General features: G+C 40.3%; 7 protein-coding genes across 7 annotated transcripts; 4 read left to right on the top strand and 3 right to left on the bottom strand.

The window, feature by feature from the left end:
• Window positions 1-22,527: 22,527 nt before the first annotated feature.
• LOC118636447 (polyadenylate-binding protein 1-like 2) lies at window positions 22,528-23,213 on the bottom strand. The gene has a single exon (XM_036271549.1). The coding sequence runs from the start codon at window positions 23,171-23,173 to the stop codon at window positions 22,571-22,573; it is 603 nt and encodes a 200-aa protein (XP_036127442.1). The 5' UTR covers window positions 23,174-23,213; the 3' UTR covers window positions 22,528-22,570.
• A 168-nt stretch (window positions 23,214-23,381) lies between these two features.
• On the top strand, window positions 23,382-23,996 carry LOC118636042 (antifreeze protein Maxi-like). Its single transcript, XM_036271108.1, has one exon. The coding sequence runs from the start codon at window positions 23,382-23,384 to the stop codon at window positions 23,994-23,996; it is 615 nt and encodes a 204-aa protein (XP_036127001.1).
• Window positions 23,997-33,636: 9,640 nt separating this feature from the next.
• LOC118636041 (antifreeze protein Maxi-like) lies at window positions 33,637-34,251 on the bottom strand. Its single transcript, XM_036271106.1, has one exon. The coding sequence runs from the start codon at window positions 34,249-34,251 to the stop codon at window positions 33,637-33,639; it is 615 nt and encodes a 204-aa protein (XP_036126999.1).
• A 192-nt stretch (window positions 34,252-34,443) lies between these two features.
• Window positions 34,444-35,105, top strand: LOC118636458 (polyadenylate-binding protein 1-like 2). The gene has a single exon (XM_036271557.1). It carries the CDS (start codon window positions 34,460-34,462, stop codon window positions 35,060-35,062), a length of 603 nt encoding a protein of 200 aa, XP_036127450.1. The 5' UTR covers window positions 34,444-34,459; the 3' UTR covers window positions 35,063-35,105.
• A 7,857-nt stretch (window positions 35,106-42,962) lies between these two features.
• NAP1L2 (nucleosome assembly protein 1 like 2) lies at window positions 42,963-45,370 on the bottom strand. Its single transcript, XM_036271042.1, has one exon. The coding sequence runs from the start codon at window positions 45,011-45,013 to the stop codon at window positions 43,634-43,636; it is 1,380 nt and encodes a 459-aa protein (XP_036126935.1). The 5' UTR covers window positions 45,014-45,370; the 3' UTR covers window positions 42,963-43,633.
• A 22,068-nt stretch (window positions 45,371-67,438) lies between these two features.
• On the top strand, window positions 67,439-75,185 carry CDX4 (caudal type homeobox 4). The gene is made up of 3 exons (XM_036270052.1): window positions 67,439-67,943; window positions 73,700-73,845; window positions 74,985-75,185. The coding sequence occupies exons 1-3, from the start codon at window positions 67,439-67,441 to the stop codon at window positions 75,183-75,185; spliced, it is 852 nt and encodes a 283-aa protein (XP_036125945.1).
• Window positions 75,186-83,217: 8,032 nt separating this feature from the next.
• On the top strand, window positions 83,218-125,205 carry CHIC1 (cysteine rich hydrophobic domain 1). The gene is made up of 6 exons (XM_036270900.1): window positions 83,218-83,667; window positions 92,512-92,566; window positions 98,081-98,236; window positions 122,442-122,498; window positions 122,755-122,814; window positions 124,857-125,205. Exons 1-6 carry the CDS (start codon window positions 83,348-83,350, stop codon window positions 124,905-124,907), a joined length of 699 nt encoding a protein of 232 aa, XP_036126793.1. The 5' UTR covers window positions 83,218-83,347; the 3' UTR covers window positions 124,908-125,205.
• The last annotated feature ends 6,194 nt before the right edge of the window (window positions 125,206-131,399 follow it).

The raw sequence follows: 131,399 nt of genomic DNA, 5'->3' as shown, positions 1-131,399 counted from the left end.
AGACTGTCTTTACTCCATGGTATTCTCTTTCCTCCTTTATCAAAAATTAATTGCCCTGGCTGGTTTGACTCAGTGGTTGGAGCGTTGGCCTGCGTACCAGAGAGTCCCGGGTTCAGTTCCCGCTAGGGGCATGTACCAAAAAAAAAAAATTTAGCCCTGGCCGGTTTGGTTCAGCGGTTAGAGCGTCGGCCTGCGGTCTTGAGAGAACAGGGTTAGGTTCCCGCTAGGGGCGCGTGCCTCAGTTGCAGTTTGTCCCCGGCCCTGGTCGGTTGTGCGGGTGGCAGCCACTCGATGTGTTCCTTTCACATCGATGTTTCTCTCTCTCTCTCTGTTCCTCTCTCTCCCTCCCACTCTACCTGAACAAAAAATGGAAAAATGTCCTCGGGTGAGGATAAAAAAAAAAAAAATTAATTGACGATAATGCTGTGCGTTGATTTCTGGATTCTCCATTCTGTTCCACTAGTCTATATGCCTGTTTTTGTGCCAATAGCAAACATTTTTACTACAGTGGCTATGTAGTATAGTTTGATATCTAGTATTGTAATCCCTCCAACTTTGTTCTTCCTTCTCAAGATTGCTGTGGCTAGTCAGGGTCTTTTTGGTTCCTTATAAATTTTTGGAATATTTGTTCTAGATCTGTGAAATATGCCAATGATATCTTAATAGGAATTACATTCAACCTATAGATGCTTTGGGTAGTATGGACTTTTAATAACGTTAATTCTCCCAGTCCATGAACAGGGTATATACTTCTACTTTTTTGTATCTTCCTCTATTGCTTTGTTCAATGTCCTATAGTTTTCTGAGTATAGGTCTTTTACCTCCTTGGTTAAATATATTTCTAGGTAACCTAATATGTTTGTGACAATGGTAAATGGGATTTATTTTTTGGTTTCGCTTTCTGAGAGTTTATTATTGCCATTGATTAAAATGCCATTGATTTCTGAATGTTAATTTTGTATCCTACTACTTTGCCAAATTAATTTATTAAACCAGTAGTATTTTGGTGGAGTCTTTAGGGTTTTCTATGTATAATATCATGTCACCTGTGAATAATGACAGTTTTACTTCCTTGTTTCCAATTCGGATGCCTTTTATTTTTTCTTCTTGTCTGATCACTGTGGCTAGGACTTCCAGTTCTATGTTGAATAAGAATGGTTAAAGCAGACATCCCTGTACTGTTCCTGTTTTTAAGGGAAACACTTTAGTGTTTTCCCATTGAGTATGATGCTAGCTGTAGGTTTGTAATATGTGGCCTTTATTATGCTGAGATATCATCCATCTATTTCCACGTTGCTGAGAGTTTTTTTATCAAAAAATGGGTGCTGAATTTTATCAAATGTTTTTTTCTGCATCTCTTGATATGATCTTTTGATTTTTATCCTTCATTTTGTTTATGCATTTATTGATTTGTGAATATTTTACCAGCCTTGCATCCCCAGAATAAACCTCACTTGGTGATGGTGTATGATTTTTTAAATGTATTGCTGGATCTGATTTGCTAATATTTTGTTGAGGATTTTAGCATCTATTTTCATCAGGGATATAGGCCTATAACTTTCTTTATCTGTCTTGTCTTTTTTTATTTATTTATTTTAAAGAGAGAGGAAGGGAGAGGGAAAGAGAGATAGAAACATCAATGAGAGAGAACATCGATTGACTGTCTTCTGCATGCCCCCCACTGGGGATCAGGCCCACAACTTGGGCATGTGCCCTGACTGGGAATTGAATCAGTGACCTCTTGGTGCATGGGTCGATGCTCAACCACTGAAAAGCTGAGCAGTATTTGAGCCCCATGGGGCAGCAGCACTCCCCAGCCACCGGTGGCGGGACCTTGGGCTCCACAGAGGCCTGTGCAGTCCAGCAGCTCACAAGAGCAGTGGGAAGCAGGAGCCCGAGAGACACTGGTGTGATCCAGCTGCCCGCCTGCAGACCTGCAGGGAGCAGGGGCACCAGAGAGACCTGTGCTACCCAGCAGGGACTGTGAGATCCAATTACCTGTGGAACCTGCGGGGTGCTGAAGCACCAGAGAGATCTGTGTGACCCAGCAGGAACTGTGCCATCCAGTTTCCCACGGCATCTGTGGGGTGCTGAAGCACCAGAGAGGCCAGTGCGAGCCAGCAGCCTGTAATAAGCATAGAGCTGAGTCCCCAAAGGGACTGTGCCATCCAGTTACCCACAGGACCTGCAGGGTATGGGGGCACCAGAGAGGCCTTTGTGACTCAGCTGCACACAGGATAGGTGTAGAGGATGTGAAAATGGAGGTAGAGTGAATGGAAGCTACACAGATGAGCTCCCAGGACCAAACGGGAATTACAACTAAAATAAAGACAAATCCTTGGAAAAAAGCAACAGAAAAGCAGCAGGACAGGACCATATAATGAGGGACACTGGTAGGATCTGTGGAGGCGCGAGAGGGTGGCAGGCTTGGAGCCCACAGACAGCAGCAATCTTAGCTGTGAGCAGTGCCCTTGGGGAATAAAGACAAAGACCGCTCCACAGTGCAGAGAGCCTGAACAGAGCACCAAAATGGCCACAGCCACTCACCTGGGGGCTATGGCAGAGGGAGGGAAGACTGGGCTGGAACACTGTAAGGACACCCGGGATTGGGAGGGCACTCAGAGCTTTTGCTGAGTTGTGGCCACAAAGGACGGTGGCCAGTGTGCTTTTTCTCAGAGCTGTGGGGAAAAGTAGCAGCAGCCCCCCCCCCGGAGATTCAGTCTTCCCCAGGTGAGGCAAAGAAATGCAAATTGAGGCTAATTAACAACCAGCATCTATCCGACCCTCTGGAAATCTTCTTATGCAGAACACCAGGGCTACAGTCCAAGGCACTGAGTAACAGAGACTACTAGCCTCCAGAAAAAAGCTAGAGGAAAACTGAACCATTCCTGGGCTTGCAAATCTACCCAGGAAAGTAAGACTTGACAGTGGTGTTTAACGTGGGCCCACCCAGGCTCATCCAAACCCAGTAGAGGGAGCCACAAATAGCAGAACACCAACACCCACAGGGAAAATTTGGCAGGCTCCAAAACCCTCTGAGACAGCCAAAATGGTAAAACAAAGAAACAAATCCCAAATGAAAGAACAAGAGACCTCTACCAAAGATGAGATAAATGAAATGCAGTTAAGCAAATGATCAGAGGTAGAGTTCAGAGCCATGATCTTGAGGAAGCTCAACAGCATGAGTAAGGACATCAGCACCATGAGTAAAGACATAGAAATATTGAAACCAACCAAGTGGAAATGAAGAATGACATAGCACAGATAAAGAACACATTGGAAAGACTAACCATCACAGTAGAGGAAGCTGAAGACCGGATCAGTGAATTAAAAGATAGGGTAGAACCCTGGCCGGTTTGGCTCAGCGGTTAGAGCGTCGGCCTGCGGTCCAGAGAGACCCGGGTTCAGTTCCAGCTAAGGGCATGTACCTCGGTTGCAGTTTGTCCCCGGCCCTGGTTGGTCGTGTGAGTGGCAGCCACTCGATGTGTCCCTTTCATGTCGATGTTTCTCTCTCTCTCTCTCTCTTCCTCTCTCCCTCCCACTCTACCTGAACAAAAAATGGAGAAAATGTCCTCTGGTGAGGATAAAAAAAAAAGAGAGACAGGGTAGAAACACTCAACCAATCAGAAAACCAAAACAAACAAAAAAATGATTAAAAAACACAAAGATAGCTTAAGAGAACTGTGGGACAACTGGAAACATAATAACATTCACATCATAGGAGTCCCCTTAGAGGAAGAAAATGGGCAGGGGTTAGAGAATATATTTGAAGAAATAGTGACAGAAAACTTTCCTAACGTGGTGAAGGAAGAAGGCATTCAAGTTCAAGAAGCACAGAGAGCCCCAAGTAAGAAGAACCTAAACAGACCAGCACCAAGACACATAGTAATCAAAATGCCAAAAATTAAAGACAAAGAGAGAATCCAAAAGGAAACAAGAGATAAGCAACAAGTTACCTACAAAGGAACCCCCATAAGGCTATCATGTGACTTCTAAACAGAACACGACAGGCCAGAAGGGAGTGGCATGAAGTAATCAAGGTCATGAAAAACAAGGATCTGAATCTAAGACTACTCTATCCAACAAGGCTATCATTCAAAACGGAAGGGCAAATAAAGAGTTTTCCAGACAAAAAAAAAGGCTAAGGAAATATATCAACACCAAACCAGCACTGCAACTTATGCTAAAAGGACTGCTGTAATTAGCAGGAGAGATGGGAAGAAAAATATAACCATACTAAACAAAAATGGCAATAAATAAGTACATATCAATTATCACCTTAAATGTGAATGGTTTGAATGCTCCGATAAAAAAACACAGAGTTGCTGACTGGAAAAGAAAGCATGACTCACTTATATGTTGTTAACAAGAAACCCACCTCACAACAAAAGACTCACATAGGTTGAAAGTAAAGGGATGGAAAAAAATCTTCCAAGCAAATAGAAAGGAAAAAAAAAGCTGGGGTAGCAATACTCATACCTGATAAAGTAGATTTCAAAATGAAGGCCATAACTAGAGACAAAGAAGGACACTACATAATATTGAAAGGATCTATCCAACAGGAAGATATAACTTTGGTAAACATAGATGCGCCCAATATAGCAGCACCAAAATATATTAAAAATCTTCGGGAGGTTTTCAAAGGAGAAATCAACAGCAATATAATCATAGCAGGAGACTTCAACACCCCATTGACATCACAGGATAGATCCTCTAGACAAAAAATTAACAAGGAAACACAGACTCTAAATGAAGTGCTAGATCAAATAGATTTCATAGATATCTACAGAGAATTATACTCCAAAACTACAGAATTCACATTCTTCTCAAGTGCACATGGGACATTCTCAAAGATAGACCACATGTTAGGGCACAAACTAAGTCTCTACAACTTCAAAAAGATTGAAATCATATCAAGCATCTTCTCAGATCACAATGGCATGAAACTAGAAATCAATTGCAACAAGATCATGTAAAGACATTGGAACACATGGAGGCTAAAAAGCATGTTATTGATCAGTGAATGGATTACCATGGAGATCACGAAAGAAATTCAAAACTTTCTAGAATCCAATGAAAATGAACACACCACAACACAAAATCTATGGAATGTAGTGAAAGCAGTTCTGACAGGAAAGCTCATAACACTACAGGCCTACCTCAAGAAGTGAGAAAATTTTCTAATGGACTATCTAACCTCACAGCTTAAAGAACTAGACAGCAAACAAAAAGAAAACCCCAGAGCAAGTAGAAGGAAGGAAATAGTAAAGATTAGTGCAGAAATAAATGACAGAGAGACCAAAAAACAATTCAAAGGATCAATGAAACAAAGAGCAGGTTCTTTGAAAAGATGAACAAGATTGATGGACCCTTAGCTAGACTCACCAAGAAAAAAAGAGAGAGAACCCAAACATATAAAATCAGAAATGAAAGAAGAGAAATAATAACTGACACCACAGAAATACAAAGGATTATTAACAAATATTATGAACAATTATATGGCAACAAATTCGACAATCAAAGCAAAATGGACAAATTTTCAGAAACACATAGTCCGCCAAAACTGAACCGGGAAGAGACAGAAAACTTAAATAGACCAATAACAACAAAAGAAATTGAAGATGTAATCAAGACTCTCCCAGCAAACAAAAGCCCAGGCCCGGACAGCTTCAAAGGGGAATTTTACTGAACATTCAAAGAAGAACTAATACCCATTCTTCTCAAACTATTTCAAAAAATTCAAGAAGGAAGACTTCCAAACTCGTTTTATGAAGCCAGCATAATTCTAATTCCAAAACCAGAAAAAGACACTACAAAGAAAGAAAACTACAGGCCAATATTCCTGATGAACATAGATGCCAAAATCCTGAACAAAATACTAGCAAATTGGATCAAGCAATACACCAAAAAAATTATTCACCATGACCAAGTGGGATTCATACCAGGGATGCAAGGCTGGTACAATATTTGCAGATCAATAAACGTGATACACCACATAAACAAAATGAAAGGTAAAAATCATATGATCATATAGATAGATGCTGAAAAAGTATTCCACAAAATCTCTCACCCATTTCTGATAAAAACGCTCAGCAATGTGGGAATAGAGGGATCATATCTCGACTAAATAAAGGCCATATATGAAAGACCTACAGCCAACATCATACTCAATGGGCAAAAACTGAAAGCATTTCGCCCTGGCCGGTTTGGCTCAGCGGTTAGAGCGTCGGCCTGCGGTCCTGAGAGGCCCGGGTTCGGTTCCCGCTAAGAGCGCGTACCTCGGTTGCAGTTTGTCCCCGGCCCTGGTCGGTTGTGCGGGTGGCAGCCACTTGATGTGTTCCTTTCACATCGATGTTTCTCTCTCTCTCTCTGTCCCTCTCTCTCCCTCCCACTCTACCTGAACAAAAAATGGAAAAATGTCCTCGGGTGAGGATAAAAAACAAAGAAACAAACAAAACTGAAAGCATTTCCCTTAAGAACAGGAACAAGACAAGGATGCCCACTTTCGCCACTCTTATTTAACATAGTTCTGGAAGTCTTAGCCACAGCAATCAGACAGGAAGAAAAAATAAAAGGGATCCAAATTGGAAAAGAGGAAGTGAAACTGTCATTATTCGCAGATGACACGATACTATAAGTAGAAAACCCCAAAGACTCCATCAAAAATTTACTAGACTTAATAAATGAATTTAGAAAAGTAGCAGGATACAAAATTAACGCCAAGAAATCGATGGCATTCTTATACAGCAATGATGAACTCACAGAAAGAGAAACTAAGAAAACAATCCCATTTACCATTGCGGCAAAAAAAAAATTAAGATACCTAGGAATAAACTTAACCAAAGAAATGAAGGACCTATTCACTGAAAACTACAGGTCATTGAAAAAACAAATAGAGGAAGATATAAAAAAGTGGAAGCACATACCCTGTTCATGGATTGGAAGAATTTACATCATTAATATGTCCATACTACCCAAAGCAATCTATAGATTCAATGCAATCCCCATCAAAATACCAACGACATACTTCACAGAACTAGAACAAATACTTCAAAAGTTCATATGGAACCAAAAAAGACCTCGAATAGCCACAGCAATCTTGAAAATGAAGAACAAGGTTGGAGGGATCACATTACCTGATTTCCGGTTATACTACAAAGTCAAAGTAATCAAAACAGCCTGGTACAAGAACAGGCAGATAGATCAATGGAACAGACTAGAGAACCCAGAAATGGACCCAAATTAATATTTGACAAAGGGGGCAAGAGCATACAGTGGAGTAAAGACACCCTCTTTAATAAATGGTGTTGAAAAAATTGGACAGCTACATGCAAAAAAATGAAACTAGACCATCAACTTACACCATACACAAGAATAAACTCAAACTGGATAAAAGATTTAAATGTGACTCATGAATTAATAAAAATCCTAGAAGAAAATGTAGGCAACAAAATTTCAGACATCATACACAGCAAAATTTTCACTGACACATCACCTAAAGCAACAGAAACAAAGAAGAAAATGAACATATGGGAGTACATCAAACTCAAAAGCTTCTGCACAGCAAAAGAAACAACCACCAAAATGGAAAGGCAACCCACTTTAAGGGAGAGCATAAATGCCAATGATACATCAGATAAGGGGTTAATTTCCAATATATATAGAGTGCTCATACAGCTCAAAAAAGGAAGACAAAAAAACCCATTTAAAAAATGGGCAGAGGATCAATAGACGAATGGATAAGAAAGCTGTGGTATATATACACAATGGAGTACTATGCAGCTGTAAGAAAGAAAGATCTCTTATCTTTCAAGACAACATGGAGGGAACTGGAAAGTGTCATCCTAAGCGAAACAAGCCAAGCAGAGAAAGACAACTATCACAGGATCTCACTTATTTGTGGAATATAATGAACATAACAGTCTGAGGAATGGGGTAGTCCCAGAGACGTCGGAGTGGGATACAGACTGACAATCCTTAGAAGAGGGGGTGGTGGTGGAGAGATAAACCACAGAACTTATATGCATGTATGCATGAACAATGGACATGGATAACAAAGCTGGGTACAGGGTGGGGAGGGAGGGGCGGGGTGTATCAGTGGAGGAAAAAGGAGAAACATCTGTAACAAAAATAAATAAATAAATTTTTTTAAAAAAAAGTAGGATAGGGCCCTGGCCAGTTTGGCTCAGCGGTTAGAGCGTCGGCCTGCGGTCTGGAGAGACCGGGGTTCGGTACCCGCTAAGGGCACGTACTTCGGTTGCAGTTTGTCCCGGGCCCTGGTTGGTCGTGCGGGTGGCAGCCACTCGATGTGTCCCTTCACGTCGATGTTTCTCTCTCTCTCTCCCTTCCTCTCTCTCCCTCCCACTCTATCTATACAAAAAATGGAAAAATATCCTCGGGTGAGGATAAAAACAAACAAACAAACAAACAAACAAATTTGCCTGTGAAGCTGTCCAGTCTAAGACTTGTTTGCTGGGTTTTTTTTGTGTGTTTTTTTTTACCACTTCAATTTCTTTAGTTGTTATTGGCCTTTTCAGGTTTTTTTATTCTTCCTGATTGGGTTCTGGAGGATTGTATGTTTGCAGGAATTAGTCCATTCCTCTCAGGTTGTCCAATGTGTTGGCATATAGATATTGACAGTATTTTTTTTACAATCCTCTGTATTTCTGTGGTGTCAGTTATTACGTCACCTGTTTTGTTTCTGATTTTATTTATTTGGGTCTTCTCTCATTGCTTCTTGATGAGTCTGGCTAAAGATTCATCAATCTAGTTTATTTTGTCAAAGAACCAGCTCTTGGTTTCATTGATATTTTGTGTTTTGTTGTTCTTTTTATGATCTGTTTTATTGAGCTGGATTGATATCTTGAGTTCTGAGGCCATCCTCAGTACAAGACTCACAACTGGCTCCTTCTCCTGAATGCTCCAAACAGCCAGTGCTCAAGAGTGCCAGCTTTATTTACTATATTATTCTAACACCAGGATCACTAGCTAGGTCACATTAGTGAACAGTAAACCTATTTCAAAATAGTGCATGAAAGATATTTGGAAATCATGCAAGGTAATTCACTTGATGAACAAATAAAATATAAACACCAGACACATATTTCAGCAGATAATGTAAATGCATTCAATAATAAAAGGACCTAACATTTTTATAAAGCTCTAATAAATACTCTGTGAATATTTATTAATTTTATTCCCACAGAAATACTACAGTGTAGATAGTATTGTTATCCTTATTTTTGAGATGAAGAAACAGAAGAAGAAATAAGTATCTTGCTAAGCAACATAGCTGCTTAACGGAAGAGCCTGAGATTCTAGTACATGCATCCCAGCTTCAACATTTGGACATATGAACATTACATTGTACTGCCTCTCTGAAAAAGTACCAGCAGCTAATCCCCACCACCACCAAAAAAAAAAAAAAACACCTTCAAATAGTCAACTAGTTTATCAGAATGGTAATACAAGAATTTGTGAGTTAACATCCTTTCAAATTACAAAATATTGACTTTATTTATGTTAAAATTTTTAAATATGTTAAACCATCCATGTGCTCCTGAAATTAACCCCGCTTGATCATGTCTTTTTTTTTTAATGTATTGTATTCTATTTGCTAGTATTTTGTTGTTGTTGTTCAGAATTGTTTCATTTTTTAATTTAATTTAATTTTATTTTTTTAATTAATTTTTGTTACAGATGTTTCTCCTTTTTCCTCCACTGATTCCCCCCTCCCCCTCCCTCCTGGCCCTGTCCCCAGCTTTGTTGACCATGTCCACTGTTCATGCATACATGCATATAAGTTCTGTGGTTTATCTCTCCCCCACCACCCCCTCTTCTAGGGATTGTCACTCTGTACTCCACTTCCACGTCTCTGGGACTACCCCATTCCTCAGACTGCTATGTTCATTATATTCCACAAATAAGTGAGATCATATGATACTTGTCTTTCTCGATTTGGCTTGTTTCACTTAGGATGATACTTTCAAGGTCCCTCCATGTAGTCTCAAAGGATAAGAGATCTTTCTTTCTTACAGCTGCATAGTACTCCATTGTGTATATGTACCACTTATTTTTTATTCATTCGTCTACTGATGGACAGTTGGGCTGTTTCCAGATCTTAGCTATTGTAAATAGTGCTGCTACAAACACGGGGGTACATATATTCTTTCTGATTGGTGTTTCAGGCTTCTTGGGTATATTCCTAGAAGTGGGATCACTGGGTCAAATGGAAGTTGAATTTTTAATTTTTTGAGGTAACACCATAATGTTTTCCATAGTGACTGCACCAGTCTGCATTCCCACCAGCAGTGTACTAGAGTCCCCTTTTCTCCACACCCTTGCCAACACTTGTTGTTTGGTGAATTTTGATGGCGGCCATTCTGACAGGTGTGAGGTGGTACCTCATTGTTGTTTTCATTTGCATCTCTCTGATGATTAGTGATGTTGAGCATTTCTTCATATGTCTCTTAGCCATTTGCATGTCCTGTTTGGAGAGATGTCTATTTAGTTCCTCTGCCCATTTTTTAATTGGGTTCTTTGTCTTCCTTTTGTGGAGTTGTATGAGCACTCCATATATATTGGAAATTAACCCCTCATTGATATATCATTGGCAATTATGCTCTCCCATACAGTGGGTAGCCTTTCCGTTTTGATGATTGTATCTTTCGCTGTGCAGAAGCTTTTGAGTTTGATGTACTCCCATGTGTTCATTTTCTCCTTTGTTTCTATTGCCTTAGGTGATGTATCAGTGAAAATTCTGCTGTGTATGATGTCTTAAATTTTGTTGCCTACAGTTTCTTCTAGGATATTTATGGATTCATGAGTCACATTTAAGTCTTTTATACATTTTGAGTTTATTCTTGTATAGGGTGTAAGTTGATGGTCTAGTTTCATTTTTCTGCATGTAGCTGTCCAATTTTCCCAGCACCATTTATTAAAGAGGCTGTCCTTACTCCACTGTATGCTCTTGCCACCTTTGTCAAATATTAATTGAGAATATTGCCTTGGGTCCATTTCTGGGTTCTGGGTTCTGTTCCACTGGTCTATATGCCTGTTCTTGTGCCAGTAACAGTGTGTTTTGATTACGGTGGCTTTGCTGTATAACCTGAAATCTGGTAATGTGATCCCTTCAACTTTGTTCTTCCTTTTCAAGATTGCTGTGGCTATTCGAGGTCTTTTTTGGTTCCATATGAACTTTTGAAATACTTGTTCTAATTCTGTGAAGTATGCCGTTGGTATTTTGATGGGGATTACATTGAATCTATAGATTGCTTTGGGTAATATGGACATTTTAATGATGTTAATTCTCCCAATCCATGAACAGGGTATGTGCTTCCACTTTTTTATATCTTCCCTTATATCTTTTTTCAATGACCTGTAGTTTTCTGCGAATAGGTCCTTTATTTCTTTGGTTAAGTTTATTCCTAGGTATCTTAATATTTTTTTTTGCCACAATGGTAAATGGGATTGTTTTCTTAGTTTCTCTTTCTGTGAGTTCATCATTGGTGTATAAGAATGCCATCGATTTCTTGGCGTTAATTTTGTATCCTGCTACTTTTCTAAATTCATTTATTAAGTCTAGTAAATTTTTGATGGAGTCTTTGGGGTTTTCTACTTATAGTATCGTGTCATCTGCGAATAGTGACAGTTTCACTTCCTCCTTTCCAATTTGGATCCCTTTTATTTTTTCTTCCTGTCTGATTGCTGTGGCTAAGACTTCCAGAACTATGTTAAATAAGAGTGGCGAAAGTGGGCATCTTGTCTTGTTCCTGTTCTTAAGGGAAATGCTTTCAGTTTTTGCCCATTGAGTATGATGTTGGCTGTAGGTCTTTCATATATGGCCTTTATTTAGTCGAGATGTGATCCCTCTATTCCCACATTGCTGAGCGTTTTTATCAGAAATGAATGCTGGATTTTGTCGAAGGCTTTTTCGGCATCTATTGATATAATCATGTGGTCTCTATTCTTCATTTTGTTTATGTGGTGTATCACATTTATTGATCTGCGAATATTGTACCAGCCTTGCATCCCTGGGATGAATCCCACTTGGTCATGGTGAATAATTTTTTTGGTGTATTGCTTGATCCAATTTGCTAGTATTTTGTTCAGGATTTTGGCATCTATATTCATCAGGAATATTGGCCTGTAGTTTTCTTTCTTTGTAATGTCTTTTTCTGGTTTTGGAATTAGAATTATGCTGGCTTCATAAAACGAGTTTGGAAGTCTTCCTTCTTCTTGAATTTTTAAAAATAATTTGAGGAAAATGGGTATTAGTTCATCTTTGAATGTTCAGTAAAACTCTCCTGTGAAGCCATTCGGGCCTAGGCTTTTGTTTACTGGGAGAGTCATGATGACATCTTCAATTTCTTCTGTTGTTATTGGTTCAAGTTTTCTATCTCTTCCTGGTCCACTTTTGGGAGACTATGTTTTTCTAGAAATTTGTCCATTTCGCTTAGATTGTCGAATTTGTTGCCATATAATTGTTCACAGTAGTTGTTACCGATCTTTTGTATTTCTGTGGTGTCAGTTGTTACTTCTCCTCTTTCATTTCTGATTTTGTATATTTGTGTTCTCTCCCTTTGTTTCTTAGTGAGCCTAGCTAAGGGTCCATCAGTCTAGTTTATCTTTTCGAAAAACCAGCTCTTTGTTTCATCGATCCTTTGAATTGTTTTTTTGGTCTCTTATTTCTGCTCTGATGTTTACTATTTCCTTCCTTCTACTTGCTCTGGGGTTACTTTTTGTTTGCTCTCTAGGTCTTTAAGTTGTGAGGTTAGATAGTCTATTAGACATTTTTCTTGTTTTTTGAGGTAGGCCTGTAGTGCAATGAACGTCCCTCTCAGCACTGCTTTCGCTGCATCCCATAGATTTTGTATTGTTGTGTCTTCATTTTCATTGGTTTCCAGGAAGTTTTAAATATCTTCCTTGATCTCCTCGGTAACCCATTCATTGTTTAATAACATGCTATTTAGCTTCCATGTGTGCAAATGTCTTTGCATGTTCTTCTTGCAATTGATTTCTAGTTTCATGCCACTGTGTTCTGAGAAGATGCTTGATATGATTTCAGTCTTCTTGATCTTGTAGAGACTTAGTTTGTGCCCTAACATGTGGTCTATCTTTGAGAATGTCCCATGTGCACTTGAGAAAAATGTGAATTCTGTAGTTTTGGGGTGTAATTCTCTGTAGATATCTATTAAATCCATTTGGTCTAGTGCTTCATTTAGAGTCTCTGTTTCCTTGCTAATTCTTTTGTCTGAGGATCTATCCAGTGATGTTGGCGGGGTGTTGAAGTCCCCTACTATGATTGTATTGCTATAGATTTCTCCTTTGAAGTCCTCCAGAAGATTTTTAATATATTTTGGTGCTCCTATATTGGGTGCATATATGTTTATCAAGGTTATATCTTCCTGTTGGATAGATCCTTTCAATATTATGTAGTGGTCTTCTTTGTCTCTAGTTATGGCCTTCATTTTGAAATCTATTTTATCAGATATGAGTATTGCTACCCCAGCTCTTTTTAACGTTCTGTTTGCTTGAAAGATTTTTTTTCATCCCTTCACTTTCAACCTATGTGAGTTTTTTGTTGTGAGGTGGGTCTCTTATAAACAACATATAGATGAGTCATGCTTTCTTATCCAATCAGCTACTCTGTGTCTTTTTATCGGAGCATTCAATCCATTTACATTTAAGGTGATTATTGATATGTACTTATTTATTGCCATTTTTGTTTAGTGTGGTTATATTTTTCTTTCCATTTCTCCTGCTAATTACAGCAGTCCTTTTAACATTTCTTGCAGCTTTGGTTTGGTGCTAATGTATTCCCTTAGCCTTTTTTTTGTTTGAGAAGCTCTTTATTTGACCATCTATTTTGAATGATAGCCTTGCTGGGTAGAGTAATCTTGGATTCAGATTCTTGTTTTTCATGACCTTATTACCTCATGCCATTCCCTTCTGGCCTGTAGTGTTTCTGTTGAGAAGTCAGCTGAGAGCCTTATGGGGTTTCCTTTGTAGGTAACCTGCTGCTTCACTCTTGCTGCTTTTAGGATTCTCTCTTTGTCTTGAATTTTTGGCACTTTAATTACTATGTGTCTTGGTGTGGGCTTGTTTGGGTTCTTCTTACTTGGGGCTCTCTGTGCTTCCTGAACTTGAATACCTTCTTCCTTCATCAAATTAAGGAAGTTTTCTATCACTATTTCTTCAAATATATTCTCTAACCCTTGCTCATTTTCTTCCTCTTCGGGGACTCCTATGATGAGAATGTTTTTGGTTTTTTTTTGTTTTTAGAATTTCTGCATCTGTATTCATCAGAGATATCCACTTATAGTTTTCTTTTTTGTGTGTTATCCTTGCCACCTTTTGGTATTAGGGTTATATTGGCCTGATAAAATGTGTTAAGAAGTATTGCCTCTTCTTCAATGTTTTGGAAGAACTTGAGAAGAATAGGTATTAAATTTTCTCTGAATATTTGGTAGAATTCACTAGCAAAGTCATCTGGTCCTGAACTTTTACTTTTAGGGAGTTTTGGATGGTTGTTTCAATTTCCTCACTGTTGATTAGTCTATTTAGATATTCTAATTCTTCATAATTTAGTCTAGGAAGTTTATATATTTCTGGGAACATCCATTTTTTCCAGGTTATTGAATTTGGTGGCATATAGTCCTTCCTAGTATTCTAGTATGATTCTTTGTATATCTAAGGTAACTTCTCTTTCATTTCTGATTTTGATTTGTTTTTTTCCTCTCGGTTTTCCTTAGTGGGTCTAGCCAAGGGTTTTTGAACTTTATCATTTTTTTCAAAGAACCAGATTGTTGTATTAATTATTTGTATGGTCTTTTTGTTCCTGTATTTCATTTATTTCTGCTTTAATTTTTATCATTTCTTTTCTTCTGCAGACCTTGGGCTGGTTTTATTTCTTTTTTTTTTTCTTCTAGTACTTTAAGATGTAATGTTAGTTTTACTTGGGATTTTTCTTCTTTCTTGAGATAGCCTGTGAAGATATAAACTTCCCTCTCATTATTGCTTTCACTGAATCCCAAAAGTTTTGATATGTTGTATTATAACTTTCATTTTTCTCTACATATCTTTTTATCTGATCTTTTATTTGTCCTTTGACCCAGTCATTTTTTTTATTAATTCATTTTTGTTACAGATGTTTCTCCTTTTTTCCCCCATTGACACCCTCCTCCCCATCCCCCCCACCCCATCCCCGGCTTTGTTGTCTGTGTCCATTGGTTATGCGTACATGCATATAAGTTCTGTGGTTTATCTCTCCCCTCCCCCCACCCCCTCTTCTGAGGGTTGTCAATCTGTACCCTACTTCCACATCTGTATGACCCAGTCATTTTTTTAGTAGCATATTGTTTCATCTCCACATATTTGTGGGTTTTTGTTTCCTTTTTGAAGTTGGTTTTTAATTTCAAAGCATTGTGTTCAGAGACTATGCTTGGCATGATCTCTTTTTTTTTAATTCTCGCTAGAGGTTATTTTTTTCTATTTATCTTTAGGTAGAGTGGGAGGGAGGTGGAGAGAGAAAAACAGGACCCCGACCAGGGCCGGGGACGAACCGAAACCTAGGTATGTGCCCTTGACTGGAATTGAATCTGCAACTCTTTGGTCTGCAGGCTGACACTCTAACCGCTGAGCCAAAAAGGCCAGAGCATGCATGGAATGATTTCAATCTTAAGTTTGTTGGGGCTAGTTTTGTGGTTCATCATTGCAAATCGATCAATGTAATACACCACATTAACAAAATAAAAGATAAAAGGCATATAATCATATCAATAGATGCAGAAAAAGCATTGTATAAGACACAACATCTATTTATGATTAAAACACTCAATAAAATGAGTATATCATAAAGATATATGCAACCTGCCTGGTTGGTGTGGGTCATCCCATGGACTGAGAGGTCATAGGTTTGATTCCTGGTCAGGGCATATGCCCGGATTGCAGGCTCAATCCCTAGTAGGGGGAGTGCAGGAGGCAGCCGATCAATGTGTCTCCCTCACATTTATGTTTCTATCTCTCTCTGCCTTCCCCTCTCTCTAAAAAATCAATGAAAACATATTAAGAAAAAGAAAATATATGTACCCTTATGTTCATTGCAACATTATTCATGGTGGCCAGGACATGGAAACTACTGAAGTATCCTTTAATAGATGGTTAGGTGAAGACGATGTGGTACATGTATACTATGGAATAGTACTCAGGCATAAGAATAGGTGGAATACAGCCATTTGTGACAACATAGATGGATCTTGAGAATATTATGCTAAGCTAAATAAGTCAGTCATAATAAGTCAAGAATCATATAATTTCACTCATATGTGGGATATAAAACTGAAAGCAACAAATGAACAAACAAAAACAAACAAACAAAATTTCATAGACACAGACAAGTGTGGTAGTTACCAGAGGGGAGGGGCAGTAAAGGGGGTCAAATATATGGTAATGGAAGATGATTTTACTTTTGGTGTTTGGCACACAATACAATATACAAATCATGTATCATAGACATATACACTTGAATCCTATATAATCTTATTAACCAATGTCACCCCAATAAATTTAATTTAAAAGGGTTAAACATATGATTAAAAACAAAAAATTTCACCCTGGCTGGTTTGGCTGAGCGGTTAGCATGTCAGCCTGAGGTCCAGAGAGACCCGGGTTTGGTTCCCTCTAAGGGCGTGTACCTCAGTTGCAGTTTGTCCCCGGCCCAGGTTGGTCATGCTGGTGGCAGCCACTCGATGTGTCCCTTTCACATCGATGTTTTTTTCTCTCTCTCTATTCCTCTCTCTCCCTCCCACTCTATCTGAACAAAAAAATTGAAAAATGTCCTCGGGTGAGGATAAAAAAATAAAATAAAAAATAAAATAAAAAATTTTCGGTAAAGTAGAAGAATCAAATGCAGTCTGGAGTTGAAAGGTACAGTGGGTATGATGAAAAAAATTACTGGGGTTTCAAAGGAAAATTTGATTGGTCTGAAAAAAGTCAGCAAACTTAAGCTAATGGGAATACTAGGAGAGTAGAGAGGGAAATGAGGAGTAAACATACTTGAAGAAAGATGGCTGAAATTTTTGGAAACTATTCAATGAAAGTTATTAATCCACATACACATCTATGCTGAATGAAATCTAAGTAGAATGAGTGCTAAGAAATCCACAGCCAGGTCCGTTATAGTAAAAACGTTCAAAGACAAAGAGAAAAACAGCTGATTATGAAAAACAGAATTGAGTCAGATGAACAGGTAACTAACTGATCATTAGGAACTATGGAGGCCACAAAGCATCAGATGGAATAGATAAATATGTAAGAAAAATCTGTTAACTAGGAATCTTGCATCAGGCAAATTATCTTCCAAAATAAAGGTGAGATAAAGAGGTTCCCAAATAAATAAAAAATGAGATAACATTACTTGCTGCCCACTTTACAAGAAATGCTAATGAAAGAACATCATTTTACACAGAAATTTAAATCTACACAAAAGAAATTTAAAATTAAACAAAACAACATAAAATTAAAATAATTATAGAATTACAAAAATATATAAATGCATATTGGACTCTTTCTTAATTATTTTAAAAGGCAATTTTATAAAACAATAGGTATAAAATGTATTGTTGGGGTTCTAACTTATACACATACACTATATTTCACAAAAGCAGCCTAAAGGAGATGGTGAGGACAAGGATAAATTAGAGTAAGAAAATGACAGTGCATCCACAGGAAGCAAGTAAAAGAACCAAAGATTGTAAATGAGAGGGTTATATAACAAACACTCTAAATATATTCTTCCTCAAACTTCATCTCTCAGTTTTCTTAAAATGTATGAAGTTTCATAAAGAACAAATTGTAACAGAATTTTAGCAATGTTTTAATATTTACATATGTGGCATGTAATACAATAGCAGAAAATGGGGGAAAGATAATGAAACTATATAGGAATCACAAAATAAATGATGGAAAAAATAAACATGAAAATATAACAAAGGTTTATATATTACTGAATAAAGATTTTGAAGCAATGTGAAAATGTAAAATAGGATTTACTATCTTGTATATAATGTATACAGTAATTATATGTAATAATGTATGCCTTATACAATGCAATTATATACATATATACATAAATCTTAAATGTTTTTCTTATAATCAATGTCACTTTTATTTTCTTTATTTTGCCTATAAATGCTGTGTAATTTTTAAATGAATTTATAGTTTTTAATAACAACCAAAATAAAATATTTTTTCATTGAGAAACAAAAACAAAAAAGTGAAGTATGGCTCTGGCTGGTTTGGCTCAGCAGTTGGAGCGTTGGCCTGTGAACCAGAGAGTCCCAGGTTCGTTTCCCACTAGGGGCACGCACCCAAAAAAAAAAAAAGAAGAAGAGTATGTTTTTTACAGTATTATATTGGAAAAAATAAGGTTATAATACCAAGGGAGAAACTTGTGCAGGAACATGGCATTCTTTTAAAGGAGCAGTGGAAGTGTACATTAGTGTATTCAGGCCACTTGATGGTACAGTTCAACTTTTTTAAAAGACCTCTACTTTTCAATTACACATTTACCTATTTATATAAATACAATAATTCTGCAGTAAAACTATTCACCACAGATTGGGTTTAACGGAGAAATTTTATAAACTAAAGTCCAAAGTAAGAAAACACATTTTAAAAAATTCTGATAGTGAGTAGTGAAAAAATATTGATGAACAAAAAGTGTTTTAGATGTATTTACAATATATTGAAAATGAAAATTTGACAGAATACATTTAGTGTGGTGGTACATTTGTTTTAAATTTTTTGGACAAATAGGCAAAGTATACATAGGCAAAAATAATCTCTTGAAAGTGGTTGTTGTGTGTATTTAATATATATATCTCTTCTTTTCAAACAATGCACTTGTAAAATGAAATAATAAAGAAAAGATCTACAAATTTAACCAATTTCTCATAACTTAAAAAAGATTAACTTAATCCTGGTCACTGGTTCAATTCCTGGTCAGGGCACATGCCCGGGTTGAGGACTCAATCCCCTATAGGGGGTGGCATACTGGAAGCAGATGATAAACATTTCTCTCTCATCGATGTTTCTCTCTCTTGCTTTCCCTTCCTCTCTATCTAAAAATCAATAAAAATATTTCTTAAAAAAATAAGATGAACAGGGAAATATGCTGTCTTACACTGTTCATGGGCATAACCTTTATGGAAGAAGCATTCAGCAACAAACTGGCAAGGTATACTAGGCAACTAAATGTTTCCATGTGTTAGCAAACATTCAGCTACAAATGTGTTCCCAGAAGAGTTCATCTTACCGAGGAAAAAACATAACAATTTAAACATACATCAAGGGGTTGAGTTTTATAAATTATAGCCCATCCATAAAAGGGAACATAAAGTAAGAACAAATTAGAGGAGGATATTTAATCATTTGAAAATATTATAAGACCAATTGTATGGATACTTTCTGAGATGCCATTTGGCTCCAATAGCAAAGACATCTGGGAAATGTTGGACTCAACTCTTTGTAGACTGAGGCCAGGCTGACTAACCAGAACAGTGAAACGTCACCCAAAGATAAGCATCATGCCCCCAGGAAGCAGGTTAATGAAGGTAAAGAGTGTGATAACTACTTGATGTTATCTGTTAAGAATGTACTGTTCTTTTTGTTTATCTAAAGTACCCCTATAAAAAAAGAAACCCTGTCCTGGGAGAGGTGTTGATTCTTCCCAACTGGCCACCAACAGGCAACAGCTTCTTTGCTCATATATGTAAGTTTCTCCAATTAAAGCTCTTATGAATTTGAATAAGACTACATGTCAGTTCTTTGGAATTGATCCTGAACTTAGTTTTGGGGTTTTCCCCCAATACAAATTATAATGAAAGTATCCAACAATAAAACTATATTACATTGGAAGTTATTATTTATCTACATATTTCATGTTTTAAATTTTCTTGGTCAAGAGGTAGAATTTAGACTGATTTTGACTTTTTTCCTTATCAGTTAAAAAGTTTTTAATATGTTACTGTATTATTCATATAAAATAAATGTTGAAAATAAATAGGTATAGTTCCCCTTATAAAATATTAAGAGCGCAAAAACAATTGTAAAGGCAAGTCTAGAAAACAGTCCAGGTATTCAGGACCTCTCACAGTATTTGTGAATCTGGTGAGGGAAGATTAAAACTATCTTTGTGAATAGTCATTTAATAATAAACCAAATAAAAACTCCACCAGATTTTAATTCTTCCATATGCTTTGAGCCTTCAATTCCTACTTTAGCAAAGTTTGCTCAGAAAATAATTTTGAATGTAAGCAAAGTATGTGTACTATGATATTGTTAGCTCTTTGGGTTTAGATAAGGAAAAATAGAAACCACCCAAATGTTCAACAATGAGGAAGCAATGGAAAGAAAAACCTCATATCTACATCTAAATATGGATACAGATGCATACATACATACATCTATCGATTCCGCTATTAAACTAGTCCACTGGAACACAAGAGAGCCATAGAAATTATTTTAGAAGAATATTTAATCACATGAAAAGAAGATCAAGAATATCTAACTATACATCTATATCTATCTGTATTATATATTTATGTATGAAAAAGCAGATATTGAAACAGTATATACATTAAAATTCACATAAATATCACATGAAAAATACTGTGCAGGTGCAGATGCAGATGAAAATGATTCAGGAAGGCATGGATGGTCAGGAAGATTGATTACTAGTGACATCAGTTTTCTTCTGCTAACTTGTCTGCTTTGTGAATTTGTTTTCCGCAATGACACTGAGTTGTTTTTTTGGCAATGGGGAAAATGGCAGGAAGTAGGCACAGGGGGAGGAGGGGATCAACATTATGTAAATCCAGCAAAACAACCAAGGACAGCAAAATGCCATTTGCAGCCCATCAAGCTGGCCAGCACACACACACACACACACCACACACACACACACACACCCAAGTACAGTGGCCTGGAGACTATGCAGGGGAAATGGGCATACTCTTTTCTACTGGCTGCACTGGCTGGCATGAATGCAAATGGGTACAATACTTGGGAAGGGGCCATTTGGCAACACACCAGAAAAGTGTAAAATGTCCATGTGTGGATCCTTCGAGTGCACAGTTAAGATGACTGCTCAGTATGCCAGCGAAGATTTGGCTTGCCAGTGAAGGAGTCACTCGTCAGAGAAGTCAGCGTCGGGCTCAAACCTAGGGAAGGGACTAGGCACCACCCGAACGTCCAACAACCGCGAGTGATCACAGACATGGTAAGGTCCGTGGGCACACTCTGCAGCACTGAAGACGACGTTTCGGAAGCCTGTTGAATAACACGGAAAGAAGTTCAGTGGGTTGATTTTTGTTTGGTTTCAGTTTCTGAAAAAGCAGGTGAAGAAACACCACACACACGAACCATTGGATAACAGTGTGTTAAGGGGAAGGCGAGGTGGGGGTGAGCACGGGCCGGGAGGTGGGGGTGGGGGGGAGAGAGGCTGGAAAACCCGCACACCACAGGGGTAAAAGTGGTTGTCTCTGGGCAGCAGGGTCATGGGGAGCAATTACTCTCTTGGTTTTCCCTCATGTGATTTCCTTCTCCTTTCTGATGTTGCTACCATGCAATCGTTATCACCTGTACAGTCAACAAAGCGAGAAAGTGCTTTTTAAACCAAACCAGGAGGAGAAGAGGCAGCCTCTAATTGATCAAGTGGCACAGATTAGCAAGAGTATTCACAATGCCCTTGGGGGGTGTCCAGGGAGAGCCAAGGGAAGAATGGACTAGAGGGTGAAAGGAGGGGGAGGGGGAGGGGGAGGGGGAGGGGGAGAGGAGAGAGGGAGGAAACATAGGGGGGAGGGAGGGAGAGAGAGAGAGGAGGAGGAGAGAGAAGGAAAGAGAAAGCTGAGACAGAGAGAGGGGAGAGGAAAGGGGAGGGGAGGAAGGGGGAGGGGAGGGGAGAGAAGAGAGAGCGAGGGACAGAGAGGGGAGAGAGAGAGAGTGGGAGAAGATAGAAGAGGAGAAGGGAAGGAGAGAGAGAGGAGAGAGCAGAGGAGAGGGGGGCGAGAGAGAAGAGAGAGACAGAGAGGGAGAGAGGAGAGAGGAGAGAGCAGAGCAGAGGAGGGGGGCGAGAGAGAAGAGAGAGACAGAGATGAGACAGAGAGGGAGGGAGAGAGGAGAGAGCAGAGCAGAGGAGACGAGAGGGGGCGAGAGAGAAGAGATTGGGAGAGAGACAGAGATGAGACAGAGAGGGAGAGAGGAGAGAGCAGAGAGCAGAGCAGAGCAGAGGAGGGGGGCGAGAGAGAAGAGAGAGGGACAGAGACAGAGATGAGACAGAGAGAGAGAGAGAGGAGAGAGCAGAGCAGAGCAGAGGAGAGGAGGGGGCGAGAGAGAAGAGAGAGGGACAGAGACAGAGATGAGACAGAGAGGGAGAGGGGAGAGAAGGTGGAGAGAGAGACACCTGCACTCCCCATACAATACACTGCTGGTGGGCTGGGGGCAAAGAGGGGTTGTAAACCGGGTGGGAGCCAAGGCTGGCTCTGCTGGCTGGCTCGCTCCGGGCCCGTCTTCATCGGAAGGTGGCTTCGTCGTCGGTGTCCTCGTCGAAATCCTTGACGCCCGCGCTGGTGGACTGCCTGGCCCAGGCTCCCCTCTCGGCCTCTCGTTCTTTGTGCGACTTGAACCTGCCCACGAAGATTTTGCGGTAGTTCAGGAACATGCCGTTCATCGCGTCGATGGCCCGCTCGGCCGACTCCTGCTTCTGGAAGTGCACGAAGCCGTAGCCCTTGGGCCCCTTTTCGTCGCAGGCCACCTTGCAGGACAGGATGTTGCCGAAGGCCGAGAAGATGTTGTACAGCGCCTTGTTGTCGATGGTCTTGCCCAGGTTCTTGATGAACACGTTGCCCACCCCGCTCTTGCGCAGCGAGGGGTCCCGCTGCGACCACATGATGCGCACGGGCCTGCCCTTGATGACATCGAAGTTCAGGGTCTCCAGGGCCCGCTTGGCGTCCACCGGTTGCTGGTAGTTGACGTACGCGTAGCCCAGGGAGCGGCGGGTGATCTTGTCTCTGCAGATGCGGATGGAGAGGATAGGCCCCGCCGGGCTGAACTTCTCGTACAGCATCGCCTCCGTCACCTCGGGGTGCAGGTCTCCCACGTACAGCGAGGCCATCGGGAAGTCGGGGCTGTCCTCGGGACCCCCGGCCGCGTCCGCGTCTGCGGGGGCCGCCGCCGCCGCCGCCGCCTGCTCCTCCGCACCGCCCGCCGCCCGCGCGGGGGGCGCCGCCGCCTCCGCCGCCGCCGCCGCCGCGCCTCCGGCCTCTGTCCCCGCCGCGGCCGCCGCCCCCTCCGCGGCCAGGGCGGCCGCCGCCTCCGCCAGGATGGCCTCCGCCACTGCCGCCTGTCCCGAGGCCGCGGCCTCCGCCTCAGTCTCCACCTCTGCTTCCGCCTCCGCCACGGAGGCCTCCGCCACCGCCTCTGCCACGGTCGCCGCCGCAGCCTCGGCCGCCGCCGCCGCCGCCGCCACTGCCGCAGCTGTCGCCACGGTCGCCGGTGCTGCCGGGCCGCTGCCGCGACCTCCCTCCCGCAGGCTGGGGCTCGCGCAGGCGGGAGACGGCGGGGCGCGGGGGCGCCGGCCCCGGGCGGGGGCGCGAGCGCGGCGGGGCGCGGGGGCAGCCCCGGCGGTGCCCGGGCCCCGGGTGGCGAGCGCGGGCAGGAGCGCGCCGCTGCGAGTCGCCGCCGCTGCAGCCGCCGCTCACCGTGGACCAGCGCGCGGGCGGGCGGCGCGTGGTGGGGGGCAGGAGGTGTTGGCGGCTGTGGTCCGGGCAGCTGGGAAGGCTTCTGTCTCTTTGGTTCCCCTTGTGGCTGCTGCGGGGCGCGGGCTGCGGGGCTGCGGGGCCGCGGGGCGCGGGCTGCGGGGCTGCGGGGCTGCGGGGCCGCGGGCGGCGGGAGGAGGCGGGACCGGGAAGCCGGGGCTGGGGGTGACGCGCGTGTGAGTCTTCAGCCTCTGGGTCGCCTACACAGTTACCGAGGAGCAGGGAGAGGGCTGCACGGTGAACTGAGGAGATGCAGGTTAGGCGTAGGGAGTTTCCTGTCGTCCCTCCCTCCCCCCGCCCCCCTCCTCCCTCCCCAAAGAACATCGAGTGATTGAATCAACTACATTGTAGCAGGAGGTGGGTGCCCTTGGAATACAATTGCCCGGCCCGAACAGAGCCAAGCAAATGTTCTTCTCACACTCAGGGGTTCTTCCCCCATTCGGGGTTCTTCCCACATTCGGGGTTCTTCTTCCCCCATTGGGGTTCTTCCCACATTCGGGGGCTCTTCCCACCTCAACGTGGCGCACTCTCTGCAACACGGCCGCCGCCAAGGAAAGGGCTCTGCCTTCTCTGTCCTTGCTTTGGAGCGGGAGCTGGGTCCAGCGGGGCAAGCGCCTCCTGCAGCCTGCTGACCCATTTCCTCCAAGATCTCTCCCTTTGGCCACCTCGTTCCCTCCTCTGCAACACTTGCAGAAGAGGGAGTAGATAACACAAGGGCACGTATTCATGGAGGCAGATTGCCATGCCACAAGTACTTATGCAGCCGGTTCCGTGGGGATACAGGGGTCTGGGAGACATGGGGACACAGGCTGGCTTTCAGCTTGTCCTGCGGAGCACACAGGCTGGGCTGGAAACCCTGCCTCTGCTGCAGACTATGGGAGAACTAGGGACCTGGGGTTCTTCAACCCTCCAGTTCCTCCCACTCTCCCAGCTTTAGTAAAGGCAGCCTGGAAGTGGAGGCACCAAGAGCACCCTGTCCACAGGGCTGTCTCCAACGACACCCCGAGGGAAGCCCAGCCAAGGGCTGGCGACCTGGCCTGGTCCAGAGCCAGGCGCCTGTTTGCTCTCTGCTCTGCCCTCCAGGTGCTGAGGTGCCCAGCATGGGGCAAGGAATGCACGCCCACGTTCAAAACAGAAGCCCAACGTGAACTCTCTCTAGAGTGAGGTTCATCAGCTAGTGTTCATGGAAGCCTTATCAAGTGCTTGGCGCGGGGGACTAAGGACAAGCAAGGTCATAAGTGAGCAGTGAGTGTCGCTGTTGGAGCTGTGGGGTGGGGTGAGAAAAGGTGAGCAGTGTGCGTTGTGGGACAGAGAGACCACACAGGGCTAAATGGCGAGGGCAGAGGCACGTGAGCAACCAGGAGGAGACTGTAGCAGAGACCAGAGTCCCACTTCCTCTGCAAAGGAGGACGCAGCTACTAAGGGCTCCTGGCAGGAAGCCAGTGCGGCTGCACAGGGGAAACCCCAGAGGTGAGCTCTGAAAGATGAGTAGCAGCCCACCGTGCTGAGGCAGGAGGGAAGGCATTCCAGACAGAGGGGTCGGTCTGTGTCCAAGCCCTGTGGCATGCTACCCCATGCATGGCCACTTCTGGTCACGCACGCCTAAAATCTGGAGTGGACAGAGCTCATGGCCTCCAAGAGTCTATGGCAGCAGATGGAGCTGGAAGGCATGGGGCCCCGAAAGCAAGGGACGCTGCTTGGACTCCATATCCGGGCCAGCGGGCACCACGCAGCCCATTCAAGGAGGGAATCCGTGTATGCTCACAGCTTTCAAAAGGGCACAGATTGAACACCGACACGGAAAGGAGCCAAGAGAGTAGACCTTAAAAGTTCTCATCACAAGGGAGGAGACGTGTAACTGTGTGAGGTGATGGATGTCAACTAAACTGGTTCTGGTACACATTTCACCATATATACATGTATCAAGTCATTATGTTGTACACCTTAAAATTATACACTGCTGTGTGTCAACCGTATCTCGATAAAACCGGGGGGGGGGGGCATCAATATACTTATAAATGCACGTGTCCCCCCTCCACACACACACAACTGACAGAGCTGATAGAACAGAAAGAAGACAGTCTGATGTGACCAGTTTCTGTAAAGAGTCAGAACAACCCTTGCCTTTGTCCCTCATTTCATTCCACCAATAGGGGTGTTAGGCTTACCTCGATCTAGGCATTGAACTGTGGGCCAGGGGGTCAGCTATGGAAACAGTGACCACACCACCGTAGCGCCTTTCCTCAGGACGTCTCACCCCACTCCAGCTCTGTTATGTGTATGTCCATACACATAAGAGAAACGCCGGCAGAAGGCTGTAGGTGCTATGGGAATGGACTACAGTGGCTAAGCAGCTTCATCTGCCCAGCACATCGCCTCTCTTCCCCCTCACTCTGCCCATGCACCTTCTTTGGGTAAAAAAAAAGCTTTTCTCCCTGATGGCAGCATTGGCTGGACCTGCGCAGTCGCACATGATAGAAGAACCCGAACCTGTGGAACTGACCGAATGAGTCACTGTGGGGTGTGAGGCAGTGGGAACTTTCCTGTTACGTGCTAGCCATCCTTTTAAGCTCTTCACATGAACTAACTCATTTAATGCTGAATATTTACGCTGTGGTCAGCTCTTCTCCTCACAGCTTTATGTAAATCAACCCGTTTAATCCTCACAGCAATGTAACAGAAAAGTACTATTATTACTCTTATTTATAGATGAGAAAAGAGAACCTCAAAAAAGACAGCAACTCGCCCTGGCCGGTGTGGCTCAGTGGTTACAGTGTCGGCCGGCACAACAAAGGGTCTCGGGTTCGATTCCTGGTCAAGAGCACTGTGCCTGGGTTGCGGGCTCAATCCCCAGTAGGGGGCGTGCAGGAGGCAACCAATCAGTGTGTCTCTCTCACAATGATGTGTCTATCATCTCTTTCCCTTCTCCTCTCTCTAAACAAATTAATAAAAACATACTTTTTTTTTTAAAAGTGCATATCGTAGGGTGAGGATTTTGTTTTAAAGTGTTGGCGAAGACATCAGAGAAGAAAACCTTCGTTTACTGATGGTGGGATTTGAAAACTTGTGCAGCCCCTGTGGAATGCAGTATTGGAGTACCTCAAATAATTATAAATAGGACCACCATATTATTCAGCAATCTCATTTCTGGGTATTTATCTGAAGAAATCCAAAAACACTAATTTGAAAGGATATATTTATTTCTGTGTCCATTTTAGCATTATTTACAATGGACAAGATATGGAAGTAACCTAAGTGTTCATGCTCAGTCGATTGGATAAAGCAGAGGTGGTACATATATACAATGAAATATTAGTTGGCCATAAAAAATGAAATCTTACCATTTGCTACAACATAGATGGACCTAGTGGGTATACTTAGTGAAATAAGTCAGACAGAGAAAGACAAGTGACTTCAGTTATATGTGGAATTTAAAAAACAAAATAAATGAAAAAAGAAAACAGAAATTGAGTCATAGATACTGAGAACAAAATTATAGTTACCAGATGGCAAGAGGGTTGGGGAGCTGGGTGAAAAAGATGAAGGGATTAGGAAGTACAAATTGGTAGTCACAAAATAGCCACCAAGATGTCAAGTACAGTTTAGGGAATATAGTTAATAATATTGTAATAACTATGTATGGTGCCAGGTGGGTACACAACTTATTTTTTGGATCACTTCATACATTATATAAATGGATAACCACTGTTATATAAAATTATATTTAATGTCTATTATAACTGAAAAAAGAACAAAGTCAAACTGGTAGGAACAGGGAGTAGAAAAATGGTTGCCGAGGCTCGGCTGTGAAAGAACTATGGAGAAATCTGTAAAAGTGCACAAACTCCCCATTGTAACATGGAAATTGTCTGAGGATGTAGTGTATAATATAGTAACTATAGTTTATAGTATTATATTGTATAGTTGAAATGTGCTGAGAGTAGAACTTAAATATTTTTATATCTATATTTATATCTACCTATGTACATATCTATATCTTTTTATTTTTATTTTTTTATCCTCACCCGAGGACACTTTCCCATTTTTTGCTCAGATAGAGTAGGAGGGAGGGAGAGAGAGAGAGAGAGAGAGAGAAACATTGATGTGAAAGGGACACATCGAGTGGCTGCCACCCGCACGACCAACCAGGGCCGGGGACACACTGCAACCGAGGTACGTGCCCTTAGCAGGAACCGAACCCGGGTCTCTCTGGACCGCAGGCCGATGCTCTAACCGCTGAGCAAAACTGGCCAGGGCCATATCTATATCTTAATATATTCTGTCATGTTGATGAACAATCTCAGGCTAACTGGTTAGCAAGTAGAGCAAACAATTTTAAATGTTACATGATTTAACTGATTGTTATATGGTTATGTAAAAAAAAATCCTTAATTGAGCCCTGGCCAGTTTGGCTCAGTGAACCAGAGAGTCCCGAGTTCAGTTCCCGCTAAGGGCACATACCTCGGTTGCAGTTTGTCCCCAGCCCCGGCTGGGGTCATGTGGGTGGTGACCACTCCATGTGTCACTCTCACATGGATGTTTTTCTCTGTCTTCCTCCCTCTCTATCTGAAGATAAAAAATGTCCTCGGGTGAGGATAAAAAAAATCCTTAATTGAGCCCAACCAGTGTGGCTCAGTGGTTGAGCACCGACCCATGAACCAAGAGATCGCCAGTTCGATTCCTGATCAGGAGACACGCCCAGGTTGTGGGCCAAATCCCATGCAGGAGGTGGCTAATTGATGTTCTCTCTCATCAATGTTGTTATCTTTCTCACCCTCTCACTTCCTCTCTCTCTAAAATCAATAAACAAAAAAATTCTTAATAGATATGGCAAATTATTGTTTCTCTGATGCAAATCAGTATGTATGGAGATCAAAAGAAATACAGGAATATTCTGGAGGAGTCTTTCAGGAATTATTCTTGTCAAGGAAAATCATTATCATAATTAAGATAACATTATTAAATTATATTTAATACTATCCTATTCCACTACTTTAATCCTAGTGCTTTGACCATATTTGTTTACCTGTCTCAATCTTTTCTGTATGATTTTTGGGTCTTTCTTTTTCTCATTCTCTCTTGCTTCCTCTGCTCACCTATCTTCTCTCTTCTATGCGGCTATCTTTTCTCCTTTCTCTGACCTTTTCCCCTTTATTTCTCTCTAGTAAATTGCTTACAATTTTTAAGGGAAATTAAAAAAAACAATCCCTTTTACCATTGAAACAAGAAAAATAAAATACCTAGGAATAAACTTAACCAAGGAGGTAAAAGATCTGTTCTCAGAAGACTAGATGACATTAAAAAAGAAAAGAGGAAGATATAAAAAAGTGGAAACATATACCATGTTCATGGATTGGAAGAATTAACATCATTAAAATGTTCATACTACCCAAAGCAATCTATAGATTCAATGCACTCCCTATTAAAGTACCAACAGCACATTTCACAGATCTAGAACAAATACTCCAAAAGTTTATGTGGAACCATAAAACCCTGACTATCCACAGCAATCTTGAAAAAGAAGAACAAAAAATGGAAAAATGTCCTCAGGTGAGGATTAAAAAATAATAATAATGGGCAGAGGAACTAAATAGACACCTCTCCAAACAGGACATACAAATGGCCAAGAGACATGAAGAAATGCTCAACATCACTAATCATCAGAGAGATGTAAATTAAAACAACAATGAGGTATCACCTCACACCTGTCAGAATGGTCGCCATCAACAAATCATCAAACAAGTGTTGGGGAGGGTGTGGAGAAAAGGGGATTCTAGTACACTGCTGGTGGGAATGCAGACTGGTGCAGCCACTATGGAAAACAATATGGTGTTTCCTCAAAAAATTAAAAATGGAACTGCCATTTGACCCAGTGGTTCCACTTCTTGGAATGTGTCCTAAGAATCCTGAAACCCCAATCAGAAAGAATATATGTACCCCCATGTTCATAGCAGCACTATTTACAATAGCTAAGAGCTGGAAACAGCCCAAGTGCCCATCAGTAGATGAGAGGATAAAAAAGCTGTGGTACATATATACACAATGGAACACTATGCAGCTAAAGGAGAGATCTCTTACCCTTTGAGGCTCATGGAGGGACCTGGAGAGTGTTATGCCAAGCAAAATAAGCCAGTCAGAGAAAGACAAGTAATACATGATCTCACTTATTTGTGGAACATAATGAACAAAATAAAACGTTGACCAAAATAGATCCAGAATCATGGAAGTAGGGAATAGACTGACAAACCTCAGAGGGATGAGGGGTGGGAGGGGTGGGAAGAGATAAATCAAAGAACTTATATGCATGTATGCACAACCAATAGACAAGGACATTAGGCTGAGGTAGACTCCTTGCAATGTATACGTATAAAACTATGTCATATTTTATTTATTCATTCCTCAATTGATGGGAATCATATGTTGTTTCTAACATTTTGCCAGTAATATGACAGAGCAATAAACATATAAAAAATATATATATATATAAATTTCCATGGAAGTGTATCTAGAGTTAGAATTTCTGTATCCTAGATTTTATTTTCAAATTTACTGTATATGCTGTCATAATACTTAAAATTTTTTTTTATTTATCTTTATTGTTGAGAGTATTATAGATGTCCTCCATTTTCCCCCACTGCCCCCCTCCGCCCAGTTTCTGCCCCACCCTAGTCTTCACCACACTATTGTCTGTGTCCATGGGTTATGCATATATGCATATAAGTCCTTTGGTCAATCTCTGCCCACCCCCTCACCCCCACTTCCCTCTGAGATCCATCAATCTGTGCCGTGTTTCCTCTAGACCAAGTTTGTTCATCGGTTTATTTTATTCATTAGATTTCACATATAAGTGAGGTTATGTGATACGTGTCCTTCTCTGACTGGTTTATTTCACTTAGCAAAATACTCTCCGAGTTCCTCCATGCCCACTCAAGTTTTCAAATCCCACCATCAGTAAACGAAGGTTTTCTTCTCTGATGTCTTCGCCAACACTTTAAAACAAAATCCTCACCCTACGATATGCACTTTTTAAAAAAAAAAGTATGTTTTTATTAATTTGTTTAGAGAGAGGAGAAGGGAAAGAGATGATAGACACATCATTGTGAGAGAGACACACTGATTGGTTGCCTCCTGCACGCCCCCTACTGGGGATTGAGCCCGCAACCCAGGCACAGTGCTCTTGACCAGGAATCGAACCCGAGACCCTTTGTTGTGCCGGCCGACACTGTAACCACTGAGCCACACCGGCCAGGGCGAGTTGCTGTCTTTTTTGAGGTTCTCTTTTCTCATCTATAAAATAAGAGTAATAATAGTACTTTTCTGTTACATTGCTGTGAGGATTAAACGGGTTGATTTACATAAAGCTGTGAGGAGAAGAGCTGACCACAGCGTAAATATTCAGCATTAAATGAGTTAGTTCATGTGAAGAGCTTAAAAGGATGGCTAGCACGTAACAGGAAAGTTCCCACTGCCTCACACCCCACAGTGACTCATTCGGTCAGTTCCACAGGTTCGGGTTCTTCTATCATGTGCGACTGCGCAGGTCCAGCCAATGCTGCCATCAGGGAGAAAAGCTTTTTTTTTACCCAAAGAAGGTGCATGGGCAGAGTGAGGGGGAAGAGAGGCGATGTGCTGGGCAGATGAAGCTGCTTAGCCACTGTAGTCCATTCCCATAGCACCTACAGCCTTCTGCCGGCGTTTCTCTTATGTGTATGGACATACACATAACAGAGCTGGAGTGGGGTGAGACGTCCTGAGGAAAGGCGCTACGGTGGTGTGGTCACTGTTTCCATAGCTGACCCCCTGGCCCACAGTTCAATGCCTAGATCGAGGTAAGCCTAACACCCCTATTGGTGGAATGAAATGAGGGACAAAGGCAAGGGTTGTTCTGACTCTTTACAGAAACTGGTCACATCAGACTGTCTTCTTTCTGTTCTATCAGCTCTGTCAGTTGTGTGTGTGTGGAGGGGGGACACGTGCATTTATAAGTATATTGATGCCCCCCCCCCCCGGTTTTATCGAGATACGGTTGACACACAGCAGTGTATAATTTTAAGGTGTACAACATAATGACTTGATACATGTATATATGGTGAAATGTGTACCAGAACCAGTTTAGTTGACATCCATCACCTCACACAGTTACACGTCTCCTCCCTTGTGATGAGAACTTTTAAGGTCTACTCTCTTGGCTCCTTTCCGTGTCGGTGTTCAATCTGTGCCCTTTTGAAAGCTGTGAGCATACACGGATTCCCTCCTTGAATGGGCTGCGTGGTGCCCGCTGGCCCGGATATGGAGTCCAAGCAGCGTCCCTTGCTTTTCGGGGCCCCATGCCTTCCAGCTCCATCTGCTGCCATAGACTCTTGGAGGCCATGAGCTCTGTCCACTCCAGATTTTAGGCGTGCGTGACCAGAAGTGGCCATGCATGGGGTAGCATGCCACAGGGCTTGGACACAGACCGACCCCTCTGTCTGGAATGCCTTCCCTCCTGCCTCAGCACGGTGGGCTGCTACTCATCTTTCAGAGCTCACCTCTGGGGTTTCCCCTGTGCAGCCGCACTGGCTTCCTGCCAGGAGCCCTTAGTAGCTGCGTCCTCCTTTGCAGAGGAAGTGGGACTCTGGTCTCTGCTACAGTCTCCTCCTGGTTGCTCACGTGCCTCTGCCCTCGCCATTTAGCCCTGTGTGGTCTCTCTGTCCCACAACGCACACTGCTCACCTTTTCTCACCCCACCCCACAGCTCCAACAGCGACACTCACTGCTCACTTATGACCTTGCTTGTCCTTAGTCCCCCGCGCCAAGCACTTGATAAGGCTTCCATGAACACTAGCTGATGAACCTCACTCTAGAGAGAGTTCACGTTGGGCTTCTGTTTTGAACGTGGGCGTGCATTCCTTGCCCCATGCTGGGCACCTCAGCACCTGGAGGGCAGAGCAGAGAGCAAACAGGCGCCTGGCTCTGGACCAGGCCAGGTCGCCAGCCCTTGGCTGGGCTTCCCTCGGGGTGTCGTTGGAGACAGCCCTGTGGACAGGGTGCTCTTGGTGCCTCCACTTCCAGGCTGCCTTTACTAAAGCTGGGAGAGTGGGAGGAACTGGAGGGTTGAAGAACCCCAGGTCCCTAGTTCTCCCATAGTCTGCAGCAGAGGCAGGGTTTCCAGCCCAGCCTGTGTGCTCCGCAGGACAAGCTGAAAGCCAGCCTGTGTCCCCATGTCTCCCAGACCCCTGTATCCCCACGGAACCGGCTGCATAAGTACTTGTGGCATGGCAATCTGCCTCCATGAATACGTGCCCTTGTGTTATCTACTCCCTCTTCTGCAAGTGTTGCAGAGGAGGGAACGAGGTGGCCAAAGGGAGAGATCTTGGAGGAAATGGGTCAGCAGGCTGCAGGAGGCGCTTGCCCCGCTGGACCCAGCTCCCGCTCCAAAGCAAGGACAGAGAAGGCAGAGCCCTTTCCTTGGCGGCGGCCGTGTTGCAGAGAGTGCGCCACGTTGAGGTGGGAAGAGCCCCCGAATGTGGGAAGAACCCCAATGGGGGAAGAAGAACCCCGAATGTGGGAAGAACCCCGAATGGGGGAAGAACCCCTGAGTGTGAGAAGAACATTTTGCTTGGCTCTGTTCGGGCCGGGCAATTGTATTCCAAGGGCACCCACCTCCTGCTACAATGTAGTTGATTCAATCACTCGATGTTCTTTGGGGAGGGAGGAGGGGGGGCGGGGGGAGGGAGGGACGACAGGAAACTCCCTACGCCTAACCTGCATCTCCTCAGTTCACCGTGCAGCCCTCTCCCTGCTCCTCGGTAACTGTGTAGGCGACCCAGAGGCTGAAGACTCACACGCGCGTCACCCCCAGCCCCGGCTTCCCGGTCCCGCCTCCTCCCGCCGCCCGCGGCCCCGCAGCCCCGCAGCCCCGCAGCCCGCGCCCCGCGGCCCCGCAGCCCCGCAGCCCGCGCCCCGCAGCAGCCACAAGGGGAACCAAAGAGACAGAAGCCTTCCCAGCTGCCCGGACCACAGCCGCCAACACCTCCTGCCCCCCACCACGCGCCGCCCGCCCGCGCGCGGGTCCACGGTGAGCGGCGGCTGCAGCGGCGGCGACTCGCAGCGGCGCGCTCCTGCCCGCGCTCGCCACCCGGGGCCCGGGCACCGCCGGGGCTGCCCCCGCGCCCCGCCGCGCTCGCGCCCCCGCCCGGGGCCGGCGCCCCCGCGCCCCGCCGTCTCCCGCCTGCGCGAGCCCCAGCCTGCGGGAGGGAGGTCGCGGCAGCGGCCCGGCAGCACCGGCGACCGTGGCGACAGCTGCGGCAGTGGCGGCGGCGGCGGCGGCGGCCGAGGCTGCGGCGGCGACCGTGGCAGAGGCGGTGGCGGAGGCCTCCGTGGCGGAGGCGGAAGCAGAGGTGGAGACTGAGGCGGAGGCCGCGGCCTCGGGACAGGCGGCAGTGGCGGAGGCCATCCTGGCGGAGGCGGCGGCCGCCCTGGCCGCGGAGGGGGCGGCGGCCGCGGCGGGGACAGAGGCCGGAGGCGCGGCGGCGGCGGCGGCGGAGGCGGCGGCGCCCCCCGCGCGGGCGGCGGGCGGTGCGGAGGAGCAGGCGGCGGCGGCGGCGGCGGCCCCCGCAGACGCGGACGCGGCCGGGGGTCCCGAGGACAGCCCCGACTTCCCGATGGCCTCGCTGTACGTGGGAGACCTGCACCCCGAGGTGACGGAGGCGATGCTGTACGAGAAGTTCAGCCCGGCGGGGCCTATCCTCTCCATCCGCATCTGCAGAGACAAGATCACCCGCCGCTCCCTGGGCTACGCGTACGTCAACTACCAGCAACCGGTGGACGCCAAGCGGGCCCTGGAGACCCTGAACTTCGATGTCATCAAGGGCAGGCCCGTGCGCATCATGTGGTCGCAGCGGGACCCCTCGCTGCGCAAGAGCGGGGTGGGCAACGTGTTCATCAAGAACCTGGGCAAGACCATCGACAACAAGGCGCTGTACAACATCTTCTCGGCCTTCGGCAACATCCTGTCCTGCAAGGTGGCCTGCGACGAAAAGGGGCCCAAGGGCTACGGCTTCGTGCACTTCCAGAAGCAGGAGTCGGCCGAGCGGGCCATCGACGCGATGAACGGCATGTTCCTGAACTACCGCAAAATCTTCGTGGGCAGGTTCAAGTCGCACAAAGAACGAGAGGCCGAGAGGGGAGCCTGGGCCAGGCAGTCCACCAGCGCGGGCGTCAAGGATTTCGACGAGGACACCGACGACGAAGCCACCTTCCGATGAAGACGGGCCCGGAGCGAGCCAGCCAGCAGAGCCAGCCTTGGCTCCCACCCGGTTTACAACCCCTCTTTGCCCCCAGCCCACCAGCAGTGTATTGTATGGGGAGTGCAGGTGTCTCTCTCTCCACCTTCTCTCCCCTCTCCCTCTCTGTCTCATCTCTGTCTCTGTCCCTCTCTCTTCTCTCTCGCCCCCTCCTCTCCTCTGCTCTGCTCTGCTCTCTCCTCTCTCTCTCTCTCTGTCTCATCTCTGTCTCTGTCCCTCTCTCTTCTCTCTCGCCCCCCTCCTCTGCTCTGCTCTGCTCTCTGCTCTCTCCTCTCTCCCTCTCTGTCTCATCTCTGTCTCTCTCCCAATCTCTTCTCTCTCGCCCCCTCTCGTCTCCTCTGCTCTGCTCTCTCCTCTCTCCCTCCCTCTCTGTCTCATCTCTGTCTCTCTCTTCTCTCTCGCCCCCCTCCTCTGCTCTGCTCTCTCCTCTCTCCTCTCTCCCTCTCTGTCTCTCTCTTCTCTCTCGCCCCCCTCTCCTCTGCTCTCTCCTCTCTCTCTCCTTCCCTTCTCCTCTTCTATCTTCTCCCACTCTCTCTCTCTCCCCTCTCTGTCCCTCGCTCTCTCTTCTCTCCCCTCCCCTCCCCCTTCCTCCCCTCCCCTTTCCTCTCCCCTCTCTCTGTCTCAGCTTTCTCTTTCCTTCTCTCTCCTCCTCCTCTCTCTCTCTCCCTCCCTCCCCCCCTATGTTTCCTCCCTCTCTCCTCTCCCCCCTCCCCCTCCCCCTCCCCCTCCCCCTCCTTTCACCCTCTAGTCCATTCTTCCCTTGGCTCTCCCTGGACACCCCCCAAGGGCATTGTGAATACTCTTGCTAATCTGTGCCACTTGATCAATTAGAGGCTGCCTCTTCTCCTCCTGGTTTGGTTTAAAAAGCACTTTCTCGCTTTGTTGACTGTACAGGTGATAACGATTGCATGGTAGCAACATCAGAAAGGAGAAGGAAATCACATGAGGGAAAACCAAGAGAGTAATTGCTCCCCATGACCCTGCTGCCCAGAGACAACCACTTTTACCCCTGTGGTGTGCGGGTTTTCCAGCCTCTCTCCCCCCCACCCCCACCTCCCGGCCCGTGCTCACCCCCACCTCGCCTTCCCCTTAACACACTGTTATCCAATGGTTCGTGTGTGTGGTGTTTCTTCACCTGCTTTTTCAGAAACTGAAACCAAACAAAAATCAACCCACTGAACTTCTTTCCGTGTTATTCAACAGGCTTCCGAAACGTCGTCTTCAGTGCTGCAGAGTGTGCCCACGGACCTTACCATGTCTGTGATCACTCGCGGTTGTTGGACGTTCGGGTGGTGCCTAGTCCCTTCCCTAGGTTTGAGCCCGACGCTGACTTCTCTGACGAGTGACTCCTTCACTGGCAAGCCAAATCTTCGCTGGCATACTGAGCAGTCATCTTAACTGTGCACTCGAAGGATCCACACATGGACATTTTACACTTTTCTGGTGTGTTGCCAAATGGCCCCTTCCCAAGTATTGTACCCATTTGCATTCATGCCAGCCAGTGCAGCCAGTAGAAAAGAGTATGCCCATTTCCCCTGCATAGTCTCCAGGCCACTGTACTTGGGTGTGTGTGTGTGTGTGTGGTGTGTGTGTGTGTGTGTGTGCTGGCCAGCTTGATGGGCTGCAAATGGCATTTTGCTGTCCTTGGTTGTTTTGCTGGATTTACATAATGTTGATCCCCTCCTCCCCCTGTGCCTACTTCCTGCCATTTTCCCCATTGCCAAAAAAACAACTCAGTGTCATTGCGGAAAACAAATTCACAAAGCAGACAAGTTAGCAGAAGAAAACTGATGTCACTAGTAATCAATCTTCCTGACCATCCATGCCTTCCTGAATCATTTTCATCTGCACCTGTCTAATATTTTCCAAGAACTACCTGAAACATTTTGGCTGTACCTCTCTAGTATTTTTCTTATGGAAATATCATATATGTATATAATAGTGTACATGTTTTTATATCTGCTTTTCACACATAAATGTGTATGTGCATATATACACACATACATACTCTTGAACTTCATTTTATGTTATTAAAGACACCTTTAAAATATTTTCTTTGGCTGTTACTATTTCATTTAATTGATGGCTCAGTGGACAGATAGACACATGTACATATATATCCATCTCTATGTATCTGTGTTTGTGTGTGTGTATCTTCCTGCATCTAAGTTATTGGTAGTTTTTTCTTTATCCAAGCAAAGCTCCCCAAGTACATCCTAGGGCCCAAATCTTGGTGTCTTTCAAGATTACTTCCTGAGCCAACATCGCTAAAAGAAAAAGTACAGTGTCAAAGGATATGGTCAATTTGGCAGGGAAAGTAATTTCAAGTGGTTTCTCTAAGGAAAGGATATGTTTATCTTTGCAAGGTGGACCAGTATTTTAACTGTACCTGAATACCTGTATTATTTTCTTCACTTTGTATTACAATTATTCGTGCATTTTCTCAATATTTTATCTGGGAAACAGGAGTTTTTTGTTTTTTATTTAATTTAAACATATTCCATACAAATTGTACTTGATTATAATAGAAAATATTTTGAAATTATTCATGTAACAAAAGTCAGCATCATTATACAACTCCTAATACCAGTAATTGACAAAATACAATTTTAGTAAATAGATCTACATACCTTTATATTGATAATCATGTATGCATCACTTCATTGCAGGGTATTTTCACTATTACTGTTCTCTGGGACCATATTTCTAAATCATTAAATATATTATTTTAATTATGTTGTTTAATAATATTCCATCACAGGGATGAACAATTTTTAAAACTAAGCTTCCTAGTGATATGTTTTCAATGGTTCTGATTTTTTGTATGTAATATCAATTGTATGATGAACAGCTCTGTATCTAAATGTCTTGGGATATTTTATTGCTTTCTATTCCTTCATCCTCATCATGGGAGAAAGCGCCTGGACTCCCACCTCCTTCAAAGCTGCTTGCCGCATCCAACTGCTGCACACCTTGGTCAGAGTTGCCTTCTTTCTTCCCGGCCACAGGTATCCTTGCACATAGAATATGATTTCATAAAGTACAGGCAGCTGAAAGACGCTTCACTTATTCCTTTTGATTAGCACTGGCATACAGGCCAAAGAAGAGACTTACACTATGAGCCTCTGATGATTCAATCTTGTCTCATTTTCATCCCACCTCCTACTTAGCACAGGCACAAGAACTGGGAGAGAAATTTTACAAGGGTTTGTGTCCTTTATGATGAGTGACATTCCCACCCTGTGCACTCCCATCCCACTTTACCCCTTCCATCCAATGAGTGAGCACATGCAAACACACACACACACACACACACACACACACACACACAGAACCAGTAGGACTGTGGATGTGTGCACATGCGGAATGGGGGTGAATGGAGTTTTTGTTGTCTGAAATCACCTTGGGAACAGATCAACAAATAGAGCTTTTGTGTGGTTTTTAAAAGCAAGGATCATTTAATTTTAGACATCCTTTTGTCTTTTACTTTTAAAAACTATATTATCTGGCAAAGAATTCAGAGAAAATACATTTCAGAAATGTGTCCCACATAAAATTAGTCTTTATATATCTTTCCTTTTCGTTGATTTTTAGAGGCAAGAAGAAATAGAGAAACATCAATGTGAGAGAGAAACATCAATCAATTGCCTCTCATACGTGCCTTGAACCCACAACCTGGGTATGTGCCATGAACTGGAATCAAGCCCAACAACTTTTGTTGTAGGAAACAACTTTCCAACCTGGCCAGGGCTATTTTTCTTTTTAAGAGTTTCTCTGCTTTAAAATAATCAGCTATATGTTGCATGTATCTGTGGTAACTGAAGAATCAAATCTGTTACATACCTATGGATGACATATACTTTTATGTGATTTTTGTTTTCTGTATTTTGTGTGTTTTTTCTGGTTTCCAAATATTTTAATTTCATGATGCATTTATTGGCCAGTGATCAAATGGCTTGTGATGAGTGTTGAGTTTGGTGTACACAGTTATAAGGTTAATGAGTGTCTTGGGAGGGTGAGGGAATAACACCGTAGTCACTGTATTTTCATCTTTACTGACCAGGTTCATCAGTAAGTTAAGTACTTGCCTCTAAACTTGCCACTTAGCCCTTCTTGATACTTGAAAAAATCTTGAGGAGTCTGTTATTAAATAGAAAGTATGAGCTTTCAGTTTTTGCTATTAATAATTTAATAAGAATTTACAACCTTATTTTATACCACAGTTTTGAGTATTTTACAAATACAAACTTAATAATAAAGATAGATGCACCTATCAGGACCTATGTGTTATACATTTTTATAAGCACTTTATAAAAATCAATTCAAACTTCATAATAATCTATGAGGTAATTCACAATAATTACCCTATCTTTCAAGATATGAAAACTGAGACACATAGCCCAGCCAGTGTGGCTCAGTGGATTCAGCGTTGTCTCAGGGACTGAGAGGTCCTGGTTTGATTCCTAGTCAGGGTGCATGCCCGGGTTGCAGGCTAGATCCCCAGTAGGGGCGTGCAGGAGGCAGCCGATTAATGTTCGCTCTCACGTCATGTTTCTCTCTTTCATTTGTTTAGAAAATGAAAACAGACACATAAAGTAAGTTGTATAAGGTCACCCAACTAATAAGTTACTGAATTGGAATCTGAATCCAGGCAACCTGGCTCTCTACCATATGATATATAATACTACATGCTGTATCTTGCACTATAAATTATGTACTCCAAAATGGAATTTTATTATATTTACATATTTTAGTATATTCCTTAAAAGTACCAAAACTTTGTGGAATATAATGAACAAGACAAACTGATGAACAAAATAGACCCAGAGACATAGAAGTAGGATACAGACCGACAATCCTCAGAAGAGGGGGTCGTGGGGGGAGGGAAGGGATAAACCACAGAACTTATATGCATGTACACATAACTGATGTACATAGACAACAATGCTGGGGATGGGGTGGGGGAGGTAGGGAGCAGGGTGTGAATGGGGAAAAAAGGAGAAAAATCTGTAACAAAAATAAATTAATTAAAAAAATACCAGAACTTGAACAAAGCCCAACAATCACCTCAACAATTCCTCCAGCACTGTATGAATATTTTTAAAAGAACAATTGCAAAAAGAATTAAGGTAAAATTCTATTTGTAGTTACACTTGTGCCCTAAACTCTAGTACAGGCCTCCCTGTTATGTGGGCTGAAGCTAACTAACGGCCCACCCTTAACGTCTAAAGGGTCTTTACACTAGTCTAAACCCAAGTCAAATGTACTGCCATCATGCCACAAGCTGTGGGGAAAATGACACTCTCAAGTCACATCTCTGAGAAGGGGTGAAAGAAAAAGAAATCTAAAAAGCAGTCCCTGACATCAGGAAGCTGGCCTGATATTCATAGCTAGGCCGTGCTATTCTCTTATTGGACATAAACCATCTCACAGAACCTCAGACCAGATTCCTCTGGGACTACAATTAAATGAGACAAAGCAAGGCCACTTAATTTTGCCTAAGCATAGACAAAAACAAGGTCACTCTGCCAACCAAAAAATACCAACGTCTTGCCATTCTAGCTAAAATTAGTGACTACAACCTTTTTACCAATTACAGCCTTATTCTTGTTCTAGTCTCTTCTCCCCATAAAGATTTATTGAGCTGCTCATTATAAAATGTTTCCTACAACATAGAGTAAACCTCCAATCACACAACCAAAGCCCAAATCCTGCAATATGCTTTTATCACCCACTTACTGATGCATGTTCTGCCTCACAGCAGTAATGAATATACCTAATTTGTTCAACTACGGGTGTGTCCCTGATGATTTTGGCTGGAGGCCATTTACATGAGAGACACAGCAAAGGGGATTGGCCTGCCCTTATAGAAAGCCCAGGGCAGTTTTCCTGCTCTATCTCATGCAGGCAAGAGAAAGGGACAGGAGGGACTTCATGATGCCTGGCTCTCCTCCATGAAACAGCAGGAAAGATACACCCATGTTCCTGACTTTTTAATGCGCAGTAAAAGTTAACACAATTAAAGGGGGCCTAATCTTTCTGTGTAAGAAAGGTTTAGGGAGTCAGGAATTTAATAGAGGTCGAGATTAACAGTGATGAAAAGTGTGAAAAAGTCTACATTTACTAAGTATACGTCGGAAGTATTTCCATATTTATGTTCCCCTACAATATTAACTTGTCTCTGTTTCCCTATACACTGTCAACTATTGCAACCCCAGGGAAAAGCAAGTGAGCATCTACTATTGTACCTGGGAGAAAGATACATTATGTCCAGACAAGAAGAGGAAAAAGCCCATACCTTCCTGCACTGTTGATTGCAGAGAAATGAGACAGAGGTAAGAACAGCAAGCAATGTTATAAATTTACCTCTTTGAGCCAAAATCTGAAGGAGTGAGCATGTTCAATAGTAGAAAAATAAGTCACAAGCAGGGGAGTTTGTGTTCGACTTTCATTTTATAATTCTGTGGGGTCACATCACAACCACGTGGGATGAAGAGTGCATAGACAGCCATAACAAGGTAGAGTTATCCCTTCCTACGCACTCTCAGCTCTCACAAGGTATGGAAGAGATTACGAAGTTCCTCATTGGATTAAGAACCGAAGCTTGGTAGTCACCGGGATGTAAAGTACACCATAGTGAATATAGTCAATGATATTGTATTAACTGTGTATGGTGCCAGGTGGGTACTGAAAATAAGGGGAAACACTTTGTAAAGTATGATTGTCTAACCACCATGTTATACACCAGAAACTAATAACTAATATTAATATTGAATGTCAATGGTAATTGACACATTAAAAATTAATTAAAAACCACATAGACACACACACAAAGAAGTTCTCTGTTGTCGCAGAGGGATAGATGTGACTTTCACAGAGTCTGCCAAAGGGGAAAGTCAAATCTCTGGGTTTCCACACCTGAGGAAGGCAAAGTAAGTTCTGAAACGAAGTCAGCTCTCTGATCAACCATATCTCATCCCCAGTCAGGGTATGCTCCCCCACCCCACCCCATGCCATAAAGCATAAGCCCCTATACATCCAGATAACATTGTGGAAGGGTAGGTAAATCTGAAATAAAGACTAACACACAAGACCTTGTTGCTTATACAGAGTGTTTAAACTACTAAATAGCAGTGAGTTACTGCATTGGTTAAATTTGAGATTTTTTGTTTCCCTGCAATCCTGGGTGATAGAGGTGGACCCAGGATTAAAACTAGATCAGTTAGCCCTGGCTGGTTTGGCTCAGTGGTTAAGGCATAGGCTCCTGAACCGGAGAGTCCTGGGTTCGATTCCTAGTCAAGGGTGCATGTCTGGGTTGCCTATTTGATCCCCATCCTTGGTTGGGGTCATGTGGGAGACAACCAATCAATGTATCTCTCTCACATAAATATTTTTCTCTCTCCCTCCCTTCCTCCCTTTCACTCTACCTAAAAATTATGGGAAAATATCCTTGGGTGAGGATTAACAACAACAACAAAAAAGACTAGATCAGTTAAAAACAATAAAAAAGTGACAGGTTCTTTGCACATCTAAGTATAGTGTTAGTAAATTTGCATGCATATGTACCTATTGAAAAATAATAGTAAAAAATAAATCAAAACATTAGCAGTGCTTATCTTTGTGGAGTGGGAATATACATTTTAGTTTTAATTAATCTTTTTTTTTTATTTTCCAATGTCTCCCAATGACCATATTACTTTTATAACTAGAAAAAATATCAATTTTAAAACATAAAACACTGACATTTTTATTCATTTTATTTTGCAGTGAAAGAACAGAAAAGTTTTTCAAAATGGTAAAGTGATCACTTTCAATGAATTATTAAATGTAGTATAAGAAATAAGTTATACACTGTAATTATAGCTTACACAATTACACAGAACAATATGTGGTCATCTTTTAAAAATACTGTGATTGACACTTCACTGATGAACAATAACCTCAATATGACTATTTCACTATTTATTATGATTAAATAATACAAGAGTCTATGAACAAGTTGTTATTAACAATAAATTTGGTTTTGCCTGAAATTCTTAACCATATGCAGGCTTCTTAAGCATTCAAGTTTTAAAATCTACTGCATTTTTATTGCAAAATGAAGCAGGCACAACACAATTAAATCCACTAGCTAAAGGACTAAGAAAACAAAAATATACAAACAACAAGAGGAAAACAACCTTGGGTGGGTTCTCCAAGATTTTCTTTCCAAATAAGTTTTTATCTCATTTAGCAGTCTGGATATTATTCACAGCCACAGATTAATAGCTATGTCACAAGAAGATTTCAGAAGGATTAAAATACATCACACTATTTTAATGTCTTAAATACTTTACCACAGTCTACATTTCTTGAAAGCATTCTATTACTGAAATGCAAGGACAAATGAATTATTATTTGAACTTCTTTTATATTTCTGAGACATATGCTTTAACTAACACTATAAGAAAAATTCAGAACACAAGACTAATTAACTTCTTTAATTTTGAGCAGATATAAGGCTGTTAATTTCAGAGCCATGTAGACTCTGCCTTAGCGGTCAATGTCTTCTACCATTGCCTCAAGATTTTTGCAACAGGCTTTAACCTCCTCAATTGCAGCCATCCAATTATCATAAATAATTTTGTCATAAATTGCATCATTAACTTCCTTAACTACCCCCTCCTGCTGAGATTCAATTGCATCACCTGAGAAAAATAATACTGATCTTGGGATTATGTAAGTACGTAAATTGTGACCAAGTAAAAAATCATCATTTCCATCCCTTCCATTTGAGCTGATTCCATAAGGAGTAAAGAAATTGAAGAATGAATCTTTGGGAAAATCTTCAGTCACAGTTCGGATTGTTCCCCAGATCCGATGTTTTTGCTTCTTCTTGATGGTTTTCAAAGTGACGTTCTTTCCTTCGTTCCAGTCGATCTCACAGCCTGTGCAATACTCAATTGCAGTTCCCCTATAGGGGTGGGGATCATAATATGCCAGCCGTGACTTCAGCACATAGGTCTTTGTCAACAGCTCATTTTTGAAATATTCATTGGGTTTGAAGTGAAATTCTAGTGTGAAACTGAGAGGCTCACCAGGATCTGAAAGCTTCACTTTAATATCTGTCAGGAGCTTCAGAATAGGCTCATCATATTTCTTAATCAAAGGAGTGAGTGTGTCAACATTTTTTAAGACAGTCAGCCAAAAATCAGGAATTCCTTTAGGATCTTCTTTATTACTTTCCCCAGTAGCCTCGATGTCATCATCATCATCGTCATCGTCGTCGCCATCATCATTCTCCTCCTCTTCCTCAAGAGCATAATCGTAATAATCTTCCTCATAATAATTATCGTCATCCACGTACTGCTGTACCAGACCCTCTTCCTCGTCGTACATCTCCTCCTCATCATAGTCATCATAGTCTGATTTATATTCACATTCCTCTTTTGTAGGTTCATAGATTGCGTTGATGATCTGACGTCTTTTTTCCAACAAGGGCTGATACATTTCAGCAAACTTTCTCTCAATTTCATGAAATTCCCTCAGGAATTTGGATTCTAGGTTCGCAGCTCTAGCTTGAAGCTTTTTGAGGGCTAACACACGGTACTTAACTTTCATAGGAAGACTTTCAACAAAGTCTGTATCTAAAAGATAACCGATACGTCCTTTGGGACGGTCTGGGTCTGAGTCCTCATGAGCATCTTCACCTTTTTCCCCGCCTTCCCCAGGCCCAGCAGCATCTTCACATTTTCCCCCTTCATCCCCAGGCAAAGAGGCGGCTTCCTCACCGTGTTCCCCATCATCTCCAGGCCCAGCTGCGGCATTTTCACCGCGCTCCGGCTGTTTCCCTGGCCCCTCCACCATCACCTTATTACCAGCTTCTTCTTGAACGGATGCTAACAATTCCTTGCCGTCGGCTGACTCGGCCATTTTTCAAAAGACCGTGCACGCCTAATGTGGCTACCTCCAAGATCAGGAGATCTGAGCTCCGCAGGGAAAGACTCACCGGAATATCAGAAGCGGCAGTGACTGTGGCAGAGGTGGACCTAGCGGTAGCGGCCAGACTGCGAAAGCAACGGTCGAGGCTGCTGCTGCCGGGATGAAAGCGGTGCTGAGGCTGTGCGAACCGAACAGAGGCTGAGGTGGCCTGGGCTTGCGTGCAGAGGATGGCGAGGGGCGATGTGACCCGTCCTGCAGGACCGGGCCAGAGACTGCAGAGAGCTGCAGTGGGTAGACCTCCGCAGAGACTGATTCAAAAAAAACAACAACCCAACAATGGTGCTGCAATATGACAACGCAGCTGCCTCTTAGCTAGATTTTCTGGTGCCAATAGCTTGCTGCGTCACTCCCTCCCTCCCCCGCAACTCTGCTCTAGTCTCATTTGCTGGACTGTCGTAATTGACAAACCCTGAGCCAATAAATTACTAGATCTATCAAGTTTTCCAACTCCACTCACCTTCCGAGAATATGGCTGATTCATTTACCTCTCCCCTTATCCTCGCACCCCTCCTCCGAATTTTCCGGAAAACAATGTTTTATTAGTTTATCCTTTCAATTTTCAACTGGCATTAGACTTTCATCATTTCAAAAGAGCTAAGAGAAAATTGCAACTAACAGAAGGTGAAAGGGTTAAGCAAAAAAACCCATATAATCACATACAACAGACTGGTGATAGCCAGAGGAAATGGGGGTGGGGTAGATGGAGCTGGGCCAAGACCTTGGGGAGATGGGCGCACCAAGCATTGTGCAGACGATGTTTACTTGGGTTATACACTTGAAGCCTGTACAGTTTTGTTCACCAGTGTCACCCCTATGCATTCAATTTAAAAATATAAAAAACATAAGATAATAAATAAAATGTTGGACAACCGGAGAGAACAAGGCATCCCCCACCCTAACTCTATCCCTTTGATCTTAGCCCTGGGCTCTGTAAAGGACAGTGGTGGCTGCTGGAGGAACTGATAAAGAGACGTTAGAAGGAAAACACTAAAAAATTAACAGCGCTGGTCTCAGGGTGGTGTTACTGTCAGTGATTTAAATACCCTATACTCTGTTTTTCTGGGTGGGTGGCAGGCGAAAGTATGTGTGTGTGTGTGTGTGTGTGTGTGTGTGAGAGAGAGAGAGAGAGAGAGAGAGAGAGAGAGCGAGAGAGAGATTAAATAGGGGTTAGGGTGAAAGAGGTCCTGTGATGAAGAGTCAAAGTGCTGTATTCAACTGTATCACAAGTGAACACAATAAAGAAGTGAACAATAAAAATAAATATATGTAATAAAATTTAAAAAGTGAAGACTATAAACCAGTTGCCTAGCTTATCAGTAACCCAGTACTAATACTGACTTGCCACTTCCTCTTTTTTGTTGCTGTCTTTAAAGCTCTAAGGAACTTTAAAAAGAAGGGTTCAAATATAAAGTAATGCTTCTTATAAATATCATAACATTTGCTTGACACTTTTGACTTATTGAAAATCATCTAAAGTTCAGCATTAAAGGCATGGTTAAATATATAATAGAGTGTTCCTAAAGTTGGATCCTATGCAGTCATTACAAAGTTTCCTCTGGATAGGAATCATTGGTGATGTTGATTTTGTCCACATTTCTAATGTTGATTATTTATTAATTGAACAATTTTAAACGTTTTAACTATTTTCCAGATTTAAACAATTTGTATTGTGTTACTATTGCAGAGATAAATGCTATTCAGATATTATTGTATATCTTTACAGATTCTTTTATTACACAGCTAAATTTTCCTTTTTAAAATATTTTATCTCTCCCTGGCTGGTTTGGCTCAGCAGTTGGAGCATCAGCCTGCAGACCAGAGAGTCCCAGATTCGGTTCCTGCTAGGGTCACATACCCCCCCCAAAAAAGTATATGCTTAAATTATTTTATCTCTGTGAACCTGGAAGTAGGTTAGACTGACAATCCTCAGAAGAAGGGGTGGGGCGTAGGGAAGAGAAAAACCACAGAATTTATATGCATGTACCCATAACCGATGGACATGGACAACAAAGCTAGGGACTGGGTAGGGGGGGATGGGGAGGAGGGTGTCAACGGGGGGGGGGAGTAGAAACATCTGTAACAAAAGTAATAAAAAATTTTATTTTATATCTGTGTAATATATACTGTTACAGTATTTACAAAATTCAATTTTCAGGCTCATGTGCCATTCTGGTAGTTCCATAGTTATGTGTCCCCTGAATTCCAAATTTTGTTGATTTATTTGTTGGTTCTGTAGTTGTACCGTTTCTTGTAATTTTCTGATTTTAAATACAAGTATGCTCGCCCCGCTGCTCTGACTCAGGGGTTGAGCATCTATCAACCCATGCTCCAAGCGGTCCACGGTTAGATTCCCAGTCAGGACACATGCCCAGATCGTAGACTAAATACCCAATAGGAGGCATGCAGGAGATGGCCAATCAATGTTCTCTCTCATCGATGTTTCTATCTCTCCATCTCTCTTCTCTCTCTAAAAAAAAAAATCAATAAAGAAAAAATTTTAATACAATATATGCTCTTTTTTTATTTTACTTTGGAAAAATGAGAAAATTTTTAGAGTATAACAGAAATCACTACCAATCTCACAACCCTGAGAGAACAAACATGTACATTTTGATACTCTTAATCTAAATTGTTTATATGTTATATTTAGGCTGGGGTTTTTAAAAATAAAAGTGGATAGACTCTTTTAAAAACTTTTTTCTCTTATTAAAATATTCCACTGTCCTTAAATAGTTTCCAATAGTGTAATTTTTTAAAACTCTTTTGCTTTTAAATATATTATGTTGCTAAACTAAACTACTAAAAGACAAAGTATGTTCATCCCATTTTAAGGCTGAAGTATCTTTCATCATCATACATCATTCACAAAAGCCACAAAGGAAATTATGTGTTTCATTACATAAAACAAAAGTATACCAAAAGCATAGGTAACAAAAGAAAAAAACAGATAAATAGAATTTCTTCAAATTAGAAACATTTTTGCATCAAAGGATAGTATTAACAGAGTTAAAAGGCAACCCATGATTAAATGGATGAAAATATTTGCAAATCATATATCTAATAGAGGATTAATATCCAGAATATATTAAAGATTCCTACAACTCAACAAAAATAAGGAAAAAAAATAATTTAATAATTGGCATAGGACTTGAATAGACAATTCTTCAAAGAAGAGATGCAAATAACATGTGAAAAAATACTGGCCATCAATAATTAAGAAAATGCAAATCAAAACCACACTGAGATACCACTTCTCATCCATTAAAATAGCTACTATCAAAAAATGAAAACAGAACATAACAAGTGTCTGTGAGGATGTGGAGAAATTTGAAACTTTATGCATCGCTGAGGAGTGTCAAATGATGCAGACACTGTAGAAAACAGTATGAATTACCATATAATCCAGCAATTTCACCTCTGGGTGTATAACCAAAGGAATTGAAGGCAGAGTCTCGAAGATATTTTTTCAGCCATGTTTATAGCATTTTCCAATAATCAAAAGGTGGAAACAACCCAAATGTCCATTGACAAAGAAACGAATAACAAGCAGAATTATATATATAATATACATATAGGAATTATATTTTGGCATTTATTTATTTATTTCAGTTACAGTTTACATTCAATATTATATTAGTTTCAAGTGTACAGCATGGTGATTGGACAATCATATGCTTTACAAAGTGTCCCCCCGATATTTCCAGTACCATCCTGGACATTCTGACACATGTTACAACATAGATGAACCTTGCAGACATTATGCTGTCGTATAATCCAGACACAAAAAGGCAGATACTGTATGACTCCACTTATATAATATACTTATAGTTGTCAAATTCATAGAGACAGAATGCAGAATGGTGGCTGCCAGGATCTGGAAGCAGATGAGAATAGGAGTTTTTGTTTAATGGGTATAGAGTTTTGGTTTTAAAAAGTGAAAATATTCTCCATGTGCATTATGATCACACAATAATGTGATTGTACTTAATGCCACTGAACTGTACATCTAAACCTTGTTAAAATGTGCATTCAATAGTATTGTGAATATCCATCTTTACTTCTATGTAGCTATAATGCATCTGTGCACTCATATTCAGTCTTGCCCCTAGAATTGTAACTGTGAGTGAAATAGGGGCAGCAAGTACTCCTCCTGAGCATGTTCTCCACGAGGATTCCTTTTCAATAGTTCTCATGGACTATGTTAACAAGAGAGTTGTTAAGGATATGACAAAAAGCACATTGTCTTTCCCCAGTAAAATGTAAATTTAATAATTTTTTAGCAAGGATTTAGTCTTCCTTATGTACTGCTGTATCTCCTTGCCTGGCTTATAATAGATACTAAAAAAATATTTATTTATATACATTGAGGCAATGAAAACTAATATATAGAAACATTACTGTTCTAAAGACAGAGTAGGTCATTAGAAATACTATCTTTATATGTGCTTACTTAGTTGTAACAACCCAGTGCAGACTCCAAGTTCATCATGGTTATGGTATCTGTCTCTATGAGTCTACTCTCATAAGGGACAGCATCCAGTTGGATGAACTGGTTCTGGTTGAGTTTGTCAAACTGTTTGCCTCATTATTTATAGAATTTAATGTTGAGATATAAAGAAATGGTTGATACTAGCAAGGAGACTCCAATATAGAACACAACACATTCTCAATTATGACAAAACTGGAGTGAAACAATGATATAGGTAATTCAAAAGTTATTTGTATTTGGCTTTAGGATTTGAGCACTTATGTTTGAATATGAAAAGGTTTTGGAATTAAATTAAATTAAGACCAATGGAAAAAGAAATGAAAAGTCCTTAAATTTCCTAACCTACTTCCTGCTAACAGCTACTCTCATGCCCATTTTCACTGTTGAAAGTAAACATAACATCACCCCTCATGAAAAACTAACATTCTACAACAAATATACAAATAATAAATCTTTCTTTCTAGCTAAGAAATAAAATAAAATAAATGATAAAACTGGTTTAAATGGTAATTTTTGTTATGTACATTTTTTAATCCTTACCCGAGGATATTTTTCCATTGATTTTTAGAGTAAAAAACAGGGAGGGAGGAGACAGAGAGAGAAACATCGACTGGTTGCCTCCTGCATGACCCCGACCAGAGCCAGGGACGAACCCGCAACCAACGTATGTGCCCTTAACCAGAATTGAATCTGCTACTCTTTGGTCCGCAGGCCGACACTCTAACTGCTGAGCCAAACGGCCAGGGCTTAAGAAGCATCTTAGAGGATTTGTAGGGTTGACTGGATACTGTCACAACTGGGTTCCAAATTTTTTATTAATGGCTCGACCTCTATATGCCTTATTAAAAAACAGACTGACACAGATAAGGGGTTAATTTCCAATATATATAGAGTGCTCATACAAGTCAACAAAAGGAAGACAAAGAACCGAATAAAAAATGGGCAGAGGACCTGCCATGGCCGGTTTGGCTCAGCGGTTAGAGCGTCGGCCTGCAGACCAGAAAGTCCCAGGTTCAGTTCCTGCTAAGGGCACGTACTTCAGTTGCAGGGTGTCCCCAGCCCTGGTTGGGGTTGTGTGGGTGGCAGCCAGTCGATGTGTCTCTCTCACATCAATATTTCTCTCTCTCTCTTCCTCCCGCTCTATCTGAAGATAAATGCAAAAAAGTCCTAGGGTGAAGATAAAAATAATAATAATAATAATAAAATAAATATCCACTTTAAAAAAAAAATGGGCAGAGGACCCAAATAGACACCTCACCAAAAAGGACATACAAATGGCCAAAAGACATATGAAGAGATGCTCAATGTCATTAATCATCAGAGAGATGCAAATTAAAACAACTACGAGGTATCACCTCACACATGCCAGAATGGCTGCTATCAACAAATCATCAAACAACAACTTAGGGCCATTTATAAAGAATGGGAAACAGGTTGGAGAATCATTAGATGTCAACAAGTACTGGCAAGGGTGTGGAGAAAAGAAGACTCTAGTACACTGCTGGTGGGAATGCAGACTGGTGCAGCCACTATGGAAAACAGTACGGTGTTTCCTCAAAAAACTAAAATTGAACTGCCATTTGACCCAGTGATCCTACTTCTAGTAATATAGCCTGAGAAGCCTGAAACACCAATCAAAAAGAATATATGCACTCCTATGTTCATAACAGCACTTTTTACAATCACTAAGATCTGGAAACAGCCCAGGTGTCCATCAATAGATGAGTGGATAAAAAAGCTGTGATACATATATACAGTGGAATACTATGCAGCTGTAAAAAAAAAAAGATCCTTTGAGATGACATGGAGGGACCTTGAGAGTATTATGCTAAGCGAAATAAGCCAATCAGAGAAAGACAAATACCACATGATCTCACTTATTTGTGGAATATAATGAACAAGGTGGACTAGTGAACAAAATAGATCCAGACACATAGAAAGGAGTAAGGTTCAGACTGATAAACCTCAGAAGAAGGGGCCGGGGGGGAATGGATGAGATGAACCAAAGAACTTATATGCATGTATGCATAACCAATAGATCTAGACACCAATGCTGGGGTTGGGGGAGGCGGGATGGGGACAAGGGTGTCTAAAGGGGGAAAAGGAGAAACATCTGTAACAAAAATAAATTAATAAAATTTGAAAAATATAAAATAAAAAAGCAGTTGGAAAGGAAAACACACACACACACACACACACAAATTGACCTGATCCAATCCAATAGAACCCTGGAGGGAAACAAGCTGTACAGCGCTAAAGGAAGAATTAGCTAAAGCTCCCACTTTGGACGACCTTAATTACAAACGTTCTCTCTTTTTATACATTTATATAAAGCAAATGCTTTAGGAGCGCTAACTCAGAAACATGGAGATCATCATAGACCTATGAGATATTATAGCCAGCAATTAGACTCAGTGGCAAAAGGACTCCCTCCTTGTATGAGGGCCAACTCTGCTACAGCCATGTTAGGCAAACAGGAGAGATAGCTTTAGGTTCTTCTTAACCACTTATCTTCCTCATTCTGTAGAATCTTTGCTAAACTCTCATCATCCTCAGCATTACTCAGTCAGCCAAGTGGCTTCTTATTAAATATGCCTGTCCTCCGTGCCTAACACTACTTAAGCTCCCTGTGACAGTCTTAAACCAGAAACTTGACTACTTTCTTTACAGGATTAAGACACCCAGCATAATTGTATTTTACTTACTGACAACCTTCTTGCTCCAAGGAATGATTTACAGGAAACTTTTATTGATAATGCTGACTTTGATTTACAGATGGGTATTATCTCAAAGACAAACAGGGACGTTACTGAGCTGGATAGGAAGTAACTACCATGGTGGATGTAATTGAAAGTACTTATTTACCTGAAATAAGATCTACCCAGCAAGACAAATTAATTGCTCTAACTCAAGCTTATCAATTGACCAAAGATCAAATAGCCAATATTTACACCAACAGTTTCTATGCCTTTGGTGCAGTTCATGATTTGGGAATTTTATGAAACCAACAAGGCTTCATAACTTCCTTAGGGACATTTATAAAGAATGGAAAACAGGTTGGAGAATTATTAGATGTCATACAGCAACTGATACAGTTAGCAATTATCAAAATTCCAGGACATTCTACAGTTACCACCATGGAAGCAACGGGAAATTAAATAGCGGATGCTGAAGCTAAACAAGCAGCACTAGGCAATCAAATTATCCAGACCCAAGAATATTCTTTGATCTTTGCTAAATCAATAAAAGACTCTCATGCAGTGTCAAAAGACAGCTGCAGAAAACTAAAAGAAGATATGGCAACAAAAAGGGTAACCCTTTAAGTCAAACAAGCAGATATGGCTTGGGGCTAATGGGAAACCAATCTTACCTATAAGAGCTCAATTGCCTATACTTGAACATGTACATGAACTAAGATTTTGGGGTTCTGAAAAGTTTATTTCATTGAGTAAGCAGTATTGCTGGAAACCTTCTCCCACTGTAGCTCATGTAGCAGGTGTCCTTTCTGTCCAAAATATAACCCTGGAAAACCACTCCCTGGAAACCATAGACATTTCCCACTTCCTTTAGGTCCATTTGAGGTAGGCAGTTGGGTTTTATTCAAATGCCATCATCTCAAGGATATAAATATGTGTTATGATTTGTAAGCACTCTTGTTAGCTTGAGGTATTCCCTTACAGAAGATCAACAGCCATAACAGTATGTAAATCTTTAATGGAAAAAATAATTCCCAACTAGAAAATTCCCTCTGAGTTACATAGTAACTGAGGGACTCATTTAACTGAACAAATAATTCAATTCATTTGTATTGTTTGGCCTATTCTACAGCATTTTTATTGTGCTTATCACCCCCAGTCTTCTGAATTGGTGAAACATACAAATAGTACAATTAAAATTCAACTAGCTGCCTGGTCAGTGTGGCTCAGTGGCTGAGCGTCGATCCATGCACCAAGAGGTCACCAGTTCAATTCCCAGTCAGGGCATGTGCCCAGGTTGTAGGGCCGATCACCAGTGTGGGGCATGCAGGAAGTGGCCAGTTTATGTTCTCTCTCTTCGATGTTTCTTTCTCTCTCTCCCTGTCCTTTCCTATCTCTCAAAAATAAAAAATCAACTAGCTAAATTTTCAGGAACTTTTTATCTCCCTTGGCCAAAAGCTCTCCCTATAGTGTTTCTCAACCTGAGATCTACCGTTATTGGTAAACATAGTACTTATAAAATAGTCACTGATAACCCTATGCATCTGGATGAAGGGTCAAATGAGCCAACCTTATTAAGAAGAAACATTCTGCATTATTGTCAAGTACTTAATTAACAGATTAAAGAAATTAATAAATTAGTAACTGATTCATTTCATAGTGTACTCCCAGGAGACAGACTTCAAAGACCATGGCTTACAACCAGGAGATTTTTTTTCTATTGAAAAAGACATCAAATAAAAGACTCTCTTTCACTTTATTGGAAAGAACCTTAGTAAGTGTCACTAATTAATCCATGTGCAGATAAACTTAAAGGGGTAAATTCTTAGATTCACATTTCTCATCTAAAAACGGTGTCTAACCATGAATGGACATCTACCCCATCTCTGACACTGACATCTGCCTAAAATGGCCATCAATAACTCCTCTAGGATGAGAAGCCACTGACATCAGAGGTAGACAGCTATCCCAAGACATTGAAAAGGCTTGTATACCTATGGATTGACATTGAACTCAGAAACCATTTTGTTTGTCTTTACCTATCTGCTAAAAATGTTAGTCATAAAATAGTTATAGTTGTTCTTTGAGGTTTTTTACCTCTTAGTTTTCATTAGAAATTGAGGTTTTAAGGGTTAAAATCTCAATATATGAAGGAATAACTTTGCAGTGTTCCAGAAGGGCCCCTGGAACACCTCAAAATGTCTTATTCTGTTAAATTTAATGGGAAGCATTGTAAAATAAGTTATAAAAAGCTTCTAATGTATAGTGATTGGGTAAACAATGATTGTAAATTAAAATAATATTTGGAACTATGGGAAACCCAAGACAGTAACTTGTTTCTTCCTAGCTCCTTGGCAACCCTAATTTTTTTTTCAGTTTTTTTTTAAATCGCTTAATTGATTGCTGGTTGTTTTTTTAAATCCTCACCCAGGGATATTTTTTCATTTATCTTCAGGTAGAAAGAGAGGGAGAGACAAAGAGAGAGAGAAAAACATTGACGTGAGAGGGACACATCGACTGGTTGCCATGACGCAACGGAGATACGTGCCCTTGGCTGGAATCGAACTCGGGACTCATTGGTCCACGGGCCGATGCTGTAATGCTGAGCCAAACTGGCCAAGGCTTTTTTTTTCTTCAGTTTTTTAATTCCTTCATGCATCATAGTGTATTTCAACTGGACTTAGATAAAGGGACTTATGAACTTACATTATTGAAAAGAAGCCTATTGCCAAACTAAAAAAAAATACATAACTGTTAATACTCTTTTAATGGCTTGTGTAAATGTTACAGTAGATGCCGAATATAGAGAGGTAAGACAGAAGGAAAAACTCACATCATGATAGTTAGAAATGATCCAGAGTGCTTTTTCTCAATGAAGGTCATAAGACCTGACTGCTTTCCATTTACCTGCCCTTTTCTTTTGAGAGAAATTTGACCTCAACTCACATCCTATGGTTTCCATGTTGCCCCATCCCCAATGGCTCATCATTTCAGCAAGATAACATTGATTCTGAAATTTCCTAAGGATGATCCTTCCTAGTGCTGAGACCAGGCTATTTGACCAAAAGGTTGGTCATCAATACATCCTTCAGGTTGATTTATGGTCCTAAGGGGGAATTATAGATGAAAAAAGGGTTCTATAAAAACTAACCTCACAGGGTAATCTGGTCATAAATTTCTAACTGGGCAAGTCATGGTGGGTAATCACACACAGGCCTATAACTTCTTTAGTAAAAGGCCTATCTTTGCCTTAAGCAAGCCTTGTGCTTTGTTTCTGTGGATCTAGGTTCACACCCCTTTGAAATGCCACCTTTCACATCCTTCCTTTTAATACATGACTACCCTTTCAAACCCCTCCTTCTAAAGAGAGAACATAGTCATAATTGTCTTATAATCTAATCTCTTCCTTGCTTCATGTGATCTTTGTGTTCCCTTCTCAATCTCAAATGCATAAAAGAAAGTGCAAACTGTTCTACAAAACATTTATCTTAGTCTGTTAATATCTTGCTTCCAAGTGTTTCCTCCGGCTGAAATAAATTTTTATAAAAATTCTCTTCAGGTTTATACATTCTTATATTAGCAATAAATATATTCATTATTTGATAATATTCCATATAAGAGACAGCAGTTTAATTCCTCAGTACAGGTTAAACTTAGTTTACTTTACTGGCTTCTAACAAATAGAATAAAGCAGAAGTGTTGTAGAATTTTAGAGACTACGTTATAAAAGACATTGCAGCACCCCCATCGCTTTGGGATCAATTTCTCTGACAAAAATTAGCTTCCATGCTTTGAGCATCCCTATGGAAAGTCCCACATAGAGAGGAATTGGAGCTTCTAAACAATAGCCAGCAAGGAAATAAGATCTTAAGCCAAAAACACCAATTAATCTTTCAGATGATAGCAGCCCCAGCTTACATTTTACTGCCACTTTCATGAGAGTCTTTGAGCCAGAACCATCTAGCTAAGCCAGTCCTAGATACCTACCCTGAGAATCTGCATGAGATGGTAAACGTTTGTTGTTTTAAACTCAGATATTTTGGAGTGGTTTCTATACATAACACAAGAAAGTATCCCTTGGTTTCCTAGAGGGAAGAAGTCATACTTTTTGTGGGGACTTTGCTATTCAGATTATCAAGCTATGCAATAGGACAATGCTGGCTTAAATAATTTCTTGGAAATGCTCAGCTACCCACAATTTTTCAAAGATATGAGAGTAACTTCTCCCAGGGAATCCCATTTATATTAAAATATTCCTGGATATTTACACAATCCAGCAGTAGTTTCACTGACTTTAATGCCCTTCTTTATTCTAGATTATTCTTACCTGAATGTAGGCATCTAGTCAGGATGCCAGGGGCATACACCCAGTTTGACATTTTTATTTCTGTTCGTATGTTCATTAATTGGCCTTGTGGCTTTTCCATTTAGTCCATTCGATCCAGTTTTACTCAGAGAATTGAGGATCCTAATTATGTAAACCTTAGTAAGGACTTTTTGTAATAAAGGAACGCAAATGACAAGAAAATATAAAAAGCTTCAAGAGAATGAAATGGTCTAACACTAACTGCAGTACCAAACTGTGGCAAGAACTGACTCTGGAAAAAGAATTGTCAGGCAGCAACAGGGCCGAGCTGTTTTCTTCCAGTGGTAAGCAGAAATTATAATTCAAGATTTAAAGTGCTAAGAGTTGAATGCTACCTTGATGATATTTTTCATGGGTGATTTTGACAAAATAAAGGAAAGCAAAAGAATACTTAAGAAAGAGAGTAATTGAAATGATAAAACAGGGAATCCAAGCAGGATTTATAGATAAGTAAATAGAGGAAAATGAATTGACTTTCAGAAAGAAGGTAGAGAGGTAAAGATCTTTTTTTTCTCTCTCTCTTCATTGTTGAATGTATTACAGATGTTCCTCATCTTTCCCCCATTGACCCCCTCCTCCCCACTCCTGCCCCGCTCCTGCCTTTCCCCACACTGTTTTCTGTGTCCATTGGTTATGCATGTATGCATATAAGTTTTTGGTTTATTTCTTCCCACCCCCAACCCCTCTTCCCTTTGAGGTTTGTCAGTCTAGCCAGCCATTAGTACTTCTTAATCCCTTCACTTTTTCCACCCATTCTCCCAACCCCCCTCCCATCTGGCAATCAACAAAATGTTCTCTGTATCTATGAGAATGTTTCTGTTCTGCCTGTTCATTTTGTTTTGTAGATTCCATTGTCGATACATATGTATTCATTGCCATTTTGTTTGTTCATATATTTTATCTTTTTCTTCAAAAAGACCCTTCAACATTTCATATAATAATGGTTTGTTGGTGATAAACTCCTTTAACATTTTCTTGTCTGGGAAACTCTTTATATGGCCATCGATTCTAAATGACAGCTTTGCAGGATAGAGTAATCTTGGTTGTAGGTTCTTGCTTTTCATCACTCTGAATATTTCTTGCCACTCCCTTCTAGCCTGCAAAGTTTCTTTTGAGAAATCAGCTGACAGTCAAATGGAAACTCCCTTGTAGGTAACTAACTGCTTTTCTCTTGCTGCTCTTAAGATTCTCTCTTTGTGCCCTGGCCAGTTTGGCTCAGTGGTTAGAGCGTCAGCCTGCGGTCTGGAGAGACCCGGGTTCGGTTCCCGCTAAGGGCATGTACTTCGGCTGCAGTTTGTCCCCGGCCCTGGTTGGTCGTGCGGGTGGCAGCCACTCGATGTGTTCCTTTCACATCGATGTTTCTCTCTCTCTGTTCCCCCCTCTCCCTCCCACTCTACCTGAACAAAAAATGGAAAAATGTCCTCGGGTGAGGATAAAAAAAAAAAAAAGATTCTCTCTTTGTCTTGAACCTTTTGCATTTTGTTGATGATGTGTCTTGGTGTGGGCCTCTTGGGGTTCATCTTGTTTGGGACTCTCTGTGCTTTCTGAACTTGTATGTCTGTTTCCTTCACCAAGTTAGGGAAGTTTTCTGCCATTATTGTTTCAAATAGGTTTTCAATTTCTTGTTCTCTCTCTTCTTCTTCTGGCACCCCCAAGATGCGAATGTTGGCATGCTTGACGTTGTCCCAGAGGCTCCTTACACTATCCTCATTTTTTTGGATTCTTTTTTCTGTTCTGATTGGGTGTTTTCTGCTTCCTTATATTCCAAATTGATGGATGGCTTCTTGGCTTTACCTACTCTACTATTGAATCTGTGTAAATTATTCTTTATTTCAGTTAGTGCCTCCTTCATTTCTGACTGTGCATCCTTCATTTCTGACTGGTCCTTTTTATGCTCTTGAGGCCCTCACTAAGTTCGCTGAGGTTCTCACTAAGTTCATTGAGCATCCTTATAAGCAGTATTTTGAACTGAGCATCTGTTAGGTTGCTTATCTCCATTTCGCTTAGTTCTTTTCCTGGAGATATTTTCTGTACTTTCATCTGGGACCTGTTTCTTTGTCTCCTCATTTTGGCTGCCTCCCTGTGTTTGTTTCTATGTATTACTTAACGAGAGGTATGGGGCTAGGTGAGACCAGATGCTGCTTGCTTGAAAGAATTTAGGAAAACCTGAAGCAGGATCCAAGACAGACCAATCCTATGGTTAAGCAACTGGCAACAGCTTGGGTGGGCCTGAAAGTTGGGTGGGGCAGGGCCTCAGGTAATCACCAGGGCGGAGCAACCAGTATGAGCCAGGTTGCTGGAGTCCCAGATATGGTGGCTGTCTGCCACCCCAGGGAAGGGCTCACCAAAGGAACCAAGGCCTCTGACAGCACGTTTGTCCTGGAGAAAGCCCCCTCTCCAGCCCTCGCTCTAGTGCCAAACAGCTCCATTCTTCCCTGTATGTCTCTGACGCCCCTCTAGCTGTCTCCCCTCCGAGCTTAGAGGGAGCCAGTCCGATAAGTCTGTGCGCGGGCCCTTTAAGAGGAGCTGCCTAGGGCTCCTGCAGCCTCAGCCTCCCTGAGCCTCAGTTCCCGCTGGTTTTTCCAGCCAGAAGTTATGGTGACTTCTCTCCCTGACACTGGAACCCTGAGCGGGGTGCCTGGTGTGGGACAGGGACTCCTCAGTCCTCAGGGAGGACCTTCCCAGCCGAGGTTCTCCTGATTTTTATCTGCCACATGTGGGTGTGGGACCAGCCTGTCTGCCTCTTCCCTCCTACCAGTCTCAGTGTGGCTGCTGCTTTAATTCTGTAGTTGTAGGACTTCCATTCAGCTCGGTGTCAGGCGGTTTTGAGTGATGGTTGTTCTGTATTTTAGTTGTAATTTTGATGTGGTTGTGGGAGGATGCGATACCACGTTTACCTACGCCGCCATCTTGACTGGAAGTCCAAGAGGTAAAGATCTTGAGTTTTCGTTGAGGTCAAAAAACAATGTCCAGTTTATCAGCCTTCAATATTTCTTCATTTAGACATATATATTTTTTAAATTTTTATTATGTATTGGTTTGGGGTGTACAGCTTAGTGGCTACACAATCATATACTTTACATAGTGTTCCCCTTGAAATATCCAGTACTCCAACTGGCACCATACATAGTTATCACAATATTATTGACTATATTTCCTTTGCTTAGCTTACTTCCCCAGGACAATTTTGTAACTACCAATCTGTGCTTCTTAGTCTCTTCACCACTTTCATCCAGTGCCCCAATGCCCCACACACTTTGGCAACCCCCAGTTGTCTCTATATATGAGTCTCTTTCAGTTTTGTTTTTTTATTTTGTTCTTTAGATTCCACATATGAGTGAAATCATTTGGAACTTGTCTTTTTCTAACTGACTTATTTCATTTTAATAACCTCTAGGTTCATCCATGCTGTCGCAAATGGTAAAATTTCATTCTTTTTATGGCCAAGTAATATTCCATTGCATATATATACCACAGTTGTTGTTGTTTTTTTATCCATTTGTCTATTGATGGGTACTTGGGGTGCTTCCATAGCTTGGCTATTGTAAATAATCTACAATAAACATAGAGGTGCATATATTCTTTCAAATGAGTGTCTTGGGTTTCTTCAGATAAATCCCAAAAGTGGAATAATTGGGTCATAAGGCAGGTACATCTTTAATCTTTTGACAAAGCTCCATACTGTTTTCATAGTGGCTGCACCAATCTGCATGCCCACCAACAGTGTTCTAGAGTTCCCTTTTCTCCACACCCTCTCCAGCATTTGTCATTTGTGGATTTATTGATGATAATTATTCTGACAGGTGTCAGTTGACATCTCACTGTGGTTTCAATTTGCATTTCCCTGATGATTAGTGACATTGAGCATCTTTTCATATGTCTATTGGCCATCATTATGTCCTCTTTGGAGAAGTGTCTATTCAGATCCTTTGACCATTTTTAAATCGGTTTGTTTTGTGTGTGTGTGTATGTGTGTGTCTTGAGTGGTATAAATTCTTTATAAATTTTGGATATCAACTCCTTATCAGATGTATCACTGGTGAATATGTTCTCCCATTCAGTGAGTTGTCTTTTCATTTTGTTGATGGTTTTCTTTGTTTTGCAAAAACTTTTTAGTTTGATGTAGTTGCATCGATTTAATCCCCCATAGCCCAGTGTGTAAGAGTTCTTATTAGTGCCCGGCCAGTGTGGCTCAGTGGTTGAGCATCAACCCATGCACCAAGAGGTCGCCGGTTCGATTCCCGGTCAGGGCACATGCCAAGGTTGTGGGCCTGATCCCCAATGGGGGGCATGTAGGAGGCGGCCAATCGATGTTCTCTCTCATTGATGTTTCTATCTCTCTTTATCTCTCCCTTCCTCTCTCTCTAAAATCAATAAAGAAAAAAAATCTTTAAAAAAAAGAGTTCTTATTAGTGTATTTACTAACATTTGGAGTTATCAGTCATTTTTCCAATACAATAATTATAAATGTTTTTTAATGAGCAAAGGATCTGAACAGACTCTTCAACAAAGAAGACATTCAAATGACAAGTAAGCATATGAAAAGATATTCAACATCATTTGTCAGTAAGTAAGAAATTGCAAATTGAAACAAAAATGAGTTACCACTACATACCTATTAGAATGGCCACAATTCAAAACACTGACACCAAATGTTAACAAGGACATGTTGCCATACAAATTCTCATTCATTGCTGTTGAGAACATAAAATGATACAGCCACTTTGGAAGACAGTTTGGCAGTTTCTTTTGAAACTAAACATGCTCTTATCATATGATCCATCAGTCATGTTCCTTGATATTTACCCAAATGAATCAAAAACATCTATCCATACAAATCCTGCACACAGGTGTTTATAGCAGCTTTATTCATAATTGCCAAAACTTGAAAGCAAACAAGACGTCCTTCAGTAGGTGTATGTAACATAAACTGTTACATCTGGACAATGGAATATTATTCAGTGCTAAAAAGAAATGGACTACCAACCCACGAAAAGACATGGAGGAATATTAAAGGCATATTAAAGTGAAAGAAAGAAATCTGAAAAGGCTGCATACTGCCTGGTTCCAATTTTATGACATTCTGGAAAAGGCAAAACTGTGGAGGCGGTAAACAGATAAGTGGTTAACAGGGTTATAGGGACAGGGAAGGATGAATGGGCAGAGCACATAGGATATTTAGGGCAGTGAAAGTATTTTGAATACTATAATCATGGATACATGTCATTGTATATTTGTCAAAACCCATAAAATACACAACACCAAGAATGAACCTTAATATAAAGCATAGACTTAAGTGACAATGATGCATCAAAATAGGTAAATAGGTTCACTGATTGTAACAAATATACCACTCTGCTGTGGTAGAGGGTGTCCATAGTAAAGAAATACATATATATATCCCATTCTTAGTTCACAGGCCATACAAAAATAGTTGGAGTACTGGATTTGGCCCATGGGACACAATTTGTCAATCTCTAAACTAATGTCAAAGATGTTGTTCTTTGCTCTTGGTTAAGTAAAGCATAATGAAGTTTGGATGTTTAGGAGGGAATGAAAATGCAGTGGAGAATTTTTCCAGTGAGTGAACAAGCAAAAAATAGTAAGATGAGATGATGTGAGAGGTATTTTTTCAAGGGGGAGAAAATAAAGAAACTGGACTGAAGCAAGGTCTAAGTAAAAGCAAACCCCTTAGAGTGAAAATGTTCATTACAAAATCAAATCTCATTCACTAATATGACTGTTTTGGCTTTAAAGCCGAACTGTTCTGACACAATCACTCACAAAGTACCATTTAGACTTCTAAAAAAGACCACCCCATGTTTCTTACATGAACTTGTTCATCCAGCCCAGTGCTTCCTGGCTCTCATAGTGAACATGTTCTTCCTCAGAAGTCATCTAAATCTCTCCCATTATAGTTTACGCCAATTTTCCCTTTTATCCTGTGTTCAATAAATATGGGCATAACATTGTGGTCAGACTAGATAATACTTTAGTAGGTGCTTCTTACTGGATGTTTTACCTTGGGTCAGTTACTAAATCTCACCTCCATCCCCCCAACACTGTAACTCAGAGCTGATACCATCTACCCTCTTTGATTGCAGCAAGCCTAATGGCAGTTCACACCAGAAAGACAAGCACTGGTTTTGGCCTGGAGTGCATGCTCTGTGAACTGGGTTTCTGGCTCTTTCCCCAGGCAAATAACAAGGACTTGAATTTCTCTTTTTCTTTTAGAGAATCAACCCACCCTATATTCTCAGACTCTAGTGCAGTCTCCTTATTCTTGGTTGGCCTCTCTGATTTCCTCCTCCCTCTCTCCTGTATAATATTTCCCTGACCCAAGCAAAATCGAGACAGACTCATAGATAGATACCAAGCAGACAGCTCTGGTGGGGGGTTTGGGAGTGGTGGTAGAGAGACAACTCATGGACATGGACAACAGTGTGGCAGGGGGGGTGGAGATGCAAGAGGACATGGAGGAGATCAATGATAATGGAAAAAATAAAATTTTAAAAAATAATTTTTCAGCACCTTCTGAAGAATGGATGTTGGCAAGGGGAGGCACTGTAGCCTGTGCCCTGTGGAAGTCTCGGCCACTTTGTGGATGACAATAATAATGGCCATTTGTTGAGCATACCACTGATACACTGAATATTCCCAACATACGTACAGAGTGATTTCTACTGTCGGTCCAATTTTTTTTCTGTTGGAAACTGAAGCTGAAATAAGTAGAGTGGTAGGCTGCCTTGCAGAGTTCCTCAGTCAATTATGCTTGGGTTTAAATCCAAGTTGTACAGATCATTCACTAGTGAGTGCCTCGGGCAAGTCCCTGCTCTACTCTTAGCCTCAGTTACCCTGTCAGTAAGAGGGACTTAATGTGCATTCTTTATCTCTCTCCCAGTAGGAGAGAGGGCCCAATGATTGACAACAGAAGCCAAACTCCATAGTACAAGGAGATTCCTTCCTTTCTCCCTGTCCCCCTGCAGAGGCTGAACTAGGCCAAAATTTGGGCAGGGAGATAGGGGAGAATGGGGAGATAGAGAGTAGTCCTGGCCTACTCTGGCAGCTCTGAGAGGCCACACTAGGCTTAGAAAATATTTACCAGGCAGTGAGAGCCTCCCAACCATTGAGCCTGCTAAAGAAAAGGCTCACCCAGATCCCCTAGACCACCTCAGATAGATTGCGTTGTTTATAAAGCAGTTTCACATTCATTATCAAGCCTTACAATTAGCCTCATCTGTGGGGATCAGCCCAGAGCTGGGCAGTGGAGTGGGGTATAACAGAGATTCCATTTGACTAATGCCTCTCTAAGTCTCAGAAAAACTAAAAGATAATTCCTTAGTGGCATTAAATAATACTTGCATGGCCTGAGCCCTGATCTTTAGCCTGTGGGGTTTCACTCTTGCTGCTGGCCACTCTGCTTCCTTCAATAAGGTTACCTGTTTGATTAATCTCTAGGTGAAGAAAAAATCAAAATTTCCAGTCAAATAAACTACACTGAGCCTCCCTGGCTGTCCACCTCCCCCCTCCTACCTCCCTACCCCTTTATCTCACTCCCGTCCACCCCCTGGAAATAAGTAAACAGAAACACAAAACTAGAATAACCCTGAAGCCAAGTTCTGTCAAGCACTGGACAATGTTTTTACTGACTTCTCTTCCAGATATCCCTGGGGTTGGGGCAAAATGGTGATTTCCAATCTATAGTTCCAAGGTCATTTATTCATTCAACACACAAATATTTACTGATACCCTACCATGCGCATGATACTCCACTCTTCTGGGCTCAAACACACATCCTCACATCCCTTCAAGATGCTTAAATTCCAAAATATTCTAATATGACCCCAAATAACTCTAAAGTGGACAAGAATAGTATTATTCAGTAGGTGAAGGGAGTTAACAGGATTCAGACAAGAGGAAGAGAGCTTTTGGAATCAATAAAGAAAAAAATTTTTTTAATCACACAGGGCTTTATGGGTGAGGAGGCATTTTAGCTGAACCTTGAAGAATAAGAAAACTTTAAACAATTTTTCTGGAGAAAAAGTCTAGACGAAGAAAATTACATAAGCAAAGATGTATTTTTCAGTGGAAGGAGGGTTGATCTGGGGGTTAACAAACCTGAATTCTGTCCTTCACTGCATTAAAGAACAACTTCTCTAAGACCCTTAGTTTCTTCATAGGTAAATAATATTGGTTAGCTAACTTTTAAAGGTCCTCCATGTACTTCCATCCTGACAATAGTTTTCCAATTGTCAAGTAGACCAGTTTGCCTCAGGATAGAACAGGTGAAAAAGAATAATGCAAGGTAATTGGGTCAATATTATGAAGAGTGTTGAATGCCAGGCCTGGGAGCCTGAACAGAGAAAGAAAATAGAAGCCAAGCCCCAGACCTAATCTCTGAAGTTATATAGTTAGTCCATTTCCAGTCCAAGAACATGAACTTTGAAGTCAGGATGGCCTAGGATGGGAGCCTAGCTTTAATATACACTTGTAGTTTATTTAAACAGTCATGCTACTTCTCTGAGCCTCAATTTCTTCATCTCTATAATAGGAATTATAATAAATAACTGATGGGGTTGATGTGAAGATTAAATTAGATCATGAGTAAAATGTGCCTACAGGTATGTTACTTCCTGCCCCTCAGTCCCTTCTCCCCTGTGACATGCTTTAATTAGTCTTTGCTGAGCAATTACTTCTATTCCTTCTCTTCCTTCCTCTTCTCTAAACCAGGCTTCAATATACATCCAGAATCCAACCACTTTCTCTCTACACCCAATGCCATTCACCTGGATTATTATAAGTCTTTTAATTAATCAGCCCGATTATTTTTTTGCCCATTTACAATCTGTTCTTAATCCAACAGCCAGAGTGATCATTTCAAAATTTAAGTCAAATCATGTCACTCATCTCCTCAAAACCGTACAATGTCTGCCTACTTCACTTAGAGCAAGAATTAGAATCTTTACAATGATCTATTCTTTTTTAACTTTTGGACCTCATCTACTCTTTAACTACACTGTCTTCCTTGCTGTTTCTCCAATTGGAGATAGCCATTCTCTTTTCACTTATTGTTCCCTCTGTCTGGATCCTCTCTTCACAGCTCACTCCATAATCTCTTCTATGTTTTACGTAAATGTCATTTGTAAGTGAGGTCCTCCCAGACCACCCCATTTAAAGTTGCAAAACCCTCCAGCATTCCCTATCTTACTTCTTGCTTTCTTTGTCTAAATAGCATTATTATTATCTGACACCATAAAGTTTAATTACCTATTAGTGCCTCTTCCCACTAGAATACAAGCTTAACAAGGCCAGGGGCTTTGTGTATTCACTACTCATATCTCCATTCATAGAACAGCACCTAGGAATTCAATAAATATTTGTTGAGTGAATTTGTGAATATAGTACAATGGTTCCATATTGTGTACCAAGCATTAAGTTAAGCAGTCTGCATGCATTATCTCAATAAATCTTGTTATTTTACACTGGGAGAAACCCTGAAATTCCCAGAGGTAAGGTGATATTCCCAAAGCCAAAGAACGATTAAGGTAATGGGGATGCAAGGTTGGATTGAACTTTATAGAGGAGCACTTTCCCTGAGTACGATTATGGATTATCGCCTGGACTAAAGGTCTTATTGCGTGAACTAAAGGTCGTGGTAGGTTTCTCTGGAGGAGGGGGGAAAGAGGGAAGGGACACTGGGATACAGATTGGTTTTGTGGTCAAGAGGTGACCTGGTTTCTTAAAGCAATAATTTTAGTTCATTGTCATCTACTAGCAAGCCCATGTCTTTTTAAACAAGTAGAACTTTACAAAGGAAATCTCCTCAGGTGTGAAAAAAACCTGGGCGATGCAGCTGCCAGGTGTTTGAAACTGCACGAATTTGGGCCCTTGAGGCACTGGCTTTGAGGCAGAAGCCATACCTGGCAGAAAGAGACATCTGAGACTAGTAAACTGACCTGGAAATAATCAAGGCTACTACTCACATGATTCTGTTCCCTTTTTCCTTCCCTTTTCCATAATCTACCCTCTTCACCTCTCTTTAATTTATTTGTATTTGTAAAACATCCCATGAATCCAGCCTCCCATACACTGGAATATAACCTTAGGAATGGAGAGCAGAAATGTGTATCTCTTGTTCAGTGGTATATTCCCAGAGTTTACAACAGTGCCTGGCACACAGTAGGCACACAATATATGGTTGTGGTATAATGGGCCTGTGCCGTGTTGAGTACCCTTGCCAAATAATGTGGGCAGAGGGGATACTACCATACATACTGGACTCCGGAAGACCAATGGAAAGTGAGGAGACCCCAGAGTAAGGACTAAATCCCAAAGGGCAGAACATGGTTCTGCTTCAAAACATCTTCATTCCACTATGAAGGGAGCTGGGCAGAAACCTCTGGAGGAGTTCCTGCCTCCAAAAGTGCAAGAGTAATGTTGTGGGGACTAGATGGAGAAAAGTGAGAAAGATAAGACAGAAAGGCTTGTGAGCTCTGGGAGAGGGAGCATAGAGTGAACAAGTCCTTGTGAAAAGTGAAATGGCCCTTCATTTGAATGCAAATGCTATGTAAAAGCCTATAGCCCCTTGACGTCAGCCCAGCTATTGCCCTTCTGTACCCTGGCTACCAGTCACCTGGAAACCTTCGGGTAGGAAACGCCAGATGGAGCAGGCTGAGGAGTGCAGAAGAGAGTGCAGCACAGGTACAGACTGAACTATTGATTCCCTGCTGCTTTTCAAAGTAGGGCCGGGAGGTACAGGGACTTCAGGATGGGTTAGGGAACTCCTTCCTCACACTCTAGCCACCATGTACAGAAGCTGCCTTTTGGAAAAGGAAGTGGGCATGTACCCGGGCACTCTCAGGAGCCCTGCGGGAGGCGGCACGGCTGGGGCTGGCAGCACTGGGGGCGGTGGGAGTGCGCTGCCAGTCTCCAACTTCATGGCCGGCCCAGCTTACACTCACTACATGGGGTACTCTCATGTGGCCAGCATAGATCTTCACCAGACGTCGTTAGCGGCCTGGGGCTCACCCTATAGCCCTCCACCGGAAGACTGTAGCGCGTCGTACCTAGGGCCCTCTGGTGCAATGAGCACGGTGCCCATGAACGACGTGACCTCGAACCCGACCGCTTTCAGCTCACAGGAATACAGGAACCTTGACCCTGCAGACTATGGAAGTACTGGTGGCAGCCTGCCAGTTGTGGCTGGCGGGTCACTGTTCCCCACAGATGCTGGAACCTCGGTCGCCTGTTCTCCCAGCAAAAGCCACTACAGCCCCTATGCTTGGACGCGCAAAGCCATTCAGGGGACTGGTGAGTAATCCATTCCAGTGCCCTTGCACTTTGCCTTCCTTCACTTCTGTACTTCTGTTGGCCTGTCCTACCTCCTACTCTTCAGGCCTCTCCAGGGACAGCTTAATTGAGGGAGACTACTGCGTGACTGACTGCCCCCCCCATTAGTGACCTCCCTCGCGTGTGCCTCTGCTCAGTCAGTAGAATATAGGACTTAGAACTAAACCATAGTTGTGTTTTTCGCCATTTCCTGACTAGTCAAAGAAGTAAGTGGGTGGACAATGGTCATGCTAGACCACAAGGATCAAGATCCAACTTTGTAGTTGCCTGGATGGGAACACACATGCACTGGAAACATCAATGGGTGAATGATGCGAGAGGACAGCCACGGTGTCCCTATGCTCAGTCACTGCTACTTGCGCGGTTCCATTTCAAACCCTTCCCCATCTGTGTGGGTTGTCTTCTCTCCAAAGCTGATGATAATCAGCTAAGGTGCTTGGCTGCCAACGGACCTTTCAGTTTAGCCATGAAGGCCTCAATGGCAAAGGGGCCTCATCACCCTAGACTCTCAAGGAAGCTCCTTCTGCTTCCTGTGCCCAAGCAGGCAAGAAGGCTACAGCATGCCTCTGGGACATAATATGCTACTTAACCCTCACATCTGCTAGGCACGCACAAATATCACTAATAAGTGATTAAAGCCCTCATAACTGTCCAGGCAGGCGACCGAGGTGCACGGACAGCATACTGGTTTGTGTCTGTGTGCAGGAAAGCCCAGAGGTCCCAACTTAACGCTGATTCACGTTCCTACCCACAAGCCAGAGAGCAGCATATGGGGGCGGGGAAAATGGGCATTCTGCATTTATCTTGGACGGAAAGGCGGGGAGATGTTTGTTTTCAGTTGTGGTTCTTTTTTTATCACATTCTTATTATTCCAACCAACGGGTCATTAGAGAAAATCAGTGAAATTCTATTTTATCACTTTTATCCCTCTGGGGAAGCAATGACATTTTAATAGCATTAGTCCACAATAATTATGCTTCCGTTCACAGTTCTGCACTTTTTCTTCCCTCTAAAAAGCAAAAGTGGAAGGCTGGAAGGGACCAACTTTTTCCATTAGGACTCAGCAGGAAGCAGTTCTGGTTGAAGAACACATTACTAGGGTAGCAATCCCAAACCAAGAGGAAGGTTTAAATAGTTGGCTTTAAAGTGTTTGGAAGTAAATCTGCATATTGTTTCCCAATGTGGATGAGTTGGGTAAGTGTAATAGAAAATGAGGTTAGGGTGACTGTTATTACATATAATCTTAGGGTTGTAATTAACATCCATTCACTGAACCTTAACCATCAGCAAAGGACAGAAAAGTAGCTTCTCCCAGTCCAGGATTAAGTCTTGAAACACTTTATAAGACGGAAGTCACTAGCATGTTGTTTGGAACAGAGAACAACAGAGGGAAAAGATAAGATAAAAGAAATTATCTTGAGTCATGAATTTTCTGTTCACTAAAAGTCTCATTTGCTTTTATGAGCCAGAGTTTCTTTCTTGGGTAATTCTGGTGTGAGAAGTTTAAAAAGTGACTCCTTAGACTCTGGTTTCTTCATCACTGGCTAAGCCTTCAAACCTGGAGGTACAATGCCACCTTCACAAGATTTTCTCTCCAACTTCTATGAGTAATTTTAAATGGAATGGTTTTATAACAACCTATCCTATAGAAGATGATGTTTTAGTAAATTCCATGTTTGTTCCATTTTAATGTCTTCTAAATTAAAATTACCCCTTTGCTATATTCTTATAACACAGGTGCATATTTAACAACAGTATAAGAATATGATAAAACTATGAACCCTCACCCCAGAGAAATAGATAAAAACACACATGTAGGGTACAGACTGACAACCTTCAGAAGAGGGGGTGGTGGGGGTGGGAAGAGATAAACCACAGAACTTATATGCATGTACGCATAACCAATGGACATGGACAACAAAGCCAGGGATGGGAGGGTGCCAATGGGGTAAAAAAGGAGAAACATCTGTAACAAAAATAAAATTTAAAAAAACCACACCTGCACACACACACATGTCATTTTTTAAATAATTTTAAGAGATTTGGGGACCCACTAAAGTCCTCCCATGGATCTCAGGTTATGAACCTCACAAAAAAATTAAGCTGATCACTTCATTAGACCACTCTGAACTAAAATACATCCATTTTTATGATTAGTGCATAATGAGTTTTAAACAAATATTTGTTGAATGAATAAGTCAGATCCTCCTAAATTTTTTAATTCACTCTTAGTAGTATTATGGGACAACATTTGGCTTAAAGTTGAGAAGAAAATAGATGAATTGCAAATGGAAGTAATCCCTCCCTGATTAAAGTAATGAAATAAAAACTCTTTCCATTATTGAAGAATATTTTAAATAGCCTTAAGTTAAATAAAGAAAAATACATATATTAGGGAACATCGGAAAATATTTTATATGGATTAGCATCACATTTGATTTTTTCATAAAAGGAAACTGACATACAGAGTAAATGTCCCCTAGGTAATTTGATTAAAGAGTGAGGTATTTTTATTTGCACTTCCTTCCTTAAGTATTCTGTTCCAATACACATTTCATTTGAAGGATTATATAAAAAGGAACCTGACAGAAAGGTTCTGTGCAAGGTTATGTGTTTCCATATTTTAAACATTGTCAGTGCATTATGGTTAGAAATTATTTTTCGTCTTTTCTTTTGCTCAGAGTTGTAGCTCAGGATGAACATTAGCAAGGTGGGAATCTAAGCAGAGCTGCAGAGAAGCTTTCTTGTTAGGGGTTGGAAAGAAGGAAAGAGAAGAGAGTGACTGAATATTTCTGATTAAGCCACAGGACAAAATACTAAGTAATACTTAAAAGGTTGTATTCAATTAGGACACTTCAGAAAAGAAGTTGCTTAATAATTCTTGAAGTTTATCATTGTCTTCCTTGGTTTTGATCATTGCATTGGACAATTTTTATAAATAAATTTGTATAAAATTTTAAACTAAAAGCAGCAAAAGATTTCCATTAAGATTTAAAATCACAGTAATGGAGTCAATCTCACTGTACTCCCTACAAGAAGAAATTAGTGCCCTGGCTGGTTTGGCTCAGTGGTCAGAGTGTCAGCCTGCGGTCCCGAGAGACTCAGGTTCAGTTCCCGCTAAGGGCATGTACCTCGGTTGGATTGTGCAGGTGGCAGCCACTCGATGTGTCCCTTTCACATCGATGTTTTCTCTCTCTTCCTCTCTCCCCCTCCCACTCTACCTGAACAAAAAAAAAGAAGAAGAAATTGGTTTGATCCATCTTTACCCTTATTGTCATCATCATCATAACCCCTAGGTATGGAAAGTGTTTTTCTGACTAACAGTTCACATCCAGTCTCTGAAATGAGCATATTTAGGATGATAATAAGTCACCATATGGGATGAATGCTTGCGAACTCTGTGGGGATACTGTATCATGGGTAATGAAGTCCTTAGAGTGTGGGAGAGGCAATGAAATCCCCACTACAGAGCGCTAGAAGCAGCCCTTTAATACATCTTCAGTTTGTTACTTTCCTAAATTAACTCACAATAGTGCCAGAGAAGGGGGTTCCCTCACCTTCAAAAATAGGTAGCATCTGGGAGAACAGAATAGCTTAACCATAAAAGCTAGTACTCTTAGTACTAAGTATATGTACACTTACTTAGTATACATACTTTAGTAAGTGTATGTGAATATGGACATTATGCTCTACTGGAAAATTTCCAAATGCCATTTAATTTGATTTCACCATTTAAGGGGTAGAGGCGATGAGGAGGAGGAGAGGAGAAAGTTCACAGGGAAAGACACAAGAACAGGATTGGGAAATGGTCATTTGTTTCTCTTTGTAAACTTTGCAGTCAGTATTTCCCCCTGAGCTCCATCTTCTTGAGGTTTGAGGTCTTATCTGTCAGATTAGGGCAACAGACCCCTTTTAACACTTCCCACGGCTTTGATATGCAGCCGGGCTCTTCCTCGTCCCTCCTGTTTTCAGGGGTTATATTGCCGGAAAGGGTGAGGATTTTCATGGCAAATAAAGAGGCCTGATCTTGATTTTATTGTCCTCAGGAGAAACTGCAAGAGGGGAATTTATGACCAATGGGGGTGGGGAAGGACTGCAACTTTCCAGAGTTCTTGAAGTCTGGTTATATTTACTGATTATCACAGAGCAAAAAACACAGACACACACAAGTTGAATTCTAACTTCTGCCTCCAGTTTGAATTTAAACATTCAGCCACTTTGGGGTAAGGAAGGGTTTTAGGAAACATCTCTTCCAAGATGTATTTAGATCCTCCAATTTGAGACTTAGGAAATAAATTAAGCCTCAAAGTTTTCATTGTGACCACAACTATACATTCTGCCTTTGTAACATACCAAAGGCCAGACCTCTGGTTTCCTGGGTTTCTGTTTGGATTTTAAAAACCAGCTCAAAGTTTGAGCCTTTGGGGTAGGTTAACTGACTGGGGTTCATCATTTTCCAGTTTCCGGGGAAAACATTTTGTTTAGTTCATTACTTCATGAGTTATTCAGCCATTTAGTTTAATCCGAAAACATCTCTCTCATCTAGAGTTTGTTTCTACATTAATATCCCCTTTTTTTTCTTTTCTGGACATGAAAGAGTGTCTGACATTTGTTTAGGGCTTGTAAATCCCAAGCCAATTGGCTGGTGTTCCTAAATGTAAATAGGGTTCAACGTGGGATTTGATGCTATGTCTATGTAGCTCCTTTGTTAGGCCTGTGCTGCATCTTAACACCTCAATGGAGTTAGGGAACCACTTAAAAGAAACCTTTGTCCTACAGATTGCTCCCCAAAACTTCAGATCAAAAACAACCAGAGAAGATCAGAAGGAGTTTGCTAAAAGCCATAGAGAAAAGGAGGAAGATTCAGGAGAGGGGTAGAAAAATGGGGAAAAAAGCAAAACTTCCCAATTACCTTTGGAAAATTTGAAAGGAGGAATACAACTCTATTTTAAGAAGGGCATGAGAAAGTATATAAAATGTAACACAAAGAAAATGTTTATATATCCTTCCAAACAATACTGGAATACTCATTTTATTCTGCTTAAGTCAGTACCCCCTCTTTAACTCATTCCTTATCCACTTGGAAATAAAAAATTGGTTTAAGACGCCCACATAAAAAATACTAAAATTTTTTCTAATAGGTAACAGGGGCTATCCTAGAACAAAATGTAAGTGACAATAAATGCTGCTTTAATTGCTATTTAAAGAAATTCTATCTAGAATGCATGTGTAATTACAATGTATTTAACTAATAATGTCAGGATCACAGAGTAATTTGCCACACTTGGGACATTCTTATGTCTTCCAGCATGTTTAAACTGGGAATAACATTTAGCACACTAGACTGGCAGTCAAAAATAAGCGTTTGGGTCCCCATTGCTCAGCTCACTAGCACAAAGTCACTTACCTACACTAAACCTTAGGTTAAGTGTTTGCTTTACAATGCTTTGGTGTAGCTACAGGTCAATGGTTGTATGATAGGTGTGTTGAATGTGTGTGTGTGTGTGTGTGTGTGTGTGTGTGTGTGTGTAATAGCTATAGATGACAACGTATTTAATGGAGAGATGGACTGATGACCTGTTTGGCTAAAAACATGTACTTGGTTTAAATGTGAAAGTAACAGACGAGGGTGGAAACAATGGCTGTGATTCCTTCACACAAAACAATCTCCAAAGAAGTAAAAATATGATTAAATGCACTGCTTTCTCCCCAAACAGGGAAAACCAGAACAAAAGAAAAGTATCGTGTGGTTTACACAGATCATCAAAGGTTGGAGCTGGAGAAGGAATTCCACTGCAATAGATACATTACTCTTCGGAGGAAATCAGAGCTGGCAATGAACCTGGGCCTTTCTGAAAGACAGGTACACCAGAAGTATATCCAACATGTCTCATATAGTTATTTCAATAGGTTGAGAATTTAGGGGAATCTGTAAGCAGGAATGGAAGTGGCATAAAAGACAAAGGTATTCTGCAAGTTCTGCTAAAGCCCACATTCATCCTACTGGACCTCTTAGTTTAGTTTCATTGGTCAGTGGTTTTATGAATAATTGAATGTGGTTGGTACTTTGCAGATACGGAAGCAAAGAGTGGGGATGTAGGAGGCGGAGAAGAAGTAAAACTTCCATAGTCAACTGAAAACCTTGATCTGGTTCCCCAAGTAGTCACAACCAATGTGTGAAGTGGACATTTGGCAATCACGGCAATTATCTGGTTCATATTGGTCAAATTGCAACAGTAACTAAACACCAATACTGCTATCTGAACCAATTTTTTCTATTATTCAGGGTGGGAAATTTAATTTTCTATGGTCTATATAATCTCTTGATGCCTGTCTCAAATTTGGCTTATTATGGGTACTTACTGAAGATTAAGTCAGGCAAGGATCAATGGTTTCTGTTCACTGGATTTAACATTATATAACTACCTGATGTCTTTCCACTTAAGTCTAGAAGTAATACTGGAATCAGAATTCTAGAATTTTTAAGTCCATTAATGTATTGTCTTATCCCAAGCAGCTTATATTTCAACCATGTATGAAGGCACATTGGTTTCACAGCAAGAGAAAAAGTATTTTGTTACCTTTGTTTACCCAGGTTCTGTGGTTCCTTAACCTTATTATTAAAAAGTTTCTCTAATTACAGACCATAGTCATCTTTGCTATTTAAATCCCTCCCCTTTTATAACCAAACCTCAGTATCTGCCATTCTATCATCATTTTTTTCTACCTATACAACTGAGGTGGTAAGTGACACTGTATTCAGATTAAATAGCCCTGGACTCAATCTCAGTTTCAGCTCATGCAAGATACTTCCCCTCTCTGAGTCTCAACTTGTTTAACCTGTTAAATGGGCATATTTCATAAGGTAACTGTGAGGATAACTGTGAAGTGATGTATGTGAAAGGGCTTTGTAAATGTTAAAGTCCTTGTACAACATCAGCAATGACTGAAAACTGCATTCAGTATGCTGCCCCATTAAATCCAACGTATTTTGTGTTTCAGGTGAAAATCTGGTTTCAGAATCGCAGAGCCAAGGAGAGAAAGATGATAAAAAAGAAAATCTTGCAATTTGAGAACAGTGGAGGCTCCGTGCAAAGTGACTCTGGCTCTATCAGCCCTGGGGAACTATCTAACGCTTTTTTCACCACTGCATCTGCTGTCTGTGGATTTCAGCCTATTGAGATACAGCAGGTCTCTGAATGAAAGAAAGGCAAAGAAAAATGTAAAGTGTCCTTCCTGTAGCATTGTCTTTTTGTTATCTAAGATACCAGCAGGGAATTTGGGACAGGATGTAATCCCTTGTAAAGCAGTATGCAGAAGGAGTGAATGCAAAATGGATTAAAGATCATTCAAGGGTGATTTACTGTTAGAAACCATCCCCAGAAAACTCTTATGTGCTATGCCAAGTGTCAGTCACTTGGGAAGTTTGCTAGTAAGCTATATGATTAAAAACTACAATCACAAGCCTTTGCAAATCTATTCACAATTTCAGAAACTTTCCCTAAACAAATGTCAGACACCTGTGTGCTTGATGTTTGATGCTGGGTATATTCTATTATGCTACATTTGGAGGGAGGGAAAAGGTAAGCAGAAATGTATTTATCTTTGGCTAAGAGCATTTTCATAAGACAAATGCTTTAAAAAATCAGCAGGAGGTGATTCTGAATCCATTGTCACTGGTTAATAAAAACAATAAATATAAAGACCAATTTTCGTCTCTCAACCATACTTGTCTGGCCTCAATTATCTCAGAACTTCTAACCTCAGTGTTAATTTCAAATCTTGCCAAAACAATGAAATCAGACTAGAACGATACAGGCCAGTCTCTGCCACCCTCCCCCCTTGCTGGTGATGGTTTCATGAGTATACATATGTCAAAAATCAACTTTTATACTTTAAATATGTGCAGTTTTTTGTACATCAATTATGCCTTAAGAAAGCTATCAACAGCCCAGCAGGTGTGGCTCAGTGGTTGCACCAAGAGGTCGCCAGTTCGAGTCCTGATCAGGGCACATGCCTGAGGTTGTGGGCCTGATCCCCAGTGGGGGGCATGCAGGAGGCAACCAATCAGTGTTCGCTCTCATCGATGTTTCTATCTCTCCCTTCCTCTCTCTCTAAAATCAATAAAGAAAATATTTTTTAAAAAAAGAAAGCTATAAACAAATTCAGCAGAGTAGTTGCAACTCTGATAACAATACAGAAGGGAAAAACTGACTAGAGGATTTAGTCTATGGATAACTTAGGTTCAGCCCCCCAGGTGGGGATCACTTCCTTATATATTCATGTCTGAATGTGCTACTGAGGAGAGACACCTATAACGGATAATCAATTAGTCTCTCATAACACAGGGATAGGTTTGGAGGGTAGAGGAAGGCAAAAGTATGACAGCATTGAGTCTTCAAGTATGAATGTCAATGCAAAGCAAACACTTACCGTACTGTGTGCTTTCAGGACTAGTGTTGTGAATCGGTACCGCTGCTTTTTATCCACTCATCTACTAATGGGCACTTGGGCTGTTTCTAGATCTTGGCTGTTGTAAATAGCACTGCTAGGAACAAAGAGGTGCATATATTCTTTCTCATTGGTGTTTTGGATTCTTAGAATACAGTCCCAGAAGTGGGATCATTGGCACTAGGTGACCAACCCTTATGTGCACGTTCCCAAATGAACCAGACAGTTAATTACAAATGAAATTAAAGTCCCTATTAGGCTCCTGCGTGTCTTAGGGTTCAACCCCAGACACCTCTGCAAGGACATTCGAGACTCAAACCTGATGAAGGAATTGCCCCTTTTCTTCAGACCCTACATGAGCCTAGGTCCTCATCTTTCCCCTTCAAGTCTGTTGACATAATCTTATTCCAAATGCCTGATTCCTTGTGCCACTGTTGCCCCTTTTTCCCCCGAGAAAACTAACACACATGGAATAAAGGGCTCCCTGCCTGGGAACAAAACGTACTATCTTCCTGTGTCACCATCAAACTGAAAGCAGGCAATTCAGCAGTCCAAGTCATGGAACCAGAAAGATGTTACTGGAGAGCTGCCTGAGTCAAACGGGGCTCTCCCTTCCTCAGCTCTTGTCACACTCATGAGAAAGAATTCAAATGAGTGACAGAAAGCAGTGTTGAAGCAAAGCAAGCAAATTTATTAAGAATACACTTGGGCCCTGGTCAGTTTTGCTCAGCGGTTAGAGCATTGGCCGGCAGACCAAAGGGTCAGCGTTTTGATTACTGGTCAAGGGCACGTATTTGGGTTGCATGTTCGATCCTGGTGCCAGATGGAGTCCTACAGGAGGTAACCAATCAATGTGTCTCTCTCACATCAATGTTTCTCTCCCCCCCCCCTTCCCCTTCCACTCTGTCTAAAAATCAATGGAAAAAATATCCTTGGATGGGATTAACAACAACAAAAAAGAGAGAATACACTTGTCATGAAGCACAAACTGGCAACTCAGCTAGTCTGGTGAGGGTTGAAGGGTTTTATCTTTTTTCCCCTATATGTTTCAAGGATCCCTGGTGGACATATTGGGCAAAAGACTAGATTTCAGAGTTTCATTTTTACACTGGTGTGTCTTTTCCCAGAATTTATGAGAACATCGAGTGATTTTTACCTTGGCAAGTCCCAAGACTATTGATTTTTTGTTGTTGTTTATCCTCACCCGAGGACATTTTTCGATATTTTGTTCAGATAGAGTGGGAGGGAGAGAGAGACAGAGAAACATTGACGTGAAAGGGACACATCGAGAGGTCACCATCCACACGACCCAACCAGGTATGTGCCCTTAGCGGGAACGGAACCCGGGTCTCTTTGGACCGCAGGCCGACGCTCTAACTGCTGAGCCAAACCGGCCAGGGCTACTGATTTTTTTGTTCAGAGGATGGAATAAACTCCCCTTTTTAATCCTCCCTTTCCCCTCTTCCTCCCCTAGCAGCTATCTATCCTGCCTAACAGTTAGACAATCACGTACTTTATAAAAGAGTCCACCAATATTTCAAGTACCCACCTGGCACCGTACATAGTTATTGAAATATTGCCTATGCACCCGGGCAGTGTAGCTCAGCAGTAGAGCATCAACCTATGCATTAAGAGGTTTCCGGTTCAATTCTTGGTCAGGGCACATGCCCAGGTTGTGAGTCCGATCCACAGTGGGGGGCATACCAGAGGCAGCCAATCTATGTTCTCTCTCATCAATGTTTTTCTCTCTCTCCCTCTCCTTTCCTCTCTCTGCAAAATCAATAAAGAAAAAAACAAGTTATAGTCACTTAAAAAATATATTGCTTATGCTATACCTTACATCGTCATGACTATTTGGTGACTACCAATTTGGACTTTCAAATCCCTTCACTCAGCCCCCCAATATCCTGCCTCAGGCAACCATCAGTCTCATGGATGTATTTGTGAGTTTTTTTCTACTTTGTTTGTTTATTTGCTCTTTAGTTTCCACATATAAGTGAAATCATATGGTATTTGTCTTTCTCTGTCTGATTTATTCCCCGTAGTATAATACTGTTTGGTCCATTCCTGTTGTCACAAATGGTAGAATTCCTCTCTTTTATAGCTGAGTAACACTCCATTGTATATATGTACCACCACCTTTTAAATATATGTTTTTATTGATTTTTAGAGAGAAAGGAAGGGATAGGGAGAGAGAGAGAAACATCAACACCCATCAGCTGTCTCCTGCATGCCCCCTGCTGGGGATTGAGCCTGAAATCCAGTCATGTGCCCTGACCAGGAATTGAACCAGTAACCTCTTGGTGCATGAGTTGACGTTCAACCACTGAGCCACACCGGCTGGGCTGTAGCACCACTTTTTTATTCACTCATTTATTGATGGGTCCTTGGGTTGCTTTGATATATTGGCTACTGGAAATAATGCTGCAATAAACATAAAGCTGCATATATCCTTTTGAATTCGTGTTTTGGGTTTCTTCAAATATATACTCAGAAGTGGAATTGCTGGGTCTTTTTTGAGAAACCTTCATACTGTTTTCCATAAGGGCTGTACCAATATGTAGTGCCAGCAACAGTGAACGAGGTTTCCCTTTCCTCCATATCCTCTCCAAAACTTGTTGTTTGTTGATTTATTAAGACACTTATAAAGACATTCTGACAGCTATCACCATATCTGAGGTGATATCTCATTGCAGTTTGTTTGTTTTTTTAATCCTTGCCCGAGGATATTTTTCTCTTTATCTTCAGATAGAGTGGGAGGGAGAGAGAGAGAAAAATGCATGTGAGAGAGACACATGGACTGGTTGCCTCCTGCACGACCCTGACCAGCGCTGGGGACAAACTGCAACCCAGGTACATGCCCTTGGCCAGAATCAAACCTGCGACTCATTAGTCCCCCGGCCAATGCTCTGCCGCTGAGCCAAACCGGCCAGGGCTCTCATTGCAGTTTTGATTAACATTTCTTTGACAATTAGTGACATTGAGCGTCTTTTCATATGTCTATTGGCCATCAGTATGTCCACTTTGGAGAAGCAGCTACTAAGGTCCTCGCTCCATTTTTTTATTGAATTGTTTGTGGAGAAAAGGGGACTCTAGCACACTGCTGGTGGGAATGCAGACTGGTGCAGCCACTATGGAAAACAGTGTGGAGTTTCCTCAAAAAATTAAAAATCGAACTCTCTTTTGATCCACTGATCCCACTTACGGGAATATATCATAAGAATCTTGAAACACCAATTCAGGAGAATATATGCACCCTGATATTCATCAAAGCAAAACCCTCATGTCATTAACTGAGCACTTGTGGCAAACTGTACCACTGGACATTTTATTCATAAAGACCCCTTGAAGGCAGGACCAACTGATAAAATTGTTGGTAAGGACAGGAGAGAAATTTAACTAGGAACCTGCCTAGTGTAGGGTTTGGCTTTTTTTTTTTTCTTTTCTTCCTATAAAGGGTCAGATTGTAAATATTTTCGTTTTTGTGGGTAATATGATTTGTGTGACAACTATTCAGCTCTGTTGTTGTAATGCGAAAATAGCCACAGACAATACATAAATGGGTGTAGCTATGTTCCAATAAAATTTTATTTATGAACATTGAAAAGAAATGTTATACTTTCTTTCAGTTATTTTCAAATTGAAATGCCCGCAGATAGTTAAACCTGTGGCCTCTTGTCTCAGGTCCCTATGCATCAGATGGAAAGAATTACCCACCCCCCTCAGCGTGTCAGGCAGAAGTTTATACAGCCTACTTTATTTTACATCCACCCCTAGTTTTACTATTCTTGAAGGTTGCTAAATTACCATTTTAAAATCATGTTATATTTCTTGTGTTTACTAGCAAAATGTATTTTTCTCATCCCGCCCAATTCCAAGTTCTCCTACAGTTCAGCAAAACAAATTACCTTTAGAATCATATATGCCTTGCCCTGGCCGGTTTGGCTCAGCAGTTAGAGTGTCGGCCTGTGGACCAGAGAGTCCTGGGTTCGATTCCAGCCAAAGGCACGTACCTCGGTTATGGTTTGTCCCCAGCCCCAAGGATCGTGTGGGAGGTAACCAATCGATGTGTCTCTCTCACAGTGATGTTTCTCTCTCTCTCTCTCTTTCTCCCCCTCACACTCTGTTGAAGGTACATGTAAAAAAATCCTTGGGTGAGGATTTTAAAAAAAAGAATCATATATGCCTTTTCAGCACAGTCTACACAGGCAAACAGATGAGCAGATTTGCCTATACTAGTTTCTTCAAGCAGAGTACCCTTCTGAACTGCTTTGTCCTTTTGACATTTGGCTAAATGTCACAAGCCTCTCCATTTTCACAGTCGAATTTCCTCCTCTTTGTCTTTCCTTCCTAGCCCCCACAGCCATCATTTCTTCACTTATATTCTTCCTTTCTTTCCTTCAAGTATCTCCTCCTAGCATAATCCTGAGTGATGAAAAAGAGAAACTATCATTTAAGTAGTAACCAGGAAAATAGTTCACTCTAGACCTTAACTTAGTGGGACTTTATGGATAATATAAGATTATCCATAAATTATTTTTTTAAAATTATAGTATCGCTTATGGCGTTTTTTGTTTTTTGAAAGAAAAGAACTGGTGCAGAATATTAATTTGATTTTAAGTCTAAAGTATGTCAGTTCCATAAATGAAATAGGACATATTATTTATTAATACACAAGAAAGGCAGCTATATCATGTATGTCTTGCCAGAAGAATGTTATAAAATATTTTATGGTTCCATGTTTAATTATAATTTGTAGCTAGTAGATAAAATTCTCTATACTATTTTAAAAAAAAGTAAATTTTGTTGTTTATTGATAATGCTACTACAATTTATTTTTTTTCCTGGAGGGTAAACAGCAATTTTTTATTGAATTTTTGGGGGCGGCATTAATAAAATGTTACAACTATTTTAAAAATATATATTTGTTGATTTTGAGAGAGAGAGAGAAACATGATGTGAAAGAGAAACACTGATTGGCTGCTTTCCACATGCACCCTTAATGGGGCTCAAACATGTAACCTAGGAATATGCCCTGACTGGGAATTGAACTGGCAACCCTTCCATGCACAGGACAGCATCCAACCAATTGAGCTACATTGGCTGAGCTTACAATTTATTTATTAATTTGTTTTTATCCTCACCAGAGGACATTTTTCCATTTTTTGTTCAGATAGAGTGGGAGGGAGAGAGAGAGAGAAATGTCGAAGTGAAAGGGACACATCGAGTGATGACCCAACCAGGGCCAGGGAAAAACTGCAACCAGGGTATGTGCCCTTAGCAGGAAGGAATCTGGGTCTCTCTAGACAGCAGGCCAACGCTCTAACCGCTGAACCAAATCGGCCAGAGCGACATCTTAGTTTTAAAGTTGTTAAATAATCAAGCTTTTGGGTGCAATACAACTTTTTTTTTTTTCATTTTAATAACACAAACTCTTCAGTAATGATAATGGTTTGATCAATGCCTTTTATAAAACTCATTTTTTCCTGCTTCGTACATCATAAGGACTTTGTTTTATGCTGCTTTCCTGCGTGGCTATGTCTGTTTTTCCAGTCTCACCATCTAATTGGGATACGACTGTGGTGTAGCAGACAGAGCAGTGAAGTTAATATTGAGTACTTGAATTATAGAATTTTTTATTACTTAGCAGGTATGTGACTTCACTGTCTTAAAAATCCATGATTTATGACATGGAAGTATGAAACAGTTTGAGACATGGATTGGAAACTGAAAATATGTGATCTGTACACCATTTTAGTGGGTGTGAAGATAGAATATTTGAAATAAAAATTTTGGACAAAAGGTAACTACAGCCCTTAATGAATTACTTAAGCTTCCTGAGACTCTGTGGGGCCAAGTATAAAATAGATACAATGATGCTTACCTGATGGGACTGATTAAGGATTAACTGAGATACTGTATGTGAAAGAGTGTATCTCAGTCTCTGGAAAATGGATGACATTAATTAATGTTTCCTTAAACTGGACTGCTCCTTGCATTTCCACATTTCCCTCAACCACCTCTGCAAAAAAGCTTCAAAATTCAAACACCTTTGAAGAAGCAGTCCAAGAAGCACTACTCTGCAAAGCCTATCAGAACAATTTCAGTGCTGTGGTGAATAGCGCTGGGCTTCTGAAATTAGAAGAGACCCCTAAATTTACAATTGGAACTGCCATTTAGTACATCCACGACCTTGGGAAAGTTACTTATGCTCTCTGCATCTAGGTTTTCCATCTGTAAATGAGATAATTATGGTACATATTTCCTAAGCCTATGAAATATTAAATGAGATATGGACATTTGAGTGTGTAGCTTAGAAAGTTCCCTGTATGACACAGTAGGAATACAAGTAGTGATAGAAAGTTTCTTGTTTGGTAAAGTGTGAATAAAATGCCTTGTAGAGTGTGGCAAAGTTTTGATGGGAAAATGTTTTAAACTGCCATGGGGAACAAACATAACGAACTGGTATCTACCTTGAGACATTTGGGGTACAGCTCGAACCTCACTTTTGTAGAATATGCTTTTCCCACCGTAGGGTGGTGGGAGTGGGTCATCATAGTCACTATGAATTAATGGGAAGTGAAACCAGAAGATGAGTCCCCGGCACACAGGCAGCAGAAGACCGAAAGGCAGTGTTACAATCAGCACCCGCACGGCGGACCCCCGCGATTCCGCGGAGTCCACCTCCAACGCCCCTCTTCGCTCCGAGCTGCGCAAGCGTAGACCGCTTGGCTCGGTGTCCGTCGTGCCCCCGCCTCCAAACCCCCATCCCGGCCGCCCCAGCACGCAGGCGCACCTCCCGAAACCCTGTCCCCACGGTACTCCGGCTCTGCATTTCGTTCCCCTGCTCTTCCAGCATCTCGGCGGGTTCCAACCGCTCTGCGTGAGGGTGGCGGCGACCGGGGGGTCACGTGATGAGCATCCTGCTGCCCAACATGGCGGAGTTCGACACTATCTCGGAACTGGAGGAGGAGGAAGAAGCGGCAACGTCGTCGTCGCCGTCGTCGTCGTCGTCGGTCTCGGGGCCCGACGATGACGAGGAAGATTTGGAGGAGGAAGAGGAGGAGGAGGAGGAGGAGGAAGAAGAAGAACAAGAGCAAGAAGAAGAAGAGCAAGAGGAAGAAAAGGAGCAGGAGGAGGAGACGCCGCCACCGCCTCGGGTGGTGAGCGAGGAGCATCTGCGGCGATATGCCCCCGACCCTGTCCTGGTGAGGGGCGCCGGACACATCACCGTGTAAGCGACAGGGGGTGACGGGGTTGTTAAAGCCTGAGACTTGGTGACAGAGAGATGACATAGTGGTCAAGGGGCAGGTGAAGTGGGGGGAGGGCTCACTGAAGCAGACAGCGAAGAAACGACACCTGATGTAAATGGAGAAATCGAGGGAGGGAGGTGTAGAGGAAGTGCGAATGCAAACGTGATGCACCAACGCCAGGTAAACAGTGAGCAAAGGACAGGGACATGAAGGGTTTGGGAGTCAGAAGGATTTGAGTAAGGGTGAGTGTCCTTGCTTCTGTGTGTATGCTGCAAGTGACTACTCTTTCAACTGCAGGATGTACATCACAAGATTGTTTGCTAAGATCGGTGTCTGGTGGAATACGGTGACTGCTGTGACATTTGACAAGACCTCTCTTGGGTTTCTTCAAAACAGAAATATGATGTAGTTTGTGAATAATATTATAGAGTTCCCACCCACCTGCATAATCATCTATCCATTCTTCCTATCCAACCCTAGATGAATGAATACATTTATCCTTTTCCATGTCTTGATCACCCTCACTCTGACTTTCCCTAAATATGACACAATTGGAGGTTCAGGTTGAAAGGTAGCTATGAAAAGTAGAAAAAGTAATGGATTGAAAGTGATGAGCCTTGGTTGTTAATCTCAGCTTTGCTTCTTTCTAGGCTTGTGACCTTGGTTAGGTTACTAACCATTTTTGTGCTTTTACTTCTCCATCTGTAAAATCACAGGTTTTAGATAGATGGTTTCTAAACACCTTTACCTCTGACATAATTTAACATATTTGCAGGAGATTTTGTATGCCTGAATATTAGATATACAAACATTAAATGTATATGGAAATTAGTCCCCCAAAAGCCATGGATGATTTCTTGAAAACTTATACACAGTGAGTTTTTTTAATTGAAATTTTGGATAATATTTGAGAAAATAAAATGGGGGGATCTCATAGCAGAGGACTTGCAAAACAAAAGAAAATTATAGTGGTTCTCTGGGCTTTGAAGACTGCATTCTCATTTTTATGTGCTTGGGCTGTAAATACTTGATTTTTTTTTTCTTTATTGAGAGAGGTTTAGAGAGAGAGGAAGGGAGAGGGAGAGAGAGATAGAAACATCAGTGAGAAAGAACATCAATTTGCCGCCTTCTACATGCCCCCCACTGGGGATTTGGCCCACAATATGGGCTTGTGCCCTGACCAGGAATGGAACTGGCGACCTCTGGGGCATGGGTCAATGCTCAACCACTGAGCCACACCAGCTGGGCAATACTTGAAATTCTGAGTAATATGTTATGTTCATCCTCTTAACTATGCTATTTTTTATTGCATTTTCATAACTGAACTTTTTTGTTTACTATCGACGCATACTCCCTCTAATTTTGATAATGACTCCCTTAACCCCTTTGATTTTCAAATGAGTTTATATTATCTGAAATAGTATAATATGCACCACCTCCCCCCATTATGTTAGCTTTTTTCAAATATGTTTTTATTGATCTTTTAGAGAGAAACATCAATGTGAGAGAAATACATAGGTTGGCTACCTCCTGCACATCCCCCACTGGAGATCGATCCTGAAAACCAGGCATGGACCCTGACGAGGAATCAAACTGGGACCTCTCAGTCCATGAGAGGATGTTCAATCCACTGAGCCACACCGGCCGGGCTGTTAGCTTTTTTTTTTTTTTTTAAATCCTCACTTGAGGATATACTTTACTGTTTGGAGAAAGAGACAAACAGATGAACATAGATGTAAGAGAAACATCGATCGGATGCCTCTCGCACATGCCCCAACCAGGGATAGAACTTGCAACCCAGGCATGTACCCGGACCAGCAATCAAACCCCTGAACCTTCAGTGCACAGGACGGTGCTCCAACCAACTGAGGCACATTGGCCAGGGCCATCATGTTAGGTTTTTATTTTAACATGTTCAGTATTTTCTTTGTAATATACTTTTGTGATCTTTCCATGAAATGTATTAAAAAAGATTTTTAAATACAGGATAAGTTTGGGGAGATTTTTAGACCTGCTTTTTGGTTACGCAGTTTTAACAGCATTTCTTTTTCAAAGAATGTTATCGATAGACTACAATGACCAGATGCCACCTTTCTGCACTGTTTTACTTCCATCCCTTTAATCACTAGGGAGACATGTTTTTACCCAAACTAATTATGATTTTGGCATAAAGAAGTTACTTTCATGCAGGTTATTTAACATGACAGAACAGAAAAGGGGGTTTTATTCCAGACTATATTTTATGTCCCAGCAACCCTCCCCCTCATTATTTTCTGAAATTCACAAAACAGACAAGGAGCAAGAAAACAGAATTTAAGTTTCTTGAAACTTATTTGTGGTTCCATTCTACTCTTCACACAATCATGGTGAATTATTTACAAACCTATTTGTAATTAAAAGAAAAGCACTGACATTTGCCTTGCGCCAGTCCTTGTCATCGGTATAATACCCCTCCCACCTTAAAGAGTCTGAATTAGGACTGTGAAATAGTGAAAATGTTGGTATTCATTAAAGCCAAAACCTGAAAAGCAACAAACCACTAATTGAATTGCTAACCAATGCATATAGTTTGGAAAATTACTTTATATGGAACACATTCTCTCATCATTTGATGTCAAATGTCTGAGCTTTGAAAAAATATTCAATGTTTAAGAGAAAGTTTTACTTGATCTGAGACACTGGTCTGTCAATGGTAGGAAAACTTTCCTTATATCAGGTAAAGCAACATCCTTAGGAAATAGTTCATCTAATTATGAGACATCGAAAATATCAGCTTCTGTTTAATTTTTTTTTCTGGCATAAGAGTGTTTGAGTTGCTCTATCTAAATGAAATATTTCTTATTCGCTCCCACCTCTTTTTTTTTCCCATTCTCTGTGCAGTCATCTATTCTATAGATTTCTTTTCTTTTCAAAGTTTAAACTTTGAGAACCATCACCAGAAACTCAGTATATTGTAAACCCAGCATTATCTCTTCCCATATTGGCTGTGCATTCCAGTGGCCCCATTTCTGACCCTGATACCACCATTCTAATTTTCCAGAGTAATATTTCCAATCCTTAATTCATTTTACCTCTTCCTTCTCTTTGAATTGTCTTATGCCAGTCTGTTCCAGAAGTATATCATCATGCATTTTGAAATGTCTATTAGATTTTTAAAACTTTGTTTTTATTGGCACCACTCTAGTTTGGGTTGCCATTATCTCCTGCTTGAATTATTGCCACAGACAGCCACCTCTCCCCACTTCAATCTATCCTGCGTGCTTGTGCCAAACTAATTTTCTTAAAACACAGTTTAATTATGTCACTTTCCTGCTGAAAAACCTGCATTGGATCTTAATTAGGTCTGAATTCCTGTGCTCTCTTCCTCCAACCTCTGAGGTCAAGGAGTCTCTCCACTTCCCAAAGATCATCCCTCTACTTGTGCCTTCCAAACCCTTCTCATGCAGCCTCCTCTCAGATCATGCTCCATCGGGCAACCCCAGTCTACCTCATATTACCCCTCTCTGCATCTCTATTGGCTCGTCTTGTAAACATATTAAGAGTATAATCCTCTAAAAACAAAATAAAATTAAAGCCTTCCTGGACCTACATTCCCCTCTAGCTACTGTCTAGTCTGTCTTCCTTCCTCCTCCAAGTTTTTTAAGAGTAGCTACAGTCACCATATTTATTTTCTCTTCACCCCCTCAGTAATCCGGATTGTGCCACCATGACCACAGGTAAACTGACCTTAAAATCACCATGACCCTGTTGTTGCTAAATTAGTGGGCATCCTTTATTCCTTATCTTTCTGATCCTCATGGCTGCACATAACATATTTATAATGACTCCCTCTTTCTTGGAGGCTTCTACTCTGGAGGTCACAAACGCACAGGCCTTCAAAGGCAAGGTAGGTCACAGAAAATAATTCAGCATGAGTAATGATGGGGCTTTACTTGAACTGGAAAGTATATGTTTTGCTTAAAGGTATTTAAATTCTGATTTAAAAAATCATTATCCAGCCAAATAAATCCAGAAATTCCTTGGCCATTTCACTGTCCTTGTTCTCCTTGTGTTTTTCTAGCTGTATCTTAACTGTCTCATTCATGAGCTTCTCTTCCTCTCTTTTTTTAAAAATTTATTTCTTAATTGATTTGAGAGAGAGAGGAAGGGAGAGGGAAATAGAAACATCGATGAGAGAGAAATATCCATCAGCTGCCTCCTGCATGCCTCCCACTGGGGATCTGGCCCACAGCCTGGGCATGTGTCCTGACTGGGAATCAAACCGGCGACCTCTTGGTGCATGGGTCGACATTCAACCAGTGAGCCACACCAACTGGCTCTTGCTCTCTTGACCCTTGACTACCAGTGATCCCCAGGGTTTTGTTCTCAGCCTACTATTTTTCTCACTCTTTGCTCTCCCTAGATGATCTCATCTTGACTGTCACAGTTTCAATTATCTGATGTCTCCCAAATATGTAACTCTGTACCAGACCCTGCTCAGACTCTTATTTCGTTTTCCTCACCTTATGGCCCTCTGTTATCTTAAATTCAACATAAGGAATATAGAACTCATTCTCCACCCCCCCACACACACACCCTCACACCCTTATCCCAACCCCTCAAAAAAATCCATCTATTTCTGTATTTTCCATCTCAGTTGAATGTACCTCTACTGATCTTGTTATTCATCCTTGGCTCTTCTTTCCCACTCACAATTTTCACAGCTAAGCAGTCAGCACATATTAACAATATATGACCCAAACTTGTATTATTCTCCTCCCTATCACCACTTCCCTGATTCAGGGCTCTTTCATCACACTAACTAGTCATCTTGCCTTCATGTTTGTCATCTTCACAGCTATCCTCAGACTGCTGGTAGATTAAGACACCACTTTCCTGCTTAAACCTGTTGTTTTCCTTTTACCTGCAGCATAGAATCTAAGCTTCATAACATGGCATATACAACTGGACCCTGCCGATATATCAGCCTAATCTCCTGACATTTCCCCTTATTGCTTATATTTTCCGGTTCATAGCATGCTGTTTCTTATCTCGTTGCCTCTAAGATGGGGCCATCATATAGTAATCTAGTACACACTGCCTTCACCCCAGCCCTCCATATGTCACCAACTCCTGCAAGTCTTCTCTACCCCGACTAAGTTGTAAGCTGCAAAGGCAGGAACAATTTATGGTTCTCCCAGAATTCTCATTGTCTGCCCTAGAGTATGCACTCAATAAAACTGAGTTGAATGAATATTGGTTCACTTTAGTAACACCATAGTGCATACTATATCATAGGCCTTCAACAAATAATAGTTGAATCATGCTTTAGAGAATATTTGTGTTTCTGAGCAGAGGTATATATGGATATAATAATATTACCAGTGATGAGGGGGCTATGGAATGGTTTTACCTCTGAAAGCTTTGTTAAGCAAGCCCTTCTATGTCAGAATGCCTGTCTACTTGTATATTCCTAATATATTGACTTTCTAGTTACTTTAACAAGATATTAATCTTTTAATATGCAATTAATTATAATTTCTTAAGAAGTACAATGACCTAAACACACTAATTGTAATTCCAATTATGTGGTGATGATCATAAATGGACTTTCGGTGATCTTTTTCCAAATTTCCACGAAGATATGGCTAAATTACCACCAATTTGAGGTTCTAGAAACAGAAATAATTGTTTCTTGGAAGTATTAGCGTTTCAGAAATATTCTACATCTGGGAGATATAATTTAGTATCTATTACTTTTCTTCTTGATATTTTTAGGATAACTATTTGGATCCAATATATTGAAATACAAGGAAAATTCTATCTCATGATATTTTTTTCCCTATTTGTTAACATTACCGCACTCTTTATAGTATTTAAAATATGTAGATGTTTAGCCTTGATAGTATACCTGTATAGAAGTTAGGAGAGATGATAGGTTATCAATTCTCAGGTATTTATAAAATTGTCTCATTAAAATTAATCTAAAAGAGCTGAAGTTATTACATATAGAATTGAAAAAGGCCAAATTTGCCAGTGCATTTCTGCAAAAACTTAGAGGGCACTAGAAATATTAATAATTCTCAAATTAGTGAACAGAATGACTTTTCTGTTAACAGCTGTCTTTGAGGAATTACAGTGATGCATTGTTATTTTGTGTTTGTATAAGGTAAATATTTGTAGGATTTTAGGCTTTGAGAATACTGAAGCTATGGTAACACTCGACATTTTACAGTGTGGCAAGACACGATTTGTTTCCATATGAAAGATGAAAGAGATTGAACAATATTTTTTTGAAAATCTTTTTGAATTCGTATGGCACAGATTTTCCTTTTCCTTGGTAGAGTAAATAAAGTTCAGTGCACAGTTTAGAATCAGTGTTACTAGAAGTGCATAGTTTTCTAGTTAAATTATGTTTTTTGTTGGCAGAATTTTACTATGCTTTGATTTGTTTTCTTAAACAACCTGAATACATGAACTTTAATTTGTGCAAGGTTTTCAAGGGCTGATATATAGTCATTTTCAGAAGATTATAAACAGTGAGGGTATGTATAGGGAGGGAGAAAAGAAGGAAGAGCATCTAAGAGGACCCATTCTTCTTTGCCTTAATTTCCTTTACTCTAAAGAATTGTCTAAGAAATTAAAATTTGGAGCATTGAAGACATTTGACAAATAAAATACAATTGTTAGGAACCACCAGTTTAGTCCACCTCAAACACGTAATAGGCTCTATATTTTTTAAATATGTTTTTTATTAATTTGAGAGAAAGAAACTTGGAGAAACATCAACATTGATAAGCTGTCTGCTGCACGCCCCCTGCTGGGAATTGAACCGTTGATCTCTTGGTGCATGGGTCAATGTTCAAGCACTGAGCCACACTAGCTGGGCAGTAGGCTGTATATTTAATGAAGCCAATAAACTGACAGCATGAACAGTTCCCAAGTGCCTGTTTGTCTAATGCTAAAGAACCCCACATCTTGGCTAATGTCTATCACTGATCAGTAATGGGTAGATGAGTTTCTCTAACCTCTGTGGACTCACAGTTCTTAGTTTAATGGTTTGTTTATGAAATAGGTGAGGTTTTTATTCAGCAGCAGCCATTTCAAAAAAATTTTAATAGCTACTAAGTGATATGTGCTTAAGATGATTTAAGTAGTCTTTTTAAGTGCTAAGTCTCTAATAGAGAAAGTTAAGGAAGAAATCCCCAGTAGGCAAGAACAGGACTGCTACTGCCTTTAAGCCAAAATTATGAAAGTATATTGGGCCTGGTTTGCCTGTGTTTATATCATTTTGAAGTAGATGTATATAGGCCACAAAGGAGTATTTTAAGAATTAAAATGATACTTTCCTTATCATTTCTAATATACTTTTTATATTTCAGAAAAACCAATCCCTTTTTATAGTAAAGTAAAAAATTAGTAATGTGAATATAGCAACTATTTCCTGAGAACTTGAGCACTGGGCTACTTGGTGAAGAATACAAAAAAACAAAGTACAGGCCTTACTTTAAAAAACTAACAGGAAAATTACCTTTAAGATATTTATGTGAAACAGCAAAGAATAAAAATAAATGTATTAACTGTTGAATTGTGCAGTGCACATTAGAAGTGGCTGTGAGCCCTGGCCGGTTTGGCTCAGCGTTTAGAACATTGGCCTGTGGTCCAGAGAGACCCGGGTTCAGTTCCCACTAAAGGCATGTACCTCGGTTGCAGTTTGTCCCAGGCCCTGGTTGGTCATGCGGGTGGCAGCCACTCAATGTGTCCCTTTCACATTAATGTTTCTCTTTCCCTCTCTCTCTCTCTCTCTCTCTCTCTCTCTCTCTCTCTCCCTCCCTCTCTCTCCCTCCCGCTCTGTCTGAACAAAAAATACAAAAAATAGAAAAATGTCCTTGGGTGAGGATAAAAAAAAAAAGTGGCTGTGAGTGTTCAGAGAAAGGGGGAATCCATAAAGGCTTGAGCATTCAAGGCATTAGCACTTGACTCGAGCCTTGAAGTCTGCATAGGATTTAAACTAGGGAGAGGATCTGGCTGGTGTGGCTCAGTGGACTAAACATCATCCCATGGACTGAGGTCCTGGTTTGATTCCTGGTCAGGGCACATGCCCGGGTTGCAGGCTTGATCCCCAGTAGGGAACGTGCTGGAGGCAGCCGACTAATGTTTCTCTCGCCCATCGATGTTTCTATCTCTCTCTCCCTTCCTCTCCCTCTAAAAAATCAATGAAAACATATTTTTAAACAACTAGGGAGAAGACTCGCATGAGCAAATACGAGAGCCAACATAGCAGTGGCACTGGAAAGGAAGGAATCATTATGAGAATTCTTTCTTGTGTTTTCAAGGCTGGGATCTGTTTTCTTAAAATGAGTTGACTATATACATAAAAGCCATTGATAAGAATTGACCTTTGAGTTTCTGAATAGTTACTGATCATAAGTTGTCAAAGTCTATGGTTCCAAAGGTTTTATTATGAAATTTTTATATATATATAAAAAAAGTAGAATAGTAAAACCCACTCTCACATACAGCTAATCAGTCAATCCCCAAAATTATCAACCAAAATGGGTTTTAACAGAAACATTTCAGTCAAAAATTATATTTCTAGCTCTGTATCAGTGTTTCTCTAATTTATTATTTTTAATCCCATATCATTGATTTAGTTAGTTTCTTTTACTGTGCATTTGGATTAATAGTCAAAGATTTATTTTCTAAAAATATCATAAAAATATTTTTAGGACATGTTTTAAAATCACAACATCAAAAGAAAAATGCATGGCTTTGTAAATTTTTTTTAATGGGAGAGAGTTAAATATGCTGGGTAGAATATATTTTGTTCTGTGTTTGTTTTTAAGGTTTGGCTTGAGCAACAAGTTTGATACTGAATTTCCCTCAGTTCTAACAGGGAAGGTAAGTGAGAGTTTGCTTTGAACTTTTCGATTCTACAAACATTGTTTTATGACTTATTCAGTGTTATGAAAAATGTTTGACTCACTGGTAATGAAATCTAATAACTTGGAGACTGTGTCGTTAGCTAGTGAAGGCTGGGGCTGTGACCAGTTATTTTGTTCATTGTCCATTAATGCCAGCCATTATTTACTTATTGGTTTGTTTTTTACAGTTTTGCCGTTTTTCTCAACCCTGGTAACTGTAACTGTTTTCATTTAGGTCATTAATTTCTGATGTTTTATTTTTATTGTTTGCTCTTTCAGCCATTTCTTTCTATTTACAGTTTGTGTTCAATGCTAATCAGTTTCATAAGATGAGAAGTCACTGTGAATCAATGCTTAAATACACAAACACAATACACAATCCAAAATAGATGTACAGCATTCAGGTATGAAACAAAAGGGAATGTTCATTCATACACAGTAGCTCGAGATCTTTGGGATGTGGTGTTCCTGGGTAGGTTTCTAAAGATGAAGGGAAAAAAATGACTTTGGTTACCAAGACTACTGTAGCCACATTAGACACTGGAACATCTAAGCATCAATGTGTGACCATGCAAACAAAAGACCTTAGGGAGTGTCTATTTTTTAAAAGGTGTCTTTTCATCAAGGCAGTTTTAAAAATATTTAATTTCCAGAATCAAGACCACATTAGGCTTAGGATCAGGTTCTACCTATCTAAAAATATTGACCAATAAAAGAAAGTGTTCTAAATGTGACTATTCTGATTCATTTTTTTAAAGTATGTACAGAAAGAGTATAAAAGTTTTTCTGAATTTAATGTAACTAAGCTTCTAGTCTTTTTTAAAAACTGAATTTATTGGGATGACATTGGTTAATAAAATTATATAGATTCCAGGTGTACAATTGTATAATACATCATCTGTATATTGTACTGCGTATTCACCACCTCAAGTCAAGTCTCCTTCCATTACCATTTGTCCCCCCTTTACCCTTTTCTACCTCCCTTCACCCCCTTTCCCTCTGGTAATCACCATATTGTTGTCTGTGTCTGTGAGTTTGTTTTCCTTTGCTTAATCCCTTCACCTATTTCACCTAACCCACTATGATTTCACTTATATGTGGAATCTGATGAACAAAATAAACAAACAAAATAGAAACAGACTCATAGCTGCAAAGAACAGACTGACAGCTGTCATAGGGGAAGGGGGTTGGGTGCTGAGTGAGAAAATTTCCAGTCTTCACTTCCCAAATACCTTATTTACACTTTTAGTTCCTTCACGTATTTGCCTTTTCAGTTTTAAGATTTGTCGATGTTAACTTCAAAACAAATCATTTTTTAAACTGTAAAAAATATTCAACATTTGCAGAAATAAAAATAATTTTGAAAATTAGTTGAGGTTCATGTACTTCTACTCTTTGAAGTTAGTTTAGCAAAATGAGTCTGGTACTCTTCTTGAATAGGAGTTGGTGATAAGTATATAACAAAATGTACTCATTATGCTTGGATTTGAGGTAGATTCCAATCCATCATTGCCCTGGAACATATCAATTACTACATAAAAAGTCAAATGCAATGTCAAATCCAAAGCTTCAGAGGAAAGAGTTCAGTTCCCAAGAGAACAGTGATAGTTTAACAATGTAAAACTTTGCCCAGAGTTACATGGGCATTAAGTTAGTACTGTGAAACAATACACTGAGGATTTATAGGAACACCTGGAAGTTCTTTCTAATGTACATATAAATAGAACCATAGCTTTTTGTATTAACTGTTTTATGGCCTTATAATTTTAATGAACCAAATGAAAATACTCTGTTCCAAATTCCAGCCTTGAATTTGTTGAGGTAACATCGATTAATAAAATGTTACAGTTTATGTATTTAAATATTTTTATTGATTTTTTAGAGAAAGAGAGGGAGAGAGAGAGATAAAAACATCGATGTGAGAACGAAACATCAGTCAGCTTCCTCCTGTATGTCCCCCACTAAGGATCAAGCCTGAAACCCAGGCATGTGCCCTGACCAGGAATTGAACTGGCAAACTCTTGGTGCATGGGACGACACTCAACCAACTCAGCTACACTGGCCAGGCTAAAAATGTACTTTTAAAATAAAATTTTAAATTCTAATTACAAGCACTTAAATTTATAAATGAAAATGAGGCAGGATGGCAAGAAGCTAGGAAAATTCCTTGGCAAGCAGAATGGGGAAACTGAGACACATAGCTAATTCAAACTGGCCTTGTCCAGCACCCTGACTCACCCGCACCTTCTTCCTTGCACGTCCACTCCTTTAAGCCTTAAGCCCTCAAGACAGTGAGATTCTGATCAGCATCAAATACTCTTTGGAACAAAGCCCCTGGTCAACAAAACTCAGAGTTTCGGTAAAGCTAGAGATAACATCTAGACCTCAGTTACAGTCAGGGCCCAGAAAAACAGCAAAACCAGATGAAGCAACAACATGGCTGACAGCGGGACCAGATGCAATGACTAATGACCCCCCTCGCCCCGCCCCAGTGCCTACCAATAAATAGAGACCATGACCTTGAAAGGACACACCAGGAAAGCTGATTAATATTCTCTTGAGATCCTCCCCTCAGACCTCCCCTAAAATTCCTGCCTTTACAAAACAGATCACCCTGAAGACAGGACCCAGTGCATGTTCTCTCTGTCTCTAGAGTACGCCTGTGCTTCTTTCTTCAGGCAACTTGCAACCAGGAGAGCAGCAGGCAGTGGTAATTCATCCAGGGCGAGCCCCCTGAACCTGTTTCCAAGGGCCCTACTTTTGCCCCTGTAACTTGTTTCCTGAGTCCATGCAGCCCAGCTGGCTCACTTCTGCCTCTGTGACTTTCTTTCTAAAAGGTCAAGGCAGCTCTCTGAGCAGCACACTCGAATCTCCTCCTCGAGTGTACTTTCACTTTGTATACTAAATAAACTCTCTTGAGCTAGAGTTCTTGGCTCTGAATTCTTTCTTTTCCAGACGCAAGAACCAAGAGCCGACATTGCCAGTAACAGAAAGTTTTAATAATTTTATGATTTACTTGCGTTTATATCAAAATTTGCCATGTTTTAAAAGTGTGTTTTTGTCTCTGGATACACAATTTGTAAAGAATGGGTAGTAATATTATATTACAGATTGAAGTGAAATATATTAATATGCTAGGAAAAAAAGAGGTTGAATATTACTGTTTGAGAGGTAAATCTTAAGATGGCAACTTGGCACCTTGTTTTTAAAAAGAACATCTTTTGCCCAGCCAGTGTGGCTCAGTGGTTGAGCGTCGACCCATGCACCAAGAGGTCACCAGTTCAATTCCCGGTCAGAGCACATGCCAGGTTGTGGGCCCGATCCCCAGTGGGGGGCATGCAGGAGGCTGCCCATCGATGGTCTCTCTCATTGATGTTTCTATCCCTCTCCCTTCCTCTCTCTCTAAAAGAAGTCAATAAGGAAAACAAAATGTTTTTAAATAAAAATAAAAAGAACATCTTTTGGGAGCATCCTGCTTCCTGGCATGTCATTAGTTTGGTTCAAATAAATTCAAATTCTTATAAAAATTTCTTTAAAAATAAATATAATATATTTTTTGCTCTGAAGAAGTTAAGAACTGAAGAGCATTGAATTTGAATTCAAAATGTAGCATAATTAAATGTGAAGCAAAGCTGTTTGAGTGAGACTTCATGCAAAATCTCCAAATCTAGACAGAAATATGATTCACTGACTTCCTTTTTCAAAGCATTATAGTTAAGAGGTTCTTTCTAAGGTATGATTTCCATTCCCTGTGAGGTATATGAAACAAAGACTGTTACTCTCGTTTTATATAGCTGGGAAACTAAAACTCAGAAAAAGTAAACGAATTTGCCTAGGATTTTTCATAGCTAATAAGTTACTAGAATTCAGATCTTGATTTGTCTAATGTGTTTAGCCTGTTAGTGTTTAATGTTTTCCACTATAATCCACGGTTCTCTGAATTTCTTTTCAAATTTACCTTGGAAATTTAGTCATTTAACTGGAATTCTTTTTACTCACTAATTGCCTTTAGGTCATATTGCCGACCATCTAGAACGAACGAGGTTTGAGCCTCATAATTTTCACAACTTTTGTTAGTTAATATATTAGGAAGAAAATTGGCATGAATGATGTGAATAAAGCTAATATAACTACTTAAAGTTTTAATAATGATGGTGCTGAGTTGTGTGGTCATGTATCTTTGTAACATCTGCTAATAGGTATATATTTTGTAGTGTTGACTAAAAGACTAAAATGTAATAAGTTGATTCCTATAGTTTAATTTTTACTTAGAAGAATTGTAAACCTCCATATTTTTTATACCAAACATGCTATTTGAGGTTTTATTTTACAATAGCTTCTTTTTCCTGACAGTTTCATAGTCTTCCTTGCACAGCCAGGTGCTGGATTTTCTCCCATAGATTTTACAGTCTGACAACTTTCTAAATCAAAAGGAATAATTTCGTGATTCAGAAATATGATTTCACTGAAATTAAATCATCTTTAGTATATCTTTGAATCGTATAACCTCAAGCAGAATTTTTGGTATAAATCTAATTATGCGTCTCATGCTGTTGCCTTTGAACTGACTTTGTTATTGTTTACAGAGAAGCACAAATAACCACTTCCAGGAATGGAGGTAGTAATTTAAAATATTAAATTTGTATAATGACTTTTCAACTTTTAAACTTTACAGCAATCACGAGTCCTTTTTATGTGAATACTAAGACCAGTTCTTGAATGTGATCACCCCACAGTCTTTTGTTAGTGTAGCTTTTACCTACAAACAATGGAAACAAGGCAAGTGTGAAAATTATGTTGTGAATTTTCCAGGTGGTAAAGTTTGACAGTTGTCTTTTTTTTTTAATCCTCACCCGAGGACATTTTTGCATTTATCTCTAGACAGAGGAAGAGGGAGAGAGGAAGGAATACTATGCAGCTGTAAAAAAGAAGAATCTATTACCCTTTGAGACAGCATTGATGGGTATTCTTTTTTATCCTCACCTGAGGACATTTTTCCATTTTTGTTCAGATAGAGTGGGAGGGAGAGAGAAGAACATCGACGTGAAAGGGACACATCAAGTGGCTGCCTCCCGCACAACCCAACCAGGGCCAGGGACAAACTGCAACTGAGGTATGTGCTCCTAGCGGGAACTGAACCTGGGACTCTCTGGTCCGCAGGCCAATGCTCTAACTGCTGAGCCAAACCGGCCAGGGCTATTGATGGGTATTCTTTACCACCAATTTTATTGTTGTCATTGTATTATTGGTAATTTCAGAAGATTGTTTTTAAATATCAGAAAAAATTCTGTAAACATGAAATTACATTGTTTTGCTTTCTAATGTCATCCAGGAATATATAATACGTATTTATTGGGGAAGGTAGGGAGGAAATATATTTAAATGTGTAATTCCTTAAAATACTTAGAATAAGACAAACATTTTCTTTAGGTTTAGAGATAAATTGTGGAAAGTTACCCACAAACTGTTACAACTTCTGCCCTTGTTATAGGTGGCCCCGGAAGAATTTAAGACCAGCATTGGTCGTGTGAATGCGTGTTTGAAAAAGGCTCTCCCAGTCAATGTGAAATGGCTGCTGTGTGGTTGTCTCTGCTGTTGTTGTACTCTGGGTTGCAGCCTGTGGCCTGTTATTTGTCTCAACAAAAGAGTGAGTAACCGTTTTATTGGATAATAATGATAAGAACTGATATTTGTTAAACACTTACTGTGTGCCAAGTATGTTGCATGATTTAATTCTCATAACAATGCCATCCTCATTCTAGACATAAACTCAGGGACAAAGAGATTAAGTCTTTTGTCCAGCTTTATCAACACTTTATCACTTAATATGGGTTCCCATCATTTTAAATAAGTGCAGTGTTAGTGGAGTACTTAAATAAATATCAATTAACTGGGTTACTTACTTTTTTTACAAAACCCAAAGCTGTGATTTAAAGTATTTGCAAGCTACATGTATACGGGAGAGATTCTTCTGATCTGAAATAAGGCAGAAATGAGAGCAAACTACAAAGTTTGGGGTGGGGGCGAAATCCTGATTAGTTTTAAACATGTTCAAATAGCATTCTACCATGACATTACTAGTTATATCACAAATTTAAGGCTACTATCTTAATCTCACCTTCTTTAAAATCTTATTATAGTCATTGAATGTTTTTCCCCCAGTGGGAAGATATCTTGAAACTTTTTAATTGATGTCAGTGAGGAAAAGTAATTCATTTTACCTAAATTTCTTTTTCCTGTATCACATTGATGATTTCATTGAAACTTTTAAATAATAATTAACTTACTGGCCTAGCCAGTGTGGCTCAGTGGTTGAGCATCAACCCATGGACCAAGAGGCTGCTGGTTTGGTTCCTGGTCAGGGCACATGCCCGGGTTGCAGACTCAATCCCCAGTGGGGGTGTGCAGGAGGCAGCCGATCAATGTGTCTCTCTTATTGATGTTTCTCTCTCTCTTTCCCTTCACCTCTCTTTAAAAAATCAATGAAACCATATTTTAAATAAATAGAGCTTAGTTTATTGTCAAAGCATGTACAGTATTTTCTTTTCTAAATATTTTTTAATTAATTTATTTATTTAAAAAGAGAGGAAGTGAGAGAGAGAGAGAGAGAAACATCAATGTCAGAGACAAACATCAATCGGCTGCCTCCTGACGCCCCCTACTGGAGATTGAGCCCACAACCCCGACATGTGCCCTGACTGGGAATCAAACCAGGACCTCTCAGTCCATGGGGCAACGCTCAATCCACTGAGCCACACTGGCTGGGCAGCATGTACAGTATTTTCAAATGGCTTGCTATAAGTTAAAAATGACAGCATAAATTTCTTTTTCAAATTGTCATATCTTTTTTCTAAAAGTTACAATCAATAACTCCAACCCATCCCCATTATTTTAAAAGCCTCAGTGTGCATTAATTATATTCGGATTTTTCATCACACAAATATAGTCAATTTCAATAACCTAAAAACAGATTTGTTTTTGTTTTAATATTATTCAAAGTCTATCTTTTTTTCTGGTGAACTGTTTAATCTTTGCCTATTTATTAACACCTTCACCACAGGACCTGAAATAAACCGCACTTCTGATAGAATATTCAGTGGAAAATGAGATTGATACTGATGCTATGATTTCTCCCTATTCCCCATTACTTTGGTTCATGAAGAAGTCACATTGAAGTTGAGGTATCAGTATATTCTTAGATCACTAATCTGTCAATTAAAAAAAAGCTTATATCTACAAACTGTCATCCTGCAGAGCAAATCCAGCCAACTCTGTTTTTCAAATATTCGAATCAATTGCCAGCATTTAAAAAGTATTCCAATATTTTAAATAAAATTATTCTAATATTTAAAATAAAATTTGAGCTCATCAGTGTGGTTCAGTGGATTGAGCATCGTCCCATGCACTGAGAGGTCTGGGTTCGATTTCCAGTCAGGGCACATGCCTGGGTTGCAGGCTTGATTCCCAGTAGGGGGCGTGCAGGAGGCAGCTGACCCGTGTTTCCTCCTTAACCTCTCCCTCTCCTTTCCTCTCTCTTTAAAATTCAATAAAAACACATTTAAAGCCCTGGCCGGTTTGGCTCTGTGGTTAGAGCATCGGCCTGCGGTCCAGAGAGACCCGGGTTCGGTTCCCGCTAAGGGCACGTACCTCGGTTGCAGTTTGTCCCCGGCCCTGGTTGGGTCGTGTGGGTGGCAGCCACTCGATGTGTCCCTTTCACGTCGATGTTTCTCTCTCTCTCTCTCCCTCCCACTCTATCTGAACAAAATATTGAAAAATGCCCTCGGATGAGGATAAAAAAAACAACACACATTTAAAGTAAAATTTGAGACATCTAACCTCTCTTCTAAAATCTGAAGACCTGGCAATATTGGAACCACATGACTGTATTTCAGCAGTTGGCAGCTGCTCCCTTTAAATAGGATATGTGGTCTCTGGTTCACCACAGAATACCCAACATTTACATTACCTGCCTTACCCTATACATCTTATAGTTATAGCCCTTGATTTTGTACTTGCTATGTTGTTAACACAATAGACAATGAAACAATAAGCACATGCTGGTAACCTTTTGTGAGACACTGTCCTTTCTGAAGCCTCAGTTTCCTCACCTATAAAATCTAGATAATATTACTTACTTTTAAGATTGTTGTGATGATGAAAAGGTTTAAGGTGCCTCACTTGGTATTTTTTCAATCTTCTTGAACTTGTAGAGACTTGTTTTGTGTCCTAACATGTGGTCTGAGACATGTCCCATGTGCACTTGAGAAGAATGTGTATTTTTTGCTTTGAAGGGAAATGCTCTGAAGATACCAAGTAAATCCAGACTTAGTGTGTCTTTAAGGCTGTTTTTCCCTTGTTAATATTCTGTCTGGAAGATCTATCCATTGATATCAATGGGGTGTTAAAATCCTCTACTGTGACTGTGTTACTGTCAGTCTCTCCTTCTATGTCCATCAAGATTTGCTTTAGCACTATTTACAATAGCTAAGATCTGGAAACAGCCCAAGTGTCCATCAGTAAACAAATGGATAAAAAAGCAGTGGTACATATACACAATGGAGTACTACGCAGCTGTAAGAAAGAAAGATCTCTTATCCTTTGAGACGACATGGAAGGACCTGGAAAGTATTATCCTAAGCGAAACAAGCCAAGCAGAGAAAGACAAATACCACATGATCTCACTTATATACAGAATAAAGTGAACATAACAGTCTGAGGAATACGGTAGACCCAGAAATATGGAAGTAGGGCACAGACTGACATCCCTCAGAAGAGGGAGTGGGGGGGTTGGGAAGAGATAAACCACAGAACTTATATGCATGTATACATAACCAATAGACATGGACAACAAAGCCGGGGACAGGGCGGGGGTGGAGTGGGGAGGGGGGTGCCAATGGGGAAAAAAAGGAGAAACATCTGTAACAAAAAAATAAATAAAAATTTTTAAAAAAAAGATTTGCTTTATATATTTTGATACTCCTATACTGGTTATATTATCTTGTTGGATTGAACTCTTTATCATTATCTAATGTCCTTCTTTTTCCTCTTATTATGCCCTTTTTAAGTGTATTTTATCTGATATAAGTATTGTTATCCCAGCTCTTTTTCATCTCCATTTGCAAGAAATGTTTTTCTCCATCTCTTTACTTTCAGTCTGTATGTACCCTTTGTTCTGAGGTGGGTCTTTTGTAGACAGCATATGTATGGTTCTTGTTTTCTTATCCATTCAGCAACTTTATGATTTTGATTGGAGCATTTAATCTATTTACATTTAAAGTGATTATTGATAGGTGTTTCTATGATGTAGATGTTGTTACATTTGATGCTGTCCAAGAGGTCCCTTAGACTATCCTCATTTTTTAAAACTTTTCTCTTTTTGCTGCTCTGATGGGTGTTTCTGGTACTTTGTCTTCCAAGTATCTATGTTAGTTCTCTGCTTTATCTAATCTGTTTATTCCTTCTAGTGTCTTCATTTCAGTTATTTTATTTTTTATTTCAGACTGGTTCTTTTTTATGTTTTCTATGTGTTTTTTGTGCTTGTTACCTCTTTGTTGCAGTTCTCACTAAGTTCCTTATAACCATTACTTTGAAGTCTGTATCTGGTAAATTGCTTACCTCCATTTCATTTAGCTCTTTTTTTGGAGATTTCTCCTGTTCTTTCATTTGAGGCATGTTTCTTTGTTTTCCCATTTTGTCTGCCTCTCTGTGTTTGTTTCTATGTATTAGGGAGAGCTGCTATGTCTCCCAGTCTTGGTTGGGTGGACTAATGTAGTAGGTGTCCTGTGGGGCCCAGTGGTGCAGTCTCCCTTATCACCTGAGCCAGGAGTGTTCCTTGTGTGGTTTATGTTTGCTCTCCTGTTGTATTTAAACCTTGATTGTTGTTACCACATCCATGGGTGCTGTTGTCCCTCAGGCTGGCTGGCTGGCTGTGCAAATTGGTCGTGACCAGTGTATGAGCATCTGTGCAGGGGATGACCTCACATTGTAGAATTTGCCCCAGCACATTGTGGTGCCAGGTGAGACCTCCCTTTAGGTGTGGGCACTTATAGTGTTTATTGGATGGAGCTCTGTGTGCTCTGTTAGTTCTGGGGCCTCTGTGAAGGGACTTTGGTGCAGGTTAATGTCAGATGCTGCCTGTGACCAGCTGGGGCTACCTGTTAAGAACTATAAAGCAACCTGCATTTGCTAGGTGCCTGTGCTTAGCCTGGGTACATGTGAGAAAAGCTAAACTGCTAACCTAGGCCTGCTGCTTCCCATACCAGGCCTTTGGCAGGTCAGCAAATGACCCAAGGCACCCCAAGACCCGCCACTGCCTACCAGCTGCCTGTCTGTGTCAGCCACTGAAACAGCATCAGGCAGTACACGATTTGCATGAGTTATGTTCTTAGTGAGTCATCAGGGTGGGCCAAGTGGTGTGCACCAGGTTAAATCAGTTTCAAACTCAGCACGAGTACTGGGCCTGAGGCCACTCAGCAAAAGCTTCAGGGTACACCAAGGTCAGCTGTCACCCACCTGGAGCCTGTGGAATGTTGTGTGGTGGTGGGAGCGTGGTTTCATGGAGCCTTCAGGGTGGAGCTAGTAGAGTTCACCAGGCTAATGAAGATTAAGATTTGGCTGTACGGAGGGAGGGCTCAACACAGGAAAGTGAATACCTGTTTGCAGTGCAGGAAGATGGCCCTAGCTATGTAGCCACACAGTGTTTCTTCCTTGAGCATTTTTTAGGAGCTCAGGGTGGTTGCTGCTGACAGTGCCTTGGGCCATGTGGGAGTTGGGTAGGGTGGAGCCTTAAGGAGTCACCAGGGTGGAGCTAGTGTAGCTCACTACACTAATGCACAGTGCAGGGAGTACTCAACCCAGGAAAGATGGTGCCCATGGGTTGTGGAGGAGGGGAACGCAATACAGGGACATTGGCAGCTGTCCCTGCAGCCCTCACCCCAAAGACACTTAACTTAGTCTCTCTCTGTTTGACTCTGGGGTCCCACCAAGCTGCCCTCCCTCTGCAAGAGGCCAAGGTGAGTGAGTGCCTGCAAAAGTTTGTGTGCTATTCTTTTTTTGTTTTGTTTTAACTAACCTTTATTGTTGAATGTATTACAGATGTCCCCCCTTTTTCCCCCCATTGACCTCCCTCCTCCCCAATCTTGCCCCCCTCCTGCCTTCCCCACACTATTGTCTGTTCATTGGTTATGCATATATGCACATAAGTTCTTTGGTTTATCTCTTCCCAGCCCACCTCCTCTTTTCCCTTTGAGGTTCATCAGTACTTCTTAATTCCTTCATCTTCTTCACACATCCCCCCAACCCCCTCCCCCAAGCAACAAAAAGTTCTCTGTATCTATGAGTCTGTTTCTGTTCTGTTTGCTCATTTTGTTTGTAGATTCAATTGTTGATAGATATGTAGTTATTGCCATTTAATTGTTCATATTTTTGTTCTTCAACATTTCATATAATACTGGTTTGGTGGTGATGAACTCCTTTAGCTTTTTCTTGTCTGGGAAACTCTTCATATGTCCATTGATTCTAAATGATAGCTTTGCAGGATAGAGTAATCTTGGTTGTAGGTTATTGTTTTTCATCACTTTGAATATCTCCTGCCACTCCTTTCTTGCCTGCAAAGTTTCTTTTGAGAAATCTGCTGACAGGCTTATGGGGGCTCCTTTGTAGGTAACTACCTGCTTTTCTCTTGCTGCTGTTAAGATTCTATCTTTGTCTTTAACCTTTTGTATTTTGATGATGTTGTGTCTTGCTGTGAGCCTCTTTGGGTTCATCTTGTTTGGGACTCTGTGCTTCCTGGACTTGTATGTCTGTTTCCTTCACCAAGTTAAGGAAGTTTTCTGTCATTATTTTTTCAAATACATTTTCAATTTCTTGCTCTCTCTTCTCCTTCTGGCACCCCCAAGATGTGAATGTTGGCATGCTTGAAGTTGTTCCAGAGACTCCTTACACTATTTTCATTTTTTGGATTCTTTTTACTTTTTGCTGTTCTGATTGGGTATTTTTTGCTTCCTTATATTCCAATACAATGGTTTGCTTCTCGGCTTCACCTACTTTACTATTGATTCCCTGTAAATTATTCTTTATTTCAGTTAGTGCATCCATTTTTCCATTTTTTTTTTTGTTCAGATAGAGTGGGAGGGAGAGAGAGAAACATTGATGTGAAAGGGACACATCGAGTGGCTGCCACCCGCATGACCCAACCAGGGCCGGGGACAAACTGCAACCGAGATACATGCTCTTAGCGGGAACCGAACCCAGGTCTCTCTGGACTGCAGGCCAATGCTCTAACCGCTGAGCCAAACCGGCCAGGGCCTGACTGGTCCTTTTTTATGCTGTTGATACTCTCACTGAGTTCCTTGGAGTTCTCCTTAAGTTCCTTGAAGGTCTCACTAACTTTCTTGAGCATCCTTATAAGCAGTGTTTTGACTCTGCATCTGATTGATTGCTTATCTCCCTTTTGTTTAGTTCTTTTTCTTGAATTTGTTCTGTTCTTTCACTTGGGACATGTTTCTTGTCTCCTCATTTTGGCTGCTTCCCTGTGATTGTTTCTATGTATTAGGCAGAGCTGTTATGTCTCCTAGGCTTTGTAGGGTGGCCTATTGTAGTAGGTGTCCTATAGGGTCCAATGGCACATCCTCCCTGATCACCCAGCTGGACCCCCAAGGTGCACCCCTTGTGTGGACTGTACACCCTTCTGTTGTAGTTGAGTCTTGATTGCTGTTGGCACATCAACGGGAGGGATGTACTCAGCTTGATCAGCTTCAAGGACTGGCTATGCCCACTGACCACTGACCTCTGACTACCTTGGAGGATCAGCTGTGCAGGGCCCACCACACAGAACAAGACTTACTTCAGCAGGGCCCTAGCACCCACTGAGTCCACTCCTTGAGTGTGTCACTTGTGGAGATGGTTGGATGGTGGTGCTTTGATGTGGTCTGAAGCTGTCCACTGGGTGTGCTGGCTCTGGGGCAAGGTCAACCACTGCCTGTGTTCTATCCGGAGCCACCAGGCAAAGTGATCTGCAGATGGCTGCTTCTTGTGCTGGACTTGGAGGTGTCCAGGAAAAGCCAAGTTGTGCGTCAAGGTTGGCTATTTCTAGTGCCAGGCCTGGGACCACTTAATGAGAGGTATGGGGCTCGCTGAGATCAGATGCTGCTTGTTTGAGAGATTTTAGGAAAATCTGTAGCAGGACTCCAGACAGGCCAATCCTACGGTAAAGCCACTAGAAACAGCTTGGGTGCACCCAAAGGTTGGGTGGGGCAGGGCCTCAGGGAATCAGCAGGGTGGGACAAACAATGTGAGCCAGGTTGTTGGAGTCCCAGATATGGTAACCATCTGCTGCCCCAGGGAAGGGTTCACCAAAGGAACAGCAGCCTCCCACAGCAAGTTTGTCCCGGAGAAAGCTGCCCCTCCAGTCCTCACCCCGATGCCGATGCCGATGCCGAACAATTCAGTTCTTCCCTGTGTGTCTCTGGTGCCTTTCAAGCTGCCTCCCCAACGCTGGAACCCAGAAGGAACGAGTCTGAGTAAGTCCATGCGTGGGACCTTTAAGAGGAGCAGCCTGGGGCTCCAGCCGCCTCAGCCCCCCTCAGCCTCAGTTCCCACTGGATTTTCCAGCCAGAAGTTATGGGGATTCCCTTCCTGGCACTGGAACCCTGAGCTGGAGGCCTGGTGTGGGACGGGGACCCCTCAGTCCTCAGGGAGGATTTTCCCAGCCAAGGTACCCTCCTGATTTTTATCTGCCACACGTGGGTGTGGGACCAGCCTGTCCGCCTCCGCCCTCGTACCAGTCTCCATGTGGCTGCTTCTTTAATTCCACAGTTGTAGGGCTTCCATTCAGCTCGGTGTCAGGTGGTTCTGAAGGATGGTTGTTCTGTAGTTTAGTTGTAACTTTGATGTGGTGGTGGGAGGAGGGGATACTGCGTTTACCTACGCCACACTCTTGACTGGAAGTCCTCCTATTCTTTTCTTTTTTTTTTTCTTTTTTATCCTCACTCGAGGATATTTTTCCATTTATCTTCAGATGGAGTGGGAAAGAGGGAGAGAGAGAAACATCCATGTGAGAGAGACACATCGATTGGTTGCCTCCCGCCCGACCCTGACCAGGGTTGGGGACCAAACTGAAACTGAGGTACGTGCCCTTGGCTGGAATCGAACCCGAGACTCTTTGGTCTGAGGGCTGATGCTCTAACTGCTGATCCAAAATGGCCAGGGCTATGTGCTATTGTTTTAAGATGACACTGAGTTTTCACCAGCCTTCTGTCTCACCCGAATGGACAGAATCCCTCCTGATTTTCACAGCAAGATGTTATGTGGGCTCCTGTTCCCGGTAGTGGTGTTCTGGGCTTAATTAGCCCTGTTTTGGCCTGAGATCCCTCACTTTTCAGGGGGAACCTCTGCAGCTGAGATATCCCCCTAGATTCTCAGCTACCACATGTGGGTGCGGGATTCAGTTTGTTTTGTGTATCTGCCCCTCCTGTCAGTATCAGCGTGGCTTCTTCTGTAAATCCTTGGTTATAGGACTTCTGTTCAGCTAGTCTTCAGATGATTTTCCAGGTTGACTGTTCTATAATTTAGTTGTAATTTTTATGTCATGGGAGGACAACCTTGTCCTATTCTGCTATCTTGAGCAAAACCCAAACATAGAATTCTTGGATGACAGTTTTGTTTTGTTTTTCCTGACAGCACTTTAAAAATGCCAAATCACTGCTTGTAGGCCTCATGGTTTCTGATGTGAAAATCAGCTGTTAATATTATTAAGGATCCACTGTACTCCCTTACTGCTTTCAAGATTTCTCTTTGTTTTTAGCTTTCAAAAGTTTGATTATAGTTTCTCTCAGTATGGATCTCTTTGAGGTTGTCCTTCTTGCAATTCATTGAGCTTCTTGGAGTTTTCCTTTTAGTATGTGGACTCAAATTAGTATCTGGTGACCCTTCATTTCAGCCTGATGAATTTCCCATAGTATTGCCTCTATGGTAGGTCTACAGCAACAGATGTTCTCAGTTTCTATCTAATAATATCTTCATTTCATCTTCAATTTTATGTATAATGTTTTAACTAGTAGACTATATTTTGAGTAACTTTATGTTTACAGGTAAAAAAAAAAGTGAGAAAAAAAGCACAGAGAGTTCCCATACACCCTCTTCTCCTAACCCCACAATTTCCCCTGTTAACATATTGCACTATTAGAGTACAGTTGTTGAAACTGATGAGTCATTTCCCTAGATTTATTTTGAACTAGGTGTTCTTATATTTTATAAACAATAATATTGGTCAGAGTCACACTGGATAAGTGTACAGTTCATAACATAAGTCCTGACTACTGTAGAAATTAAGAACTGATCTATAAAATTCAGAGATTTTACAGAGTAAGAAAAGTATCTATTTTTTTTAAATTAAGCATTTCCTTGTCTATTTCCCCTAGTTTTATCATTGTGGTTGACATTCTTAAACAATATATTGTTTAGTTTTGTGTTTTATGTAAATTGTGTTCATGTAAATTGATTCATGTCGCATGTATTCTTCTGTGACCTGCTTTTTCTAAAATTTACGTTTTTGCTATTCATTTATCTTGATATGTAAAGCTGTAGTCCATTTATTTTCTGCTGTGTACACTGCTGCATAATAGTCTGTTGCAGAGAATAAAAACACAGTTTATTCTGTTTTTTAAAAAACCGATGAGCCAATATCGACATATTATTATTAACTAATGTCCAGGTTTACATTAGAGTTTACTCTTTGTGTTGTGCATTCTATTCAGTGTTTGGACAAATATATAATGACATGTATCTAACATTACAGTATTATATAGAATAATAGCTTCACTCCCTGAAAAATCCATTGTGTTACACCTGTTCATCCCACCCTCCCACCCCAAAATCCCAGTAAATCACTGAGCTTTTTTTAACTGTCTACATCATTTTACCTTTTCCAGAATGTCATATAGTTTGAGTCGTACAGGATATAGTGTTTTCAGATTGGCTTCTTTCAATTAGCCTATGTTTTTAAGGTTTATCCATGTCTTTTTGTGACTTGATAGCCCTTTTTATTATTCAGTCATATTTCATTGTTGGGATGTACTACAATTTCTTTACCTATTCACCTATTGAAATACATCTTGATTGCTTTCAAGGTTTGGCATTTGTAGATAAGACTGCTACAAATATTCCATGACTAGGTTTTGTGTCATCATAAGTTTTCAAGTCATTTGAGTAATAACCTAGGAGTATAATTGCTGGGCCATATGGTAAAATTTTGTTCAGTTTTCTAAGAAACTGCCAAATAGTCTTCCAAAGTGGCTGTATGATTTTACATTCCCATGACCAAGGAATAAGACTTCCTGATGCTTCACATCCTCGTCAGCATTTGGTGTTTTTAGCATTTCTTATTTTGGCTGTTCTAAGAAGTGTACAGCAATACCTTGTTTTAATTTGTAATTCTCTAAAGTCGTATGATATTGAGCATCTTTCTATATGCCTATTTACCATCTGTATATCTTCTCTGCAGGTGTTTCTGTTCCAGCCTATGCCCATTTCTTAATTGTGTTTTTGTTTTGGTATTGTGGAGTTTGAAGAGTTATTTATATATTTTACATATTAGTCCTTTATGAGATATGTGTTTTAAAAATATTTTCTTCCAGTCTATGTCTTATCTTTTCATTTTCTTAACAATGTCTTCTTTTTTTTTTTTTTTAATCCTCACCCGAGGATATTTTTCCATTTTTTGTACAGATAGAGTGGGAGGGAGAGAGAGGAAGGGAGAGAGAGAGAGAAACATCGACGTGAAGGGACACATCGAGTGGCTGCCACCCGCACGACCAACCAGGGCCGGGGACAAACTGCAACCGAAGTACGTGCCCTTAGCGGGAACCGAACCTGGGTCTCTCTGGACCGCAGGCCGACGCTTTAACCGCTGAGCCAAACTGGCCAGGGCAACAATGTCTTCTATAGAGTTGAACTTTTTAATTCTTTTGTGTTCTCTTTTATTTATTTTTTTATTATTGTTGAAAGTATAACAGATGGCCCCCTCCTTCCTGCTCCCACCCTCTCCTGCTTTCCCCATACTAATGTCTGTGTCCATTGGTTGTGCATATATGCATATAAGTTCTTTTGTTTATCTCTTCCCGCCCTCCTACCCCCCACCCCATCCTGAGGTTTGTCAATCTGTTCCCTACTTCCTTGTCTCTGGATCTGTTTTAATCAACAGCTTATTTTGTTCATGATATTCCATACATAAGTGAGATCATGTGATACTTGTCTTTCTCTGACTAGCTTATTTTGCTCAGCATAATAATCTCCAGGACTCTCCATGTCGTCTCTAAGGGTAAGAGACCTTTCTTTCTTACAGCTGCATAGTACTCCATTGTGTATATGTACCACCGCTTTTTTATCTGCTCATCTACTGATGGGAACTTGGGTTTTTTCCAGATCTTAGCAATTGTAAATAACACTGCTATGAACATGGGGGTGCATATATTATTTCTGATTGGTATTTCAGGCTTCTTAGGATATATTCCAAGAAGTGAGATCATTAGGTCAAATGGCAGTTCAATTTTTAATTTTTTGAGGAAACTCCATAGTGTTTTCCACAGTGGCTACACCAGTCTGCATTCCCACCAGCAGTGTACTAGAGTTCCCTTTTCTCCACATCCTCGCCAGCACTTGTTGTTTGATGATTTGTTGATGGCAGCCATTCTGACAGGTATGAGGTGATATTTCATAGTCATTTTAAACTGCATCTCTCTGATGGTTAGTGATGGTCAGAATTTTTTCATATGTCTCCTGGACATTTGTATATCCTGTTTCGAGAAGTGTCTATTCAGGTCCTCTGCCCATTTTTTAATTAGATTGTTGTCTTCCTTTAGTTGAGTTGTATGAGTACTCTATATATTTTGGATATGAACTCCTTATCCGATATCATTGAAAAATATGTTCTCCCAGAGAGTGATTTCCTTTTCATTTTGATGCTGGTTTCTTTTGCTATGCAGAAGCTTTTTAGTTTGGTGTAGTCCCATTTATTCATTTTTTCCTTTGTTTCTCTTGCCCTAGGTGTTGTATCAGTGAAAATTCTGATACGTATGATGTCTGAGATTTTTATGCCTACATTTTCTTTTAGGATTTTTATGGTTTCATGCGTTACATTTAAGTCTTTTATCCATTTTGAGTTTATTCTTGTGTATGGTGTAAGTTGGTAGTCTAGTTTTTTGTTTGTTTGGTTTTTTTTTTTTTTGGTATGTGCCCCTAGCAGGAACTGAACCCAGGACTCTCTGCTCCGCAGGCCAGTGCTTCAACTGCTGAGCCAAACCGGCCAGGGCTAGTTTCATTTTTTTGCATGTACCTGTCCAATTTTCCCCGCACCATTTATTGAAGAGACTGTCTTTACTACATTGTGTACTCTTGCCTCCTTTGTCAAATATTAATTGACCATAATGCCGTGGGTTCTCTGTTCTGTTCCATTGGTCTATGTGCCTGTTCTTGTGCCAGTACCAGGCTGTTTTGATTACAATGGCTTTGTAGTATAACTTGATATCTGGTATTGTGATTCCTCCCACTTTGTTCTTCTTTTCTCAAGATTGCTGCAGCTATTTGTAGTCTTTTTTGATTCCCTATAAATTTTGGGGTTTTTTTCCCCCCTTTAGGTGGGACAGGAAAGCTTAGAGGGTGTTGGAGTTGTATATTTTACTTTTCCAAAATTGGTTAGGCACTGGTAAAACCCCAGTAGGTTAGGCTCTGGTACAATAGTTTGAGAGTAGTCTTTGCTAAGAACAGAATATTCTGGGCATATTTAAAAGTTGCTGCTATTCCTCTTCCCCTGTGGAAAGACAAGGGTCTTTTTTCTCCAGTCACTGTGAGAACCTGATAGGGCTCCAGGTAATAAAACTCATAAAAGTATAGGTGTGTCCTCCAAGACTGGGCCCCCTTTGGAATTTGGAACTCTCTAACTCCCCCACCCCCCCCCACCCCTGAACTTCCAACAGTTCAATTAAAGTTCAGGTTCTGTTACCCTAGTGCTGGTTCTCACTGAGTTTTCCTTTCTTGCATTTCTATTCTGGTAAATTGTGTTTCTTTGTATCCATCTGTCTAGCTCTTCAATTTAGGAGGTCATTGGTATTTCCTATGCCCTGACTTCTCAAACAAATCTGTGAGAAGTTGATATTCAGGTTCAGGTTTCTTTTTCTTGATATGTGGGCAGGACAGACAACTTCCAAGCTCCTTACATGCCTAAATGGATTACCTTCATTTTTTTAAGTTGATTTATTTTCTTTAAAGAGAGAGAGGATGGGAGAGGGAGAGAGTAATAGAAACATCGATAAGAGAGAAACATCCACCAGCTGCCTTCTGCATGCCCCCTGCTGGGGATTGAGCCTGCAACCTGGGTGTGTGCCCTGACCGGGAATCAAACCAGGACCTCTTGGTCCACGGGTTGATGCTCAACCACTGAGCCACACCAGCTGGGCTTTTTTTTTTTTTTTTTAAGTTACTTTGATGCATATAGAATTCTTGGTTGACAGACCTTTTCCTTTCATCACTTTCAATTTGTTATTCCACTGTCTTTGCCCTACATTATTTCTACTGAGAAGTCAGCAATTTATCTTATTGTAGATTTCTTGTAAGTGATGACTCTTGCATCTTTCTGTTTTCAAGATTTTCTAATTTTTCGTGGGTTTCAACATTTTACTGTGAGGTGTCTGCTATAAATCATCTTGTGTTTGTCCTACTTGGAGTTTTTTTAGTTTCCTGGATGTGTAGATAAATATATTTCATTAAATTTGGGAAGTATTCAACCATTATTTCTTTAAATATTTGTTCTGTTTTATTCTTCTTCTTGTCTTTGTCCTGTACTCTCAATATGTGCTTGTTGGTACAATTAATGATATCTAACATTATGATTTATTTGTGCTCTTGATATAGCATAATATCTTTGGTCTGTCTTCAAGTTCATTGATTATTCTTCCAATTCAAATGTGCTCTGGTGCCCTTATACCCAAGTGCTTGTTTTTACTTATTGTACTCTTTAACTCCAAAATTTCATTTGATTCTTTTTAATAATTTCTATTTCTTTGTAGATATTCTCTACTTAATGAGACATTGACATCATAATTTTCTTTAATTCTTTTTTATTTCTGATCATAGCATGACATGTTTACTCCTTTGTTGGGAGAATCTAATTCCTTTTTTGATGAATATGTACTCCTTGCCTTGCACATTTAAAGTTACTTCTAATTCATCTTTGCTTCTTTTTCAAGCTCCTACACCTCCATAACAGGTTCTAAAGTCAGTCTTTAATGTTTATTTTTAAAAATATGTTTGAATTGATGTTTTAGAGTCAGAGGAAGGGAGAGAGAGATAGAAACATCAATGTGAGAGAGAAACTTCGATTGGCTGCTTCCTGCACTCCCCCACCAGGAATCAAGCCCACAACCTGGGCATGTGCCCTGACTGGGAATCCAACCAGGACCTCTCAGTCCATGGGACAATGCTCAATGCTCTGAGCCACACTGCCTGGCAGCTTTTAATTTTTTAGAGTTCATTTCTTTCATTTGAGGGTAAGGTCATCTATCTATCATATAGAAATTCAATATTTTTGGGTCAGCTGATATCCTTTCTTGGTTTCTGCTGTGGACATTGGAATTTAAAAAAAATTTTATTGTTGTAAAATACACATAACATAAAATGTACCATTTTAACCATCTTTAAGTATACTATTCAGTAACATTAATTATACTCACAATGTTGTGTAATGATTACCACTACCTGTTTTTTAATATTTTCCATTCTCCCAACAGAAATGCTGTAGTCATTATAAGTAATAATCCCTCATTTCCTCTCCTCTTGTATATATTCCTCATACACACACACACACACACACACTATTTTGTTTATCTATTCATCTGTTGATGGGCACCTGAATTCTTTCCAGCTTTTGGTTATTGTAAACAATACTGCAGCCTGGCTGGTGTGGCTCAGAGGTCGAGCATTGACCCCTGCGCCAAGAGGTCCTGGTTTGATTCCCAGTCAGGGCACATGCCCAGGTTGTGGGCCAAATCCCCAGTGGGGGGCATGCAGGAGGTGGCCAGTCTATATTCTCTCTCATCAATGTTTCTATCTCTCTCTTCCTCTCCCTTCCTCTCTCTCTAAAATCAATTTTTTAAAAAACAGTTTTTGAAAAAAATAATACTGCGTTTACCATTGCTGTGCACGTATCTGTTCAAGTTCCTGCTTTCAATTCCATTGAGGAGCCAATAAATTATTTTTCATTGGAGCAGCACCATTTTACATTCCCATCAGCAATGCACAAGGATTTCAATTTCTCTAGATCCTCGCCAACATTCATTATTTTCCATTTTAGTGATAATAGCCATTCTAATGGGTGTGAAATGGTATCACATTGTGGTTTTTATTTACATTTCCTTAATGACTAGTGTTGTTAAGCATTTTTACATTTGCTCATTTGCCATTTGTATATCAGGTACTTTGTCTATTTTGTAACTAGGTTGTTTGTTTATTGTTGAGATGTGGGAGTTTTTATAAATTCTTGTTATTAATCCATTATCAGATATATACGTTGCACATGTCTACTCTTATTCCATAGATTGTCTTTTTACTCTCTTAATAGTGTCATTTGATGTATAAAAGTCATTAATTTTGATGAGGTCTAATTAAATTATTTTCCCCTTTTTTGCCTGTGCTTTATAGTGTCATATCCAAGAAATTATTGCAAAATCCAATGTTGTGACATTGTTTCCTCTGTTGTCTTCTAAGACTTCTATGCTTTTTGCACTTATGTTTAGTACTTTTAACTGTTTTGAGTCAATTTTTGTATATAGTATAAGTTAAAATCCAATGTAGTTGTTTTACAGATGGACAGCTAGTTTTCTTTGCAACATTTATTGAAAAGACTATCCTGCCCTGGCCGGTTTGGCTCAGCGGTTGGAGCATCGGCCTGCGGACCAGAGAGTTCCAGGTTCAGTTCCCACTAGGCCTTAGCGGCTAGGGCACAAGAAAGAAAGAGAGAGAGAGAGAGAGAGAGAGAGAGAGAAAGAGAGAGAGAGAGAGAGAAAGAAAGAAAGAAAGAAAGAAAGAAAGAAAGAAAGAAAGAAAGAAAGAAAGAAAGAAAGAAAGAAAGAAAGAAAGAAAGAGAAAGAAAGAAAAGACTGTCCTTTTTTTCCCCATTGAATGGTTGGCATTGTTGAAAATCAGTTGACCATATATTTGAAGGTTTGTGTCTGGACCCTCTATTCTGTTCCACTGGTCTGTATGTCTGTATTTTTGCTGATTCATATTTTTTTGGTTACTGCTGCTTGGTTGTAATCTTTGAAATCAGGAAATGTGAACAAATAAGAAATTGTGTTCTTCATTTTCAAGATTGTTTTGGCTAATAAGGGTCTTTTGAGGTTCCATATGAATTTTAGGATGAGTTTTTGCTGTTTCTACAAAAAAGTCACTGAAATTTTGATAAAGATTGCATTGAACCTACAGATCATTTTGCATAATATTGTCATATAACAATATTAAGTCTTTCAATCCACGAATACAAGATATCTTTGCATTTATTTAGGTCTTTAATTTCTTTCATTGATGTTTTATAGTTTTCTGTGTACAAGTCTTTTACCTGCTTACTTAAGTTTACTATTATTTTTTTCTTTTGATGCTATTGTAAATGTAACTGTTTTCTTACTTTCTTTTTTGAATTGTTTAACTGTTGTATAGAAATACAAATGGATTTTGCTTGTTGATTTTGTATCCTGAAACATTGCTGAATTTGTTTGTTAGCTCCAACAGATTTTTTTTTGGTGGACTCTTTAGGGTTTTCCACACATAAGATAATATCACTTGTAAACAGAGATTATTTTACTTCTTTCTTTCTGATTTGGATGCATTTTATTTCTTTTCTTGCCTAATTGCTCTGTCTAAAATTTCTAGTAATATGTCTTAAAGGAAAAGCTTTCAGTCTTTCACAATTCAATGCAATGTTAGCTGTGAATTTTTTTTTTAGCCAACACAGGGAAAGGTGGGATCTGCTAACATTTACCATCTGTCAAAGCTATCCAGAATATGTCGAAGCTGGGAAGCTGGGAAATGACACTCAGTTTTCAAGCCAAGTATATGAGCTCTCCCACAACACAGATGTGTGCCAGAAAGGGGACTGTAGTCTTCATCAACTTTCCTGCCTTTTTGCAGAAGTTGGAGGTAGGGAAATGGGTGCCAACCTGATACTACCATTCACTTAATGTAAGCCTTCTGCAACACAGAACTGTGAAAAATGGGATCAGCCTTTTTTCATCATCTGATAAAACTACCCAGAAGAGCTGTTTGACTTCAGGAAGCTGGGAGATATGGGAACTGCCTGCCACTCAGCTCCCAAATTTGCTAAAACAGTTCTTCTACAAGGCAGAGTAGTAGAGCTATGGGTATGGTGCCTAGCTCTAATAGCAAGGCCTTCTAGTGTTCTTGCTTATTTTCCATAGATTTTGTTGAATAAATACTAATCAATCTGCTGTAAGCCCTTTGATCAGTCTCAGAAATATTTGAATGATTGTCCTTGCTAATACTGATCAGCTTATTAGTTTGTCTCTTCAAGGGAGAGATTTCCTTAAGGTTTTCACATGGCCATTTGAGAAGGGCTCTCACTTTCTTGATGGATTTCTTTGAAACACAAAAGTTTTTTATTTTAATTAAGTTAAATTTATTACTTTAAATTTTTTTCTAGCTTGTGTTTTTATATCATATCTAAGAGGGCTTTGCTTAAATTAACACAAAGATTTACTCCTATGTTTACTCCTAGTTGGTTTATTTATTTATTTATTTGTTTGTTTTTGTTACAGATGTTTCTCATTTTTCCTACTCCTAGTTGTTTTAAAGTTGCACCTCTTACAATTAGGTCTTTGATCCATTTTGAGTTCATTTTTGTGCATGGTATGAGATAGGGTTTCAAGTTATCATTTCCTTTTGGATAGCCAATTGTGTCAACACCATTTGTTGTAGGTGCTATTACATGAGTCTTCTAATTCATGGACTCGAGATAGCTTTTCACTTATTTACATATTCTTTTGTTTGTTAAGGATTGTTTATTTTATTTTTATTTTTTGTTAATCCCCACCAGAGGCTATTTTGCCATTGATTTTTAGATAGAGTGGAAGGGAGGAAGGAAAATATAGAGAGAGAAACATCGATTTGAGAAAGACATATCAGTTGGTTGCCTCCCGCATGACCCTAACCAGGGCTGGGAATCAAACCTGCAACCTAGGTATGTGCCCTTGACCAGAAATCGAACTTTCAAACCTTCAGTCCTTTGTTTGGCTCTAACAACCCCTGAGCCAAACCAGGCAGGACAATTTATTCTTTAATTTATCTTAGCAATTTTTTTAGTTTTCAGTTTACAAATTTTTCACTTTTTTAGTTAAATTTATTCCTAAATATTTTATTCTTCATCCTATTGTGGATAGAATTGGTCTTTTTTTCCTTTTTTTAAAAAAATATTTTTATTGATTTCAGAGAGAGGAAAGGCGGGGGAGAAACATTGATGGGCTGCCTCCTCGGGTAGGGATTACCAAAAAAATTTTTTTAATGGAATCTGCTTACCAATTCTGGTGTTTAAAAAAAAAATAAAGTTCTTCTTGTGCTCTGACTATCCTTCTATCAGCCAGAAAAAAATTATCCCACTTCTTTTTTTTTATTATCCTCACCCAAGGACATTTTTCCATTTTTTGTTCAGGTAGAGTGGGAGGGAGAGAGAGGAACAGAGAGAGAGAGAGAAACATCGATGTGAAAGAAACACATCGAGTGGCTGCCACCGCACGACTGACCAGAGCCGGGGACAAACTGTAACCGAGGCACATGCCCCTAGCGGGAACCGAACCCAGGTCTCTTAGGACCACAGGCCAACGCTCCAACCGCTGAGCCAAACCGGCCAGGGCAAATTATCCCACTTCTAAGGGCTCATATAATTGCATTAGTTCCAACAAAATAATCCAGGATAATCTCCCTTTTATTTATTTTTATTTTTTATTTATTGATTCTAGAGAGAGAGGAAGGGAGAGGGAGAGAGAGACGGAAACATTGATGAGAGAGAACATAGACTGGCTGCCTCCTGCATGTCCCCCACTAGGGAGCAGGCCCATGACCTGGGCATGTGCCCTGACTGGCAATTGAACCGGCGACCTCTTGGTGCATGGGTCGATGCTCAATTACTGAGCCACACCGGCTGACGATAATCTCCCTCATTTATTTATTTAGTTAGTTAGTTAGTTAGTTAGTTAGTTAGTTAGTTAGTTATTTAGTTATTTATTTATTTTTGGTACGTGCCCCTAGCGGGAACCGAACCCAGGATTCTCTGGTCTGCAGGCCGATGCTCCAACCGTTGAGCCAGACCGGCCAAGGGAATCTCCCTCATTTAAAGCCAAATGGTTAGTAATTTTGATTATATCTACAATGTCCCTTTTGCAGTGTGATATAAAATATTCACAGGTGTTGAGTACCAGCAGAGGGGAGGGCAGGGCGGGCAAGGCTATGTGGAAGGAAAAAAAATATTCACAGGTGTTAACTTGAGGATGTGAAAATCACGAGATCCGTATTTCTACCTTCATCAGTCTTGTTTCTTGCAAACTTGGTGAGCTTATTAGTTCTAGTAGTGTTTTAGTGCATTCCTTAAAGTTTTCTCTATATAAGATCATCATGTCTGCAAATGAAGGTAGTTTCACCTTTTCTTTTCCAAACTAGATTCTTTTTCTTTCTTCTTTTGTCTGATTTTTGTTTCTACTTTTTAGGATTTTTATTACGGATAGGTATTGTATTTTTGTCCATTGCTTTTTCTAAATATTTTTTTCTCTTTATTTTAGAGAGGTGGGGAGAGAGAGAGAGAGAGAGAGAGAAACATTGATTTGTTGTTCCACTTATTTTGTGTTTATTTGTTTGTTGTAGTTAATCCTCACCCAAGAATATTTTTATTTACTTTTATTTGTTTATTTTAGATTTTTTATTAATTTATTTTTGTTACAGATGTTTCTCCTTTTTTTCCCCATTGACACCCTCCTCCCCATCCTTCCCACCCCATACCCAGCTTTGTTGTTCATGTCCATTGGTTATGTGTACATGCATATAAGTTCTGTGGTTTATCTCCTCCCTCCCCCCACCATTCCCTCTTCTGAGGGTTGTCAGTCTGTACCCTACTTCCACGTCTCTGGGTCTACCCAATTCCTCAGACTGTTACGTTCATTATATTCCACAAATCAGTGAGATCATGTGATATTTGTCTTTCTCTGCTTGGCTTGTTTCGCTTAGGATAATACTTTCCAGGTCCCTCCATGTTGTCTCAAAGGATAAGAGACCTTTCTTTCTTACAGCTACATAGTACTCCATTGTGTATATGTACCAAAGCTTTTTTATCCATTCGTCTACTGATGGATACTTGGGCTGTTTCCAGATCTTAGCTATTGTAAATAGTACTGCTACGAACATGGGAGTACATATATTCTTTCTGATTGGTGTTTCAGGCTTCTTAGGGTATAATCCTAGAAGTGGGATCACTGGGTCAAATGGCAATTCAATTTTTAGTTTTTTGAGGTAACACCATATTGTTTTCCATAGTGGCTGCACCAGTCTGCATTCCCACCAGCAGTGTACTAGAGTCCCCTTCTCTCCACACCCTTGCCAACACTTGTTCTTTGATGAGTTGTTGATGGCAGCCATTCTGACAGGTATGAGGTGATACCTCATTGTTGTTTTAATTGGCATCTCTCTGATGATTAGTGATGTTGAGCATTTCTTCATATGTCTCTTAGCCATTCATATGTCCTGTTTGGAGAGGTGTCTATTTAGTTCCTCTGCCCATTTTTTAATTGGGTTCTTTGTCTTCCTTTTGTTGAATTGTATGAGTACTCTATATTTATTGGAAATTAACCCCTTATCTGATATATCATTGGCAATTATGCTCTCCCATACAGTGGGTTGCCTTTCTATTTTGATGATTGTATCTTTTGCTGTGCAGAAGCTTTTGAGTTTGATGTAGTCCCATGTGTTCATTTTTTCCTTTGTTTCTGTTGCCTTAGGTGTGTATCAGTGAAAATTCTGCTGCATGTAATGTCTGAAATTTTGTTGCCAACATTTTCTTCTAGAGTTTTTATGGATTCACGGGTCACATTTAAATCTTTTATCCATTTTGAGTTTATTCTTATGTATGGTGTAAGTTGATGGTCTAGTTTAATTTTTTGCATGTAGCTGTCCAATTTTTTCAACACCATTTATTAAAGAGGCTGTCTTTACTCCATTGTATGCTCTTGCCTCCTTTGTCAAATATTAATTGAGCATAATGTTTTGGGTCCATTTCTGGGTTCTCTGTTCTATTCCATTGATCTATGTGCCTGTTCTTGTGCCAATACCAGGCTGTTTTGATTACAGTAGCTTTGTAGTATAACCTGATATCTGGTATTGTGATCCCACCTGCTTTGTCCCTCTTTTCCAAGATTTCTGTGGCTGTTAGGGGTCTTTTTTGGTTCCATATGAACTTTTAAAGTATTCTAGTTCTGTGAAATATGTTGTTGGTATTTTGAGGGGGATTGCATTGAATCTATAGATTGCTTTGGGTAGTATGGACATTTTAATGATGTTAACTCTTCCAATCCATGAACAAGGTATGTGCTTCCACTTTTTTATATCTTCTTCTATTTCTTTTTTCAATGTCCTGTAGTTTTCTGCAAATAAGTCCTTTACTTCCCAAGAATATTTTTCAATTGATTTTTAGAGAAAATGGAAGGGAGGGAGGGAGAGAGAGGCAGAAAGAGAGAGACACCGATGTGAGAGAGACACATCGATTGACTGCCTCCTACACAATCCCCACCGGGGCCAGGGATTGAATCTACAACCAAGATACATGCCCCTGACCAGAATCAAACCTGTGAGCCAACACTCTAACCTCTGAACCTAACTAAATGCTAACTTATTTATGCATTCATTGGTTGATTCTTGTATATGCCCTAACCAGGGAATGAACCTACAACCTTGGTATATTGGGACAACACTCTCGCCAAGTGAACTACCCAGCCAGGGCTCTAAATCTTGATGGGCTATCTAAATCTTAATGAATATGATCATGTGATTTTTGTCTTTTATCCTGTTTGGTTGTTTTTTAAGAATGATTTATTGATTTTAGAAAAAAGGAAGGGAGGGGGACAGAGAGATAGAAACATCAATGCAAGAACAAAATATCGATTAATTGCCTCCTGCACACCTCTTACTGGGTATCAAGCCCACAACGTGGGCATGTGCCCTGACCAGGAATCGAACCAACAACCATTTGGTGCATGGGCCGACGCTCAACCAACTGAGCCACTCTGACCAGGGCCCTTTATCCTGTTAATATAATGTACTAAATCAATTTATTTTTGTGTTTCTGGGATAAATTCCACTTGGTCCTGATATATAATTTTTTTCATATGTTGATAGATTCAGCTTGCTAGTATTTTAATGAGAACTTGGTGTTATATTTACGGTATTATTTCTTCTTTAACTGTTTGATAGAATTCATCATTGAAGCCATCTGGGCCTAAATTTTTCTTTGTGGAAAGATTTATAATTACTAATTCAATCTCTTTCTTAGTTAACTATCTGATTTTTTTTTTTAATCCTCACCCAAGGATATTTTTCCATTTATTTTCAGACAGAGTGGGAGGGAGAGGTAGAGAGAGAGAGAGAGAAACATCCATGTGTGAGAGACACATTGATTAGTTGCCTCTGGCATGACCCTGACCAGGGCTGGGGACCAAACCACAACTGAGGTGAGCCCTTGACCAGAATTGAACCTGCAACTCTTTGGTCCACGGGCCGACGCTCTAACTGCTGAGTCAAACTGGCCAGGGCAGCTATCTGATTTTGTTTAGAAAAATTCTGTCAAGTACAAGGTCTCCACGGTAAACTCTAGCTAGTATTGTTGCTGATCTGGCCCACTGTGAATGAACTGAATACAATTGCGATTGGTTGTTAACTTACGTAGTCAAACAGGTAGGATAGCGTCTTGTGTTAGTGCTCTGGAAATCATTTCAAACATAGTCTGATTTATAAATCATTTAATTTTAAAGACTAGTTTTTAAATGTAACAATGCCTACTAGCCTTTTTATCAGAAACCTTATACAACTCTTCAAATAAGAAGTTAAATGCCTAGTAATATTTTATTTTATTGTTTTGGAAGGTTTGTAAACTTTTCTTACTCCCTACAAAATATATGCATTCCAAGTGGAGAAACACAACCTCTGTCCTTCAGTGCTGCTTCTCTTGTTTATAATTTTACTTCTAAATACAAGTTTTCTCACTGGCTGTTTTTAACATGTTCTTTTCAGTAGAGATTTTGATATATGTTGCTTGCTTTATTGAACCCATAGACCTTGACTGACTACTACATGTTAGGCTTGTGCTGGGAGCTCTGATAATCTTTCTGCAAGAAATCAGATTAGCTTGGCAATATACATATTGTATGTATATTAAAAAAGTAACCCTGTATATGAAACAAAGTATATGAAAATGTAGATTAGATTCATAAATAGACTTCTAGCAGTATTAGTAATATTTTCACAGTAATTCAGTGAATGGACTCACAACACAGAGCAATTTGTACATATTTCATTTTGAAATGCATATATTAAAATCTCACATATGAGGGAGGGAGGGAAGGCTATTACAGTAGTATAATAACCACCCAAAATATTGCTCCTCTTCTGGCAGTTTCTGGCAGTTACATTGTTTTTTATGATTTCTAATAGAAAAACAAGAGGAGCATATCTTACAAGTAAGCAGAAAAATATAGATGCACATAGTTTATAAAGCTCTTCAGGTCATCTTGTAACAAAGTCTTGATTCTTTCTCTTAGACCAGAAGATCAATTCAGAAGTTATTAGAATGGGAAAATAACAGATTATATCACAAGGTAAGTAGTTTAAGCAAATAAGTTCCCCATTTATATATTTTTGTCATTAAATAGAAAAAAGTGGGAATTTTTCAGGCCACAAAAGAATGGATTAGAGAATTAATACTCAGTTTTCAATATATGTTCATTATCCGGTATTTTAAAATGCTGTTTTGGATCTTGTACTTATTCTTGGATTGTTTTTAGTGATTTATTCAAATGTATAGGTAATAGTATGAATTGATATCAAAATTCTTAACAAACTGTACTTTCTTAGCTTGCTTTACACTGGAAGTTGACTAAAAGGAAATGTGAAACTAGCAATATGATGGAGTATGTAAGTATGCAGTTGTTTTTTAATTAAACATTTTTGGATCCCACCTAAGTGTTATATTTTACTATATTTATCATTTGTCAAATCGTCTTTCTACCTTTTTTCTCCTCAGCCTGAACTTTTATCGGTTGAAACATAGAAACATTTTCTTCCTTCCACCTTCTTTAGATTTGTAGCCAACATAAAATATCTTGAAAGCTAGTAATTATTTAGGTCTTAGAAAAATCTCAGCTAGTGTGGTCAGATGAAAATATTGCACAACTTTAATCTTTTAACATAGGTGCAAACCATTGCATACGGTGATGGGCACAGCTATAATCTTGTCAAAACTTGCTTAATGTAGGAACTGAATCTGACTTCTGAATTCATTTGTTTGACTTTTTTTCTTAGCTGACATTTAACTTTAAAAATATGTTTTCACTGATTTTTTCTAGAGAGGAAGGAAGAGATAGAAACATCCATGTGAGAAACAGCCATTGGCTGTCTCCTGCACGCCCCCTACTGGGGATTGAGCCCACAACCTGGGCATGAGATTTAATTTTTAATAAAGACACCCTAGTTTCTATATTTTTTACTAAAAGTTATGCAATCTTAATCATAAAACAAATCCACATATAGCCAAGGTGATAAATTCAGCATCATTAACATTGAAAAGAATGTGAAATGTATCCAAGTTTAAAGTTGCTGACATGCAGTATATATTTAACAATAAATATTCCATCTCCATTTCAAAAATAAGGTTTATTGCCCTGGCTGGTTTGGCTCAGCGGTTGAGCATCGGCCTGCGGACCAGAGAGTCCTGGGTTCAGTTCCCGCTAAGGGCATGTACCACCAAATAAATAAATAAATAAATAAATAAATAAATAAATAAATAAATAAAATAAGGATTATTATGGTATCCATCTCCACTTTGAATAGTTTTGGAGGGGAAATGTACAAATGACCACAAATTTAACATCTATAATAAATGTATGTATTGAATTTATATAAGTTTATAAATATCTTAGGTTTTCATTATTATATTTTCAAACCTTTAATTAAAATGTTTTAATCAATCTATTTGGACACTTTGTTTTTTATTTTATTTTATTATTTTTTTAATCCTCACCTGAGGACATTTTTTCATTTATCTTCAGATAGAGTGGGAGGGTGGGAGGGAGAGAGAGAGAGAAACATCAATGCGAAACAGACACATCCATTGGCTGCCTCCCACACGACCCTGACCAGGGCTGGGGACCGAACCGCAATCAAGGTACATGCCCTTAATCGGAATCGAGCCCGAAACTCTATGGTCCACAGGCTGACGCTCTAACTGCTAAACCAAACTATCCAGGGCATGGACACTTTATTTTTTACAAAAAACTTGTAAAAGGTGGTAATACTTAACCAAATAGCGTCTTTAATTGAAAAATATATAGATTTAATATTTTCAAAAAATATTTTTTCTTTATTGATTTTAGAGAGAGAGGAAGGGAGAGGGAGAGAGATAGAAACATTGATGAGACAGAACATGGATTGGCCACCTCCTGCATGCCCCCCCACTGGGAACTGGGCCCATAACCCAGGTATGTGCCCTGACCAGGAATCAAACCAGCGACCTCTTAGTACATAGGTCCATTCTCAACCAGTGAGCCACTGGCCGGGCTAGATGTAATATTGATAAAGGTATTTTTCTAATCTGTATAGCACAATTTTTATCCCTTCCACTTTGTTAACAAAAGAAAAAGGAAGAAAGGTAGGGGTATGGAAGAATATAATAATGTAATAGGATTTACTGTTCTGCATCTAAACAGTTATTTTAAATCAGGTAATAAAAACTGTTAGCTATAGTAAGTACTGATATTTGCCAACTTGATTTAATTTCCAATCTAGCAAAAATGTATGGTAAGTTCTTTTTATAACTGTTTTATAGATTTCACTTACTTTATAGTACAGGAAAAAATATAGTCCTGTGAAAAATGAGCATAGACTTTCTGGGATATATGTAAGTTATAGTAAATGAAAATTATTATGTCAATATATTCTTGTTTGTTTTTATTTTGCAGGTAATACTAATAGAATTCTTACCAAAATATCCCATATTCCGACCTGACTGAGGAATTTTATTCAGTCACTTCTGTGTTACCTGTCATTTCCTACCCTTAGTGCCTTGTAGATGATTTTGGAATGAAGATGGTCTCCTTTGCTGTGTTCAACTTATTCTTTATAATGGTAGAATATTCTCCTCATTCTTTCATTTGTATTGGTTTAGGAAGAAAATTTGCACATTTTTTTGTTGTTGTTAAACGAGGCTTGTGTTTTGCACTCCCAGTTTTTAAATAAATACACACATTCATGTGTATATGTATAGTTGCCATTAAAGATAAAACATTAGTGTTGGCATTAAAAAAACTTGTTCTGAGCATGCCGCCTTATAATTTTCATACTCGCTGTTTCTAAATATGCATCATTTTTCTAGGCTACTTTAATGCTCTGTAATCCCTTATTGAACATACATAAATAAGCTTTTGGTAGCTCTTAGCAATGGTTTTACTCCTTCCTGCTTTTAAAGGACATGCAATTAATAACACTGGTTTTGTCCTGCACTTAGCTAAATTATCACTTATGTTAGTGGATAAAATATTTAAACTTCTAAAGACTTGTAAATACTGTCTCTTTGCATAATGTAAAATGTGGTATGCCATGGTTTACAGAATTTAATATTACTCTTACTGTATTGCCAACAATTCTGCGTAGATTTTAATATCAATGAAGTTTGTAAGCATCCTTTTGAATGTACAGACTGCTAACATGCTGCTGTATGGCAAAGCCATGAGTATGTTAAAAATTCCAGCTGTAGGACAGGGTTGCCCTTTGTAATGAGGTGATTAAAATTGAAATCATTGTCTGAGATATTCTGCATAGCACCTGAAACTAAGAACCTGATTTTTTCCATTTAATTCAGTAATTCCCATTTCGTCCTTCATTTCCATCCCCAGAAGAATTAATTAGACATCTGACACATTTTATAGCCTCACTAGTCTATTTCCCTTAATGTTTCCTTTTCCTTCGTTTGAAAATGCAAGTATGACTTGTAAGAAGTGTTTTCAAGATTTCAGATGGCTTAGATGGTGTGTAGACCCCCATAAATACCACTGCTCATCCCCTTCTGGGGTCTGATGTTCTTTGGGAAGGAGAAAGTTCATTGAGAAGCTGCACCTAAAGAGTATGTGGTGGCCGAATCATAACTGATAAAACATTCTTAACCTTACTTTTGAGGATGTTTTTAAAATATTTGCGTATTCTTAATAAGGAAAGATAAATATTTAGATAAAAATATTTTAGTTTATAAATTCACCCCATATGTAGCCTTTTCATTGGTTATGTGCATATACTGAATTTCTCTTCACAATTAAGATACATGAGAGCACCACACTCTAATTCTTCTAGAATTTGAACCTTTAATATAACAGAAAGCTCTGTATTGTGTTAATTCATCCACAAATGTGTGCCTATACAAAGGCATTATTTGTCATTCCTAGTGCTAAAAATAAAATTATCTGGGACTGAATATTTTATTTATCACCTTACTTTTACTGCTTTTAGTAAAGTTTGTTAGGCAAACATGTATCCCAGTGAAGAGAACAATTATTTCTTCAAAGGTCAAACCTTTTAAAGCCAATTTTCAAATGTATGCCCACTTTGACATCTGCAGTCTTCTACCAGTAATAGGAGAGGGAAAAAAGAAACCCTATTTGATATGCGACTATAATTTTTACACACTTTTTCACCACCCTCTGTAGAGCCCCATTACTATGCCACCCAGAATCTAATTTTCAATATGTCGTGTGTGCCTAAAAATATTATTTGTCTGTCTGTTGCACAACTGAAGGCGTATTTTTATAGAAAAGGTGGAAACCTCTGAAAATGCGTACCAAATGTCTTGTTTTATAGCTAAGGTCAGGGAAAAATTGTATCTGTGGTTTATGTTCCAGCTAATATCATCAGATTTATGGTCAAACTGTGATAGTTTAATACCCAAATTGATCTGCAGAATAATCCAAAATTTGTAATTATCACTGATAGAATATACTTATAAATGTCAATACATAAAATCTCTTTTTTTTCTACAAACTTAGAATTTAGCCATGTGATGGTCATAGCAATGTTTTCTACCATGTATAAGTCACACTTGATTTTACTCAAAGAACAGCAGAAAGTAGTGAATTGTTTTCATGATATGAATATTGAACAGGAATAGAACGCATCTGGATGTGACAGAGTATAATTCAAGTTACAGTAGTATTTGTTATAAAAAACCATTTGCCAATATGTATAAACTTAATTTTAAAACCTACTCTAATCACTCTTAAATGTATTATTTATTGATCATCATGCTGGTTGACTCATTTTCTTGAACTATTCTGCAAATACCCAGTGTTCTTTTTTACTTTCTTTAATGACTGCTTTTTCTAACCATTTGCCTTTGGATGGGGCTGATTTGCATTTGGGGATTTCAGAGTGCTTTGGGGGAGGGGTGGTTTTCTTTTCAGTGAAATTGGCAACAGTGAATGCTGAAATCACAGAGCACACTGTGGTTATCAATTCCTCCCCCTTTCTTTTATCCTCAGGATAGAATGTACTTGGATATTTTCATCAAGTTAGTAAAATATTCTTGTGAAAATTGTTTTTGATTTGAGAAAGCTTTAAGGTTATAAGTTAAAACTGGTTCTTCTATAACTTCTCCTTATGCAGCTCTAGTCCCATTACCCCTTTAAACACCCAAACTGTATATAAAATGAAATAAGCTTTAACCTTTTTAAGCTATTCTTTGTTCTCTTTTAACCCCTCATGTTAATTTAGGAAAGAGACCATTGTAGACAAACGTTAAAAGTAGGTGGAGAAGTGCCTTGTCTTTTTTGATAAAAAAAAAATAACATTTTATGTGGAAGGAAGCAGAATGGATGAATTGGTAAAAAGTAGATTTAAAACCATCTTTTCAACTAAGTATATTTCACTAATACATTATATTTCTTCCACTTATTATTTAAAGCCTGTTTTTTTCTTTTCCCCCAATCATGTGATCCATTAGTGACAAAATATTACAGAACGACACTACCAGTCACTTACAAAACTAGTTTAATTCTAATGCTAATGAAGATGTAATTTAACATGGTTCAGGAAAAACTGGTCTTGGATAGAAGCCCCCCCCCCAAAACCTACTTAAGTATTTAATAGACATACTATTCATATTATGACCTATAAACACTAATGTCTGATCAGTTAACCAAACTGTATTAATACTTAGTACTCTACCATTTTCAATGAAATTTATTCTTGTTTTTTAAATAATTGGAGTGAAGTTCCATAACATTTGTAAGCCTTTGAGAAAATAGGATTTTTTAAATGTATGAGAGCTTTGAAAATTATTAGCATTTTAATTTTGTTTGCAAATACACCATCACTTACAAAATCAAACCTCACTACTTGTGCCCTGGCCAGGTAGTTCTGTTGTTTAGAGCATTAACCTGATACCCCAAGGTTGTTAGTTCTATGCCCAGTCAGGGCACATACAAGAATCAACCAATTAATGCATAACTGGGTGGAACAAGGGATCAATGTTTCTCTCTCTCTAAAATCAATACATAAAAAATATTTTTTAGAAAACCTCACTACTAGAACAATATTTCATTAGAATTTACTTTAGGAGGATTTAGAAATTATATACATCCATTTAATGGGAGCAGTTCCATATAGAGGAAATATTTTTTGCTAATTTGGTGGTAAGATGCTAAAATATATTGAAATTATGTCCTCTTATGCCTATAAAATTTGACTTTAAAAATCCATTTTGTAGTAATTGTTAAATTATTCAGGTTCCTTTTTTTTAAATCCTCACCTGAGGATATTTTTCCATTGCTTTTTCAGATAGAGTGGAAGGGAGAGAGAGAGAGAAAGAGAAATGTTGATGTGAGAGAGACACATCAATTGGTTGCCTCCAGCAAGACCCCAACCAGGGTCGGGGATCAAACCTGCAACCCAGGTATGTGCCCTTGACTGGGAATCGAACCCGAGACTCTTCAGTCCACAGGCCAACACTCCAACTGCTGAGCCAAACCAGCCAGGGTGTTCAGGCTCTTTTTTCTTTTTTTTCTTTTAATTGTTTTTCCTTTATTGATTTTAGAGAGAGAGGAAGGAGGGGGCGAGAAACATAGAAACATCCATGAGAGAGAACATCGACTGGCCGCCTCCTGCACGCCCCCCACTGGGGATTGGGCCCACAACCTGGGCATGTGGCCTGACCGGGAATCGAACCTGTGACCTCTTGGTCCATGGGTCAGTGTGCTCAACCAGTGAGCCTCACTGGCCAGGCCAGGTTCTTTTAAATGGTGAACTATAGGAAAATTTTCTATGGAAAAGAAATAGGTTCATTAACACTACCTGTTCATGTAATATGTGGACTAAAAATAAGGATAGAAATAAATGATTAATAGATAGGTTAATAGACAGACGGATATTCTTATCTTGCTCCAAATTTCTCTGTCTTGATTCAGAGCCCACTATTTCATTTTGATGATGGCAACATGAGAATATGTTTCACTTTCTGTGGACTCTCCCAAATTCATACTATATGAGGAAATGATCTAATTTTATGGGCTCCAGCAAAGTCACTTAAATTACATGTCAATCTCTTTATCTATAAAATCATGGGGTTGAACCTAGAGCTGGACAGAAAATTAAAAATCACCTAATCACATTCTGTGATTTTAGGAATCCGTAGGAAATTTTAACCCTGCGGAATCTCAGAATGATTTTTCTTTGCTCTACTACGCTTGGTGGGAACTCTCACAGTGCCTTGCACACAGTAAATGTTTGATTCACCAACTGGTTCCTAGCTGATATGTGTTCATATCACACAGACATAAAGAACCTAATGCCTGCTAGACCTCAGCCCTATATGGTAATAAGAATGAATGTAATTTCCCTAGGAACTGAGGACTGAGGTCTGTGGTCTTTGCCTATGTAGAATCTGACTATGTAGTTGGTATCCTGACAAGAATTATGGCTGTGACAACAGTGGAGATATTGGAGGACCTACTTTGACATTAATGCAAAAAGTTTAAATATCCTATTCGGCATCTGTTTCAGTGATTTATTAAGCTCCATATCCTCAAAAAGATCTGTTGGAACAAATTGATAACATTAGATGGAAAGGAAAGTGGTTGATTCAATTCTTAGCTCTGCTGCTTAATTCCTCTGTACCTCGTGTCCTCATGTGTAAGTGGGGACAATAATCTGGACCTACCTCACAGGGGAATTGAAGATTTTTTCATATATTAATGTGCTTTTTGAAGTTGACTAGAAGATACATTGGACACCATACTTTTGTAATTTTTAAATAAATTGCTTTAAATCTGTTAGGTTTTCCTTCTCAGTTAAACACTGCAGAATGAGTGTTACAATTCATCTGTTTTCAGTAGTAAATTTTGGCATCAATCCCCCATGTGTTAACATGGGTAATTGTGTTGTGTTCTGTTCTATTATGTTAATACTTGATTTAGAGGGGGAAAGAAGGTAGATATAAACCAGTGGTTCCCAACTTGGGGCAGATGAAGATAGCAGTAAAGGCATCCTTGAACCTTTTTCAATATTTTAAAAAGTATACTAGAAATCATACATTTACTCATAATATTTCTGCTGCACAAGTCAACTAAGATATTGAATCTCCATGCATTTTGCTTATATTTTTAAAATTCTGTCTAACACTAGTTATGACACACTGATCAGAAGCTGTGAATGGCAGTTATGTTTTTGATTAATAAAAAATCAGAAAACCTATTACATGCAATTTAGTAAATAAAATACTTGAAAACATGAGGAAGGAATAATAAAGGGATTCTTATGCTGAAATGTTGGGATCCACTTTTATAAAAGGAACTAAGATTACTTGACCCTCTGCAAAGGTTGCTCACCCAATCCCTAAGTAACAAAATGCTAGATTATGTGTGTTGGTATGTTTTGGCTAGATTGTACTATATAACTTTGGGGTTAGAATTTCTCTTCAAGTTTTTTTGTTTTGTTTCAGGATTATATAACTGAGCTAATTATTTGGGTGTGTATGTATAAAGCATACATATACACACATAGGATTGCAAATGTGGAAAGTGTTATAATGTCATGTTCTAGCATTAGAGTAAATATCAGTTTCTGAGTCTCAAAGTAGTTCTGTGTATAAACTCAATGTGATGAGTCAAGGCAATAATTTCTCCAAGTTCCTTTTATTCCTGCTTATTTTCTTTGCATTTATCTTGGCTTAATTTTTTTAATTTTCTACTTTTCTAGTAAGCTAATAGTATAAAATTGATTTAATGCCTGGACTTTGAAACAAGTTATAAATGTTTGAAATTATATAATCTACAAGCTAGTTTGCCATCCTTGGACTAACCACATATAAATATGAGTCTCCCCTGCAAAAACAGGAAATCCTGGTAGCCAAAGCAGGCATTGATCAAAACATCTGTTTGAAAAACCTAGGATTTCTATTTTTTTGCCAGAGGATTTCTGTTGGGACAACTTTGCTAGAAAAGAATAGAAGTGGCTATGTCCAT

Source organism: Molossus molossus, unplaced genomic scaffold (assembly GCF_014108415.1).
Source record: "Molossus molossus isolate mMolMol1 unplaced genomic scaffold, mMolMol1.p scaffold_m16_p_2, whole genome shotgun sequence".
NCBI lineage: Eukaryota > Metazoa > Chordata > Mammalia > Chiroptera > Molossidae > Molossus > Molossus molossus.
This window is presented reverse-complemented; position numbering and strand designations above follow the sequence as displayed.

Coding starts and splice junctions, on each gene's coding strand:
- LOC118636447 (XM_036271549.1), bottom strand. CDS start 23,173: ATGGCCTCGCTGTACGTGGGAGACCTGCACCCCGAGGTGACGGAGGCG.
- LOC118636042 (XM_036271108.1), top strand. CDS start 23,382: ATGGCCTCCGCCACTGCCGCCTGTCCCGAGGCCGCGGCCTCCGCCTCA.
- LOC118636041 (XM_036271106.1), bottom strand. CDS start 34,251: ATGGCCTCCGCCACTGCCGCCTGTCCCGAGGCCGCGGCCTCCGCCTCA.
- LOC118636458 (XM_036271557.1), top strand. CDS start 34,460: ATGGCCTCGCTGTACGTGGGAGACCTGCACCCCGAGGTGACGGAGGCG.
- NAP1L2 (XM_036271042.1), bottom strand. CDS start 45,013: ATGGCCGAGTCAGCCGACGGCAAGGAATTGTTAGCATCCGTTCAAGAA.
- CDX4 (XM_036270052.1), top strand. CDS start 67,439: ATGTACAGAAGCTGCCTTTTGGAAAAGGAAGTGGGCATGTACCCGGGC. Junction 67,944..73,699: donor CAAAGCCATTCAGGGGACTG/GTGAGTAATCCA, acceptor CTCCCCAAACAG/GGAAAACCAGAACAAAAGAA. Junction 73,846..74,984: donor TGGGCCTTTCTGAAAGACAG/GTACACCAGAAG, acceptor TTTGTGTTTCAG/GTGAAAATCTGGTTTCAGAA.
- CHIC1 (XM_036270900.1), top strand. CDS start 83,348: ATGAGCATCCTGCTGCCCAACATGGCGGAGTTCGACACTATCTCGGAA. Junction 83,668..92,511: donor GGCGCCGGACACATCACCGT/GTAAGCGACAGG, acceptor TTTGTTTTTAAG/GTTTGGCTTGAGCAACAAGT. Junction 98,237..122,441: donor TTATTTGTCTCAACAAAAGA/GTGAGTAACCGT, acceptor TCTTTCTCTTAG/ACCAGAAGATCAATTCAGAA.